Genomic DNA, 107,476 nt, shown 5'->3' with positions numbered 1-107,476 from the left:
ACCTTAGTAAGACATTTTTCCTACATTTTGTACTGCAAACTCTTTGATCACCTCTTCATAGGATAATTATTTTGTAATATTTTCTATAGAGAGGATAAAAAGATAATTCACATTTTCATCAATTGATTGATTTTTTTATTACTGATAATTGGAAAGCATAAAACCTGTGACTTCATGCATAGATGTACCTGCTGTTTGTGCCTGTGTCCTCCCCATTTTGCAGAATTTCCATCAGAAAAAAAAAAAATATATATATATATATATATATATATATATATATATATATGCATAACATTTACAAGTGTATATGCTACATTATTCAGTGTATTCCTGGCCTGAGAAAACTTTTGTATGTCCAGTTGCCAGTGAGAATTGAACCCTCCCTTTACTTTTTTACCCCTCCGATGACTGGAGGAAACTTCTACAGGCTTTTCCCAAGCCTTTTTCTCCTCCACTCCCAACACCTTTCCGGTGCCAGGCATTGTAGGTCATATATCCTGATACCACTCCAGCCCTGCACATTATAAGTGGGTACAGCAAATGACAAGAATATTTCTAGAAGCCATTCCTGCCCCAGGTTGTCCAGCATATAACTTAACCATGTGTGGAAGTGACTGCAAATCACGTAAATATATCACACTAAATACAAACTGAGGGTAGTCCCATGTCACCTTCTTCTTCGATAACCAATGTTCTTAGAACCACTCCAAGGCCACTTTTTATGGCAGACAGCTTTAGTGGAAGGGAAGTTAAGTGGCAGGCAACAGTGTCTCAATCAATTGCTGTTAAAATGTTTTACTTTCATTAATGTTAAAAAAAAAAACTATGACCATGCGAACCCCTCAATAAGGCCCTCTCCAAGAGCTCAGAGGAAGACCTGCAAATGAGAAGCTCTGAAGTTTGAGCTTCATTAACTACATAGCAAATTCAACCCTGGGCATGAGACACCTCAGGGAATAGAAAACACCAGAGGACAGAGGGAGGCCTAGGAGCCTTCCCCCTCGCGTCTCCACCCCAGGGTCTGAGTCTCATCCTGGGGAAGGGAAGGGAGCAGAAACACTGACTCACCCTGGAAAAGAGGAAGATTGAAACTGAAAATGACAGAAAACTTGAATGGGCTACTTAACGGTTTTCCTCATTCGTGACTGGAATCAGAACTCAACTTATAAGTCGAGTTCAGGTACAGAAACATAAAACTACATTTCTGCATCTCTAAGCCATCACTTTAAGTAGCCACCCCAGTACCTATGAAAATAAAATAACTGAAACAGGAAAAGCCAAAGAATATCACCCACTGTTTTAACAGAATTGCGAGTTAATATGAATACTTTAAAAAAGGAACAGATAACAGCTTGGATAGCTTTGCATAACTTTCTGGGATAACTTCTAAATTCCTAAGGTTCTGTGTAACTTTGATAAAGACATGGACCCAGAATGAATTGATCTTATCTTGGATTCACTGTGGTACTGGCTGATGATAGCGAGGTTTGAAAATAACATCTGGTGTCTGCAAGGAAGCCTACCCTTAGGCCAACCCTTCTCTCTGGGTTTGCCAGGAAGAGAGACAGGTGCCACAGGAACAAATTACTCCACCAAAATATAATATATAACCATAAATTTGGTTGATCACTGCTGTGGGCTAGATTGTGTCTCTGAAAAATTCCTGCAGTAAAGTCCTAAGCCCTAGTACCTCAAAATGTGACTATATTTCAAGATGAGGTATTTAAAGAGGTAAATCATTTAAAATAAGGTCATATGGGTGGGCCTTAGCCTAATATGACTGGTGTCTTTATAAGAAGAGATTAAGGACACAGGCACAGAGGAAAGACCGGGTGAAGCCACAAGGAGAAGACAGACCAAGGAGGAAGACCTAGAAAGAAATCAATCCTACTGGCACCTCGATCTCAGATTTCTAGCCTCTGAAATGTAAGGAAACACATTTCTGTTGTTTTGCTACACAGTCTGCGGTACTTGGTTAGGGAAGCCTAGTAAACTAATACAACCCGTAACTGGGGTCTGGGTAAAATGGAAGGTTCATTTTATGTCCATGACTTTATAAAATTTTTAAAAATAGTCTCTTGTTCATATCCAGCATATCTATCATTTTTTCATCCATATCAGCCAATCCTCTCTAGGCATTGATAAGACCTTTTTTTTAAAATGAAAATATCCTAAAAATTAATATGTCACAACAGGACATTCCCCTGTTGTTGAATGTTGTAAGCACACACTAAGGATCCTGGGGACTAGTAACAACTTCTGCACAAAAATTATTCTCTCTCTGTGATGTTTCTTGGTTTCTCTTGCAAGGGTAAATTCATATTTTTGCCCTTGAATTAAATAACTGAGCCTATATTTGGAATTGGGTGGGTGTGGTTGGCTGAATAATGCCCTGCCACCAAAGATACCCACATTATAATCCCCAGAACCTGTGGATATGTTACCTAACATGGTAAAGAGACTTTGCAGATGGACAAAGGATTACGAATGTTGAGATGGGAGATTACCCTGGACTGTCATTATGATATAACCACAAGGGTCCTTGTAAGGAAAGAGAGAGGCAGGAGAGTCTGAGTGGAAGATGTGATGATGGAAGCAGAGCTCAGAGAAAGGAATTTGAAGGTTCAGACAAGGGTATGGAGTGGGCAGGACAGGGAGGAGCCATAGTCGATGAATACAGCTGGAAAAGGCAAGGAAATCAATTTTTCTCTTCGAGGCTCTAGAAGCAGCGCAGCTCTGCCAACTCATTTTAGACTTGTGACCTCCTGAACTGTGAGATAATAACTCTGTGTTGTTTTAAGCCACCAAATTTGTGAATATTTGTTACAGTCCTAGGAAACTAACACTCAGTGTGTACTCCAGGGTCCCCGCAGGCCCGATCTTTTTCTTTGCCCTGAGAATGCCAGGATAAGGACAGGAAGTGTGTCAAGATCTTCAGTTCCACCGTCTACCAGAACATGAATTAACTTGCGCCCTTGTCTTCCCGGTAATTGACTCCCTCGGAGAGTATCCTGAGTGAATCTTGCAGCCCTTGAATCCACAACACTTCCTGCCCACCCTGTCCCCTAATCTGCATGGGCCTAGTTTGCACACAGAGTTCCCATCTTGACACCCATTCCAGCAACGTACTCCCCAGACCATGTCCCAGGCCTTAGCTATCCTACTTTTCAGTAGGTGAAGCCGTTCTGTAAGAATTAGAATTAAGAAGAGAGATATACAGGTTCAAAATAATGTGCCTCTTGGCTGATAAAATAAAACCCACTTTTGATGAAGAGCAGCACCGACAGAATATCTCAGAAGGATGTGAATTTCATGTCAGCAACATTGCTAGTCCAACTTCACTTTGCCTGTGGTTTATGTGAAAACCAAATTAACCTCAATCAGCATTGCTCTATTTAAAACTTTTGGGGTTTTCCTTAGAGCTGAATCAATAAAGAAAGGCCTTTAATGGCTTCAGAGCAAATTGATAAAAATTTTATTTCAAGTCTGACAAAGCAAAGCATTATAAGTAGCTGATTTACCCTCAAGGAAAACTTAGATGTAGAAGTGTGGTGAGTTCAAACTGTTCTTCAGCAATGAGAAAGGCTGAGATTCATTAAAATAATAACCACAGCGATGACAGCTGCCATTCATTGAGCATCAACTATATGCCAGACACAGGAGAGTATTCCTTATCAGCATCATCGCAAGTCCTTGAAACAACTCCGAAAGGTAATTGATAATATCTTTACTTTACATATGAGAAACTTGCAATTAAATACTTTGCTTAAAGTTGCACAGATAGAATATGGAAGGGTGCATGTACGTATGTAATATTTACCTGATGGATAAAGGTCACTTTGTTTTATTCACATGAATAATTTATAATGCGCATTTTTCTAAAGATCAACTTCTCCTACTTCTGCAACCTATATTTTTACCTTCAGTTATTACATCTCTATTGATATTTACCCCAAATTCTGAGAAGCAATGATAGACATCTGTTGTTCTTGCCTGTATAGCATTCACACCCACTTCAGGTATTAACACTTCTATGCACCCTCAATCCAGATGACTAAACGGAGCCTGACCCCATCTCCTGGCTCCAGAGCTGAGAATTTTTGTTACAATTTTGCATCTGGATTTTGACTGGGTCTAGCCAATCATACTACTGTATTACCCTGGCACAAGGTAATTGTTTCCAAGATGATCCTATAACATTGCAAGATAATACAAACTTTTGATGGAACTCTTAAGAAAGACAAACTTTCTTTCCACTGGAGTTACTTGAATGATGAGGCAAAAGCCTACAAAGAAATAACCTGCCTGAATTGGTAATTAGCACAGAGAAATGGAGAACCAAGGGATGAAAAGGGGCAAACTCCTGAAGATCTGTTTGAATCCCTGGATCCATCTGTGCCTGAAGCCACCTAGACTTCTTCATTTAATGACCTGATAAATATCAATTTTTTCTTTATCTCAATTTATTAATCAAAAAGTTCTAACATGGAGCATACTCTTCCTTTGAAGTTGGAGGAAGTGGGCCATGAGTCGAAAAATGTATGTCCTCTAGAAACTAAGAATGACTCTTAGGAGACTGGAAGAAAATGAGAACCTCAGTCCTCCAACCACAAGGAACTGAATTCTGCCAACAACCTGAGAATCATACTCTCCCCTGGAGCCTCCAAAAAGAAACAGACTGCTGGCATCTTGATTTTCGTCTAATGAGACCCACACCAGCATTCTGACCAACAAAATATAAGAAAATAAATTTGTCTTGTTTCAAGTCACTACATATGCAGTCATTTGTTACATCAGAAATAAAAAATTAATATGGATTCAAATCACTATATTTGTCTTGGAGAGTCTGGAGACTCAGACAGTACCACCCAGAGTTCTTTTGGAAAGATGGCCTTTGGGGAAAGGAAACTTTGGGCCTGAACTTCAGGTTGATGATGTTAGCACCAAAAGGGTGCTAACATTAAAAGGGAGGGTAAGAGGAGAGGCTGTGGACATATAATATGGAGAAGGTAGGGATCGGAGCCTGTCGAAACATGTCAAACATGTACCCTTTTTGTGTTACTGAGAAATCGTTGGTGAGGAATAAGTTTGTTGTGTCATTCTTGGGCTTTGGCAATCATGCTCGAAATTCCTAATATGGTATTAGTAAAGAAAAAGCAGGAAATTTGATCCTTGGGGGTCCAGAAATCATTAATTGGCGATGGAAATACTTTCCTCCAACATTGTTGGTAGCAATGGCAGAAGTTCTTACAGCAAGTCAAAGTATAGATCGGGAGAGAGAGCAGCAAGGCTACTGCATGGAGGAAGCGGCAGCAATAAAGTGGCTGGCCTGGGGTCACCTAAGCTGAGTTGCAGCAGCCACTGAGAAACAACATGGGGTACCCAGGACCCTCTCAGTGAGACAGGAAAGAAAAGAGAGTGCTGGGATCCCAGTGAGAATTCTGGGGAAGGGACAGGAAAATCAAGGAAATAACTATTGCAATGATTATAGAAATTCCAAGTGTTCCCAAGGGCCCCACAGTCTGGCAGTGTAAGGGTTACGATGCACACGAGTTTATATCTACTGAGACTTCTCAGAATGTTCTCACTGAGGTCGTGCCAATTTTTTCAAGGATGTTGCTGCCCTCCAGATGATGCCTCAGAGGCCGTATCAAGGTCCCTCATTCAAGGCTCATGAGTCTATTGATAATGATTTTAAACTGCAATAGCCAAACACCAAGGTTCCAAACACAAAACTCGCTTGGCTGATTGGACACAACACAGAGAAGGCCTAGGTACTTCTGGCAAGATATTCCTTCTACTTCTCCATTTACCTGGCTTCTGATATCTTCTGGAGGGAATTAATCAGGGATTCTGAAGGGATTTAAACCTAAATCTCTGAAGAAAGTACTTGAGAAAAAGAAATGAAGCTTATAAAGTGGAAATCTTCAAAAATATATTATTTTCTTCATTCAAGGAAAGTTACATTTATTACTAAAGCACTAAAGCCAGCTTTCTCTCTTAAGTAAATCTCTGTTTATTTTCTTTCTTGTTTTGTAATGAGCTAAGTTTATACTTTTAAAATAAAAGGTTATGTCTTTAGAAAGATTATATGATATTTTTGAAATCCTAAGAATAACCAAATTATTGATTTAGCTTTTTAAAAATACCAGAACCCTATTTAAAGATACTCCTGGCTCCAGTGTGTGATCAGAAGCCTGGGGGTGGGGGGCAAGGGGAAGGAGAGCATTAGAACAAATACCTAATGCATGCAGGGTTTAAAACCCAGATGGCAGGTTGATAGGTACAGCAAACCACCATGACACATGTACACCTATATAACAAACCTGCATGTTCAGCACATGTATCCCAGACTTAAAGTAAAATTTAAAAAAAGAGCTTATAAATGAAATGCTCCTAGTTTTCACTGCGTCATCAGCTTTAGTTCCTATTTTATGTAATTAGTCTGTAAGCTCCATGAGGACAGATTTATTCATTGCTGTTATCTTCTAAAATTGTCAAATGTGTGAATGAATGGATAACCATTAGCATCAAATATAGCAACGTGAAGGGGTTGGCAAATGGCTAAATATATTGAATAAACACATTGAATGGGTGGCCCTCGTGTTAAGAGAAAAATTCCAAGAAATAATTTTGAAAACCATCTTTCACCAAAGCATTTAATAGAGGAATCCCTTTCTATATCAACCTTCCTATCATTAATAATGACTGAAATCTCACTGGGCCCCTGGATGTGTTTTAGGTACTTATAAACAGTAAAGAATTATCAAGAAAAAAAAAGAAACTCCTAGATATTCATACTTTGATATTACATGTGTCAAGACAGAAACCACAGAGAAATTAATAATCATATTAGAAACAAGAATTATTTAGGGCCTAAACATATTGTGTACTGAGGAATTGTAAAGAATTCATAAGGATAAATACTAGGTTTTTAAAAGTCATAATGTATCAGTTTTATTCATACATTCTTTTTCTTATTCATACATACCTACATTGTCTCTACCCATTAATGACTCAGTCGAGCTGATTGCAGATAATCTATAAAACGGAAGCTAGTGGTCTGTATAGATTCACAATTTGGAAGAAAGAATTCTAGTTCATATTTCTTACAGCAGTCTGAGCTTGGGAAATTTTAAAGAAGACAACTGCAAAGAGTTTTTTACTGCAAAGCTATGTTTAATTTTATCTGTTTATCTTCCTTGTTAATTGAAATGTGAAAAGATGATAATCTGATTTCCTATTTACTAATCGATGTCTACTAAACAGAAAACAATGACATGGCCTTCCTAACCCACAGGCTTCTCTGAGCTGGGAAGGGCAGTTAATTGCATTCATATAAATTACTCAATGGTAAATAGCAATACACTGCCTTTCTTTGATCATTAAGATTAATTGCTCTTTGTGATTCTGAGAAGTAGCAATCAATAAGGTTAATAATATACAGTAACCCACTGTGGGTTTTTCTGCTCTTTGCTTTTCTTAACAAATAAGGGCTAGAATTTAAAGGAACATTAAACAAATGTTGCTAATTAAACTCTTGCAGTGGAGATAGATAAGATACAATTCCGCGTGAAATTCTGTTCTGTGAATTGTTTTGATTCCTGGGTTTATAAGAAGTCCTTTTATATGATGTCAGAAGACTGATTTCTAAAATATTTTAGGAGTTGTCATCTTCTTACCAGCCAGTCTTTCTTTCTACTTGTGAAGAGCTGCTAACAAAAACAAAAACAGTAAAACTAAAACAGAACAGCAAAAAACAGGAATTCAGATTTCATGAAATTGTCGAATTTCAGCTTTGGTTGACTAATGGTGGGCAGGGTGTCTAAGATGACTCATAGAATTCAAGAAGTGGAGAGGACGTTGACATCATCTGCTCTGTGCTCTCCCCACCCACCCCACAGGCTGACTCTGGGCAAATAACTTACCTTGTTTGCTCTTCACTGAACTTCATTACAAAAGAGGAAGTCAAGACCCAGAGAGTGTGAGGTGACCATCATCACTCCACTGACTATTAAGAGAACAGGACTCCTAACTTCCTGTCCAGTTTTCATTTCCTGCATCTAGGATCCCTGGAGGATGTGAAGGGTCAGACCAAGAATACAAATACCGATGTTGATGTAATGTTAGGGCTAGAAGGAATGCAGACATCTAATCCAACTCTCATATTTTTTGGATGAAAAATATGAAACTCAGATAGACTGATTTGTCTGAGATCAGATGCCTTGTAAGAGGAAAAGCAGATCCCAGAGGAGCTGTCCCCCGACCACCATCACCATCAGCAGTCAACAGGCTCTTTGCAGTGGGGCCTGAAAAAATGAGGCCAGCTCCAGAGACCTCACTGTCTCTGTCATCTTCTTGTGTCTCAAAGAGCTCTGTGTAGATGACTTTCTCCAAATGGAGTAAGGAAAATTATTTCAATAGTCCAAATTATGAAAATGTGTAAGACATTCCTAAATTCCTTAACTTAATAATGTCATAAAGTTGGCCTTTAGAAAGAAACACAATAATCTGCCTGTCATGTCCCCCTGCCTATGGTCCTTGAAGGAACAAAGCCGTCTTTTGCCCTAACTTGGGGTTGAACCTCACAGTTACATTGTAGATATCCCAATAGAAAATAGAAGTTATGAGGTGTCATTGGAGTACAACTCTAACATGACGCTTTTTAGCTAGAAGAGAAAACAGGTCCCTGGGGAGAAGCAAAATGTTTGGTGGATCAAGAGAGGCAGACTGTTGCTTTTAGTTGTGAATTTTATTTAACCTATAGTCTATATTTTCAGTAGGAAGAAAAGTGAAATACATATTACTAGACTCTCAAACTTGGTAGGGAATTTGGGAGCCTTGGTGAGAAAAATATTAAGTAGATTTATGGGGGTAGCTTTCTAATTGCGTACTAAAGACTTCCCTTGTCAGAGCCAAGCTCTTTAGACTCCCTCCTACACTTACTTCAGGCCCCAAGATAAGTATATGTTTGCCACAATGCCTCTAGAAATTTTAACTCTTTTTCATTTACAAGCTCTGCTCTCTGCAAAGCAAAGAATAATAACAGTAACTGCTATTAAATGAGTTCCATATATATATACAAGGCACTGGGCTGTGTGCTAGTCACAGTCTCACAACAAACCTACAACAATAGGTCTTATGATGCACCCCTTATAGATGATGAGTCTGAGAAGTCCAGAATTCTCCGGAAGTCACGCAGGTAAGGTAGGGACAGAAATTACTTTCACTTGTGTTTCAACGGATTCAGGGGATCTTTACAGATTTCTCCTCTCTTCTAACCCCATTCTGGTATACCATCCCCATACTCCGGCTACATTACACGTAAACTGAAGGTTTGGAAATGATGTCCACCCTCAGAGAAATTGCTCTTGCTCTGGTCTTGGAGATAGCTTGCTTTCTTTTCATTGTTTGGGTTGAAATAACAAAGAGCTGGGGAAGTTGTGCATTTCACTTCAGCTGCAGCCTACATTTTCAATAGGAAATATAGCAAAATCCACATTCCTAGACTCTCCAACTCAGCAGGGCATATGGGGACCCTGATGAGATAAGCATTTGAGTGGGTTGAGGGAGATGTTTGAGCAAAGGCAAACTTAGAGATTGAAGCTTGACACTTCTTAATCAGAATAATATTCAAATCCAAAAAAGTGGAGCAAAAATAAGTACTAACTTTGGGATAGAGTGGGAGAAGGAAACAATAAGATTAAAAAGGTTTTAGAAATACTAAGTAAGATAGAAGGAATGTAGGAGGTGATGAGGGTAATAGTGTGGTTGGCAGGGTGGAGTTTTGGTATAATTTTAAGTGTATACCTAATAAGATTTAAACATGAGCTGTCAGTGGAGTCTTTTCTAGGTTAGAATAAGGTATATACAGAGACTCAGGATCAGAGATTTATTACTGTCTCTTAACTCCTTTTAAAATATTACATAATTATGTTGACTCCCTCAGCAATAGAAATTGACCTACCCTTCAAAATAATATAGAAGTTAATCTTGTCCAGGGCTATTCAACAATCTCATAACATTTATATATTGCCCAACGGAAGTTAGGCCTTATGTTTCTAGTGAGAGTAATAATTGAGTTGGTTCGTACATTAAATCAGTAAAGAAACAGTATTTCTGAATCCAGTGCCTTTTTTCTCTGATTTCAGTGGTGCATCAAACTGTTATCTTTACCCTTATAGGAGTGGGCCTATTGACTCTCAAAGGCAATTATAGATTGGAACGGACTAAAAGGTGAAGAGTACATGCATTATAACCTATGAATGAAAAAGGTATAATATCTGTTTCCTGGGTCTCAACTATTAAGCAACATATTTAAAAATATTGTTACTGTTCATCCTAATCTATAGGCTTCATTACTATTTTAACTATAGTTTTGTTTGTCTGTTTGTTTGTTTGTTTGTTTGTTTGTTTTGAGACAGGGTCTCATTCTGTCACCCAGGCTGGAGTGCAGTTGCACAATCATGGCTCACTATAGCCTTGACCGCCCATGCTCAAGCAATCCTTTGACCTCAGCCTTCTAGGTAGATGGGATGACAGGTGTGCACCATCAAATCTGGCTAATGTTAAAAAAAAAAAAAAAATTATTTCTTGTAGAGACAAGGTTTCGCCATATTGCCCAGGCTGGTCTGGGACCCCTGGGCTCAAGCAATCCATCTGCCTCAAATGCCCAAAGTACTGGAATTTGTGCACCCAGCCTGTAACTGTAGTTTTCAAACTATGTATAGTTGGCAACAATGCTCTGAAATTGATATTTGCTATAGAGTGATAGATAGATGAATATAGATAGATAGATAGATAGATAGATAGATAGATAGATGTTAGATAGATAGAGATGGACAGGCAGGCAAGTACATGCATATGTTTGTGTTTAAGTCCCTGTGATTTGTGCATATGTTATTATTTTGATCAAATTTTGATTAAGATATACCTAGACTTTAGAATTTTTTAATACTCATCTCTAGGCTCACATCTGTCTATTTGAGGTCTTTAGAACTAAAATTTCTTGTGAATTACAAAATTAGCCTATGTTGCAACAATCAGGAAAAAAAATATTCAAAAGAGAAAACAAATAAACACTCTTGCCCAGTATCCCTACATGCCTACCTACCAACCAGCCCTTCCCTGAGAAAACCTTTCATGTTTTTTTACCTCTTTGCATAGTAATCCGCTCAGGTTTGGGATAAGTTCATTTTTCTCAATGCCCCTGATAATTTTAATGCTATTTTGTAGCCATGTTATCTCACATGTCCCAAGGGTTTACCATGTATGCTCATAAAGTTCTGAAATTGAACAGCAAAAAGATCCCTTTATACTCTAGGAAGCCCTATGAAGCTTCAGTTTCTGTCACAGGAACAATAGAATATATGAGGAAATAGGTTCATCAGTTTTTGTTCTTATTTTTATTTTTATTTTTGTTTTGAGACGGAGTCTCCCTCTGACTCTAGACTGGAGTGTGGTGGCGCAATCTCGGCTCACTGCAACCTCCCCTCCCAGTTCAAGGGATTCTATGGCCTCAGCCTCCAGAGTAGCTGGGATTACAAGCACGCACCATCATGCTCAGTTTATTTTTATATTTTTAGCAGAGGCGGGATTTCACCATGTTGTTAGAATGGTCTGGATCTCTTGACCTCGTGCTCTGCCCCCTCGGCCTCCCAAAGTGCTGGGGTTACAGGCGTGAGCCACCGCGCCCCGCCAGTTCATCATTTTTAAGTCTTCCTTCACTGACAATATAGAGGATGAGGAAACCAACCCTCCCCATGGTTAAAATCTGGAGAGAGTCCTAAAAGAGAAACATTTTACACATCCTTCGATCTCGTGCATCTTAACCTCTGTGTGTAAATAATGTCATTCAACAAGTCCAGGATAAAACATGTATTTCTTTTTTTTTTTTTTAAGATGGGATTTCACCATATTGGTCAGGCTGGTCTTGAACTCCTGACCTCAGGTGATTCACCCACCTCAGCCTCCCAAAGCGTTGGGATTACAGGCATGAGCCACCACACCCAGCTAAAACATGTATTTCTTAACACTGCAAAGTAAGGTTACTCTATATTCATTTTTATGTTAGCAGGGTTTCTTTTTTTTTTTCCCATAAAAGTTGAAACATAAAATACCAATTCATGCCCCATAGATTTTTCTTTCCTTCCTGTTACTGATTATTTAGTTGCTAGACAATACACTCTCAATCATTAAAACTGCTACAGAAAATCAGTGTGTATTTTACTCTTATCTCTTTGCATAATTTTCTCATTGTATTTTCCACAATGCCATTTCTTGGCTTTTTGCCCACTGTAAAGACTGCTTTAATAAGCCCTGAAACATCTACTCGTACAGAGGCTTCTAACAGTGCAGGTAAATCTCTTGGAAAGAATTTTATGCTCGCGGACGGGTTCAGTGACTCACGCCTATAATCTGAGCACTTTGGGAGGCTGAGGCAGGGAGATCACTTGAAGCCAGGAGCTTGAGACAAGCCTGGCCAACATGGCGAAATCTTGTCTCTACTAAAAATAAAAATTAAAAAACAATTTAAAAATTAGCCGGGCATGGTGGTGGGCTCCCATAGTCCCAGCTACTCGGGAGGCCGAGGCAGAGATGGCGCCATTGCACCCTAGCCTGCGCAACAAGAGCTAAACTCCATCTCAAATTTTTTAAAAAAATTTAAAAAAAGAGACCTTTATGATCTACCTGAAATACCTACAGGAAAGTCTAGAGATGACCACAGACAGTAAGATACTTGGCCAGATATTTAGAGAAGGTACTTCACACAAGCAACAGCCACTGAGTTCAGTTGAGGATGTGAGGTACATATGACTGGATTCCTGTCCTCAAGGGCTGACATCTATTGTTCTTGGCTTATGGAGGTAGCACTTGATGTAAGTGGGGACTAAGGGTGAGTTGAGAAAGAATCAGGAAGACGATTCACATTTCAGAAAGTAATATGGACAAGAGGTAACATTGCTGGGCATTATCACATAAATTATCAGTTGACAAATATATTCTGTAGAGGGACAAGATAGCAAACATTTTAGCCTTTGCAGTCTCTGTCATAACTACTCAACTCTGGTCTGTTCTAGTTAAACTTCACTGACAGGAACAGGTGGCAGCTGGAGTTGGCCCAAGGGCCATAGTCTATTGACCCCTGACATAAATTATCACAGTTTCAAACTGGGATGTCTTTTTAGAGGGTGATGCCATTAATAAAGAACATAGAAAGATAGGTTTCCTGCGGGAAAAAACCAATGGGTTTGGAGTTAGTAAATATTTGATTTAATATGACAAATATTTCCCAAGCTTTTCTGGGCATGAAATCCAGTGTTAGGGGTAAGGAAGAAGACAAAATATGAGCTCCACTCTAATGGAACTTGCAGTCTATCTTACAATGTGATAAGATTATGTCATAGTGCCACACAGTCTTAAGGACATATCGTGTCCTAGAATAAGCAAGCCATGAACAGGGGCTCCATAAAGTGCCTCCATTCAAATCACTTTAGTCTACAAAGCACTGCAACCTCTATCTCCCCATTCAAGTGATTCTTCTGCCTCATGATTCAGTGAGTTGGGGGGAGTAGGGCAGGTAGAAAAAGATGGCAGCAGGTGCTGGCAAAGTGAGGCTAGGAGGGCTTGATGAGTTTTCAAACATGTCGTTGGAAATGTGATGAGTAATCCAGACAGATCAAGCTAAATTGTTATCAGTGGCGAAAGCCATACTTAACGGCTTCAGTGCAGCAGTAGAAGTTGAAACTTTATATAAGTATATCATCTACTTTAAACAGGATGTGTACTGTGCTCCAGAAATCACCATTGTAAAAAGAGAAAAGGATGTGCCACTACAGTTTCTAGATATTAGTGTTAAGTAGAAAAGTTTTCCTATATGTCAATGTTGTGGTTTTGATGAAGGAAGGGAGAATACCTATCCCATTCCTAGAGAAGTTAAAAGAAAAAGAGAAATGTTATTATAATTATCCAGTGCAATGATTTTTAGTATTTGAAAAATATATAGACTCAGAAAATATAATGGAAAATAGAGATACTATTTCCCCCAAGTTCACATATATGAACAAAAATTGCATGTAAATTCAGAGAATCAAAACTCTGTTAAAACCTGTCTATTAATTCCCTAAGAATTTGTGTGTGAGAGTTTGAGAAACTCCAATCACAGTATGTCAAATGGTTTTCATCGTTATCTCAGTTGCTCTTCAGACAACAGACAACAGTTGACAGAGGTACTATTACCACAGTTGTGGAAAGATGAAGAAACCAAAGGTCATAGAGACTAAAGAATTTGCTGGAGATCATCAGAAAACAAAGTAATAGAGCTGGATTTCTGAACGCCCTGCTCCCATAGCATACTGGAACTCACACATGCCTTCATGTTGTAGTGGTCTACCTGCAATCTATGAGAAAGAGAATGGAATTATTCTTTTATAAAACAATTCGTATGACATTTTAACTGAAGCTTTCCCAAAAAGAAAATAAGTTCTTCAGTCTTAAATATTGAAGAAGTGTGGTAGGCTAAACAGCATGCTCCCCTTCCCCAAATATATCCTTATTCCAATCCCCGGAGCCTGTGAATATGTTATTTTCCACTACAAAAGACACTTTGCAAATGTGATTAGGTTAGTTGTTTTGTGATGAGGTTATCTGGGATTATTCCGGTGAACCTGAATAAAATTCCAAGGCTTCTTCATAAGAAGGACACTGGAAGGTCAGACAGAGGAGAGGGTAACCTGACTATAGAAGCGGAGATTGGAGTGATGTATTCACTAGCCGAGGAATACCAGTGGCCTCTAAAGGCTGGAAGAGACTAAATGCAGGTGCTTTGCTGGGGCCTTCTGAAAGAACCAGCCTTGCTGACCCCTCGATTTTCATGCCATAGGCCTCATTCCAGAACTGTAAGAGAATAAATTTCTGCTATCTTTAGCCACTATATTTGTAGTAATTTCTAACTATGATGATTGGAAACTAATACAAAAAGTGAAACCAAATGAAGTCATATTATTTCTGAGCTCTACAAGAGCAGGGAGTTTTGCATTTCAAGTACCTAGGAGAGTGCCAGAAACACAGTACATGCACAATAAAAAATAAATAAGTAAAATAAAAAAGCACCAAATGCTTGGTAGTACCATAGCACTTCATTTTAAAGGTGCCAAAGATGGCCAGGCACGGTGGCTCACGCCTGTAATCCCAGCACTTTGGTAGGCTGAGGCAGGCAGATCACCTGAGGTCGGGGGTTTGACACCAGCCTGACCAACACAGAGAAACCCTGTCTCTACTGAAAATACAAAATTAGCTGGATGTGATGGCTCATGCCTGTAATCCCAGTTACTTGGGAGGCTGAGGCAGAAGAATCACTTGACCCTGGGAGGCAGAAGTTGCGGATAGCTGAGATGTGCCATTGTACTCCAGTCTGGGCAACAAGAGTCAAATGCCATCTCAAAAAAAAAAAAAAAATTGCCAAAGCCAGGCAAATTTAAAAAGCAGCTAGGGGAGCATTTCCACACGGAGAAAAAAGAAATATTTTTAAATGCTATTGGGAACTACAAAAGTAACTACCTTAGCCACATGTCTGCACCCAAAGATGAAGAGGTAGGCAAAGCATTATGCAAATTTTAAGGTGAATTTATTAATTAATGAATGAACCAAATGCATGCATACACAAGTCTCATATCATCTTTGTTTACTTATAAAGGTGATCCAACTTCAGTTCTGTCAAATAGAGAACTAAAATTTTCTTTTTCTGATCTGTTCTGATCGTTCCTGCTGTTCTTGTTGGAACTGAACAGGGAAGAACCAGGTAGAGGTGGCTGTGGGCGGAGGCTGCAGCTGAGGACCCCTGCAACCTGGAGGTTGATGTCTGCACCTCTTGCCATCACTAAAACAAAGTAGATGACCATCCCTCTTCTCTAAAACCAAAAATTTCAAATTGGTCTTCTGTGACCACTTTGCTTCTCTGGGATTTTCTAATCTGGTGGATATAGGATAAAGAATGAAAAAAAAAAAAAAAAAAGAAACTCAAGTGACAACTTTATTAAACACTTCTTTTTAAACCGTAATTACTCCAAACCTTTATTTGAGGATGAGGGCCCCCACATCTTGGTGGCTAACTGTATTTTGAGCTTATATAAAGTCCAATGTAAATATTCCTAGTTAAGTGAAGTGATCGGAGACCCAGGACTCCCCAAGGCCTTTGGTTCTTCTGTGGGATCCTGTGCATCTAGCTAGCAAACAGAAGAGAGAATCATGCACAACATTTACATGAGTAAGTCTGGAAGTGATGCATTCCATTAGGCAGAAATCTGTCATGTGTCTACACACCTAACTGCAAGGCATGCTGAGAAATACAGTATAGCTACCTAATTAGGAAGTAGAAACAATAGCTTTGATAAATTCAAAGACTTTACATAAGCTGGCCACTTCTGCCAACTCATTTCCTGTCATTTGTCTTCTCATTTAGGTTGCTCCAGACAGTTTGGCCTCTTTGCTGATCCTTAAGCATACCAAGCCATGGTCCTGTCTCAAAGCTCTTGTACAGGCTGTTCCTAGTATCTGCAATGCTGTTCCTCACTAGACAGTCACATGGCTTGCCCCCAACTTCATTCAGGTCTCTGCTCAAAACTGCCTCTTTAGAGAGGATTCCCTTAACCTCTCACCCCACAATTTAAAATAGCACTCTGTCACTTTCCAGCCCCTGACTCTGCTTTTTTTCTCTTATGATATTTATTACTCTCTGACGTTGTGGCGTACATTTATTTGTATATTCAATTTCTGTCTGTTTGCCACACTAGAGTGTAACTTCCAAAAGCTCAGAGGTATTTTACTGTTTCATTAATCATCAAGTATGCAGCACCTAGAGCATTGCCCAGTACCTGATAAAACAACTCAGTAGGCATTTTATTTAATGAATTATGTTTCTTAATAAGCACTTAAACTATGCACACATTACAATGATTCTGTTTTCTGATGCTCCAATCTGGAGCAGAGCCTGAATTACCCTCTCTGTAAATTATCTCCTGTTCATTCCACTTCCTCATCTCACCAACCCCTTTTTATCTTACATTTAATCCTCATCTCAAGGATCTTCTCTTTTCCTAAAATTCCAGCTGCCCTGTGCTCTCTAGAGCCCCATGCATAACTCAGGCTTGTTTGGAAATCTGCTACACGACCAGGACAAGGCTACATATTATGCAACTTTGTGTCTTCATTGCCTAATATTGTGTGTCTGGCAAACTATAGAATCCTAGCAAATGTCTGCTAATTGAAACTTGAAAAAAATTTTAAGACTTCTTCTTGCTGCAGGAAATCAAGAAAAAGAAATGTATGCCAACTTCCCTAAGCAGTTTCAGAGCAAATTTGACAAAACATTATTTCCTCTGTCATCTTCTGAATCATAAAAATTTAAACAAAATTAATGCTTGAATCATATGTAATTTAAACAACGGCTGTTAGAGATGGCATATTTGTTTTAAATAAGTAATGTGAGTATATGTTATAATTGTTAATGGTTATATATATACATTGTAGTACATTGGGATTCCTTGAATAACTGATGTACACAACTTATTTATATCTTTTTGTAGATTTTAGAAAATAACCTTATTTTAAATGACTGCAGAGATTTTAGTATTTATTTCTATGAAAGGGTGTTAGTTTTTAAACTCTGAATTATTTTATTATTATATTCATGATCAGAGAAGACATGCCTAACTACAACACTATTGCTATGGGAAAAAGAACCCACTTCATACTCACATGCATTATGATTTAACTACCACAAACATGGAGATTCCCTATAGTAAATGGATAATTAGACAAATCATTCCTAGAAATAACAAATTGAAATGATTTGAATTAGATGATTAGAAAAATTAAGTAATTTTCTTAACTAGAAATGGCTTTTTTGTATTTATCTTTCACGTGTATAAAAGATTTTCAGAAAATCTGACTACATTTTGACAAATGTAATCTTATCAGAGACACCCCCAATCTATATAAAATAAAAAATATTATTTTTGCATCTAGATTTATGGATCCCTATATACATCTATATTTTTTTCTGTGTAATAAGCAACAGAGAAAATAGGATATGAACAACCATTTGTTTGAGGTTCCAAGTTTTTTTGAGGTACCATTACAGAAGATTTATTGGGTAAATTATGATTTCCATCTTCTGCAATCTAGGAGCCATCACGTGTGCAAAGAGTATAATTCAAGTTGTAATCATTGAGTGGTGCAATTTCATCATAACTAGACAAACTTAACCAATCTGGGGAAAACTGAACACATTCATCAATCCATAAACATTATGCTTATGGCATGAGTTCATTCATTAACTCATTCATTAGCAACTGTTCTAGTAGTGGTGCTGAATGCCAAATCACTGTTTATTCTTGCATTGTCCTCACATCCGTTACGGAAAACAAAATTGAGAACTCTATTTTACTTTTAATTTATTTTGCTTTATTTTTCTCTTGTTGTGTGATACCACGTTTCTGCCAAAAATATTTATAGTTCTACATTGAAAAAATAATATTCCATTCAATATGTGGCAGATTAAACTTGTCAAGAAAGAGCAAGAGGTCAGGTGGCTGGTTCATGAGCTATTTGGGGATATAGTACCTGTGTGAGGTTAACACAGGACAGGTGTTTAGTTGTGTGGTTTGCTAAAGTCAGTTCTATCAGGTCACTCCAAGAGTGATCACTATGGAAATTATTTGGACTGGAAAAAATCTACAAGAGATGGACAGGAAAACCAGAGTATCAGTTTTATTTACATAAGTAGACATATTGGCAGGATAAGTGTCATTGGTCAGGTAATACACCAGGGAAACTGAGACAGATTAAAAGGTTGCTCAGTGAGCTCAGCCTAAGTGTAATGGTAGTTAAGAATTCTGAAAAGTATTCAATCCGGCTAAACTACTTGTTTAAATAGTATTTTCAAGCAGTTTTATTGAGATATAACTCACCATACAAGTCACTCTTCTAATTGCATGATTCGATGTTTTAGTTCATCCACAGGGTTGTGAAACCATCACTGCAATCTAATTTTAGAATGTTTCATCACCTCAGCAAAAATCTCATACCCATTAGAAGTCAGTTCCCATTTCCTCTTTCCCCCAGCCTTACTACCCTAGGCAAACACTAATCTACTTTCTGTCCAATAGGTCAGCCTATTCTGGATATTTTATATATATGGAGTTTTGCAATACGTGGTCTTTTGTGACTGGCTTTTTTTTTTTTAACTTAGTGTAGTGATTTCAAGTTTCATCCATGCTGTAGCATGTATCAGTACTTTGTTTCTTTTTATTTCTGAACAAAATTCCATTTTATTAATATGGCACATTTTATTTATCCATTTCATCAATCAGCTGGTAAATATTTGAGTTGGTTATACTGTTGGATATCACTTGTAATATTCCCATGAACATTTATGTACAAGTCTTTGTATGGACATATGTTTTCATTTCTTGAGGGTATATACTCAGGATAGAATTGCTGGGTCATTTGGTAACTAAAGTAGATTCACCGTTCTTCATGCCAATGAGTAATGTGTGAGTGTTGAGTTTCCCCATATCCTCACCAGCACTTGCTATTTTCTGGTTTCTGACAGTAGACATTTTAATGGATATCAGGTGATACTTTAAACTTTATTATGGCTTGGCTTTGCATTTCCCCAATGGCTAATGATGTTGAGCATCTTTTTATGTGCTTATTGGTCATTTTTATGTCTTATTTACAGAAATTTCTGCTGTCCATTTTCAAACTGGAGCATGTATTAATAGCATTATTTGACTCTTTTGTTGACAAATAATATTTTATTTATTTATATATATATCACATTTTATGTATCCATTCATCAGTTGATGTCCTTAATAGAATAAAAAAGCAGTGGAAAGACAAATGTGCTCTTGCCTTGAGCTGGGACATCCATCTTCTCCTCACCTTGGACATCAACACTCTTGGTTCTTGGACCTTCGGGTTTGGAATGGAACTATGCCACCAGCTTTTCTGGCCCTCCAACTTGCAGATGGCAAATCATGGGAGTGCTCAGTCTCCATAATCACGTGAGCCACAGTCACCATTATACATCTCTTTCATTATCTCTGTGTATCTCCCAGTGGTTCTGTTTCACTGCAGAACCGTGACTAACACAAGTGACTGTGAGGAAAGGGAATTTCAGGAGGGATTAGGATGGGGCAAAAGTAACAAATTTGTGGTGTTGTGGAACAATATGCTAGTGTGTTATAAAAACTACTATTGCAGGAATGGAACATGTAAAATTAGGCAGTAGTACAAGGAGTGATTCAAGTATTTATTATCCAATCAGTTGAACAAGACCTATGTTAAGAGTATTCCAGATGGAGACAATCTAAACACTCAACAATAGGGCATTGATTAAACTTACAATGGAATACTAACTATGACCAAAAATGGATGCTGGAGAAGCCTTATTTAGTAACAAAGAGAAAGGGGTGGAGAGAAGAAGGGGAGGAAGGAAGAAAAAGGAATGAAGGGGGGAAGGGGGGCAGGCAGGAAGGAAGGAGAGAGGGAGGGAGCAAAGGAAGGACAAAGGATGAAATAAACAGGAACCTGATGCATATAGTTGCCATGATCTTCTAGAAATCCAAAGACACTCAGATAACATTAAAAATAGACCTTAATGTGAGCCTTCAGTGTTTCCCCACTGATTCTCTGTGAAAGACACTACTATGGGATGATTCTACAACCTTCCTTTCTTCTCCCTTACCAACACAGCTCAGTTTTAATTGAGGCAGCAAGATGCCTAGAAAAAGCAAAGCAAGACCATGGTTGCATGCTAGGTGCTTACTCCCACAGCCTCCCTGGGTGATCTGGTGAGCAAATTCTGGCCAATGACTAGAAGGAAGGCAATGGGTTCTGCAAAATATATTTTTCCTCCATGAAAATATATATATATATATATACTTATTTATTTATTTATTTTCCTCCATGCAAAAAAAAAAAAATATATATATATATATACACACACACACACATATATTTGCATGGAGGAAAAATATATTTTGCAGTGTATATATATATATATATATATATATATATATATATATATAGTTTTCACTGAGATTCTTTTTCTTCCTGCCTCGAGTGCCGTTTGTAAAGATAGGATTTTTAGAAAGATGGCAGGCTTCTTGTAGTCATTCAGTGACAAGTCTATTTTGAGTCCAGTACTGAGCAGACGGCAGGGATATAAAGAAGTTAGAAGTGATGGTCCCTATGCCCAAAGAGCCTGTAATACCAAGTGTCAATATGTGCACACACAAATTAACTTGAAAAAATTACAAAGCAACTTACAGTATTACTCAGTGCCAAATAACTCAGAACCAATGGCAGCCCTCCAGAATCCACTGCTGGTAACTCTGCCCTGCCAATTCCTCTTGCCAATCCAGTTAAACTGATGAAGTTTTTAGGAAAGATGTGACATTTAGAGAAGATTCTATTCTCGAATTCTTATGTTTTTAAAATTCGTTGCTGCTCCCGTTTAAACACCACTAACACTTTTACTTGGAAAGGAAACACATTATCCAAAAAGCACTGGACTGGACAATGGATTTTAGTCTTGGTAAAGCCACTAAGTAGCTCCAGGGCATTGTAAAGTTTCACTTAAATGTCTGGGATTTTGGTTCCCTAATTTGAAAATTGGGAGTAACGATTCAGTAACAAATATTTACTGAGCACTTAATAAGTGTTGGACACTGTTTTAGGCAATAGAAATACAGCAGTGAACAAAAGAGCCAAAGAGCTCTATTCCACAGAAGGTAGACGAACAATAACCAAATGTATACCAATCAAGCTGTAGTACTAAGCCCCACAGAAAAACGTAAAGCAGCATAAAGAGGATAGAAAGTATGGTAAAGCAGGTAAGTGTTGAGGGGAGCTGCTAATTTATATGGAAAGGTCAAGAAAGTCTCTTTGATAAGAGGCTTGCGTTTCCTTTTCCATGTGGGGTGTGTGTGTGTGTGTGTGTGTGTGTGTGTGTGTGTGTGTGTTTTATGCACTCCCACATGCACTGGCCTGCTTGTCTAGGGGGAGAGGAGACGAGGTCAAATGACTGAAAATATATAAAAAGCACTTAGTAAATTACTCGGCTCTATGTCAACATAATGTACTATTACCATTGTTATTATTGTGAATTAAGTCTAAACTCCTTAGCTTGACAGTTAACATCCTTACAACACAGCCTCCCAACCTACATTTCTAGTTTTGTCTCCATTCCCCTGGATAAACTTAACTTGCAAATGAAATGTTCACTTCATCTAATTCACCTGGCAATTAATAATGTACCAGCTCAAGTATCTTCTATTGTTCTTCTGTTTAAACCCTTTATGATTTCTTTTTTTAATAAATTTTGTGTCCCCAGTGAAATGACAATCTTTCGCATATCAGTCTTTCTATAAATGCTTTGAGTATAAAAGGTGTTCAATAGCATTTATTGATTTTGTTTGACGGACTGGTTTGATGTTTATCATCACTCTGAGAACTATCACCCTGTTTAGAATTTGGTGCTGTACTCAATTCTGCATGAGTTTCGAATCACCTTATTCATCATGGAACTGCGTGCTGTTTGAGCGGCAGAAATTTTAAAACCTTTATATTGCTAGAGGGGTCCTTTAATTGTATTTAGGACGTCCGTCAAGGATCACATCAGTGTCAATCAGACCAAAAGCAGTTCCACATCTTAAATGTCTTTTTCATGATCATAATCCCATGTGTCCTTTTCATGATTTTTTCATGACCTTGGGAAACTTCTTGCCAATACTGATTTGTAATTGTTGTCTCTTGAATATCTTTCCTGTAAATTTTTGAGCTGAAAGAACTTCCCAGCACTCTGAGAAATGAAGCAGAGGAGAAGGATGAATAAGGTCTAGTAGGCATGACAGAATAAGTACTAAACGTGGTTTTGACAGGCAGAATAATGACCCTCCAGTGATATCTGCACCCTGAGACCTATGATTATGTTACCTCACATGGCAAAGGGACTTTGCAGATGTGCTTAAGAATCTTGAAATGGGGAAATTACTCTGGGTTATCCGGGTGGGCCCCATGTCATCACAAGGGTCCTTCCAGGAGGGGTACAGGAGGATCAGAGTTGGAAGAGATAAGGCAAGAGAAGTAGAGGTTAGAGTTCTCCAGCTAAGGAATGCAGGCAGCTTCTAGAATCCAAAAAAGACAAGAAGCAAACAGGTGATCCCCTCAGTCTACAGAAAGAGTGCACAGCCCCTGCAGGCCTTTGCTTTTAACTCTGAAAGATCGATTTTCAGATGTCTGACTTCCAGAACTGTTAACTGCTAAATTTGTGTTTTATTCAGTCAGTGGTACTTTGTTGGTAGCAACATGAAATGAATACAGTAACATAGTAAAAACAGCCCTAGGCAGAGCTGGAGATCGGTCACAATCTAGTCCCTAATTATACAATTAATATATACTACACGTGAAATATATTAATTGTATAATCCCAAGAAAGTCACTCTACCTCAGTTTCTTTTCTTGTAAAGTGAAATTATATCTGTCTTACAGTGTTGTATAAAGACAAATAAAATTATTCACATAGACACTTTGTAAAGTATTTCATCCTATGCAAATGTTAGGCCTAAAACTTTAGCTTAATTTGCTTAATGAGGGGGAGAACTGGAATAAAGACATCTGTGCTTAGCATATTTAGGATATAAATACTATGATGACATAAATATTATGCCACAACTACTCCTATAATAAAGATGTCCTTTTAGAAGTTGCTTAGTGTAGGGAAGACCACCCAGTCCCTTCATCTTCAACCAAAATGAACGTGGCTAGCCCAAGAACCCAGACACAGCCTGAGAATCTTTCTTAACCCACCTTCAGGAAGCAGCTATCAATTAACTAGACCTGGCATAAAATAAGAAACATATTTAAAATCCCTGATCTAGTGGCTTAGAAAGTTTGATCTTTTGGCCGGTAGCATGGGCATTACATGGGAACTTGTTAGAAATGCCTATTCTGGGCCAGGAGTGGCTCACGCCTGTAATTCCAGCACTTTGGGAGGCCAAGGCAGGTGGATCACCTGAAGTCAGGAATTTGAGACCAGTCTGGCCAACTTGGTGAGACCCCATCTCTACTAAAAATACAAAAATTAGCCGGGTATGGTGGCAGGTGCCTGTAATCCCAGCTACTTGGGAGGCTGAGGCAGGAGAATCGCTTGACCCCATGAGGCAGAGGTTGCAGTGAGCCAAGATCGCACCACTGCACTCCAACCTAGGAGACAGAGCAATACTTCATCTCAAAAAAAAAAAAAAAAAAAAAAAAGAAAGAAAGAAAGAAAGAAAGAAAAGCGTTTCCTCAGTCCCTATCCCTACCCCAGACGTACTGGATCACAATCAGCATTTTAATAAGATTTCCTAGGTGAGTGCTGTGTACTAGTTGAGAAGATCTATTTTGGATTGGTTTGAATTCCAGCTGAGCAGGTTACTATTGTGTGACCTCAAGCAAAGTGTTTAGAATTAGATCATCTAAGCCTGTTTCCTCTTCCACAAAGTGAGGAATAATACCCACCTCAATGGGTTGTAGTAAGAACTAAAGATGCTGTATATAAGGCATTTGCACAGAGCCTTCCAACAAATACCCAGTTAATAATGAAGCTCTTATCGTATCATTATGCACCATCTACAGCTGCTAAACATACTACACATCCATTCAGGATTCTGGAGCTGCTCAACAGGGACGATTTCCAAAGCCCTCCAAGCCCATGGGGTAGGGGGGGAAGGGGTGGGGAAAGGAACACTGCCAGCAGTGCCTCTCCAAAAACGCAGGATACTGTACATTTTGCAAAACACATTACTCATCGGATGATCTTGCTTTCAGATCTTCACTGCACGTGGCTTTATTGGAAACCTTCTGCTAGAGTCCAGACTCAGTCATGGAGTCTGGTGACCTGTGGGAGGGAGCAAGGGCCAGGATGCCTACTGAATCGCTCTGTGCCCCCAGCCCCCGTCCTTAATCCCTACCTAACTTTCCATCTGTCTCTGGTCTCCAGGCGTGCAGAACCACAACCCACCTGCCCCTTCCCAGCAGCCCAGGCTGCAACTATTTCCCCCAGGACCGGGAAGGCCGGGGAGGGGGTTTGGAGGGGGCGGAGCTCGGCCTCCCGCTGCAGCCGCTGCTGCCGCCGCCGCTGCCGCCTGTAAAGCTGTCGCCCCTGTCTCGGATGCTCAGGCTGGGCAGCGCTGGACAGATGGGTGCACCCCGGGCCTGACGGATGAGCAGTCGGGCAAGTGAACTCTCACCTCCAAACTGGCTCTGCGCCCGGCGGGGGCGGCGGCGGCGTCTGCAGCCCCGCGGTGGGGGCAGCCCCCTCGGTCTCCTCCCGGCTGCTGCGCGCCGCCTCTGCTCTTTGCATAGTAATTTCAGTTCCCGAACGCTCGGAGCTCGCTCCGGGACTGGACTGAGAAGGACCTCAGCTCGCGGGCCCGCAGGAGCCAACGGCGTGGCGCCGAGAGCCGGCGCTTGGGATATGAGACCGGAGGCCCCCGTGGCAGCGCAGGCAGTGGCCCCGCCGCGCCGCGGAGCCGGGCAGAGCAGGTAGGAGACCCGCGGCCGCGGGAGGAGACGCCCCCTGCGCACCTCAGCCCCGCGGCCGGCGCTGGGGACCGGAGCCTGGCTGTGTGCTCCGGGGATGCGGAAGGGATTCGGTCCCACATTTTGCCCTGGGATCCTTTGCCTGTTGCTCTTGTCTCCGTCCCACCCTGCGCTCTAGGAGGGGCAGTCTTTCTCGCAGGTGATGAATATCTCTGCAAGGTCATTGCTCTCTTAGGCTCCGGCTTTGAAGGTAAATGGGAGAAGACGCCTGCTGATCGTGGGCAGGGGGATTTATAATCAGTCAGGTCTGCACACTGCGAATATCCGAATAGGTGTGCGTGTGAGTGTGCGCGTGTGCATGTGTGTAATAAAATATTTATCTCATTTTCCTATGCTTATCCGCTTTAAGGTCAAAACACCATAGAAATATATACTACATATGCATTTATATGTATACACACACACATACATTCGTATGTATGTAGTTTTTCTTGAAGCAGGCAGAAAGAAGGGAAGGGCGGGCAGAGATTGATAAAGGGAAATCATTGTAGAGACCTGTTCAGTAATAGAGGCGAACTTTGGAACCACATTAAATCAAGGTAGAGACTAGAGGTGATAAAAGGTTCTTTCAAGATGGGCTTCAGAAGGGGTCTGAAGGAGACTGTCAGCCAACACACACACAGATCTTCACGCTCTCCAGGCAGATGGAAACGATGTAGGCAAAATTTCAGACGCAACAATGGACAGTGAAAGACGAAAACAAGGAGAGATACTTAATAGACACTGGGAAGTGAATTGGGTGATGGGAAGGCATCGAATCCAGAACAGGTTTCAAGGGCTTTCTGGAGAGGCGTTGGGAGAAATCACTGCTTGGGGTGCGGGCAGTTCAAGGTTAAGACGATATGGATGTCCAGAAAGCAGCCGAGGAGGTGGGCACAGGCAAGGGCCTGAAGCGGGAGGGGAGAAACGGAGCTCTGAGCAGTCATTCAAGAAGCTCCCACCTTTGAGTAAGGTGTCTTCTTCCTCTAGGTTAAAGCAGTACTTGGATATGCTCCATCTAAATATTTTCACAACACATTTGTTTAAAGATCCATTGGACCATGTTTTCATTTTGTTTTTGCAAGATATCTGGGTCATGGTGGGACTAGAAGAAACTGAAGTGTTTACAACACCAGCAAGATTTGAGAGAGAGGGTTGATTAAGGCTTAGCTTCATGAAATATTTACACATCTGCGTGGGCTTTTGTTTGCTCTTGTTGGTGCTGCTGCATATTTTACTTTGATAATGCTTTGAGTGTACTTCTCCCAAATGTGCTTATTTTCCAGTTATAAACTATTCTTTCTTTTCCCATTGTGCTCACCATTGGCCTGCCCTGAGTAACAATTGTGGAAATAAAGATACATGAGTCACGGCACAAAGCAGAAAATCTTCTCTGCTGCTATCTGCAAAAGACAGGAGTTTGCATGAGAGAATGTCCTTTTGAAATAGAAGCAGGAAGAACATTTTTCGAGTTTTTGTGTGTGTTTAATTTTTCAAGTTTTGTGTGTCTTTAATTGGGGAAATGGGTTATTGATTGAAAACAGAAAAAAAAGCAGCAATTGCAAGTCTAGATGTTATATGATTGAAATTTATTTTGGAAACAGCAGAGGAACTCATGGAGAGCCATTTACAGTGTGTTGTGGTGTGGTGAGGCTTCACCTAATCACTAACTAGACTTCTATGAAAACGATTGGGACAAAATCACAAGTGCATCAGCTTCACATGGGAAGTAGAGGACTGAAGCGTAATATGAGTCAGATCAGTGTCAGTTGGAGGGCAGGCTGGATTCCAGCAAGCTGTTTTGAAATTTGAGTGTTTTAATTGCCTCAAAAGAATTGCCCAATATACTTAATTATTTGTTCCTGCAACATTTTCTTAATTATGCCTCAACATATTTAAAAGACTATATTTAGATCCAGCTATACTTCACTGTTTGAATTTCCAGTCACAAAGTCTGCAGCCTGCAGGAAGCACAGAAATATTGGTCCTAGAATCACAAAATCGTAAGATATTGGCCTGAGAGAATGAGGACACATGATTCTAGTCGCAGTTCATATCTGAGTTCTTTCAGTGGCGGCTGCTCCTGCCCTTTTGCACTCATTCAGTCACTTGTTCATGAATATCCGTTAATACATTCAACATATAGTTAATCCTGGACTAGACATGGTCCTAGATTGTGGACTAAAAGAATAAAAAAGACATAGCTCAGCCTACAAAACTTGGGAGAGAGACTGCCAGCAACTGCTGGTAGAGTGCCCTGAGAGGGTACTGTGGAAGCCAGGATAGGGGTGGGGAGAAGAAGGAGAGTTTCCCATGGATGTGAAGGATGAGAGGACCTATTCTGGTGACGGAGAGGGGGGAAGGACATTCCTGGCATAGGGACCAAAATAAGCAGACACCAAGAAAAACAAGTAGTTTGAAAAATAAGTTGAAAAACAGTGTGAGTACATAAAGGTGGAAAGATAAGAATGGAGAGGGCAGCAGGATCCACCTACAAACTGAAGTCCAGAAGGGCTGTCAACTCATCTGGTCAATAAACCATTTGATATGTGTGAGTTAGGTGGATGTATTCATTTTGAGGATCTATGGTATTCTGATAACTCAAATTCATATTCTTCAAATATCTAAAAACTATATTTACCTTAATTTACAATAGCTGCTTAAAGGAGAAAAAAATCTTAATTCTTTTTGACTCAGGCAATCATCCACAAATGTCTACCCCCTACTTTGCATATTAGAAAAATAAGAGAGAGAATGAGGGAATAGAGGTTTGAGTTTTAGAGAAATGAGTTATAAAAATTCAAGCATTCTTATTTTTATGAGAACAGGGCTCAGGGGAAAAGAATGACAAATACTGTGTATTCCAAGTATTTACATGTCTTAGATGACTCCAAAAAGCAAACATAGTGTAAAAAATGGACTGAACAAACAAGTAACCTAGGAACACAGGCTAAAGAGACCCTAAAGGCCAGATACTCTTTTTAAAATTATATTTTAAATGAGAGAAATAGTTACAGTAATCCCATAGTAATCATTAAGTGTCCTTCAAGAATGGTGCTTTTCAAACCAACCCACTGTGAAGTCAGTTTAATAGGTCTGATCAGTATTTGTATTTTTGAAAAATAAAACAGAAGAGTGAGTATTGCTCATGAAATTCCTTAAATATATATATATATATATATGTGTGTGTGTGTGTGTGTGTGTGTGTGTGTGTGTGTGCGCACACATGCCTGCATAATGGACTGTGATGTAAAATGTATACCTCATTATACCTCATGTTCCAAAAAGTCTGAAAGCTACTGCTTTAAGTGATACAAAGAAGAGATGCTGCAAGTTTGCAAGATGCCAAGACTGAACCAAAGATCTGACAGATCTGATATACAAGCATTTTCTGCAATATTCTGAATAGCATAGTTGCCTGACTGAGGAAGTCAAGACTTATGAGTTACCGAATGCATGGCAGTAAAGTCGGAGATTCATGTCCTTGGGGACTGAATTGGTTTGGAAATACTTCCAAGGAGGAATGGGGACCTTGAGTTAGTTTATAAAAGACGGTTGGATCTGGATGGGCAGTGAGGAAGGGGTGCTGGCTGATTTTGTGTCTATAGAAGGAGGAAGTGAAGAATGAATTGGGTAATGGCAGTGATATTTAAGAATCATTTAGAAAGGAAAAAATAAATATCAAGTTGGGAGAAGAGAATTGCAGTAGAATTTCTGCTTGGACTGAAATACTACATGAGTTACATTTTTTTTTTTTTTTTTTTTTTTGAGACGGAGTTTCGCTCTTGTTACCCAGGCTGGAGTGCAATGGCGCGATCTCGGCTCACCGCAACCTCCGCCTCCTGGGCTCAGGCAATTCTCCTGCCTCAGCCTCCTGAGTAGCTGGGATTACAGGCACGCGCCACCACGCCCAGCTAATTTTTTGTATTTTTAGTAGAGACGGGGTTTCACCATGTTGACCAGGATGGTCTCGATCTCTCGACCTTGTGATCCACCCGCCTCGGCCTCCCAAAGTGCTGGGATTACAGAGTTACATTTTAAAAAAAATTTCATTGTGTATATTTAAGGTATATAACATGATGTTATAAGATACATACACATATATACTATATATACTTAGTAAAATGGTGATGATAACTCTAGTGGAATAAGGTAATGTATACATCATCTTTTATATCTTCTGCATTGTATCCTTTGACCTGGATGTCTCCTTTCCTTCTCCTGACCACCTTCAGCCTGGTAATCACTTTCTTATTTCCTATCTCTGTATATCTGACCTTTGTTGGGTTGTTAATTATTTTATAACTAAGATCTATTTTCCTAATACTGCTACTTTAAATCTAGACTACATCATAAATCTGCCATTTCCTGCCATCTTTTTATTTATTTTGCAGTAATTTACTGGTTAGGCATTGATTCAGTTGAATCTTACTGCTGAACTATTGACATTACAAGATACACCACATTGTGGCATGAATATTTCATTTCTCAGAATGCAACTACAGTCATTGGCACAGAAGGCCGAGGTGGTCATGTGAGGAACTGACAGGCTGTGAAGATGAACCAGATCTCTTGGTAGCCATGAACTCCTGAAGGAAGGGCAGCATCTGCCATATTTTCTTTTTGTCAGTTTCTCTATGACTTGCCCATCTTCTTAGTTAGATATTTAAATATGTTTGTATGCATTTCTAGAAATTTCATTCTTGTGTTTTTCTGGAACCTAATAGTTATTTTGAGGAGACAAAGTCAGAGAAGAAAACCTTTACTTGTGTTTCTGAACATTTTATTGGTGGGCTTTGTTCAGCTCTTGCTGTCTTCTGGAATAGAACAATCTTGTGATATTGATACTCTTTTGAATGAAGCTGTACCTTTAAACAGAAGAACAGTGCCAGTTAAGTCAGAGATTCATCTGCTTGAATTAGTTGATTTGGAGTGCAACCAAATATGGAACTTTGCCTTTTTGTTGTTGTTGTTTAATAAAGATGACTTGGACCATTTTCTTACCTTTCTTTTCCACATCAGAATGTTCAAATTAGTGATAATCTAACTTTTTTGCATAAGACTCAAGTATGGAATAATAAAAACATTTAGAGTCTACATTTGGATTGAAATGACATTTACTGAATTTCAGAGAGAAAATGTATATACTGTTACAATTTAAATACTTACTGTCTTGAAAACCAGTGAGAATAGTTTTCACAGCTTTTTAACTGGGCATATTGGAGTTGGCAACATAGTAACAGTTTTCTAATTTTTTATGTCGGTTATTAGATTATTGGCTTTATTTTGAAGCTAGCAGCATAATCTGGGGCCCCAATTATAATTACCAGGCAGTTATGAATGACACTAATCTGAATCTGAATCTAGAGGTAGGGCTTAGAAATCTGTATTTCTATAAAGGTACCAAAAGGATTCCAATAATCAGATTTGGAAACTATTGTCTTTATTTACAAAGAAATAAAATGACTACAGATGAGTCCCATGGAAGTTAATAACTGTTTCAAGTCACTGATAGAGCTGAAGCAAAAATCCAGAACTCCTCTTTCAAATTCTCTGCTAATTCTTGGTGAAGGAGAGAAGGAACAGGACCTGAAGACAATGTCTAAGAGTCTTCTCCATGGTGAGGGAGGGAAATCAATTACTATACACCCTTCCTCCAAAATTGACAGTCAGTGCAGTAAGACTGTCTAAATGACAATGCCGTGATCTCATCTCTGTCCCAAGGGTCTAGTGCGGCAGAAATATTGTGAAGATCAGCTGGGTGATCTAAGACAAGACAATTTCTTGGCCTTCCACACCATATTCCATTTAAAAATTTTAATTCTTGGATCCTAAGTGTGGATACCAAGCCACCTCTAGAAGATTCGTTTAGTCATGATTTGCAGCTTTGTGACACTTGCAGAAGCAAGAGAACCCTAAAAATATTCTGGAGGCTAGACAGTAAAAACTCACAATGTCAGGCATCTCTGGGAACCTCAGCATTGTTACAAGTTCACTAATGGACACCTGGAGGCTGCAGATCTATCTCCAAAGCTCTTTTGACAATCACATTTGCATCTGTTAATTTTCTGGAGAAAAAAAGAGTTACAGGGATTTTTTTTTAACTTGAATTGCAAATAGTCCATCCAAGTGGGAGATCTAGTTTATGAAGAGTAATCAGATGCATTATTTTGATAGATTCTTGATAGTTTTTCAGAAATCAGTTGTTATTGATTTCTAAATGGTGTAAATTTGAAATAACCATACTGTGTCTATGGGAAAATCTTCTCTTTCTTTATGACGTATAACTTTGATTAAATGAGATGCTTGAGGGAGTAAAGTGTTTGTGTTAACTATATTTTCTGAGTAATCAGAGCATTTTTTTGTCTCAATTCTTGTTGACAATTTTTCTAAAATGTAATAGCCTACAAATATTACCAACATTCGAAATTTTGCATTGCCTTTGTGTCTTTATTCTGAATTATGACTAGAGGACAGAATATAAGATAGAGGTTCTTCTTGTATTTCTTCCTTTTTACTCTGTGATGTGAATGTGCTTTCTCAGTATACATTTTTTTTATTGTTGTTCAGAAATGCAAAAGACATTTGGCTCATTCTGAGTTCTACTTAGTTGGAGTTTGGTCTTTGCCTTTGCCATGACATCACTTTGAAATGCTCATTCATTCACTCTAAATTAGTTTCTCAGTCTACTCAAAACATGGCTTCAAGCTCCATGATTGCAGCAAAACTTTTGTAATCCTTAAGACCTGTTTCTAATTTGTTTTATACATAGCATGATTCTTAAATCTATACTTAGTTGTATTGTTAATTAAGCCTTTCTTTGAATTTTTTATAAGATGTTTCTCCTTGAAAACTGCAGTAAAAATGAAGCAGCTAGAATTTTGTTAGTTAAAATTAAGAATTTTTAATTCCAGTAAAAATTGTAGTCAGAGCTAAAGTTAGTAAATGCATGCTCATTTTTACCTGTACTCTTGGTTGAGTAAAAATTGCTTATGACAAATGGGTACAGATGATTGTTCTTGTTTTCATGTCGAACATGTTCTGAAAACAGTCAGAGAGCAGAAGTCTATCATTGTCAGGGTAATGGGCTGAGCTCTGATTAAGTGAGTAAAAATGCACTTAGGATCTCCTTTCACATGAGAGATTGCCTACCCAAGTGGATTCTCAGTGCAGAAGAAAGCTTTGCTCTGAGCATCTGAGAGACCTGGTGTACTTCACTTTACCTGTCTGGGCTCCAGATTTGGAGATGTATATGCCTAATCAGAATTGAAAACTGGCAGTCTGTGGGCTCAGCAGGAAAACTGTGGCCTCCAGGTATTTATTTTTTAATTAAAGCAGTGTTTAAACCTCAGCTATATTACCAAAAATGAAACCCTGATCCACATTTTCTAGGCTGGAGCTGAACAGAAGTATACGCTACTTTATTACTTCACTGTACTCCCCACTTCTCAATGTCTCGCTGACTTTGAGCATTTACGTAAGTCACTTGTGCCCAACAGCTTCACTTGATTGTGTTACTACCTCAAACCTGTAAGTATTGAGTCTGTAAAGTCTGGACTGCTTAGGTGTTCTTTAAATACCATTGAGCTCCAAAATGCTATGACTACACTTATGAAATTGATGTGTCTACAAAGCAGAAAGGTAATGGTACCAAATATAGTTAACTCCCATGAACCATAGTGAGGGTCTAAAAAATTGCAAACATCAAAGTATGTAGACTCCGTGAAAGTTTAATGAATAAAAATTGAGTTAACCTGGTCTGCTAAAGAACAGCAGAGTTTTTCATCTGTGTACTTGCTTGCTTTTTACTGTACCACCAGTGGCAAATAAAAGACATTAGCAATGTTAAAAATAAGGTAATTTATTTTTTCTTTACCTTAGAGATCAATGACTGAGATCTCACATTGGATTGTTTTATGTATTTTTAAATGCACCATATCTTTATCTTATGTATAACTTTTTCCATATAGACCAAACTTGCATAGCTTCCTGAAAGCCCAGAGTATATCTCAATCTTTCAAGTGATGCTGTATTTTATTTAGCAGTCCCGGTCATTGAGATAAACTTTCAGGAGTAGTATCAACTCATATCCCAGCTTCTGTTTCTGCATAGTCTAGAAATGCTCAGTTAATGATTGCAGTAGGCTGTGTTTGCAACCCCTCTCTGAGGCTAGGCAGATCACTGCACAGTCTGACTACTTGATTGTGTAGAACCGCTCTGTTAATACGGCTAAAAAATGAGGCGACTGCATCAGGGTTGATTTATTCATGTTGCAAATAAAAACAAATGCCCTTTTTAGGCAACACGATGGGAAACTTAGGCAGATCTCTTCGGTAGGGAAAGCTGTCTTCGTAGCACTCCGAAATCCCTCATGTCTTCTCAACTTCTGCTGCCACTTTCCTTCCTCACGCACACTTCGCTACATACCACCCCCACTTCATGCCTCCTACTTTACTTCTAAAAACATCCTCTCATCTAATTATTAATCCTAAAGTGTCGGTGCTTCAGCAGCTTCACTCCGAGAAGACAGTGCCAAGAATAGTACCAATTGAAACTAACAGAGGACACAGTGGCAGATCGACTCCACGCTTTCTTTGGAGAGAGTGGCATTTCCTTATAGAATGGTAGCCATGTTTAAGTATCTGGCGTCCTGTCACCCAAAATGAATCAATAATATATAAAAGACCATAGGTGTAAAAGTCTTGAGAGAGTTATTTTTCTGAAAGTGCCATTTAAGACACAAATTTAGTTCACTGAAATGTTTATGCTCTCTTACAAAGAAACTGTTCTGCTATTCCCCTGGTGGCTATTTTGATCTAGTTTAGAACTGTAATGATGGGTTTTTAAGAGATCCTCCCTCTGGGGTTTGTGGCTTTTGAGTGGTGAAGTGTGAGTCTCCGAGGAGGGAAAAAATTAATAACCTGAGCTGGACTGGATTGAAGGTACATCAGTTCCTTCTACTTTGCAAATTGAATCAAAGCTTTCCTCCAACTGGAAATAGGAATCTATTTAGGAGGTGAGGGATAGGATGTGAAATGGGGTTGGCAGAAGGTCCTGATTTAGAGAAGGTGAATTCTTTGGATCATTTAGTAAATCTGTATCGAGCACTTGACATATATATTAAACCCTGTTCTGTGTTCTAGGGACTCAAAATTGAATAAAACATAGTCTGAACTCTCAACTAATTCCCAGATGACGGAAATAAGCTCAGTAATAAATATAGTTCAACAAAATTAGAATGGACTCTTTTCCTGGTCACGATCTCAGAGAATTCCCCCGGTAGCCTAACAACCTGAGTACCTCCCCTGTCCTAACCAAGCAGCCCTGTACCTCTTTCTTCCTTCCCGTATGCCGAGCAGATCAGCTTCATTTCCGTTCCTCTTCATAGCTTCACCACCTGCTTGCCACACCTGGGTTCCTTTCCTCCCCACCAGGCTAACTTGAAAACTATACATCTTTCCCATACTCCACTTCCTTGATGTAGAAAATAAAATCATGGACACATGCATTTCCAACTTAATTCTGCTAAAAACAACTAAGAAGCAGAGGGTAGCAGAAGTGACAAAAATGGAACAGATATAAGATGTAGAATTCTTCTAAGTTTCTGCTGGTCTGTATACTGCAAGAAATTTTTCTCTCATGAGTATACCAGAACCTCAGTGTAATTTCATTTCTGCATTTTTCTATTCAAAAAAACATCCACACATGTCAGTGAGATAAGTGAGAGTGACATTATGATAGAAATAACTTGATTTTTGAGTTTAGTATAATTCATTAAACTGCTCTAAATTATACTTTAAATAAATAACTTGCCGTCATTAGTACTTTATCTTTGCTCACCAATTGTTTGTGATACGTGAGTGTATTTTAAGACTGTTTAAGGGCCACTGTTTCAGATAATTGCTTAGACTCTCAGGAAGCTCTTCCACCTTTGGGGAATGATCTTGAGTTAGATCATTACCGGGGAATGTACCCATTCCAGTGATACTGTAAATACTCAGCTGTTTACATAGCTGCTCTGTCAAATACCCCATGCCTTCTTGCTATTTTGTCCTAAGGAGGTACTCTACCACTCTCCATTGGTCTGCCTCTCCAGGGCTTCAACCTTGGAAGTTTAAGTGGTAATTTATGCCTCTGGAATGCCTGGCAAGTGATTCCATCTCTGTGTATTTGCCCCGACTGGGAGGAGAACCTTCTTTGCCTTGGAGTCCAGAGGCTGGTGTTGTAGGGGCAATGAAAGAAAAGAGCCTCTATTGTAGATTTGATGATGAGTGGAAAAGAATGAAAGACCAACTAAACGCATGTGGGAAGAGGGTTCAAAATTCATTAAAGAAGGAACAGGAAACCAAACAAAAAACCACTTGAGGCATTTTGCCATCTTGATTCTAGAGCATGAGAGAACTCTAAAACATGTCTCCATATGTATCCATCTACTTTCCAAAGGAAATGGGTGAAGGCTAGACTACAGATATACATAAATACTTCAAAAATTTATTCTTCAGGCTTCTCTGCCAGTGGCATCATGCTAAAACCACTTCTCTTTTAAAGAAATCTCTGAGGTTTGTACTATTAAAAAAAGAGCACATTAATAATTCCCCATTCTGGAGATGAGGAAATAGATAACAGAACTTGCCCAAAGTCCCACAGATGGTAATGGGGCTGTGTGAATTCAGTTGTCCAACTTCAATGGCCATGAGCTTCACCACTGTGCTGCCCTGCAGGATTCCATTGGTGATGCAAATCACAGGGGGTCAAAATGTAGGGACTCAGTGCGATTTTTATGGACTGCTGTCTTCTATCTTGGATTTCATCTTGTGTTGCTTAAAAAACAAATTTAAGTGTTTCTAAATCAGTGATAAGATGTTTAGAAAAAAAACAGGGTGAGTTCAAGGACAGGTATTTTAAGTTAAAACTTTCTCGATCATTGCATAGGTGATAAAATTGGCAAACATAACTTTTTATCAAAATACCAGCTAACACATATATTCAGCAAACAACATTTCTTTGTTTCTCAAAAGAAAAACCAAATGGGTTTCATATGTCACATGTGTGTGCACACCTACAGACATACATACACTCACACACACACAGAAAAAAAACAAGAAAAAACAAACATGTGTCTTTGTTTAACTGCCTATGGACTTTGGACCTAGAAACTATTTATAGAACTAGTGTTTCCGTGATTGATGTTTTAGTCATAGACATTCATTTACTTATGAAAGTTAAGCAATTCCTTATTATAGGTTACAGCTAAGTGTTCTCACTGCAAATGGAATACTAAAAAAAAAAAAGGTAATCCATGCACAGGAGGACCATTTGAGACAAATCTTCTTAAAACTATAGTTCTAATGAATTAATGACATTTGGTAGGAGGATGAATATCCCTATCTGTCCATTTGGAAGGTGAAAATCCACTAACTGAAAAAAAAAAAAAAAAAGCCATGATTTCTGCCTTATAATTTTTTGTTTGTTTGTTTGTTTAGTTCCTTATTATTTGGTTTTTTTCTAGTAAAAAAAATATTGACTGAAGTCACCTAGAGGCATTAGTCTTATTACTGGACGCTTTTAATCATTTTGGATTGTCTTTACCACCTTGTGTCAGTTCAGAATTCAAACTGTTTGTTCCAGGAGGCAGCACAGTGGAGCACACTGCTTTTCAAAGTGCAGATTTCCAACAGTGACCTGTGAGAGGATCTTATGTTGTATACAGATTTGCTTTTTATTTTAATACTTATGAATTTATTTAAATGTAGAAATACATTCAGAACACTTTTCAAAGAATATTTTTAAAAATATATGCTGTGAAAAATAATATACCCAGTACATCAAACCTGTAATTTCACAGATATTATTTTTTAGCACTAGGCTAATGTTTCCAACCAGTGTACCAGTTAAAGTCAATTTAATGAAAAATATTGAGTTAAAATAATGGTTTAGATAAGAAGCACTTGAAGCTAAAATCATGAAACAGATACACAAATGTCACAGTTCCTGAAAGTGGTATATGAAGTCATGTCATTGTCCACGGCACCCCAGGTTCTCTCTAGAAATTAGAGGGCTGGTCCAGAAATCCCTAAAATCAATTCTAGCTCTGATGCCCCAACACTTGTCTTTTTAACTCTTGCTTTTTTTTTTTCTTCATACATGGGCTTATTTTCTGAATTTTAGGCCCCTTCTGCCTTGGTTGGAACCCAAAGGAGCCCTTCTCCTCTCCCCTTCTTCATCATCACCAAGCATGTATGCCTTCATTCATTTACGCATGTAGTCATTTAACAAACACCCTATGGAGAGCTTCTGGGCTAGGTAATGTGGGCATGCAAGAAAGCTACAGTGTTCTAGACCTCTGACTTCTGTGTAAAATGAGTATATGTGTCTGTGTTTCATATCGAAGTTAAGGCCCTTGAATGCAAGTCCTGGACTTCTGCCATAATCTTGTCTTTGTAGTTCTTGGACAACTAAGAGATCTTCAATGGAAGGTTCCTCCATTGATAAAACATATTACCAAGACTCAAGTCGCAAATTTAAAATGTGTGTTGCTGTACATCCGAATGCATAATGTGTGAGAATGGAGAAAAGGGGTTTCTACATTTCATAGCCTGAAATGTGTAATTCTTGGGTCGTTTTGAATACCAAGGAAAAAATTAGTACTTTTGTGACTTTGGAGTAGAGACTAATACATCTTTGATCGGTTAGAAATGTTTGTAAGTCTGAGTCATATGAGGAACTTTAACCCTTGTCAGATTTTGGGCTTTTTGTAAACAGCTACATTCAGAGGGGAATCAAGTTTCGATAGTGCTTACTGCTCTTTCATATAATTAAATTCCAAACACGTGGTTAAAGGTATATGACTATTTTTCCTTGGGAATTTGTCCCTGAGAAATATCGTTAAGATATTTTAAAGCCCTTGAGTGTGGTGAGCATAAATTGTCACAAACGTTTATGTGATGTCAGTGTAGATGTTTTCTGCTTGCCAGCAATTCATAAGATTTTGCTATAGTGGTGGAAAGGATAAAGCTGTGGTTTCCTGCTGGAGTTTCTATATAATAGTGAGAAAAGCATCAGAGGATGTAGTTTGGTTGTGGTTATTTGCTCATACCCTGCTGCTCTTTTCCTTTTTGTAAAAAACAGGAAGCTGAAATTTGCTCTTTACTTAGTTCAGTTGATGTTTAATAAGGATTTATCTGTGTGCCAGTATGGGAGGATGTAAAAATGAGAAGATGCGTCCCTGCCTTTAAAGACCATAAAATCTTCAGAAATTATGTAAAACAGTAGGAATTTAAGTAAAGAGGTTGAAGTGCTTTATGGCAGTATTGATTTATGCCCAGTGTACATATATTATGATAAAAATGGATTAACTGAAATTGGTTTTGATTTTTGTTAGAGGAGGGGGATCTCATTTTGTTGTCCAGGCAGGTCCTGGGCTCAAGTGATCCTCCCAGCTTTGCCTCCCAAAGTGCTGAGATTACAGATGTGAGCTATGCCCAGCCTGTTTTCAAAATTTTAGTGTTTAGATTTCATCATGAGTGATATAACTTTCCAAGTGTCACGTTAAAATATAATTCTAAGAAAAAGCTAGTTCACTCAGGTTATTTTTAACTCATTGTTACTCTGAAGTTCAAGTTAATGGTTAGTTTTTCTGTATTCTCTGCTTAAAGAGCAAACTCTCAATTCCTCAGCTTACCCGTTTTGAGAAGAATTACGTGAAAGAGCATATTCGAAGTCCCTATCCCCAAAACAAGGTAGAATAAAATACATACTTAGGTGCCATAAATTCATACTATTTCGTTTGACAATATCATACATTCTTAAAAAGAAAGGCATGCATAAAAAAAAATGTGTAACCAAGTACGTATTCTGAATAGAAAAGATTTAATGGAATCCCTGTCACTTAAAGAAGCAGAACCACTATGGTAATATGGACTAATGGATTACTTTTAAGTTTTAGACCTTACACAATTGTGGGAGCCTTGCAGTGGCTTTCACATCTGGTATGGAGCTAAAGTCATCATAGGTTAGCAGAGCTGGCAACCGGAAAGAAAAACTGGATTTGAAGTAGAGCTGAGCAAGGGCAAACTGGAACCTACAGGAGAAAATGAAACCCACAAAGATAACTGGAACTTGGATTTGACGCGTACCTCTCCAGCCTTAATGACCCTGACCTGGACAACCCAAAAGGGACTGGCACTCTTCACTGCAAAGCCATTCATGCACCTGGCTCAGAAACCAAAAGAGGAGATCTGGGGAGAGCCAAAAGTCTGGCAGCCTGGCTGCTGGCTGACATGGACAAGGTGAGCTGGGAAGTCAGTGAGCTGCACCTTGTTGACTACACTGACCTTCAGAGCAGAATGCTGCTGTTTCACTTCTACCTTCCAAAGGTCACACAAATTTCCCTTGTAGCCAACTGGAAGAACAATTTAGGAAAGGGAATTCTGGGAATGAGTTTCCATCAGATGTAAGTTGACAGCTGATAGAAAACCTCCACAGAGGAGGCTTTGTATCTATAAAAGGAGAAGTGTTTGCAGTCAGGAAGCTCCTTGCTTTTGAGTTCTCCAGGAAGCCTTCCAACTGGAGGATAAGTAATCCATGCTGCTCATGAACTAAGCTTAAGAAGTTTTCTTGTATGGGTTTCTACAGACTTATACAAATTTTCTTCTATACGCAACTAGAAGTTGTTGGTTTACTTCCATTCAAAACTGAAGTTTCAGAAGAAGTAGATATTAATATAAAGAAGTTCCAAGATTCATGTAATTTAAGACACTGAAGTCATGTCTCCAAACTATGCATCATCCTGCAATATAAAAATTAATGAGATTAACTCACATGTGGCTGGTTGATGTAGTGACAAAATTATTTTCTGCCACAAAAATTCTAAACAATATTTTTAGATTTCTGTAGGTGCTCCAGAAGGTTTACATAGTATAATGTTACAGAAAAATGAAAGTTGAGTTAAGAAGTTGCTTCCCCTATGTTTCTTTTATTTATTGTTTTGTTTTGTTTTATTTTGAGTTCTTGCTTGTAAGGATGTGTGAATTGGTGCTGTATGAAGTGATGAGCCTACCAATGGTAGAAGACAGATGCTATAGCCAGGATTCTTACAGTAAGTGATAGGTTGGCCTCTGTATCTTCTGAGAACCTTTCCATTTTCAAGATTCTTTGAGTCTTTATCAGTGACTCTCAACCTCTTTTTTGCCTTAACTCACTTGACAAATAGTATGTACAGGTCAGGTCCCCTCTGTAATTTCTTCTCTCTCACCTAAAAACACATTGAAATATATGTGATCTAATTTGTGAAGTTAATTAATTAATTAATAATTATTAATCTCTTACTTAAGTACCAGTAAGAACAATCCTGTCTTTTGTATAAGCATAAGAAATTTACTACACAAATATTTAACAATCCCAAATATATGTTTTAGTTTACCCCTTGGTAAAGCAAGAAAACAAATCTGTTTTTTCAGACATATAAATGAAAATGGAAAAATCTATGAAAAGGGAGGAAAGTGCATAGTTTTACTAAAATTCTTTTGGTATTCCACAGTTGACAAAATTAGGCAGTACTGGATTAGACTTTGAATGCATTAATTGTGTCACCATATGTGTTAATCTAATCTGATCACATAGAAACATTGATTTAAGTAGCATGTGTTACTGGAAAATCCCTGAACTTGGGATGGGGTGACAGAGCTTCATGTATACAGAGATGACTAAGAGTTTTTCCTTACCCACAAAGAAACCTTTAGTCTAGTGGGAGAGCTAATACAAAGAACCAAATGAAGAAAGAGGAGGAAAAACTGAATGTGGGCTGAATATTAAAGCAGAAATATTTTGGTTCTAAAAAGATGAAGTTTTAAAATTTCATCCCACACTCCGTAGTAAGAATGGCAGAGAAAAAGTGAAAAAAAAAAAAGAGGGAAAAAATTTAAAAGCTCTGACAATACCAAGTGTTGGTAAGAATGTGAAGCAACTGGAATGCTACTATGTTACTAGCAAGAATACAAAATATGGTAGAGACACCAGGGGAAATATTTGGGCAGTTTCTTATGCAGGTAAAAATATTTTGGCAGTTTCTTATAAAGTTAAATGTTCACTTACCATATGACCTGGCAGTCCCACTCCTATTTATCTAAGTGATGAGAAAACCTATAACATAAAAACCTATTTATAATGCCTTTATTCATACTCTCCAAAAATAGAAAATAACTCAAATGTCCCTCAACTAGTAAATGAAAGGAACAAAACATTGACATGTACAACAACAGGGTTGAATGTCAAGAACATTTTGTTAATTTAAAAAACCAGACTCAAACAGCTAAGTGCTTTTATATTTATGTACCATTCCGGAGAAAACAAAACCCTGCAGGTGGAGAAAGAGGTTTACATTAAAGGTGAGGAGGGTTTGACTACAAAGGTGTCATGAAGAAGAATTTCTTGGTGGGGGACAATGGAAATTATTGTGTCTTGATTGTGGTAGTGGTTACACAGAAGCATTTGTCAAAACTCATAGACCTGTACACCAAAAAACAGTAAATATAATGGTAGTGAATTGCATTAATTCATAAAGAAAAAATCCAATCCCAAATCATGGTCGGCAATACAGCATCCTCCTAGTTCTGAGGTCAGAAAAGCAGGCATATGGAGATGTTAATCCTGCCCTCTGTTTATTGACACAGAAAAATGTACTCTCTGAACAGATTTGCACGCTGATATCCAGAAATCTTGGGTTAGTTTCTGTCTCAAACGTCTCTTTAAATGGATGGAAGCAAGTATCATGGGACCCTGGATGTCAGCTGACAGTTCTGTTGCCTAAAATAATGTTATGTTCACCATCTGGTGAGCGTGTGTGGGAGTAGTGTGTGCTCACTGTGTCCTCTGCTGTTTGTGTATGAATGGGGCATGCGGCAGTCTCTCTCCAACCTCATATTCACAGATGCTGAGAGAAATTATTTATTCCAATATTGTTTATTGAGGTCTTATTGAATGAGAAGTGCTGCATTACATGCTGTGAGGGCTATATAGGGAGCTTCCTCGAGTCCCTATCAAAAATGGAGCTCATAATGTAGCACAAGAGATAAGACATATATCTCTGTAACTGTAATTCAATCAGATTATGGTAAATCCTATGAGGTTTCCTCACTGTACTATGGCTATTGAGAAGAGTAAGTTCTCACTTCCTGCCAGGGGTATTGGGACAGGATTATTTTGTGGAGAGTGTGGCATTTGGCATTTGTCCTGAAACTTAATGCTTCCAGTGGATCCTAAGCCCTTTGAGAAATGGATCCTTCCTGCCTTATTCACCAGCTTTTCTCCATACCTAGCCCAGTCCCTGGCATACACTATTGCTCCATCAATGCTTTGGTGTTAATCAATGAATAAAAAAGAGGACAGTCAGCATTTTCAAAGGCAGAGAAGACATGAGCGGAGGAATGCAGGCAAATGATTCAAGCATATTTGAAAAACTAAGAGTAGGGCCAGGTGCAGTGGCTCATGCCTGTAATCCCAGCACTTTGGGAGGCCCACACAAGAGGATGGGTGGAGCCTCAGGAGTTTGAGACCAGCATGGGCAACATGGCAAAACTCCATCTCTACAAAAAAATACAAAAATTAGCCGGGCATGGTGATGTGCGCCTGTGGTCCAGATCTCAAAAACAAAACAAAACAAAACAAAACTCCTGAGAATAGTTCAGCTTGGCTGGAGTATGGGAGGATCTGGGAAGCAATGTTCCAAAACGGTGTTGGAAACAAACTGGAGGGTGCCAGATTAGGTGATTTGAACATTTTTCAGTCTAAGAAGCTACTGACAGACTTTTGAGCTGAGAGTGATGTGATCAGATCTGTGTTTTAAAAAAGATGTCATTTGACAGTGATTATTAGACAGTGACTATTAGTAATTACATAAGCTGCATTGGAGCAAGTGGAAAGATGGTGTCTGAGGCAGCCACACCTCAGGCATGAAGGTACAGGCAGTTGTTGAAACATTGCACCTGGAAAACAGGAATCAGAAGACCTGGATCGAGTCCTCACTTCACTTCTACACTGTGTAGAAAAACTCATACATTTCTGAAACCTCAGTTTTTGTATCTGTGAGGTTAATGTGGACATTATAAGAAATAGCATCGGTGGGAGCTTGTTTTATTGTAAAGAACAATATAAATTAAATGCAACAGTTACTGACATTTGAGTCTTGAACGTTGGAAAGATAGTTGCAAATATTTCCGGCAGTGATGCCACAAGAGTTGATGACTCTGTGACTCTAGGAGGTAAAGAACAAAAACTGTCAAAGTGACTCCAGGGTCTGACTGGGAGAACGCTGGTGCCATTAACAGAATTAGTGACGTCAAGAGGGAAAGTTGGTTTTGGCAGAATGATATTGAGTCTAGTGTTGGCTGTTGCTTGGGACCCTGGCAGAATATGCAGCTCAGATATCTAGCCTGCACTTACTATATAATAGAGGAGGACCAGGGACATGAGGAAAGGGAGATGCCTGGACTGAGAGCAATTAAGGTCAGTACCATTAGATAGCCTAAGATTAGACGTTATGATCAAGGACAGGAAAGAAGAGGCCTGAAAGAGAATTTTCAGTAAAACCGACATTTCGGGTCAAAGAAGGGATTAGTTTGATCTAAGGCTACAAAAGGATGATCTGAAAGCGGAAAAAAAAGTCAACACAGAAAACGTCAGAGAGGTAACCAGTGGTGAAAATGATGCCATGAGTTCAAGATGGAGGAAGAATAAAATTCCATTTTTTGATCTTAAAACTGAAAAAATAATACCTGCCTGTGGGCTTGTTGTGGAGAGTAAGTAAGAGACAGTGATGAGTGCCATCTCTTATACACAGGGGCCCAAAAAGTAGAAGCTATTATTAGTACTGTTATTGAAATTTATTCTCATTTTTAACCTTACCTAGATCTTGTGAGGGTTATATGTGATGGTGCCTTTTTATTGTAAGATAAATCATAGGCTAAATTTGCTGCATAATAACATCTCCTGACCTTTAAAGGGTAAAATGTAGTTCATCCCCAGTTTTAGAAGAACTGCATTCTGTTCTGACAAGAGCATATTGTTTTTCTGAAACTCTCATGGGAGTGCCCTGCATGGAAAAACAAATTCCCCTCCTCCAAGCCAAAGTTGAATCCTATCAAGGTACACAGAACAAGAACAACTTGCTCATCAGCTGCCTGCTGCCCTCATGTAGAATATATTAAACCTGAATTTCACTCCTGAAGGTGGCAGTGAGATCCATTTATGCAAACTTTATTGGCCCAGAAAATCATTTGTGAAAAGGAAAAATTTGAATATTGGTTTAATATCTATACCCTTTCACAATTTCCTATAAATGAGAGACCAAGACAGCATAGAACAACCATCAAATCTACTTGTGTCATATTAATTATTCCTTCATCTTGATCTAAAAAGCCAAGCAAGAGCCAGTTGGCTTTGCAAAGAAAAAAACCAAAAAGCTTGTCTTGGGGATCACACATCTTTTTTCAAATCCACCACCTTAAAAATGTATGCAGTTAAGAAGTCACAGTGAGAAAACCATCAAGACTCAGGGGCATCTGCCCTGGGAAAAACTATCCAATGCCAGGAGCGAGATTCTGTGATCTGTAAGGGTCGCTGAGGCACTGAAATTAGATAGCATATTATTCCATGTGTTCAAAGGATCAATAAAAAATCATGAGCACTCACAAGAAAATAATTTTTTGCTAATTATCTGATATAAGTTTGCAAATTTTCTTCTATATTTGCAGTGGTCAGTAAAAATCAAAATTATCATGGCATCAGCCTATCAGTCTTTCTTAACTTCACGATTTATTGTGATTTTCCTAATATTCAAAAACGCTTCTAAACACTCCCAACATTCCTCTCTTCTCTTTCATTCCACATTTTATTTAATGGAGTCATTCATGTTTTACCCATTTCAGGGTTAGAACTTTGAAATCGTTTCTGGAATTAAATCCATTTTCTTAACCTGGCATTGAAGTCTATTCCAAATAAGCTTTTGTCTAGATCTGAATTTCCCAATGGGCATTCCAACCTCCACCCCATTTTCTTCCCACCCCGGGTCTTCCTGCATACACTCTTAAGTCCCAGGTAACAATGTACCACATAGACCACAGTAAGTCTGTGCTTCCCTGCCTTTCAATTTTTCCTTAGCCTCTTCCCTTTGCCCAAAGGCTCAGCTTTTAAAACCCAACTCAAATCTTTATCCTGTGCTGGGAAATAGCACACAGTTCAATTTGGTGTTTCACTGTATTAACCACAGGTTGTAACATATAACCCCAAAATTTCAATAGCCTTAAGGTATTGAATAAAATTATATGCATATTTTTAAATCTCTGCCAAATACCTCCAAAATACCTTTTAAGTTCATCTTAGTGTTAATTAGCCATTTGCTTTCTTGCTCTCTCATGGCATTTTTCTCTACATGTCTAGTACAAGAGTTATTTTTCATGGTGTATCAGCTCTAAAATATTTAATTTTGGACGGCAGTTTGTATATCTTGTATATATCTTTGTATAGCCCCCACAGAATTTAGCACAATGCCTTATGCATAAGAAGCCTCAATAAATAGTTGTCGAATTCATTTTCGTTTTCCATTGAGTTCACTACTGAGTTCCTCAAGATTATGAGGCCAGAGTAGTTGTATTGTTTTTTACAGACAGGGCCTCCTTATGTTACTGACTGAAGTGCAGTGGCCATTCACAGGCGTGATCATAGCTCACTATATCCTCAAACTCCTGGGCTCAAGTGATCCTCCTGCCACATCCTCTCAAGTACCAGGGAACATCCCACTGGGTCCAGCTGGAGTAGTAGAATTCAAAAATAATTTTCTTTCTAAGGATTTAGGGGGTATTACCTTCTAAATCCTTGTAAGAGTAATAGTGGTCTTTTTTTTTTTTTTGGTCTTAAGTGTCTTGGTATCTTTATTTTAATGGGAGAAAAATGGTATTTTCCCTGTCAGCACTTGATGGCTTTTCTTTTTTGAGAGTCTTGTTTTCTCAAAGGAAAAAGAGAAAAATAATGTATAAAAAGGATATCTACATAGGAAATTTAAAAAATGAAATTGAAGTCACATTCTAAAACATATGAAGAAAAAAGGCAAACAAACTATAAAATTTTTTAAAGTAAGCTTTCTGAAGATGATGAGGTAGACTCTCTGATGAGAAGAAATCCCCACTGTGATAAAGACACAATGTAGGAAAGCACCAGAGACAGGCAGACTTGGCTAAAAGAGAAATACCAAATCTGTTCTCAAGCAGGTCCCAAACAGAGGACAAGCCATCAAAAAGTTGAGCACAAGATTTTGGTGACCATCGTTACACCAGAGTTGTCATGAACACCCCACCTGATTCCAACTGTACAACTTTAATAAGACCATCAGCAGAAACCCTAGGGTAGTTGAAACATTCTCATATTTTGCAAATCGGTGTTTCTCCTAACTTCTGCCTCCTTTCACTACTGTTGTTAAAACAAAGAATATCACAACTATTCAAGCATTATTTTTCTTAATTTGTATTAACAAATACTTATGTCATCTTTGTTTACATATATATACATTCACATGTAATTGAGCAACCTCTGCAAAAAGAAAAATGTCTAAAAGTTAAAGAATAGGATCTGTTCTGCAAAAGAAAAAGTGAGAGAGCTGACAGTCTGTGCAACTGAGGAAGTCAAGCTAGAAAATGATTAATCCGAATGAAGAACTAGGGTATGGCGTCTCTTTCCCCTCAGAATAAATTAAGCAGTTGGAGTAGCAGAGTTAGCGATTTAGGCAAAAGAATGAGCATTCCAACAAGCTACTTATCCATGGTAATTCCCTCCAAAACACCAGCACCTGAGCCAGTTCTTCTTAGATACACTGATTTATTTTATATGCCTTTTCCATACCTCTGTTGGTTTAAGTTTGTTTACAGATGAATATTTTAGGAGTAGTTCTGGAGAAAGGAGATAGTAAATTTTGGGAAAAGTAAAAAGAAGTGAATTGGGTGACAGGACAGGAAGTTGAGATATTTGTGATGCAGCCTGAGGTGTCCAACACATTTTCAGAATGAAAATGTCATGTTATAAAGCATGATCTTTTGGTTATTCTATGACTGTGGAGTGGATGAAGCTGTAACCACCCAGCAGGTTCTTCCTGCCCACTGCACAAATAAAGACCACGGCATTGCAGTAAAGAAAGAGTTTAATTGATGCGTGGCTGCCCACGCCACACAGTAGACAAAGTTATTACTCACATCAATCCCACAGAAGACTCATAGGTTAGGGATTTTCCAAAGGCAGTTTAGGGGAAGGGGTGGAAGTGGCTAGGAAATGGGTGCTTGCTGCTGATTTTTGGGGGTGGAGATGAAATCACAGGGAGTCAAAGCTGGACTCTTGAGCTGAGTCACTCTTCTGTGGGGCCACAGGAGCGATTTGGCAGGACCAAATCGCTGTCAGTGTCAGACATGCAAAAAGCCTGAAAACATATCTCAAAAGGCCAATCTACACTGGTGATGTTATTTGCAGGAGTAATTGAGGAAGTTGCATATCTTGTGACCAGCCTATTAGCAGAATTCAGGCTCCTTTCCTTCCCCTAGCCTAATGGTCTCATTATTCTCATTTAAACTATAACCTAAATATCTTCCAATGTTAACTAGACCTAAGCCCAGGAATAATTAAGGTAGCTTGAAAACTAAAGGCAAGGAATGGGGAGTTGGGTTGGCTAGATCAGCTCTCCCCCACTGCCACAATATTCACACTGATATAATTTTTGCAAAGGTGGTTTCAGGGTGAGAAAAGGGAGGTAGGGAAGGGGCACTGGACTTGGAAGGTAGACCTGGTAGTAAGTTCCTGTTAGTAAGAAAGTCCAAGTAATTCTACTACCATGATCACTAGTACTATTGCTGTTAATACTAGCTAACCTGTGTGCAAAGCTCTCTTCTAAGAGCTCACAACAATCCTAGAGGTAGATGTTATTTTCATTTCTGGGTGGCAAGTGTTACAAGCCTTAGGCACTGGGGAGTCAACTAGTTTGCCTGAGGCCACATAGCTTATAAGTGGCCAATGGATTGTGAACCTGAATAATCTGATCCTAGACGCATTCTTAACCACTGTGCATCTCACACAGAGAAATGTTTCCAGAAGGTAAGGGACAGTAATTCTGAATGACTGGCAGTCTTCCAGCCTGTGATCTTCAGCCTCCTGCCTCTGCTCATGCCGTTCATCTGCTTCAGTGGCCTCTTCCACCCACCCATTCTCTCACCTGACTGACTCCCCATCCTTCCCGGCTCACCCTGCCCAGCACACCTTTCCAGAACCCTGCTGAGGCTCTCACCTCACCAGCTTCTGGTGGGTTCCCAGTGATTCCATCTGTCGTAGCATTTACCTTATCACCTTTGCCTTTCTGCCTCATCTTAAAACCTTGGATCCTTCCATTCCTTCATCCTTCATATGCAGTCAGAGGGCACAGCTGATTTGACCTCTTCAGGATTTCTAGGTCCATCCTTCCCTCAATTCCTGCTGCCACTGTGCTACTTCTCACAGTTCACTTACAAAGCCCACCAGAGTCTTACTTTGTCACTCCCTTTAGCCCCATATCTTGCATCTAGAGCTGCAGCCATGCCAAGTAAATATTGTTCCAGTCCCACCCCACCCTCAACTACCTCTCCAGCAGAGGGCCTGTATATCTGTTCATGTTTTGTCCATGCGTGCCTGAAATGTCCTTTCTTTCCCACTGGTGAACTCCTGCTCAGTATTCAAGGCAGCATTACTATTGCTTACACTCAGAGGCCTTGGGTGGGTTCTCTCTTAGATGTGCTAGCAGTATGCACACATCACTCCCTATGCCGAACTCTACAGAAGGGCTCACCACTGTATAATGCAGTCCAGTCTCCCTTTATGTTTCTACTTACTCCACTAGACAGAAACTTCCTGAGGTGAGGACTGGCAGATTCCACCCACCTTCTATATTCCATGATCTGTGTGATTGCTTACTCTTTTCCTGATATTTTTTTTCCCTGTTTTTCTCCACTGGTTTCCCAGAAGCCTTCCCTGATTGCAAAAGTTGAAATGAGTCATTCTTCTGTTGTGTTACCATTGAAATCTGTGGCAGTGAAATCGCCTTTCTCCCCATATGAGCCTCTGAAGGTAGGAATTGAGTCTTTGTGACTCTCTAGTACCTACCACAGGCCTGGCATATTGTATATGTTAAACAATTTGAGATAGCCTAAAAAGTAATGTTTCATGCTTGTGCTACATAAGTCTGTTTGTTTAGCTGCATGAGTTGAGTGAATAAGAAAAATAATGACATCTCATAGCCCTCAATGAAGCAAGAGATTTTGCAAACAAAACACTAAAGACCTTGGTTATCTTTGTTAATATTAATAACAAGTGATCTTTTTAGGCCCGAACATATGTGCACAATGTTCTTATCACTTTTGGTAAAACAGTCCTCCATTATCATCTGAGGGTAATATTTGCATATATGGCAAGTCATTATATTAGTGAATTCTTAAAAGTAAACAGGTCCAGCTTATTATATCTTTATTAAGCAGATTGCCACAGATTTGTGAGGTTTTTATGTAGACACTGACTGTGATTCATAGTTCCCATGACAGCAAAGTGGGGATAGCTTACTAAGCCACCTCAGGCCACCAAGAGGTAATTTTTCACGGGTTAAAATCCCATGCTTCTGACAAGTGATTTCTCAGACTAATGTTCTACACCAGGGCTTCCCTGGGCCATAATGGAAGAAGAATTGTCTTGGGCTACACATAAAACACACTAACACTAACAATAGCTGATGAGCTTTTTTAAAAATCACATAATTTTTTAAGAAAGTTTACGAATTTGTGTTGGGTCCCCTTCAAAGCTGTCCTGGGCTGCGTACAGGCAAGCTTGCTCTACACACTTGGGATCCTTCCTTTCCTAATGAGCCTTATAAACCTGTGAGTTTATCCCAATGAAAGATGCACACCACTGAAGCAGGTGAGAGATTGCAATCCCTCGAGGGTCAAGATAACAAGGCATGTTGGAAACATTCCTGACTCTCAGTAGCTTATTCTTTACAAAGGATATTTCTATTATTTAGATACTCATATGGTATTGATTTTTTGAATAGTAGTTGAAAACTACTATTCAAAGCAGCAAAACAAATTCAAAGCAAATAATTCATGATTTGAGATAGCATGGACATAATTCTCACCATTGCTAGTGAATATAATTAACTTCAGTAATAGAGACAGCTGTTCTTGTATGTTACAGTAACTTTGTTGGCAATGCATTATACACACTGGCCTTACATGAGATCTTTCTTTTCCTATTAACATGTCCACTCTACTTAATGCTTTGTAATACTTCATTTTCAGGATAGACTACTAGGTAGACACCCATTCACTCTCTATTCTCTGTTACTAAAGAGACGAAAAAAAAAGATGACAGCAGAGCAATGTATTATAATAAAGATCTCTAGAAATCCAATGAAACAACAGAAGAAAGACCTATAAATAAGGGGAGATGGTGGCCAGGCATGGTGGCTTATGCCTGTAATCCCAGCACTTTGGGAGGCCAAGGTGGGTGGATCACGAGGTTAAGAGATCGAGACCATCCTGGTCAACATGGTGAAACCCTGTCTCTACTAAAACTACAAAAATTAGCCAGACGTGGTGGTGCACGCCTATAGTACCAGCTACCCAGGAGGCTGAGGCAGGAGAATCACTTGAACCCACGAGGTGGAGGTTGTAGTGAGCCAAGATCACAACATTGCACTCCAGTCTGGTGACAGAGCAAGACTCAGTCTCAAAAAAAGGTGGTTGGTGGGGGGAGCAGGGGTGGGAATGGCTTAGGGATGGGAAAGTCAAGGAATGCTTCCCATAGAAGAAAAGTTGAGTTGTGTTGAAGTTATTAGCAATGCAATAAAGAGCAAAGAGGGTATGTTAGTTTCCTAGAACTGCCATAACAAAATACCAAAAGTGAATGGCTTAAAAAAACAGAACTGTGTTCTGTCCTTGTTCTGTAGGCTAATCATCTGAGATCAAGGTGTCAGCAGGATCAATTCCTTCCACTGGCTCTAAGGGATAATCTGTTCCATGTCTGATACAGACTGGATCTGTGTCTCCACCTAAATCTCATATTGAAATGTAATCCCCAAGTTGGAGGTTGGGCCTGGTGGAAGGTTATTGGATTACAGGGGCAGATTTCTGATGCATGGTTTAGTGCCATCCTCTTAGTGCTGTCTTCACGATAGTGAGTGACTTCTCTGTGAGAAGGACATTCTGACTGTTTAAAACTATGTGGCAGCTGGGCCCAGTGGCTCATGCCTGTAATACCAGCAATTTGGGAGGCCCAGGCAGGTAGGTGACCTGAGATCAGGAATTTAAGACCAGCCTGCGAAACATGGTGAAACTCCATCTCTACCAAAAATACGAACATTAACCAGGCATCTGTAATCCCAGCTACTTGGGAGGCTGAGGCAGGAGAATCACTTGAACCCAGGAGGCAGAGGTTGCAGTGACCCGAGATAGTGCCATTGCACTCCTGCCTCAGCAACAAGAGAGATAGTCTGTCTCAAAAAATAAAACAACAAAAAGGAAACTATGTGGCACCTCACTCTCTGTCTTGCTCCTGCTCTGGCCATGTGATGTGCTTAAACCCCCTTCATCTTCCACCATGATTGTAAGTTTCCTGGGCCCTCCCCAGAAACATAGCAGATGCCAGCATCATGCTTCCCATAAAGCCTGAAGAACTGTGAGCCAACTCAGCCTCTTTGATTTATAAATTACCCAGTCTCAGGTATGCCTTTATGGCAATGCAGGAACAGCCTAATACAATGCCCCTCTTCAACTTCTGGGGGTTGCCTGCAATCCTTGGCATTTCTTGGTTAATAGATGCATCACTCCAATCTCTGCTTCCATTTTCATGGGGCTTTCTTCCCTTCTTGCTTATGTATCTGTGTCTATGTTCAAATTTCCCCCTTAAAAGGACACCAGTTCTATTGGATTAGGCCCACCCGCCTTACCATGTATGACCTTGTCCTAACTTAATTATATCTACAAAAACCTTATTTTCAGGCCAGGCACAGTGGTTCACGCCTGCAATCCCAGCACTTTGGGAGGCCAAGGCGGGCAGATCATGAGGTCAAGAGATTGAGACCATCTTGGCCAACATGGTGAAACCTTGACTCTACTAAAAATACAAAAATTAGCTGGACATGGTGGTGCACGCCTGTAGTCCCAGCCACTTGGGAGGATGAGGCAGAAGAATTGCTTGAACCAGGGAGGCAGAGGTTGCAGTGAGCCGAGATCATGCCACTGCACTCCAGCATGGCACCTGGCGACAGAGAGTCTGTCTCAAAAAAAAAAAAAAAAAAAAAAGACAAAAAAACCTTATTTTCAAATAAAATCACATTCACCAGTTCTAGGTGAACCTCAATAGGGGACAGTGTTCAATACAGTAGAGAGTATTCATTTAACAGGAAGCAGCATGGAAGAAGGCATAGAGACCATGACATATATGAGCAACCATTGATCCTTCCTTATGGTTGAATTGAAAAGCTCTGGGGGAATCTAGCAAGAGAAGTGAAGCTTAAGAGGTAACAGAAGCCTCATCTCACTTGTGTGCCAAACTCAAGAATTTGAACTTCATCTTGAAATATGTAGGTACCATAAAAGGATTTTAATTCTGGGACGTACATGGTTATATTTACATTTTAGAAAAGTGTCTCTGGCAGCAATGTAGAGTATTTAAAGAAGGTACAGATTGGAGGGAGAGAGATCACCACTTAAGAAGGTTTACTGTAGCAAGAAATGATAGCGCCTACGTTATATCAGTAGGGAGACCAGGGAGGTGGTGGGTAGGTATAGGAGATATTACAAAGGAAGGATCTATAAGACTTGGTGGTTAGTTAGATCTGAGGAATGCGGAGCGAGAGAATGGCTTTGAAGTTTCTGGCTTGGATGAGAAGATGAAGATGATGTTCACTGAGATAATTAAGAAGGAAGATGCTTAGAGGTGAAACTGATGAGTTTGGGACATATTTAATTTGAGATATCAGTAAGACTTCTAAATGGAGAGGTGCTATTTTGGAGATCAATAGGGAGGTCTGGCTGGAGGTGAATTTTGAGATTTATGAACATATAAGTAATTAGGTCCTCCAGGTTGAGTGTATGGAGTGAGAAGAACAGAAGGTCTGGAAAATGCCAACATTTAGGAAATGAACTGAGAATAAAGAACTGAAGAATGGCAATAAGGAAGAGACTTCTGTAGAGAAAAGAGGAAAAACAAGTAAGAGCCTATCGCAGATAAGAGGTTCCAGAGGACAGAGTGGTCAGAATGTCAAGTGCTGCAGAGAAGGCAACAAAGATAAGGAGAGAAACGTGCTCTTTGGTTTTGGCAAAGCCCAGTCATTGGTGGCTTGAGCAAGGGGAGTTTTCAGTGGAATGCTGAGAATGACAAAGAAACCACCTGATAGTAGATTTGGGAGTGACTGTGCAAGAAGTGGGGAGTGGGGGGACTGTAGACTGTCTTTTTAGAAAGTTGAGTTGTGAGGAAAGCAGAGCTACATAGAAATCAGTCGCTATGTGGGCTAGGAATAGAGTGTTCCCTGATGATAGAGGCTTGAGCGTGCTGTGATCCAACTGAAGTGGGAACCCTGTGCTCTATAGAGCGGCTATGGTAGCGGGGCGCTGGTGGCGAGGCAGGAAAAAGTTGGGACATCTCTTCCAAATAAAGGAGGCTACTGAGGACACAATTTTAAGGCAGTTGAGGAATTTCTCACATAACTGCCATTGTGAGCTATTTGTTAACATGAAATAAAAATCTCCTTTCCTTCATGCTCCATGTAATGGGCATTGTTTGGCTGTCCAACCTCCCAAATTCATTGTCTCCTTTTTACAATGCTCCTGTCTTCTCTAGGGGAATTGGTTCTTCCCTCTGTGCTCAGCCTTGGTGAAACTGTCAGTCAAGGTGCCCTGCCTTCTTCTCGTCAAAGCCCGATTGGGCCTCTCTCCCAGGACTTTGGATCTGGAGACTTTAAATGAAATCAAGGGTTTGGGAGATTAGGGTGATTAGAGTTTCTTCCAGTGACAGTCCTCTACCATGACCTGATTTCTACCCTCTTTGAATCTTCTTCCATAGGTTTCCCCCTAATTCTGTCACTACCCTAGATCCTCGGACAGACTGTAGTGCCTGAGACTCTGGAGCTACCTAGCGTGGGTTCAAATCCCGATTTGGTTATACTCTAACTGCACAACCTGGAGCAAGTTACTTCTCTGTGCCTTGAAACCAAGTAACTCATCTGTAAAGTGGGGCTAATAGCAGTGCCTATTATGTAGGCATTAATCTAGAAATTAATGCTTACAGTGCTTAGAATGGTGCCTAATCAAAGTGGGTGCTACAGGTGCTGGTTATTATTATCCTAATAAATTCCTCTTGACTGTATGCTAGCCAGGATTATTTGCTTCTGTGTGCCTCCAAAGAATCCTAATGGATGCCTGCTTTATCTGAATTAGTAACATTTTATTGTACTGAACTTGAAAATGTAGATATAATTAATAATTTTGTAGAAACTGATTATTTTTGACAATTCAGAAAAAGAAGGAGAATTTAAATATGCCATCATATCTGTGGCAAATGAACGAAAGCTCTCATTTAAGAATCAGATAAAGGAAGTTAACGAGAGATGTTAATGGCATGTTTTTACAGAATTTTAGAGAATAAAAATAAGGGAGAGATTTTTGAAACATTTTTGAAATATGGTAGCTCATTAGCTATTCATAGAAATGAGACAGATAATGATCAATCCTTTCTGTAAGTTCAGAACACAGTAGAAAATACAGAGAACAGAAATCTGATTTGGAACTCATGTCACTTACGTCTTCAAGAAGTTAATTGTTCTCACTGTCTCACTTTCCTCACTCAGAAAAATGCCTACTTCTGACACTGCATTTCAGGTCAGTCTGTTACACAGCAATATTGCAGCAATAGCTAATTGATACATGGGATTATAAAACTGTGGAATTAGGAGAGATCACCCAGGGAAAATAGGGTGTAGTGAAAAACACCAAGAAATAGATCTGAGCTGAGGAGCAAGAACTACCCAAGATGAACCAGGCAGAAAGACGAAAGAAAACAAACAGGCTGTGTGTCATGGAGGCCAAAAGAAGCGCATATTTCAAGGAAGAAACGAGCACATTTTCCTAAGAGGTCAACTAAGATGAGGGCAGAAAATGCCCATGGCATGGACTAGATGGACTCCAGTAACCAAGACTGGGCTTTCTGAGTCAAACAATGGGCAACTGGAGACAAGACAATGGGCCAGGAAGGCTCAGACACACAAAGGCAGAGGATGAAAAAGGAGTTTGGAATTAGTAAGATATCCACATCAGGTGACTCAGAAGTAGATGGACAGGGCAGACATGGCAATCTCCTTGTTGCAGACAAGTAGCCTGAAGGTCAGCAATATCCACTGACAATATAAGGTCCTGTGACAAAAGGGACAATGCCAAGGTGTAGACCTGATGGGTGGAATGAGGGCCAGCAGCCAGGGATAGTGAACAGGAAACATTCAGTCCTGCTTTCCCTGGAGGTCCTGGTCCCTCCCCTGGCATGCCCAGTGTGTGAACTGCAGATGACTCCTGGGGGATGGACATTCTGCTCCTGCAGGTCACTCATGCCTCCCACCTAGACAAATTCTGTCCCTTTCTTGTAAATTTAGCCCACAGATGCAGGGAATACTGGCCACTGTGGTTACCATGGGCCTGGATCTAAACTTTCTAAGCTATTTTGAGAATCCAACCATGACCCCAAAAGCCACATTAAAAAATGTCTTTTTAAATGTAAATTGTTATACATAGGTCCACCTAAACCAGCATATTTGACACATACCTTTATGAGCTTTCATTTCGTAGAACATATCCTCCTCACACCCCCATATAGGAATATTAATTATGAGTTCCAATTAGAGCTGCAGGAGCTCATCTCATCCTGCTAGATTCTCGGCAGGTGAAGCACCACCCAGCCAACATGCCCCCTCCACAAATGAGAGTAGGAGAAACGGTGCCATCATCTTTGAACTCCCATCATGGGGTAATAGGAAAGTGGCTGGGAAACACTGTGCTGTGCTAATGTGCCTGACAAGAATCATAATCTCCAACTTTTGCCTTCATTTCTTAATGGATTGCAATGCATTCATATTATCTTCTTTTACCTTTCAAGGCTTTCAGATGAGGGGAGGCTGTATGTCTCACGTGTAACAGATTACCTGTATTTTCTGTAGAGGGACGCTAGAGAAATATCTAGTTTTTCAAAAGAAATTGCTAATGGTATCTTTTTCAACTAGTCTCTCTGCACATATAAATAATAAGCAAGAGCAAAATTCAAAATCTAGGTGATAATTGAAGTGACTAGTGCAGTATTAACTAATGAAAGGGGTCTGTAATTAAGAAAGATCCCATTAAAAGATGAATTAGAATATCGTCAGCAAGAACTATAATCTTACTAAAATAAATATTTAAAAGACAGCAAAGATCAATGCATAGACAAGTTGTAGCATAAATAAGTAAAGATCGTACAAAATAAAACTGTACATGATATCCGGTGAATAATAGGTGCTCAATAAATATCTGTTAAAGAATAGTTGGTCTATTCAAAATATATCCTGCATTATTTGCTGTGTGGTGAGGGACAAGATGGCTCTGGGCTCAGAGAAAAGTATTACTGTGCATCTCTTTTCTACTAATTAAAGTAAGACTTTCTTAGAATTCAGTTCTCTTGAGGCAGGTAAAACTCACAGAACCTTTCCTTGAAATTAAATCAACCTAGCCTAGGCTAATTGTAGACATTATTAATTATGGAACTGGAAGCTCCACATAAAACTGACCCCCGTTAATGTGAGTTAGGCAGATTAGTTTTTTCTTCAAGAAATGTGTTGGCAAATATTAACCCGTCTGATCGGTATCCCAGATTGCATTATTGTGACAGCATTACAGTTTGTCATTGCTGGTGACGTGGACAAGGAGGCAAACAAAGGTCTACTTCATTAAAGGAAGGAAAAAGTAACAACTGAGTGAGAGGTTACACAACCATTTCTTGGACAGCTCTTTGCAGGGCTGGTAGGAAATGGGTTACCAGGAAGGAGAACTGCATTCTGCTCCTCCAAGAGTGAATGCAATTATTATCTTGTTAGCCAGGGCACTGAACTGCTGGAGCAGATCTTATCCAACTGTCAGGGAATCTGTTCTGAAGAAGGAAGAGGAAAGCTTTTCTTTTGTCTTTTGTGTCTGTTTTGATTCTTCTTTTCTACTGACTCCAAGATATCCACATAACCTAAGGTCAAGGAATGTGCTAACTCAATCTAGCATTGAGTGGCTGCTGGCTCTCAGCAGGGTTCTATTATTTTAACATTAATTAGAATATCTTGACTAGCAAAATATAGACATTATCAGTAAAAATTTCAAATTAAGTACCCATCTTTTGTTCTGTTACCCAAATCACAGGGCCAAACCTGTCTTGCAACTGAGCCTTCTTTGCAAACAAAGTCATTGCTTTACTCTTAGAGTAATTGCTTCCTATCAATCCCCTATGTGGGGGCTCACATACCAGACACTGTGCTCGCACATGCGCACGTGCACACACACACACACACACACACACACACACACACGAGTTACCTGGTCCGTTATTGGAAAATGTGGAAGCTACAAGAACACTGTGCTTGCCAAAGAGGCGGAAGCCTGAAGCTCTTCTGGCCACATCCACAGCTCTTATACCCATCCTGCCTCAGTATTCATATTTGGTGCCAAACACCAACCATCCGCACCTCCTCATTTACTTCATTTACCTGTCAGTAATGGGTCTTTCCCAGAGTAGGACAGCGGCTACCTGTCGTCACTCCTCAACCTCAATGCCAATCTAATTAGCTCTGAAAGGTTATCAGGAAGCCAGGCAACACTGGAAAGACAAGGGGTTGGGAGAGAATTGCTGACAAATGTCATCCTTTCTATCCTTTCCTGCCCACAGCATCATCCCAGAAGGCCCAATCTCTGCCTCGTCCTGCGAGTTCCTGACACTGATTCATCCTGATCTGCCACCCACTCCAGCTCCTTATGCCCCTTTTCCCCTACTCACTGCCAACTCTCCAATTCACATCTGGCAGCAGGCATGGTGGTTAGGGGCTAAGGGAGTGCCCAGGCACAGCTTGGCAGGTGAGAGACTGAGCCCAGGAGATAGGTTCTTGAGAGCACTCTCCGACCCAGGAAGCCAACTCACTAAGTCCCCGAGGGCTGTGCTCACCAGGTAGTTTCAGTTCTTAAAGTTAGATGTTCCACGTGTTTTATTGAGAGTGTATCTGCAGTGGGTGTTTGGTAATATCCACTTAACATTCTTCTCCAAAATTAAACTATTGCAGCCATACATTATAGACTAGAACATTTGGAGCTGAGCCAGAATAGGTTTCTGAAAACTTTGACCCTTCGGCAGGAAGGATGGCCAGTTAGCCAGGCAAAAGGCCCACCCCCAACCTGAAATTCCGTGATAGGATCTAAACCACCCCTCCATCTTGGCTGGCTTTTGTATGGAGCTGATCCTACTTAACTAAAACAAAAATTGATTATGTAGAATTCGGAGAATGCCACACCTGTAATTTTTTTAAAGCCTTGCAGATCATTCTGCTGGACAACTAAGTTTGGGATCCACAATCTAGGCCAACCTTCTCATTTCCCAGATGAAGATACTGAGGCTCCAAAAACTCAAGTGTCTTATAAATAATGGTGTTTTCCCCACTGCCCTGTGCTGCCTTGCTGCAAGTTTTCTTTCGGACATGCCTTCAGGGACACTGTGACAATCAACATGATTACTATCAAATAATTACCCTTTTATACAGTCGGTGCAAATATCAACATAGTCAAAAAGGCAAGTAACTTTTAGTACAATTATGAAAGAAATTTTGACCTCACAAACCCCCTGGAAAGAGACCCTGAAACCCCCAAAAGCCCAGGAACTATACTTTGAGAACTTCCAAGTAGACAATCAGCTTCTTTGCTGTTATCCCACACCTTAATAAGGACAGCAACAACAGGCAAAAATAAATGTTTCATTTCAACAAGCACAATTAAACACAAACATACTTCGCCTTGACAACAACACAGTTAAATAGCACTTTGGGGTTATTTTGTCTTCTGTCACCAATCGTTTACTCGGTGTGTTGCTGAATGTGCTGGATTCTTTGTGATGAGAGAGATGAATCTTTGTCTTGGTCAAGCCCTGTTCCTCCATCTGTCTCATCCTCTCGTCTGCCCTTCCCACTCTGGAATTATCATTTGTTTAGACATCTGCTTTTCTGACTTCATAATATGCTTCTTGAGGGCAGAGTCTATGTTTACTCATGTCGTATCCTCAGTGCCCACTTTAGCATTTAGTACACTATTGCTTAAGTAATTGGGCTAAGTTAACTGACTATAATAATGAGGAAGATCTGCTATTTGGAAAAAGGACACATAACATAACATACGAAGTCATGGGTGTCACACACAGGTCATCGCGGGGCATATCACAGAGATTTGCTTGCTGGAATGGAGAGCCTGTGAAAAAAGTGTTTCTGTAATCATGAGGCATGTTTTTTAACATTAGTATATGTTCTAGCAGTTACAGAGTCAGTAGTGGTAAGGCTCTGTTGCCATAAATCTGTTTTACTCCAGATTATTTTTTGCAGCTTGTTGAAATTCTAAATCAATTAATGTTACATTCCAAATTGCTGTAGGATTCTGCTTTGTCATTAATATGACCTTCAGGAGACGTAAACCCCAGTTTGTAGATTTAAGCTCCAATTTGTAGTGCTGATTGAATTAAAGCTATAACTGGGGCTATTAATTAACTTGAATTTGGGATTGGGAGCAAGGTGAATAAATTTTCAGATGGCATAAACTTAGTGAGATTGCCATGTAACACATTTACTGTTTCTTAAATTAAGAAAAATAGATGATCTACCAAAAAAAAAAAATGTGGTTTCTCCTTCTTTCTTCTTTTCAACACTTGTAAAGCTCTATGTGCTAGATTCTGTGATAGATACCAGAGGGCCCAAGCTGAACACATGGTTATGTACTTGGATGGAGCTCTGAATTAAGCTTGCTGTTTTCAATCTGTGGGTCATTATGGATATCAATTTGGTGAGTTTCTGTGAGCATTTTTAAATGGAATAGAATTGAATAGAAAACATCATAAGGTAACTATTGTTTTATTAACTTTGATTTTGGTAAAATAGGTAAGTGGTTGAATATGAATGTGTGTACCGGGTTGTTATATATTTTTTACACTGGATCGTGTTGAAAAGGCATGAAATCCGCTGATATAGCTGATTAACAGAGAAAGTTTATGAGAGCCTAAATATTACATTAAAGCAAAGTGGGAAGTAAAAAAAGAAAAAACAACAACTTTTACAGCCTTCCCACTAAGATACAGGCCCCGTCTCCAGGTTCTTGTTTCCTTCATCACCCTCCATAACCTGTTAGTCTGTTTTAGTCCTGCCAGGCTTCTGTAACACAATACCACAGACTGTGTAGGCTACAAACAATAGCAATTTATTTCTGGAGGCTCGAAAGTCCAAGATCAAGGTGCGGGCAGTCAGTGTTTCGAGAAGGCTTCCTTTCTGGTTCGTTGACAGCTGTCTTCTTGCCACATCCTCACATAGTGGAAGGAGATTTGGGGAGTATTCTGGAGTCTCTTTTATAAAAGCAATAGTATCATTCATTAGGTCTCTGACCTCGTGACCTAATCACTTCCCAAAGGCCCACCTCCAAATAACCATCACACTGGATTGGAGGTTTCAACACGAGTTGTGGGGAGACACTAATACTCAGTCTGTAGCAGAGAACAAGCTCCATTCATTCTGGCTTCAAAACATGTATTGCACCCTTGTCTTTCTCTCTCTACTGCCCCTCTCATTGCTTGTCCAGACTATTGTTTTAACCATCTGTCCAACGTTTACTCCACTACCCCCATTACATCCAGCCCTTCATATTCATGAATTTCACATCCATGGATTCAACCAACCACAGATCAAAAACTTCATTAAAAAATACATAATAACAATACAATAATAAAAAAATAATACAATTTAAAAAAATACCTTATAACAACTATTTACGTAACATTCGCATTGTATTTGGTATTATAAGTAATCTAGAAAAGATGTAAAATACATGAGGATGTGTGTAGGTTATATGCAAATACTACATTTTATTTAAAGGACTTGAGAATCTGTGGGTTTTGGTGTCCAAAGGGGGTCCTGGATGACGGTACGTATAGCAGGCTCTAAAGTCAATGGTATTGCTTACTGCTATTTGACTTTGGGCAAGTTGATTATATTTTCTGAGCTTCAGTTTCATTGACCATAAAACACTAGTTAAATGAGTTCTACCTCCCAGGATTATTGTGAGGTTTAAGTGAGATAATGCTTATGAAGTCTTTAGATCATAAAAGCACCAAGAGCATAGTAACTGTTCAAGAAAATATGTTCCCACATCACAATATATTGCTAACCTCTAGGATGAGGTGTATACCCTTCAGACCATGAATCCACTTTTCATAATCTGAACATTGTATTTAAAACTTTAGTCAGATCCTTGTGCTTCACAGGCTGACCACTGTACCTATCCCTGAGCATTGTAGCCTTTGAAACATTTGTCTTCTCTTTCAGTCGCTACTTCTGGGATGCATATTTATTCTTCTAGGCTGCACCAACTTCCAAGATCTGGATAGTAAATTCTTGTTTTCTTTCATTCACCTGGCCCTTAGCAACATGTCTAATTAGTTATTGTTTTTCCTTTGTGTACCTTGATGCACGAAATTTATAGCAGACCAGGCTGGGTAACCTGGCGAAACCTCCTCTCTTCAAATACAAACATAATTAGCCAGGTGCTGTGATGTGCCTATTAATCTGTCATTTTTATTCCTGAGACACTGTACTACCACTAGACAAAGGGAAGCCCCTTTATCTTTATTTCTGCTGTTCCTTTTGCCCTTTTTATGGTGAATAAATTCATCACATCTCTCTTGTCATTTCCTTTATACTTTTTAATGTCACTATGTATTCTGTTTTGGTAACTTTAAAATGGTAATGAATGGACAAACCTTGCTAAATACTTTCTCCTTAAATGAGAATTAAAGATACTCAAGAGAATTAATACTCAAGATTTGCACATTATTTATTGAGTTAATTGATCCAACAGTTCAAAACATTATTTTAAGTTAAAAGGACATTTATTCTCTTAGTTCCTCAAATATTTAATTTAAAGCTCAGTGTGATGGAACCCTACTGTTACAGGAAAATATTCCAGTCTTTCCACAAACATTTTTGAGCACCAGTTATGTGCTCAAAGCACACAGCAAGAGATTGGATTCTTTTGTAGCACCTAATCACCTTTCTTGAAGATGAAGTGGAAATTCCTATTATGATTTTTTCAACAGTCGAGTAGGCTTGAAGAAACATATTTTGTCTTGTACAGGAGAATATGGTTCTAAAGAATAGGTACCTTAACCTTAATCCAAGCAAAATGTCATCTAGATATAATCATTTCTTGTATCCTGCCTGCTCTAGTGAACAATTTCTGTAATAAATTTCACAGTTGAAGGATTAAGCCTTAGAAATGATTCATTATGAAAAGAGTGAGTACAAAATACACTAGCCTTTTGGAGGAGGTAGGAGAAAGACTGCGCAGATGGGGCCTGTAGAGGGGGCGGTGTGGACGTTGTAAGACAGCTCTAGTTCTGGAAAGATGCCCTGAAAGGGAAGTTTAGTTAAATATTGCCGTGGTGATTTGCTATCTCCTTAATAATTGCTTCCCACATTCAGCAGGCTAACCTGCTAAAAAATAATTCATTATTGCTCAGTTGAAGTATTCATCTAATTTGTAGAGGAAACCCAGCAGGACCACTCTAACATGAAGAATGAGAAGCAGGAAAAATGGTCATGTTGGAAGAACATTATTTGTACCAGAGTATTAAATATTGTTTAAAAAATCATTAAATATTGTTTAAAAAACCATTTTTCCTCAAGGTACCAATGATTAACCTAGAAATATCTGGATATCCCCTCTTCATGGGAATAAATCTGCCATCCCACCTTTCATGAACCTCCGTAGCCATGCATATCAATCATACCTCAATCTCGTGAGCTTCTTCTTTTTCTCCTTCCAGCTGATACTCTTAAAGTTTATCTTAACAATCATTCAAGGGTTATGTAATACTTCACTATTTTTCTTGCTTTCATAGCCAGTTCTTCAAGAGAGATATAAATATTTAACAACTGGCTTTCTGGGAGAAAAGTGCCTGAATTTGGAGAGTTTGCCAATTTCTGGGGTGTGAATATTCCCACAGTGGCCCAATTTCAAGCTACCTACATGATGTCACTGATCATGGGGCTGGAAAGAGAATAACACAACCAGCTCTGCGAGCCACCACACAGTTGGTTGTGAGCCCACTATTCCCATCTTTCTACATTTGTATACCTTAGCAGTGGCTTCAGAATTTTTACATAAAAGGGAATTTCAGCATCAACTCAGTTGGAAGGGGAGGCTGCATAGGGAGTATACTTCTTTTATTGGACTATGTATTTAATTGAAGTGAGTTGGGGGGATTTGGGAGGGGTAGCAGAGCTGCCCTGACTGTGCCCTTTACCTGCCCTTGGCATAGCCAGCCATGGACATCTTCTACTCTAGCCTTGTTCCTTGTGCTTGAAACATCTTTGCAATCTCTCCAAATTCTTCTCATCACTCTGGTTTGAAATCTTAGAATCATCCCTGATTCTTTTTCTAGCTTTGCTTCCTACATGCCACCAGTCATTAAATGCCTCCAATGCTACCTCTGTGATAGTTACCATATCTCTTTTCTCTTTGTATTCTTACTAAAAACACTGATAGATTCTTTCTTATCTCTTGTGTGGAAATAGCGTCACAGTTGATCTTTCTACCTGTGGACTTTCCCCTGCTAATCAGTGCAACTTTAAATCTGCATTTTTGATAAGTTTCCTAATTGTTTCACTGGTCTGTTGGAAAACCTCTAGTAGCTTCCTGTTGCCCACCAAAAAAGCCCAAACTCGTTGAGGCTATTAAGGCTTTCCAGTTTAACTCAAACATTCAGCTATCTTCCAGTAATGGCCACTTTTGTGTAACTACATCCCAGTATTATGGCTTTACAGATATCACCCAATCTAACAAGTCAGGCATGTCTTGGTATGTACTAGATGATAAACATTTTTGATGATACCTCTGCTTATGAATATACTATGCTGAAGCTTTCAGGACAACCCACCCTTTTCTGAATAAATGTCCTATTCCCCCAACATCTGCATCTTTCTTTGTGGAAGTTCTCTGATGTCCTCCCTCCTGTACAGTTGAAGACTTCCCTATCATTCAAAGTCCAACTCAAATGCCTGTAGCACTTATAGACATTAATAACAAAAGAAGAGATAATAGATCCTAAAATCAGAAGTCAAAGAGAAACAACTGTGGCATCTATATGGCTTACACCAGAAGCCAGCGATGGACTGGGGCCCAGACAAGAAAGAATGTTAAGGATCAATGAGGAGCAGTAATAAGCAACCCCTAGAAAAGGCATTTTAATACTTTTGAACCAAAGGCGTCATGTGCCTCCATGTCAGGCGGACAGTGAAACTTCTAAAGCTGGTTAAGTACTATCAAGCAGCAACATATAATAAGAGTACTTCAAATAGTTAGGTCGAATCCCAGATTTATTCCCAGATATCTAGTAGAGCCTAATTACATTCTTGATACCTGCATGTAGAACTGGTTTAAACAAAGTAAGAACTGGTGTAATATTAGAAAACTCAGAGAGTGCACTGAGATAAAACAAGATCCAAAAGTGAAATTGCAGAGAGGAACATCCTTCTCCATTTTGCATTTGAGAAGGGTGTTCCTCTCAAATGGATATTCTTAGCAGTGTTAACTCAGAAGATTTAACAAGGATTATAAAATGGATAACCTCTTGGGCTATGGGGTTCGAGTTGGTAGGAGTCTTGTTTTCCCAGTCTTATTCTTCTTTACATTTGCTACATTTTACACAATGGAAATAAGACTGTGTTTCCAGAGCTTTTCAAATACAAAACAATAATTTTAAAAATCACCTATAACCCCACCATATAGTAACCAACTGACACTTAGTCTGCTTCCTTCTAATATTTTTCTATATATATATTTCTTTACGTGTTGTGTTAGATATAAATTTCTTGCAGCCTATAGCATCACAATTTATTGATATAATTTATCAAAAATTCATAAAAATGAAGATTATAAAAATGACATATATATTCCTAAGATTTTTTTTCTTTCAAATTAAAACATGAATTTGTGTCATTCACTAACCATTTAGTGAATTTGTATCACTCACTAATCATTTCTAAGGCCAGAGGTCTTCTTTGAGAATGGATCCATTGATTGGAGTTTTGGATCATCTTTCTTACAGAAATTCACTATGGACCCTCAATATTTTTCTGCTTCCATTTTGTTACAATGGAGCAAGGCAATCATAATTAAGAAAAAGAATGTTAGATGTTTACAGTGATTTTCCTATCTTTTACAGCTGTCTCACTCACCCTTAATTCAATAGCAACTTGGTTTTAGCAACCCACCTTTGTCAAGTTTTCCCAAACCATTCGACTTCATCTCAAAGGAACAAGAAAACTTTTTGCACTCATGCTTCATCCTTTTTATGTAATTGTAGTCAAATTATGTGGTGACAAGACCAAGAGTAAGTGGCATGCATAAGTTCATGAAGAGCTACTTATCGTTGGTCTTCATGCAATAATCAGCGACAGGAAGGCCTGCCAATTATCAACTGGGCAGGCCTGCCGGAGAGGGGCCCACCAGCTGCCAATTCCTTGAGTCTTGACCACGTCAGTAAGTCCCACCTTGGAAATGGAAAGCTCATCTGTCTCTTAGGGGCAGGTTATTGAGCAAGTTTCTTCTGTATAACACTACAGTGAACTTCATTGTTCATAAACCCCAACCAGTTGTTTTGTTTACTGTCTTAAATTTGATTCCAAGGGGTAGAATTACTGGCTCAAAGGGTACAGGTATTTGTAATGTTCTTCTTTTTTTTTTTTTGTAATGCTCTTAATCCATCAGTCAACTTGTGTTCCTATAATCATTACTGGGAATACTGCACCCACCCTTACAACAATTGAACATTATTCTTAATCTTTGACATTAAATACACAAAAATACAGCACTTTGTGTTAATTTACCTCAATATGGTATTACATAATGTGTTAGAACTCACCCCTGCATGCATTTTAACTTCTCCTAAGAAGCAGCTTAAATATTGTAGTATATTATCATTTTAGCTACAAACTATATTACATTGTTACAAAGTAAGTAATGAAAAGCAGCATATTGATTCTGTTATAAAATATTGGAAAACAAATTATATTAGGCCTATGCCAACATAAAAAGGAGGCACAAAGAAAGAAAGGAAAAAAGGAAAGAAGGAAGGGTGCAAGGAAGGAAGGAAAGCCCAATAATTCGTGAAGTAGTATAATAAATAAGCATCAGCTGAAATTTTATTGGAAGGGAAGCAATATTTTAATATTTAGCTTTGTACTAAAGCATAGCAGTCTGCAAGGTCAGCATATGTTCCTAGTAACTCACCACAAAGTTTTAAATGTTCCAGAAAACATCCAAGGAGCAAATGTAGTAAGTATTCCCTAGGTTAGAAAAACAAGTTTGAAAGAAAATTGTTTAATTTTGGATATTTTTCTGAAAATGTATTTATTATTACATTTTATCCAAAGTATTTTAAACAAAAAGGGGTATTGTAATCAGTTACTTCCAAGTCCCCAAATAAGATGTACCTTATCTACAAATAGAAATTTCCTGTCTCCACAGTGATGACTTTAGAGGAACAGAATTTATTATTTAAATTAGCCTCTCAAAACACTGATACAGATCCCTTTATATTAGAGCCATATCTTAAGTAAAAATTGAAGGTAGTATAAGAATACTTAATGGTGGCACTATTGCTTGGTATTTGTACTATAATTATCCCCAAAGCATCCAGGTTTATGATTACCTCATCTATATTGTCCTCAGAGAAAAATCTATCCTTGAGTGCAATTAGTAAAAGCTAACTGAAAATCATTAAAACTGTGGCATACTACAAAGGCAGGCTAAAACAAAAAAGGCAGTGTTTATCCATTCAACAAATGTTTGCTGTGAGCTTGTTATGGGCTGTTACTTGATCTAGGCACTTCAGGTATCGATGAGCAAAAAAAGACAAAATCTTGCCCCCTTGAAACCCCTGCATTCCAGCAGGGGAAGACACTACGTATATAAAACTCACAATAAATGGGTAAATGTTTTGGTATTTTAGAAAGTGATTAGTGTTATGGAAAAAAAAATCATAAGTAGGTTCAGTTGGGCTTCAGAAGTGGCAGAGAGCAGAAGTCAGTGGGCTTGAAGTTTCACAATAGTTTGGTCTTCAGGAACCTCTTTGAAAATGGACACATGAGCAAAGATCTAGAGAAGCCCTGCATGACCCTCCACCTTATGTCTCTAACCTTGCCCCTTATTCTCTCCTCACCTGCTTCGCTCCAGCTGCCATTCTGAACTTCTCACTCTTCCCCATGAGCTCCTGCATAGGGCCTTTGCACTAGCTGCGCCCTCTGCCTAGAACTCTCTTCCCCAAGCACGCAGGGAATAGAAGGCGGCCAGCAACAAGTATAAGGCTTAGTCTGTTTGTGTTGCTATAAAGGAATACCTTAGGCTGGATAATTTGTAAAGAAAAGAGGTTTATTTCACTCATGGTTCTGCAGGTTGTGCAAAAAGCTGGCACCTGTATCTGCTTCTGGGGAAGGCTGCAGGCTGCTTCCACTCATGGTAGAAGGCAAAAAAAAAAAAAAAAAAAAAAAGCAAGAGTGTGCAGAAATCAAACGGGGAGAGAGGAAGCAAGAGAGGGGCAGGGAGATGCCAGGCTCTTTTTATCTATCAGCTCTCATGGGAAATAATAGAGAACTCATTCATCTTCAAGGGAGGACATTAATCTATTCCTAAGGGATCACTCCCATGACCTAAACACATCTCAATAGCCTCACTTCCAACATTGGAGATTAAATTTCAACATGAGGTTTGGAAAGACAAACATCCAAACTATATGAAGAGGCAATATGTGCAAAGTGCCCTGAGGTTGGTAAAATGACAAATTGATAAAGAAGAGAAAAGGAACAATCGCTACTGTTTGGTGTTATCAGAAAAGCTCTTGGGGCAAAATTACCTTTCAAAATGCTTTCGAAATGTAGCCTTTTTGTCTATATTTTCTTTATCCACATGCATCATGAGTTCATCTTTATTTCACATTTTGTACTCTTGGAGACAGTAGTGGCACTTAAGAACATGAGTTTGGGAATCAGACTTGGTTTTGAATTTCAACTCTGCCACTTAGTAAGTGCACCCCTTTAATGAGCTGGAATTCTCTGGGCCTCAGCTTCCTCATCTGTAAAATGAGGAAAATAAGACAATAATCCTTCTTTGAAGCTGGTTTTCAAATGGCACAGGCTTCACCCACTGCACATTCCTCCCAGTGCACAGGCTGGTTGGAAATTCTCTGGGGATCCCTATCCCACCTGGCTATCTCAATTAGAGAACATAACAATCAGAAAATGAAATGAATCAGATAGTGAAGGACATCCTTTAAACTGTGCCAAAATGTATACATCTTATTTTGCAGGTGAATGGGGAACCATTAATATTTTTCTTTCTGCACAGAGAAGTGGCATATTTGTTTGTTTTACAAAGGTTACATTAGCAGCAAGTGGAGGGTGTTTCACATTGACTAAATGAGACTAGTTAGTATAATATTGTGCTTTCGTGAGATATGATAAATTCAGTTAAGCCCAGTAGTGACAGAAGAGGTGGATTTGATAACTGGCAATTAAAATATATTTTCTAAGTTTTGTGTCTTAACATTTAGTCAATTCCCAAAATATAGACTAGAGAAACAAAAAAAATGCATTTTTTTCTTAATCGCTTTTATTGATGTTTGACCTAATTTCTCAGTTGTTTGTCTTAGGTCATCTTTGGCTTTATTGGTTGAGGAATGTGTGCTTTGAAAACCAACTGCTAGAGCTACCAGGAACAGGAAAGTAGACGGTGAGGACAGTGGCGGTGGGGTGGGCAGGGTGGAGAAATCAACTAATAAACAGGAGTCAGAAAGTCTGGGAAAAGTGACTTAAGTAAACTTTTATTTTGTGGCCTCACAGACATTACTTTAAAAAGCATTTCTCAGCTGTTGACTTGGAAAAATATTCACATTGCCCAGCTTGGAGCTTTTAGATAACCACGATGGATAAGAAAATTATGGTTTCCTTAGTTGCATGGCCAGGCTGACCTCCCTGCACAGCAAAGAGGAGATGGGAAGAGTGTTGAAGGGTAGACCAGCACAAATCTGTCACACTGACAGAGAAACTTCAGAGTACATGCTTGCTCAGTTTTGCCTAGGTGAGGAGCACCAGGTGTTAAACGTTTTATTATTTTTGAGTAGGTAATAAGTTCACATAGTTTAAAATTCCAAAAATACAAAAGGATATTTAGTGAAAAACATCCTCCACCCATTCTGTCCCCCAGGCACCATTTTCCTTCTCTGATAGTAATTTTTTTATTTATTTTGCAGAAATATTTTATATATCTACAAGCAAAGATACTCATTTTTCTCTTCTTAATACAAATGGTAGCATACAAAACATGCTCTGTATCTTGAAGTTTTATTATTATTATTGGGTTTTTGTTTGGTTTTAGTTGCTGTGTTACTTAAAAATGTATTTGAAGATTATTTCATAACAATTCTTCTTTCTTTTTTTCTTTTTCCTTTTTTTTTGTGGGGGGAGACTGGGTCTCACTCTATCTTCTAGGCTGGAATGCAGTGGCACCATCTCAGCTCACTGTAACCTCTGCCTCCCAGGCTTAAATAGTTCTGCCACCTCAGCCTCCCAACCAAGTAGCTGGGACCACAGCCATGTGCCACCATTCCAAGCTAATTTTTATTTATTTTTTGTTTTTTTGTATTTTTAGTAGAGATGGGATTTCACCATGTTGCCCAGGCTGATCTTGAACTTCTAAGCTCAAGTGATCCATGCCCCCAACCTGCTAAACTTCTAGGATTACGAGTGTGAGCCACTTTCCCCAGTCCCATATCAATTCCTAAAGAGCTTCCTCATTATTGAATACGGTTGCTTAGTATTCATTATATGAAAGTAGCATAATTTTTATAACTAACTCCTTATTAATGGACATTTAAATTGCTTCTAATCTTTTGTTATTTCATGCAGTGGAAAACCTTGTGCATATACCATTAGCACATTTATTTATTTTACTCACATTAGTACCTAAAGTGGAATTGCTGAGTCAGTGTACACACAACCTGGTATTTTTGGTACACATTGCAAAATTGTTCTTTATAGAAATTATGTTAATTGGCATTCTCACAGGTAGAGTATGAGAAGCACTCTCTTTGACTTGAAAGCAGAAAACAGTATCATTAAGTCATATCTAGCTGGAGTAAGTTCTCTTACATCAACTCACAGGCATTCATTCTAAGGATGTTTATTTCTATCAAAGGTGCATATGCTCACCTCCTGAATCAGTGGTTCTCTCAACCAGGGACAATTTTGTCCTCCCAGAAATGTCTGGAGACATTTTTTATTGTCACAGCTGGAGGAGGGCACTACTGGCATCTAGGGAGTGGAAGCCAGGGTTGCACTGCTAAACATCCTATGGTGCATCCCACAACCCTCCCTTCTTCCCTTCCCCACCACAAGTCATCTGGTCCAAAATGCCAATAGTTCCAGGGTGAGACACTGTACCCTAAATTAACATCTAGCTCCTCTTGATCATATTAAATACATCTTACAAAGCTTAGGATTCTCCATTCTAAGATCTATGCTGAATAAAATGACAAATCCTCTGTACTTCTATAGTACATTTGGGGGGTTTGTGTTTTGTTTCTTTTACAACACTTTAATTCTATTTAATGCAGGAAGTGTGAGCTCCTCAGAGGCATAAGAGTATCTTATTTTTTAGATTTGGATATTGAATATCTGGCACAAAAAAAGGCAGTCAGCTTATTAAATGAATGAATGGATGTCAACAGTATTTCTTGATTGTCTTCATGTGACATAAGGGATTATTTATCTTTAACCAAAGACCATTCTTTTTTACTTGTACCTAATTCACCTTTCTCTTAATTTCAAATGTTCACTTTTCTTTAGACTCATATAGGAGCAACTTTTTCTAGCCTACAGAATAGCTGTACCAGGAAACGTCAATTGAATTAGAAATATTGGCCTTTTCCCTGATTTGAACATCTATAAAGTAGTTTATTACCACAGCATTAAGTCACTTAATTATACACACTCTTGCTCACTTACAGCTTCTGATTGAATTTGTCTTGTCACCTCAAGAAGATTGACATCTCCTTAAGGACAACAAGCAAAACCTTTCTGTACTCACGATGCCTATCTTAGTGTTTTACAGACTGTAAACCAAGAGAGTGATGGGTTCTTTCCTTCTCTCCCTTGCTTTTTAAATCACAGCTGACAGACCAAATCTGAAGATCGTGGCCCCAGAAAATAAGCTATTCATTCTCAAGAGCAGAGCACCCCAGATTCTCTCGGGCAGCCTAGTTTGCTTGCAAACAGCAAAAGGGCAGCACAGAGCAGTATAGACCGCACGACTGGCGAATCTACTTCAAAACTTTGCCTTTTTCTGGGTTTCTCTGTGCTCTCTGGGAGCCAAAGAGCCCCAAGACACCATCTCAATGAACAGCTCCCTTTCCACATCAATTCCTCACTGCATATATATATTGCCACCAGACATTTTTCCATTGTCCAATGTGATTAAAGACCCAAGTGGGGCTGGGCACGGTGGCTCATGCCTGTAATCACAGCACTTTGGGAGGCTGAGGTGGGCGGATCACCTGAGGTCAGGAGTTGGAGACCAGCCTGGCCAATGTGGTGAAACCCCATCTCTACTAAAAATATAAAAAGATTAGCTGGGTGTGGTGGCACATGCCTGTAATCCCAACTACTCAGGAGGCTGAGGCAGGAGAATCGCTTGAACCCAGGAGATGGAGGTTACAGTGAGCTGAGATTGCCCCACTGTCCTCCAGCCTGGGCAACAGAGGGAGACTCCATCTAAAAAAAAAAAAAAAAAAAAAAAAAAAAGACCCAGAGAAAAGACATGGTGGTGTCTGATGTGAGCTAAAAGGAGAAATCACCAATAAGCTCTCTGCCCGTTACAGTGCAGCAGGGGTCCCCCACTTAGGTGTCCACCTCTGCATTTGGAAGATGCCTTTGCTTCAAGACAAGCAAGTGGAGTGGAAGCCTTGTTTTAATGAGAACCTGGAACGACTGGGGGTGGAAGAGGAGGGCATTGTGGTAGCCAGGGAAAAAGGCAGCAAGGTCAGCAAGGTCAGGAATGCAGCAAGGACAAGAATACTTGTTTGTAAGGCTGAGTGGCACTTCACTGGTGCTAAATATATCCTGTAGAAAATTGGGATGCACAGCAGCTTTGATCATATCTAGCACAGGATTTTAAAACGCAGATTCAAAAACATGCAAATGGAGGCTGCCTAGTTTACCTGTATTCGCGTGTTGTTTAACCACCACTTAGCCCTGAGTCCTGTTGCACTGAAGTCCTTCAAAGCTGAGTTGCAAAAGAAGAAAATATTCAGATTTGAGTATTTGTCAGGCAAACCAAGTAGATAAGATCCAGCTTGATTAGAGAAGGTAAGAATAACAAACCTAAATGTTTTAATCATCTCTTCTGGAGAAGCGTTCAAGTTTTTTTAAAAAAAATTTTGCTGAAAATGAGCCAAAAAAGTCTATTCCTCCTACCTGATTGAAAAAGAATAAAGCTCATTTTTGTGTTAATTTTCAAGTTAGCTAAATGTTACTTCTTCAAGTGATAGTCTTTAGATTGGGATTTGGGGGAACATATAGTAAACTTATTTAAATGTAAGTAAGTCCTGTAAGATGGACTCTCTCTGTAAAATATATTGCATAATTTCTGCCTCCATAGGTAAATTATGCCAAAATAATAATTTTTAAAAATAATAACTCATGATTATTATATTCTAAGCAGCATAGTAAGTGTTGAGCTCCATAACAAGTCTTGAAAGCAGGTAAATTTTATTTTGTGACATTTTTGCAATATCATAGAGGAAAGAATACTAATGTGCAGCTTTGGAAAGGTGACCCATGACAGGGCTCCGAATACACTACCCCAAAATAGGGTGCCTTGGCATAGTGAGTATTTTAAGCTGAAGGAATTTGAGAAATGGCAAGTACAGGAGAAACTCTGACCCCCTTTCTCACCAAAGTAGGTCATAAAACCCTCATGTGCGGGCGACCTCCCTATACCAGGAGGGAATCCAAGTGGATTCAAAAAAACAGACCTTGCTAAGTTTCCTGCAGTTTACTACTCTTAGCTCCTGCCCTTTGTCTTATCATATTTTTCCATGACTTTCCACTCTTCATCAACCCTGTTATAAAAACGCTCAGGCCTGGTAGGGTGCAGTGGCTCAGGCCTGTGATCCCAGCACTTTGTGAGGTCAAAGCAGGCAAATCACGAGGTCAGGAGATCGAGACTATCCTGGCCAACATGGTAAAACCCCGTCTTTACTAAAAATATAAAAAATAGCTGGGTGTGGTGGTGCATGCCTGTAATCCCAGCAGGAGAATCGCTTGAACCCAGGAGGCAGAGGTTGCAGTAAGCCAAGATCGTGCCACTGCACTCCAGCCTGGTGGCAGAGTGAGACTCCGTCTCCAAAAAAGAAAAAAATGCTCAGGTTTACCCATTTCTACAGGTCCTCATTTCTTTATGAAGGCTTCTACGTTACATAAAACCTGTCTTAAATAGAGTTACATTCTTTTCTCTTGATAATCTGGCTTTTGTCTGGAAAATTATTTTTCCTACTACCTTCCTGGATGTTCAAGGCCCCAGCCAGAGAACCTGGGAAGGTAGGAAGAAAAAGAATTTTCCCTCCCCTACAATACCAAGCATAAACCTAAAATGATGTGCAAATATGTGTGTGCACAGGTACATGCATGTGATTCTAGAGGGTTCATGGTTTTCATCAATTTCTCAGAAGAGTTAATAGCTCTTAAAATGTCCAAATTGGATTAATCATTATGAAGAGCAAGAATTTCTGTATTGCCTTATTCACCTTTATTAGCTTGGATTAGTAATAGGGTTTAAAGAAGTGTTCCTGTACCACTATGTTTTTTGAGTTTTCTGTTACTGTTTTTACTGTCTGATGATGCTTCTTGCCCAAGTCATTGAGTTTGCTTCCACAAAAAATTACAAATAAAAGATTTCTCTCCCCTGTGTAAAACTGGTTAACAATGTGGACTCAAGAGCCAGATGGTCTGGATTTAAACTCGGTCTGCACAACTCACTAGTGGTGTGACCTTGCCTCAGATTCCCGATCTGCAAAGCAGGGCACATAGGAAGACCATCCTCATAGAGTCATTCTAAGGAGTAAATGAGTTCACATACAGAATAGTGTCTGCAATAGAGAAGCAATAAATAAGGGTTTGCTGTCCCATGAATCTAATCTGTTGTGAATTTAGAAGCCATCTGCTCAAATTGTATTTGACAAAAGAGGGGGTACATTTAGGGTTATCATGCTTCTTAAAGCCGCTTTTTTTAACCTCTTGGCTTTTATCCAGTCCTGCTTACCGTGGAATTCAGTAAAACAGGCCATGCACTCGTTTTTCTAGAACAATGTTGAAAAGACAAACTGGATGGGGAGAAGGGATGCAGCTTGTTTCTCAGGAGCCTTTTACTAAAGTAACCATTATAATTGAAAGTCCACATGATACTGTTAGTAGCACGAGGCAAAGCAGCCTTCCTTTCTCTTCAGTCATTCTGACGTGCTTTAGCCACAGTTTGAAGGGACAAAACAATTTTTCAGCTAATATCTTTGAAAAGTGCATTTTAGGCAGCTGTTATGCCAGAGTATAAATTTTAATGAAAGAAGGAACTGCTCTTCCCAGCCTGTGGGTGTTTCCTGGGATAGAATCACCTCTCCTTAAAACTCTGCACTGGCAGAATCTGCTGGGTTCAGAATGTAAATTATCTAGGCAAAAGTCCCCAATTAAAGGGAGCAATTAGATCACAATGAATAGGATGCCAGATGATGTTTTTCCTTTACTCTCTTCTTCAGGACTAGTAATCTCTTACTTTTTGCCTTGGTGTTCTCTAAGGGCCTTTGCATGAGCTCTGATTACTAAAAACGGCTCAGATGGCTGGAAAGAAAGGTGCTCACGGAGGTCCCTGTAACTCTTATTTAATATCACTAAAGAGGCACGATGACATCGTGGAGCTCTTGTTCTAGCAGTGCAGCAGTTCTGAAGTGGGCAAAGGTAATTGATGCCCACAGGATTATCACCATGACCTGCATTGCATCAGCCTCCTGTGGGTCCAGGGCCGCCACACCTCTCCCCATCCTTTCTGCTTAATGCTCTTCCCATCCGCATGGCTTTGGAAGAAGTCACAAAGGGCTGAGATTCTCCGCTGCCTCTCTTATTAAGTGTGGGTGTCTGTTATGAAAATAGGCAGCGTGGCAAAGTAGCGGAACGACTATTTTCAGAATGGGCAGCGGCGCTGTCAGTTTTCCAGGAGCTGGCTGGACTTTTCCTAAGGTGACCAGTTATGAATGTCGCTGTAGTGGGCACTGTAGGCTGCCCCTGGATTGAAAATCATTTGCAAATAGAAGGTCCCCTCTCCTCTAGATATGTATATATAGCTATATAGATATCTATATCAATTATAAATTTTTTTTCTTTCTTTCCATTTTCTTCTCAGAGTTATAATCAATAAGGAAGTAGCATAGGAAGGACCCAGGTGTTAGCATCCATTAAAACTCAGTTCAACAGGAATTGCAGGTATTCCACCTTGAGTGGGTTACTTAGCCTCTGAGCCTCAGTTTCCCTCCCTGTAAAATGTGGATAATGTTTACCTTGCAGTCTTTCTGTATTTCCAGAACAAGGCTTTAAGTCTTGCTCACGATTTTAAGGACAGGTGCCAAAAGAGTCTGTTGTCAAGGATACAGTTCCCATTAAAGATAAATTCACTTAGAGGTACCATTAGCTTCTGTGTGATTTCTGCCCAATTCAGGAAGAATTTATAATGTTACAGAATCTTATAAGAAAATCCTTATTTGCCGAGCCCTCTTCTCAACCAGGTTGTGACCTCAGGCTTCTGTGTTCATCCTCTGCAGAGATCAGTTTTAGCAAGAATGTTGCTAAGCCAGTTTAGAGAGAATTCCCCACCCTTGACATCTGATCACTTTGGTCAACCATGCTTTCAGCAAGAATCTTGTTAAGTGGTTTAGCAGAAATCCCCCTTCACTTGATGTCTCCTCTTAGTAATTTTACGTCCAGTGACACGCCCGCCTCCCCTCCACCCACTTCTTGGCTATCTATCTCTACTTGTTCCGGTTGTATTTGAATTTGAGTCCCATCTCTCCATCCTATTGCAGTACTCTTGACTCCCATCGCAGAAGTCCTGCATAAAGTCTTCTTGCCATTTTAACAAGTGTCAGAATAACTCTTTCTTTCACACAGATAAACGTCTAACTACCAAGTTTTCTAACAAAGGCTAACACTTAATATGGTGCTTAATATGTGCCAAGATGATGTTTGTTCTAAATGCCAAATCTATTCCTCATGACAACCCAATGAAGCAGTACTATTATTATCCTCAGTTTATAGATTAAACTGGGGCCCTGAGAGGTTGAGTTCCTTGCCCAAGCACACAGAGCTAGAGCTAGGTAGTAGAACTGATATTCTAATCCAAGGAGTCTGCCCCAGAATTCATGTTCTTAAACGCAATGTCAGACTGCCCTCAGAGGCGTGAAAATTAGAGTGAAGTCTACTCTGTCAGTACTCTTAGAGCAAGGTCTTCAAACCCAGCTGCACACACAACCCCAGGTAAGTAATGTTAACAAGTGAAGCAGGACTTGTGGGAAACGGGTCACTTGAGAGTCCACACCACCGAGCAGTGGGTGGGGGAGGGGGGAACAGTCCTTCTCAGCTCCACCTAGTTATGGCCATCTGGAAATCCAAACCTTGCAATATTTAAATAGAAGCAAGAAAGATCTGGATTTTTATGAAAGAGCTCTTCAATTCAAAAGAAAAAGAAAGGGAAGGGAAGAGGAAAAGGAAAGGGAAAGGGTTCAATCATTGTGGAAAACAGTGTGGCGATGCCTCAGAGACCTAGAAACAGAACTACCATTCAACCCAGCAATCCCCTTATTGGGTATATACCAAAGGAATAGAAATCATTCTGTCATAAATACACATGCATGTATATGTTCATCACAGCACTATTCACAATAGCAAAGACAGGAATCAACCTAAATGCCCAATAATGATAGACTGGATAAAGAAAATGTGATACACATACACCATGGAATACTATGCAGCCATAAAAACAGAATGAGTTCATGTCCTTTGCAGGAAGATGGATGGAGCTGGAGGCCATTATCCTTAGCAAACTAATGCAGGAACGGAAAATCAAATACTGCATGTCCTCTTTCAAGTGGGGGCTAAATGGTGAGAACACATGGACACACAGAGGAGAATAATCAACACTGGGGCCTATCAGAGGGTGAAGGATGGGAGGCGGAGAGGCTGAGAAAAAACTAATGGGTACTAGGCTTAATACCTGGGTGATGAAATAATCCGTGCAGCGAACCCCTGTGGCAGGAGTTTACCTATATAACAAACCTACACATTTACCCCTGAACCTAAAAAAAAGTTTAAAAAAAGAGAAAGGGGGAGAAGAAAGGGACAGGAAAGGGGAAAGGAAAGAGGAAGAGAGAGAAGAAGGAAAACCATGCAGGACATACACTAGACACACACACACACACACACACACACACACACACACACACACACAGAGTAATGCAATCACACCCTTCTGTAGACGGTAGAAGGGACTCAAATTCAGTCTGGGGACCACCCGTTTGCACTTCATTTTTAGTGCAAGTTATTAAATTTTATCCTAATGGACTCTGGTTGATGATAAAGACACATACTCCCCACTCTAAACCAACAAGTAGTTATACTTTTTAAATATCCGATTTGTCTGACCTACTGGAACCTATAGATTTCTGCCATTTAGGGAGGGAGGGAAGGAGTGTTGGTTCAAAGCCTGGGTGAATCTTCTGGGCTCAGGGAGATGCAGTGACAACTCCATTAGCAGACAGGTTGGAGAGTAGTGTTGATTTGTTATCTATGCATAAATCCAGAGATTTCAAGTGCTAGGTGTTAGCCAAGCAATGTGGTGGTTTTTCTTCTTAATCTTCAATTGATGGACAATTAAACCTCTATCAGCAAAGCAAATGAAACAGAACACCCTTTCAAAGTTAAACTAACAGCTGTGTGTTGGAAATAAAAGTAAATTCAATGGACTTCTGAGAGTTTTATGAAGTCATCTTCATCTAAATCTTTTAACTTTCATTTGCCGAACTTTGAGCTGTTCATATTTTATAGTCCTCTTTGGCAAACTAGCTTCCTTGGCGCCAGCCTGACAACACAGGAGATATTCTGTGTTCCTGTCTTTATGAGACCTTCCAACTTTTCATAGCAGGTGCCCAGCATTCTTGGTTTTAATCATCTAAACCTGGATTACAGATAAGTAAAGTTTAATAAGTAAGATAACAACATTTTCTCACTTTCAAAAGCACTCTTTAACACTGTGTTTTTATTAACCTTTCATGCCACGGATTAAATTTTCCTGTAAGTTTGACATTTGACAGAGCTGCAATAATGCCCATTTTGGAGAGTAACAGGATCAATTAACAAGTTTTTATGCACAAGACCCTACACTGTGTCCTGTGGAGTCAATGGAAAAGAATCAACAGGTTTCTTTCTTTTCCTTCTGGGGCTTGAAGTGTTTTTGGAGAAATGAGGCATTTATGTAAGTAACAATGGTGCAAAAACAGTGCCTGAAAAGAATAATACAAAGGACACAGATGACCAACCAACCTGTAGGAGTTTGTTTTTAAAAAAAAAAAAAAAAAAAGAGAGAGAGAGACGTCATGACTTGAAGGCTTTAAAGGGCTCTAGAAAAGAAAAAAAATGAGATTGAAGTGCGGCCTTGGAGAATGGGTAGTCTTTTTGAGGATGAGGAGGGCAGACAGTGGGAGGAAAAGTATAATAAATACAAATGCAAAAGAGAGCGAAAGACTATCTGGGGCAGAGCAAGTGATTTTGCAACAGAATACTGGCATAAGCAAGAAATAGAATAGAAACCTAGAGAAATGGTTTGAACAGAAAGCAGTTCAGACCAGGGATGGGAAAATATTAAACTCATTGATATAAAGAATGAAGTTAGAAGGAAGAGCTTGTTTAGAGGAGAAAATACATTTTATTTATTGTTAGATTTTATGTAATAGTAAGTTAGCTGGATTACATTGAACTAAAAGATAAAACTGCATTTTCAAAACCTGAGCCCAGCTGGATTTGATTTTGCCTTATTTTGACACTTCATAGCCTGAGTGAAGATTGAACAGTTTGATATATTGTTCATTATGTACAAAGAAGTGGAATCCTTGAATTTTGGAGCTGGAAGGATCCTTAGAAATTATTTAATTGATTTTGCCAATGAGTTAATTTGGGGTTCAGAAAGATTAAGTGATTAGCCTAAGGTAACATGGCTTATTAATGATAAATATTAAAACACAGTCATCCACTAATTTCAGATCCATTGCTTTATCCACATGACCTAGTGTCTAGTTATCCTTTCTAAAAAATGCATATAGGCCAGGTGCATGGGCTTACACCTTTAATCCTAGCACTTTCAGAAACTGAGGCAGGAGGATGATTTGGGTCCAGGAGTTCAAGACTAGCCTGGGCAACATAGAGACACCCTGTCTCTACAAAAAGTAAAAATAAAAATTAGCTGAGCATGGTGGCATGCACCTGTAGTCCCAGCTACTTGGGAGGCTGGGGTGGGAAGATAGCTTGAGCCTGGGAGGTGGAGGCTGCAGTGAGCCATGATTGCATTCCTAAACTCCAGCCTAGGTGACAGAGCAAGACTCTGCCTCAAAAGAAAAAAAAAATATTTATACATAAACACACACATACAATTTTACATAATCATATGCCCCAAATAATATCAGATTTTTTAGATTCAACATTTCTCCACCTTTGGGTACTTTCATCTCCCCTTCTGTCCCCAACTTATCACTCTCCCTGTATTTAACACCTAATATGTCTCATGCCAAATGATTTTAGAATTTGTGTAATCATATACAAACATATCTGTGTGTGTGTGCATGTCTGTGTGGATACATATGTAGTGTTTTACGTCATTGTTTTACAAAAATGAAAATGCATATGCTGTTTTCTGAACCTTTTCTCATTCAGTCATATATTGAGGAAATCTCTTCCATGTGAAAAGTTATAGCCAAATTATTTACTTTACCGGTTGCATAACATTCTGTAGTTGAAATATGTCATGAGTTATCCTATCATTCTCCCTGTTTATAAAGACCAGTCTGTTTTTCTTCTACGAATAGTACTTCAGGAAACATCCCCGTATTCATATATGCTGGTGTTTTTATTTCTGTTGATAGAGTTGGTATCACTGGGTCAAGGAAATGTGTACTTTTCATTTTAAAAATTAAACTGCCTCCATAAGAAAGCTGTAACTATACATATTTATTTGCACCTACAGTTAATGAAAATACTTTTGCTAGGTCTCCGTAGGCCTTACTATTGGAACTCTATTTTGTTTAAGTTTTGCAGACGCAATTGGTGTGAAGTAAAATTGTATTGCTACTTGATTTGCATTATTTGACTACAAATGAATTTGATCGTCTTTCGATAAGCTTGATGGTTATTTGAATTTCATACCTTGTAAACTATGTTTTTATATTCATAATCCATTTTTTTCAATGGGTTATTTAGTCGCCTTGTAAATATTTAAGAGCTTCTGCTATATTGTAGGTATTTTTGCCTGTCCTATAGGGTTATACACTTTTTATTTCCCCCAAATGTCTTGTATTTTTTATGGCGTCTTTGGTCATGCCACAAAATTCCGGTTTCAGATTGTAGTCACCTATGTTTATGTTTTCTCTTACAGTATGTTTGCCTTCTCAGAAAAAGCCTAGCTCACCTGTCCCTAGATTACATTTATGATTCCTAGGTTTTCTTATATGATGTTATTTACTTATTTCCTATTTTAACCTTTAATCCACCTATCTCCACCTAGGATTTATTTTTGGAATTGGTAAATATTAAGATCTACTTTTCTTTTCTTCCAGATGAATAAAGTTTGCCAATTCCTTCTATGAAAAAACTCAGCTTTTCACCACCAAATTGCAATGCCTCTTTTGTCATAGATTAATGACAAAATTACCATTTATATTTGGATCTATCCCTAGATTTCCTATTTCACATATCTGTTTATGCCTGTTTCAATGCGTACGTATTGATTTAATGAGAGTGACTTTACAGGATTTTCTGACATCTGCTACATCAAATTACACCAATAACTTTTGAGGTAGTTAGCAAACTTAGGTAGATACATGAGAAACCTATTTGCTAGACATTAGTAGGATGCAAGTAGAAACTAATATGTCAAAATAATATTTTTATAATTATAATTGTTTTCAAAATCTTTTTTCCCAAGTCCATTTTTATTTATTTTTCGTTCTCTCCACCAAGGTCTATTTTTATATCAGCAGATATGGGAAGAGAAGTTTTTAATATGCTCTTATAAAAATGACAGTTTGGTATTTTTTTCAATCTTTAAGTGACGTACTGTATTAATGATGCTGTTTCCTTGATTCACAGACTGGTTCTTCAGAGGAATAAACCTTGACTGTGTCAATACTCAGCTCTGACTGCATCACTACTCCCCCACCAGTGGGAACACTACCCAAGAGAGAGCTCTGGAGTGCTCCTGAAGAGAAATTCCATGGGGACTGTACCTGACCCTCTGAGATCAGCTAAAACTTCCTTGATTGCAGCTTCTGGAAAAGAAGCTGCCTCACCTCAGCATCCACCAGCTCTCCTGTGTAAGAATGCCAATGGCTTTTCTGGTACCCCTGCAGAAGCAGACCTCAGCCCCGGGGCAGCTTCTGAAGCCCTGATGCAGGCTTGTGAGCATGAGACCACTCAGCCAGATATGTCTTCTCCTGGTGTCTTCAATGAAGTGGAGAAAGCTTCTGCCACATTCAACTCTCCAGGCAATCCCCAGCTGCCAGGGAGCAACCAGCCTGCAGCACCAGCTGCGACTTCTGCAGCAGAAAGGGATCTTATACACACACCAATGACAATGCCAGCCAATCAGCACACCCGCCAGTTCATCCCAGGTGATCAGCCCAATGCCGTCACCTCAGCCACGCCTGAAGATTCCCTGATGAGATCACAGAGAACCTCAAATAGAGAGCAATCTGAGAAACCAAGTTGTCCTGTGGGAGACATCCTCAGTAGCAGCAAAGATCAGGGGTCCTGTGAATTACCTTCTCCAGAAGCAATCCAGGAAGCAGTGCAGACTCCAGTGACAGCAGGCAGGGTGGTCAGTCATTCATCCTCTCCTGCAGGCGGACCTGAACGGGAAAGGCAGGGAGCCATCTTTGACTCTGAAATGAGATCCTGTAAACCTCTAACTAGAGAATCTGGATGTTCAGAGAAAAAGCAGCCCTCTGTCACTGCCTCAGGCCCCCAGGGCACAACTTCAGTGACACCTCAACCATCCCCTGTCACTAGCAAACCTTCGGCATGCCCTCCAGGTCCAGTGAAGGTGCTGCTCCCAGCACAGCATCAGATGTCAAGGTTCAAAGAAGCCAGTACGATGACCAACCAAGCTGAAAGTGAGAAGAAGGGAGTTCCCAGCAGGGCTTGGCAAGATGCGGGGGTGCAGGCAAGTGTGGAGAGCAGATCCGTCTCCACCAGCCCCAGTATCCTCCCTGCATTCCTGAAGGAAAGCCCTGCTCCTGAGCATTTTGAACAACAGCAGCTGCGTGTCATTTGTCACAGCAGTGGGAGCCACACACTGGAGCTCTCTGATAGCATGCTAGCCCCCCAGGAGTCCCGTCAGTGCCCTGCCATCATGCCACAGGTACACATTCAGGCAGCTGCAACTGTCTCTACAGCTTTCCAACAGGAAAATAAACTAGTGAGCCTACCAGATGAGGTCCTTAAAACCTCATCAATCAGTTTGGCCTCCAGTAATGCCCAGGATACGTTTAAAGAAGATGGGAGGTTAACAGGAATGAGTCCACTGAAGGAAGAATCAACTTCTAAAAAGCTTGCGGGTACTAATTCTAGCTCCCTGAAATCTAGCCCCATTGACCAGATTTCTATCAGTGCATCCAGTCAAGCTGAAACAGGTTATGGATTGGGAAAATTTGAAACCAGGCCGTCTGAGTTTGCAGAGAAAACCACAAATGGCCACAAAACAGAGTCCGATTGCAAACTATCTGACTCTTGCGGCTCTACCGGCAAAGCTGACCATTCTGGGAGCTTGGATCCCACGAATAAAGGAGGTGCAAGGGAAAAGAAGCCTGCATCTCCTCAGCCAGTAAAAGAAAAAGAGTCCACTGGCACCGAAACCTCCGACGCCAAAACCCGACTGCTCAATCCTAAATCTCAAGAAAGCGGAGGCACAGAATCAGCTGCTAATCCTACACCCTCTCCAATTAGGAACAGCCAGGAGAGCTCCTTAGACGAAGACAGACAGACCAAGACAGCCACAAGCCTGAGCCTGCCGTCTGATCCCATGAGTGACTCCAGTCCAGGTTCCAGCAAGAAGACGCCATCTCGCTCGGTCAAAGCCAGCCCACGCAGGCCCAGCCGCGTCAGCGAGTTCCTCAAGGAGCAGAAGCTAAATGTGACAGCAGCTGCTGCTCAGGTAGGACTCACTTCGGGAGAGAAGAAGAAGCAGCTTGGCGCAGACTCCAAGCTCCAGCTGAAACAGTCCAAGGGTGTCAGGGACGTGGTGTGGGATGAGCAGGGAATGACCTGGGAAGTGTACGGTGCTTCCTTGGACGCAGAGTCCCTGGGAATCGCAATCCAGAACCATTTACAGAGACAAATCAGGGAACATGAGAAATCAATCAAAACTCAAAATAGCCAGACCCGGAGATCCATCTCCTCAGATACTTCTTCAAATAAGAAGCTCAAAGGAAGGCAGCACAGTGTTTTCCAGTCCATGCTGCAGAACTTCCGACGCCCCAACTGCTGCGTCCGTCCTGCCCCTTCTTCTGTGTTAGATTGAAAGGAAATATTTATGGAAGTTTTTGTATAAATTTATGGTATTCACAGGTGTCCCTCTGTGTCAAAGCTTGCTTAGCTTTTTATTTTTTTATTTTTTTTTATTTTTTTCCTGCAAGTCCAGGAAGGAAATGCAAGTATTCACTCTAAGAAATTGCTATTAAAAATTGACCTAGAGCTCTATAAACAAAAATGTCATTTCAATTTCAAAGAAGGAACAAGAGAATAGAAACAAGCTTCACTGAAGGTTTGCAATCTTAATTGAAAATAATACTCACTGGGTTTTTAAAAATATGATGTTGCTCGTAGAGAGAGCATTATAATTATATTATTATACATGTATCATTTTGTATTACTGCCTCAGTTTATCACACAATAGTATTTCCATTAAAATCCCTGCTTCATATTGGAAGTAGCAAAAACACTATTGCCAAAAAATATTGTTATAATTTCTAGTCTTATTGCAATAACAATGCTGAAACCACACAAATTTTAAATAGGTGATAAGAATCATAATTTAAAAAATGAGAAAAAATTTGATTCATTCCTAGGCCAGATAACATTAAATATACCAACTGTGATTTAATATTTGGAAACATCTGCAGACAACCTTTGTATAAACCTCCTTACAGCTGTTAATAAATATAAGAAAGTTACATTAGGAATATTAGCTAAGCTTTTGAATGTGAAAACTGCCTACATTAAACATGGATTTCTATAGACACATTTTCCTGCACTGAAGGCAAGGTGCATCTTTGTGATTCTGACCAGACATATTCATATTTTCTTGCCCTAGAGGAAGTACATGGGACTGAATTATTGAAAGAGTCATCAAACTAGGGATAATACTAATTGATATTGTACAAGTGTTCTCCAGTGATACCCTACTGAGGATGCTAAGATTCTGGTAAGGAACTATAAATAGCAGATTACCAAACACTGCTTTTTCTGTGATGATAAAAACCTCATAAGTAACAAAAACAATGTTTAATTTAGACTTCTGTAAACAGGATGCAATTTGTGATTATTTTTAATTGGGTGCAGTAACTTCCAATAACAAATGTAGTCAACACCAAATTAGAACGTGAGCTCGTTTTCAATGTTTTTTGTACATAGACTATCATCTAATTGCTTAAGTGTATACTCTTGAGTAAACAGGTAACTTCAGCAAACTTATTGATTTTAAAAGAAATACCCTTCATATTCTTCAAACCCAATGAAAGAAGAGGCCTTTACAAAAACATGGCTTGTGCTTTGGGTGAAATATGCTCCTTAGGAACATAGGCACCTGTCTGACCTCAGACCTCACGTGTCTCCGGAAGAGAAGCATGTTCCAAGACACACAAGTATCCTCCAAGGCACTGGCCTGGATGGGCAGCAGTGGCTTGAGGGCGGTAGTGTGGAAAGAATGAACGAACAATGGCCCTGGGAAGGCTTCCCTTCCTGCAGACGTTGTCGGGAGAGTGCTGGTCTCCATTTGGCATTTAAAAAACCAGACTTAGATGCTGGAGGGGCACCAATTGCCTTCTCTGAACTCATTCCCCATGATGAGCTAGAAAAGAGTACCTAACCATGAGTATTCTCTCCAGAGACTCATGTGTCCCGTGGGTACAGTCAATTCACAGTATCTGTTCTGGCTTTTTTCACTTTAATTCTGTTTTGCACAGTCTGAACATATGCAGGGAAAAAAAAATCATTCCTGAACTTGAACAGCACAAGCTACACCCGGCACAACCTAAATTAATAAAAAGACTTGGATTTATTTCGAAGCAATTTAATTGTAGACAAAGCTTGCATTTGTGAACCAGTATTCTCTGAGCCTGAGAGTCATTATAGTTGTTCTATTTGGAACTTAGGAGGAATTTTTTAATAAGGCACATTTTTCAGCTTCTTACTCATTGGTATCTATTGAGGATACTATGTAATGTCAAAATTGCCATCAAATTACCAAGAAAATTACTATTAATGATTAGAGATTTAGCCTAAATTCTCTGCTTGGCCTTAAATACCCATTTGTCGCCGTGTTTGTGTCACTTCTGTCTCAGATGCCTCTGCCAGAACATGACCTCTCTGCTGGCTTCCGCTCACTGGCGTCTCCCTCCCACATGGGCATACATGCTGTGTATACACAGAGTACAGCCTGTGTACACAGTAGCAGCTGTCAACAGTGCCTACTCCAGATGGGTGGGCCCCAGGTAATCCTCTGCTGTGAAGTGGCTAGAACAGGCTGTCCCTGCATTAAAATAGGCAAGAAAAGGGAATTTCGCATCTGGTAATAATATTTATTTTCACAACTTTAGAGTAAGCGCATGATTTGTAAACAGTTAAATGAGGCAGAGGCCTGAGGGAGTTGTAGATATTTGTCTCACATTAAATATATCAGAATTGCTAGATTTGCTGTTGTGGTTATGCCACTCAAAACTTTAAGAAAATTTGTTTAATGCAGTAAGTTTAACTGGTTTTCTTTGGTGCTAGAACCAAATTCTTTACTTCTACAACACTCAAAAGATTATCACAAAATATTACAAAAATATTGTTTTTGTTGCTCATTAAATCCTATAGAACTAACAGCTTTTAAGGACAATGACAGAAATATATCTTCAGATGGATAAATAAGATAGGGACCTATTCAAGACAGCAGCATTTTTATATTGTGATACCTACCCTAAGTTACTCTCACAATAAAACCTTATTTAAGAATTTTCCTTCACATCAATCTGTGACATAGCATTAGGTGTTTAGTATTCCTTACTTGTGAAACCTAAGCTTCATTCAAAAATTAAGTTGCAAAACAGTTTTTATTGCAGACTCTTTGAACTTTTCAGTTTTTTCCATACTTTACCTACATGACACACATTGGGTTGAAAGTTATTTGGTTTTACCCTTCATTTCTTTTAGGCATAATTTGGTTCTTTTCATGCATTTTATTTTTGAAATATAGAGAGGAAATATTTTATTAAATCAAGAAATAAGAAACATTCCTTAAACCAGTAGTAAAAAGATGAACTCCATGCCTGAAAGACAGTTCAACATTTAAAATATTAAGATGCTATACCATTTAACAAGTGAATACTAAAAATTTTTAATTTAAAGATTGATGGATTGTTATATTTTTATGATCATGAGAAAAATGTCACAGCTTCAGCTGTCATGTTTATCTTGAACGCTTTTCTAATTATGTCTTTCTGGATTATTGACTTTGAATACCACAGACCAACTGCTTTACATAGAGTAAAATACTTATTAACCTTTGTGCTTTGGGTCAGTGGCAAAAGTTGAACACCCCGTTAAGTCAAGGTTAACCAGAAACCTTTTTATTTGCGTCTGAAATGAAATATTTATAAAATGTGTTAGTATGTTTCCTACCTTGATAAGTTCACCTATATTGAATGTAATTTGATCTTTGATAATTTTTTTAATCTTGAGAATTCTCTGATACTGTTTTGAATATCAGTGTTCATCATGTTATAAGGTTAAACATCAAAACTGAAATAAATTGGACTGAATATGCATGTGTAACATATACCTTAGAAGCTGGATTTCAGAACCAAATTAATAGGAGCTTGCTGTCTTAAAGTAGAAAGCAGAAGAGTAAAATAGCATTCGTTTGTATTCCAGCATATTGAGGTTTCGTTGTTCCTAGCTTATACTAATGTTTTTTCCTCTAGTTTTTGGGAATGCCTGTCATTCTGGGAATCCCTGTATATATCATACCAAGAACAGAGTATGATGTGACTTTAAAATGTGTTTACAGAGGATATATGCAAGTGTGCTGTTAATATAAATTGTTTGGCCTTTGCTGCATCGACTTTGTTGCTGTTTTGCTGCCGAAATGTGAGAAATGTGGGTCTTCTCTTCCTCCTACGTATTGTGCCAAATGTTTAAAATTTTGTCTACTTCTAGTAACACATAATTCGCCATATCCCTTGTCCACTTTTATGAATCAGTATAAGGAAAAACAATACATTAGGATAGGTTTGCATATATGTATATGTGTTTTTATTGAAAACTGGGGACTTGTATCCTTGTGTAGACCTCTACCTGCCTGATTTACTAATTATCTGTAATGCTGTCATGGAGATGATGCTGTTTACTCTCTCCTGTTTTGTTCTAAGTGGTGTTTGAGAAATATGGCCTGTGAATTTCCCTTTGTCGTAGAACAGTGAACTCAGCAGTATCTTGGATAAGTGAGCTGACTACCTTGTCCCCACACCGTTTTTGTCTATATGGTGAATTCAGAAGTCAATGGTCCCCTTCTGTGTTTGTTATTTTACATGTGTATCTGAGCATTTTGTTTTCTGTTAGCAATGCTTCTTGATGTTGTGATTGGCCCTTTGTGGTTGATTCTCTCCAAATTTGGGTCAGCTGTTGCCACCTGTCAAATAACAGGCAATATGCTGAATCTACTGTCCATCCTTGTAACGATATCCTTCTTAATGAAATTCTTCAACTGGCTGAGTAATTGCTAATGTCATCTGTGCAGACACATGGGCTTAAGGATGTCTACAATATTTTAGACATTTTTGCAAACAGGGGAAAAATAGTCTTGTAAATACTGAAACAGATTTCCATGAACTTTATCCTACTCTTGGAAAGAAAACAATTCTCCTTGGCTGCAGATATCAAATAAGCTTGGGTTGCAATGACCAAGAACATAAATGAAGATTGATTGAAGTGGAAAAATTCTGTCTCCCAAGTGATCAGTGACATCTGCCAGAGGTCATTACAGCTATTTTTACTGTGAACAGTCACCAGCTAAACTACTCACTTGCCACAACCAAATAACCTCTCTCAAAGTAAATCCAGTACATCTGTATATATGTGTAGATAGCAGCAACAAACAATCCTGAAACATTACTTTTGGCTATTGAGTAAATCAAAGTGATGATAATTATAAAGAACATTCAAATAACCATGGATTTTGGTGAAATGACTTGTGGTGGCCAGAATGGTACAACAAGGTGTAATTTACAAGTTTTTTTTTTAAGACCCAAGTATCTCAGATACTTATAATGAGAATAAAGACTGTTGAATATGAAATTAAAGCCAAGCAATAATGTGCCAAAAAGAGGCAGTTATACCAGCAAACGCATCTACTATGGGCACACCTTTATATAATGATGGTTTGCTTTATGAAGACTGACTGTAACCCACAGGATAAAATAACTGAAGGCATAGTTTCTGCTTTCTTCCTGGAAAAACTTGTTTAGAAGCTTCAAAAAGAGGTACAGCACTAGTGATCATCGTAAGAATACAGCTGGCATCCCTGTTTTTGTGCTAGCCAAGACAAAGGAGGAACCACTCAAAGCCTTGCTGGCCTAAAACTCAAGACAACTCCAACCATAAGTTTTGTTGAAATGGAGACTTTAAACTTATGGTAATTATTCTTTCTGGACACTAGCATGTAGAAAGCAATTCAATTAACTCTGCCCAGAGGATTACCAGCTTTAGCTGTGAAAAAAATGGGCTCCCAGATGTAAAATCACTAAAACATGAGTACTTGTATCCAAAGAGGCTTCAAATGATGCCTTACAGAAAATGATGTTCCAGATGGGCACTTCTAAATGCTAACTCCTTATCAAGTATCTTTCTAATCCAAGCTCAAAATTAATTGGTTGCAAAATAGTAGGAATAAAAATCTCATATTTTACACTTTAGAAAAAGATACTGATGATCAACCAGCGTGGTGATAATTATGATTAGATACCCCAGTGATTTAAACAAGTTAAAAAGAATTAAATGGGAGAGAGATGCTAACAACTTTCTTGATCTCCTAACTAGGACAATGTCATCCATTTATTTCTGAGGCAAAAATTATAGCTTGTTTTTTGACATCGCTGCTAGTGTTGTTGTTTGTTGCTTTAAAAATTGTGTCTCTTTAGAAAAACTCTCTAGTAGTTAAATAATTTTTTCTGACTCATAGCATTGCTTTTAATAACTTGTGAAGGCTGTGTATAGAACAAACTATATAAAATGAGTAGAAAGGGCTTACTCATGTTAATCAGCATCATTAATTATTTTAGATTCTTTAACCTTTATTTTAGATCACTTCTTTAAGTAACTAACTTTTCCTAATGTTTTCCATCATGTCTTAAAATGATGCTGGTATATCAGGAGATTGCAGTATTATAATCATACTCTCCAATCTCTAGAGGAGAGGAGAAAATAATTCTTGTTTTAAGGGCCCCTAGAGATACCTTTTATTGAGGCTGAGAAAGGTCAACACAGCCTGAAAACAAGAGAAATATATACTAGCAATTACTAAATTTCTAAATGTGTTTATCTCTGCTGTACTAATGTGTGAACAATATGTTGTGCATAATACTGTAGCTGGTTGTGGTATGTCAATACATTCTGTGAGTGTGTACAGTCTGAGTGATCAGTTTTCTATTTTTATGTGTAGAAAAAAATAACTTCTTGTATCCCATTTAAAGGCCAATTTCTATCATCAGGTAGACACATGTACATACGTAAAAAAGCCAACAAAAGTGTCCACATGTATTCAATAACAGAATTAGTTCTTTTATTTTTGAAGGTCAGAAAGGGCTGTTTGATTTGTTTTTTTTTTTTTTTTTTTTTATCATCTCCTTGAGTAGGTAACATAATTATCACAAAGGCTGAATATAGTAATCAGTACATTGGCATATTATTAAATATGCCAGGGCTAATTAACCATGCCATTAGTCACAGGTAAGGTCAGTTCTTTGACCACTGGGATGATTTACATTCCTCACACATCCTCTCTGTGTTAAGTGTGTGATTAGGATGTACATACTATGGGTGTGATTGTGTACATACCTTGTATGAATTATCTAAATTCTCAAAGCAGTTGCAGGAAAGAGGGAAGATGAAATGGTTGTTCAAAAGCCTCCAAAGGGCTAGTCAATATATATTTTCATTTCTACACACAAAAATGTAAATAGCTTATCCACATACATATGCACACATAATGCATTTTATTTATACTATTATATTCAAATAAATCACCAATTAAAACAACTAAATGAAAGCTACATCTTTCCATGACTGCTCTGTTTTACAAATATTAATATTGGATTAGATGCCCCTCACTTAATGGTGTTTCTCCCTGGTAGCAGACTTTGTGCTAAGAAAAGTCCGTCTCCCAAGGCATCTGCAGCACAGACTGTTACCTGAGTAGCTACAGAGAATTACTGCTGTTCCTTAAGCACCTAATTTTATATCTAGAAATGGTAAACAGTGGTGAAAACCAATGAGACTCCTTTTGGACATGTATCAACGTGTTGATTTGCACAAACCAATAAAAGCCCTACATTTTTTGGAGATAGATCCCTAGATTTCAAGCATGTATAATCACTCAAAGTGGGTATCATTACAGGCATTCTTCTCTTGAGCTCAGCAAAACTATGCTTACCAACACCAAAGAGAAATCAAGATTTAAATGAAAAAAAAAGTGCAGATGATGCTAGTGAGATAATAGGATATGAGCAATGAACCCTTGGGTGGGGTTCCAGGGCACTTAAATTGCCTCATATCTTGAGTGCCTTAAGATGGACTCAAATAAAAAGTATTATCAGTAACAGGTGATACTGTGTAGACTAGGTAACGTTAGAATCATTAGCTGGCAAGTGTCTCTGGACAAGATTGGTCAGCCTATCAAAGTTCCAACCAGTGAATTGATATTGTTCAAATTCATCTCATTTTTTCTCAAAGGAAATGCTCTATTAGGGATCAAAAGTCTGATCTGGTTCTCACACCTAATACAAATTGACCCTGATTCCTTGACACTAAAAATTATGTTGGTTGGGTATTAGATTGAAAATATGAATGGAGGCCAGGCACAGTGGCTCATGCCTATAATCCCAGCACTTTGGGAGGCCAAGACGGGTGGATCACCTGAGGTCAGGAGTTCAAGAGCAGCCTGGCCAACATGCCAAAATCCTCATGTCTATAAAAATACAAAAATTAGCTGGGCATGGTGATGTGTGCCTGTAATCCCAGCTACTCAGGAGGCTGAGGCTGGAGAATCGCTTGAACCCAGGAGGCGGAGGTTGCAGTGAGCCAAAATTATGCCATTGCACTCCAGCCTGGAAGACAGGGCAAGACTCCGTCTACGAAAGGTACCAGAATCAGCCCTTGACAGAGAATTCCATCTGGCAAAGTACAAACAACCACTTCTCAGTAGAAAGTTAAGAATAACATTTAAATACATATTCATGTTTTAGAGAATCAATGTGCCATCTTTATATATTAAATAAAAATAAAAGATTAACCACCTATAAGAACACTACGATTACAACTAGAGTGGCAGTGTTTTTTAACTGCTAAAAGTATACATGTTTCTAAGTGCAGCATACCTGAAATCTTGATGTTTGTCAATACTTACTATTGCTTAAAGATAAATTCATGTGATTATTTTTGAAAGATGTATATTAATTTAAATAATACCCAGAAAAATGATAACTTTCAATAAGAGAATCATTTATGTGTGTACTCAGCTGAGAAAGATCAAAAGTATAGTATAATATGAAATCCCTGAAGACAAAAATATTCAAAATGGAAACTCCATTTATGAATGTATCAATATTAAAATCTAAAGTTATGTTTTTTATGTTTATATACAAATGTCATAAAATATTTTAAGAAAGTTCTCATCCTCCAGATATTGACCAATAAAACTTCACTTCCTAGACAAAAGAAGAAATGTTATAATTTATACAAAGATGGAGAAAGCTTTTGGAATTACATATACTTACACCTTCATTTTGGATTTAATTTTTGAATAGATCCTTAAAATTCCTAAATTCAACTAATGACTTAGTTTTACCCTCAAAAAATTTAGAATATTATTTTTGCATCTCACTTTTCATAATAAATGGAATATAGAATACAATTTACTTTTTTTTTGGTTAATGTTGTTATTGTTTTTTCCACTGCTATTTAAATCATTATTTTAACCACGGATGTACAGAATCAGCTGATTTTCCATATGACACACTTCTGCCAAGAATCTGCTGTTGAACTGGAAGTATTTGCAATGAAAGACCTTTTTTCTTTAATTAAAATAGAATTCCCATAGAACCAACAATGCCTCCTGGTCATCAAAAGCGAGGTTTTTCCTGTACTTGGCGCAGCAGAATGTGTGTGTTGTGTGTGTGTTGTTTGGTGAGAGTGATGAGAGCTGAGCGTGGTGAAAATACAGGCGGGGGTGAGGTAACAGGGTTGGGTGGTGCTTCGGGGCACTTAGATTGCCTTATTGTCCAGGCTTAGCTGCCTCTTGCCCAGAGCCATCAGGTGTCTGCTGTGTAGTCCAGCCTTTCTGCCTACTCCTGAGAAGATAAATTGGGATCCTGCACTTTGGATTCTTAGAAGGAGATGGAAAGCCCAGCCATATCCTCCAGTTTGACTTGATGAGTAGTAAAACTAACACATTTTGATCCCTTTTTGCCACCTTGAATGTCTTCAATTCATTAAGGATCTTAAAGAAGGAGAGGTACAAAGTACATGAAACCCAAATCTCAAAACAAGGATTTAGTGAACTTTCCATGAACTTTAAACAGTGATTGCTTCAAAATTTCCAAGAGCCATACCCTCCCTCCAACTGCTTTGTGTGTATATAAATGCCCACTATTTTAATCTAAAATGGTGCCCTGTGGCTGCCATTATCTAACCCTTGCACACTTAGACATTTATTCTTGGCCAAATTAAGTCTCATGCATTTCCAAAGATATAAATGCCATTCATGGAGAAGTTAGATCTTGCAAGTTTCAGGAGGGCTGAGATAGTTTGTCTTATGCCTATAGCTGTTTACATCTTACCAACAGGTGTTTGTTTCATTAGGTGCCATTTCCAGCCAATGTTCTCACTCTTCCACATCTTCAATGTTGAATAGCAAACAGAAGAACCTCTTTCTTTGCATAGTCTTGCTTCACTGGACTATGTAAACTCAAAATACCGCTTGTTTCTTGTGAGGGGTTTGCATTTTATAAACCATATAAGATCACTTTCGGTCAACTGCTCTGTCTGAGTTTATTTGGGCTGCAATAATAATAAAGGATCGTAAACTGGGGGACATGTAAATAAAATAAATTTATTTCTTACAGTTTTGGAAGCTGGCAACTCCAAAATCAAGGCAGATTTGGTGTCTGGTGAGGGCCCACTTGCCAGCTCACGTGCAGTGCCTGCTTGCTGTGTCCTCACACAGTGGAAGGGATGAAGGGTCCCTCCCGGGCCACTTTCAAAAGGGCACTAATCTCACTCATGAGGGCTCTGTGACTACTGCCTAATCACCACTCAAAGACCCACTTTCTAATACCATCACTTTGGGAGTTAGAATTTCAACATGAGGTTTGGAGGGATACAGACATTTAGACCATAGCACACACATTCTTAATGAACTTCAGAATGCCAACATGATTATACTTTCTTCAACACCATTCTACACAACCACTGAGCTAATTTGCAGAGTCTTAAAATGTTTAGACCCTTATAACTACCTTAACAATGTTCTGCAGCTGACTTTTCTAAATACATCATCAAGGTCTAACATAGTTGAATTTCAGATTTTCTGGATGGAAGCTGAAATTGCTTGCAAAGATTTCTCGTGGGAGTATTGGCATCTCAAGAATATTTCCCTACACTTCTCTAGTCCCACTTGACACCTCTCAATCAAACTACAAAAGAGCCTTGACCTGCCATTAAAAATAATAATGAGCAGAATGTCATTGCCAAAGACGACATAGGTGTTTAAAAGCAAGATAGGACTTCTTAAAGGGCTCAAAAGCATTTGCTTGTTATCTATGTTCTTTTAGCCCAAAGCCAAAACAAAAAATAATGCCTCTGTGGCAAGTGTTTTGCTGAGCACTTCCACCTCTGTCTGAACCTTAGGAGGTATAATGCATACATGAATAGTTTTTCAGTTTTTTCCCAATGACACAGATACCTGGGACATATAAACTAGATGATCGCAGAGATATCATGGTAAATACCTGGGCTTGGAATGAAAGGACACTGGGTTCAAATCTCAGCTTCAAATCAAACAAGCTAAATTCTTTGGCTGAGAAAACCGCAACACCTCCCATCAAATGCACCTCCAAATTTCAACATGAAATTTGGAGAGGATAAATATCCAAACTATTTCAGTACATTCTTCTGGAAGTTGAGAATAGTAATACTCACTTTGCAAATTCAAGGGAATTAAATGGCATAGGCAAAATAATGTTTTGTTCCTTCTACTCCTGTGACTTTTGTTTTCTTTTTTACTTGAACTTTATCACTCTGTTGTTAAAAGCCTTGAATTTTGCCATTTTATTCTATTTAATAAACTTTTTATAAATCTAGGTAAATACTAAGAATGGTTTTAATGTATGCCTGTGAGATACATAAAATGTGACTTTAAAAGTATTTTTCTTTTAAAAGTATTTTTCTTCATCACATTAAATGTGATTTCTAAAATATAAAGTTAAATACTAATAAAATATTACCAATTCAAAAAAGAGAGAAAAGGGGATGCAAAATTGGTAAATTTAGCTATATGAACATTTAAAACTTTGATAAAAAAGACTTCATAGAAAAATTAAAAGAGAAGTCATGTACTAGAATCTAGCAAATAGAAAGAACACCTACAAATTAGTTTAAAAAGATGAACAATAAAATAGATTAGTCAAACTATATAAGCAAGCATCATAAACATATGAAAATATGCTAAACTTAACTAACAAATCACTAATCCCCAGATTAATAATGCTGGAGGAAACCTTCCAGATTCATGGAAGCTGAATTAAGAACTTTATGTGCAAGAGTTAGAAGAGAGTCCTTTGCCTGTATTAAGACATCTTCCAGCTGGAGACATCTACCCATGTGTAAGTGTGTTTATTAGTTAGTTTTCATACTGCTATAAAAAACTACCTGAGACTGAGTAATTTATAAAGGAAAGAGACTTGATTGATTCACAATTCAGCATGGCTGGGGAGGGCTCAGGAAAGTTACAATCATGGCAAGCCAAAGGGGAAGCAAGACACCTTCTTCACAAGGTAGCAGGAAGGAAAAGTGCCAAGTGAAGGGGAAGAGCCCATTATAAGCCCATCAGCTCTCATGACAACTCACTATCACAAGGACAGCATGGGGAAGCCACCCCCATGATTCAATTACCTCCACCTGCTCTCTTCCTTGACACATAGAGGTTATGAGGATTACAATTCAAGATGAGATTCGGGTGGGGACACAAAGCTTAACGAGTGTGTGAGTGAGGGTGTAGGGGGAAGTTTCTCCAAAGAGAAAATGGAAGCCTATGAGAGGAGTTCAGTGTAAACACCTGACACAGGCAGAGTGCCGTACTCAGAAAGTGTGACCTTTCCAGATCTTCTCTCTTCCTCTCCTTCTCTGATCTTCAACTACACTATTTGGCAGAAATGGAATCTCTAGGTATGGAAAAAGAAAATAAATCAAAATCACATCCCTCTCCCCAATGTAGGTCTATCATGCTTGTAAGGAGAGAACCCTGAATTATAAACAAGTATTACAGTATTATTTACATGATTACTACATGAGATGTCACATTTTAAATTTGAATTGAGACTGTATTTGTAATTTTGAATGACCTCTGGCTGAATCAAGAAATGTTCCCAAAACTGAAATAGATGTTGTCACTAATGATGACATTATCATGATTATGAAATTTGCTTATCCCCTAAAGGCATCTATATGTGAAGTTCCTGCTAGTCTGGAGGCTCCAAAGCTACCATAGGTTTTAGGGGTCAGCAACAATATCAGATCCTCCACAGGGACTGGAAAGAAAGAGCACTGCAATTTTTTTAAGGCCCACTGTGGTAGGCAAAACCTGAAGATGGTCCCCAAGATTCCAGCCTCTGGTGTACACATACCTTTTCCCAGTTTTTCAATTACTGCTGGATGTAATACAGGTTGTAATTAGGAAGATTATCGGGATGGACCTGACATAATCACATGAGCACTTTAAAAGACAAAGTATTCTTTGGTGGTTCCAGAAGAAGAAGTCAGTGAGATGCTCCAACTGGCCCTGGGAGAAAGCAAACATCCTTGTGAACTGCCTACAGAGGCCTCATTTGCAGGGATTGCAGACAACCTCTAGGGGCTGAGAATGATCCCAGCTGATAGCCAGAAGGGGAACAGGAACACAGTTACACACTGCAGGGAAGTCTATTCTGCCAACAACCAGTCATCTTGGATGAGGACTCCCAAGCTCAGATGAAGACTGCAGCCTTGGCGGTTACCTTGATTTCAGCTAGACAAAACCCTAATCAGGGAATCTGGCTAGCCTGTGCGTGGACTACAGAAATTTTGAGATAATGAATTTATTTTATATTAAATTGCTAAGTTTGCAGTAGTTCATTGTGTGGCCACAAAAAACTAATACAACACCATTCAACTCAATTACAGATTCAAAATTGCCAAACATCTGTTTTGTAGTAAAGGACTTGCTTATGTCCATGCTACCCAAACCATGACACACAAACCCTTCCATCCTGAAGCATCAATTACTGAAAAATGTGATGGTAGTTTCAATGGGTAAATGCTGAAGTCATTTTAATATTGTAGCAAATATAAATTTATTATGTTGGATATCTGTCATTTGCTCTTCTCTACCCATTCTTCACCCTTATTCATCTTGTCCTATGCACTTGGAGGCTGACTTGCATAGGCAGATTCAACAGGCTCCCTTGCCATCCTGCTATCCATTGCATTCAGCCATTCAGAAGTGCTGGCTAGAGGTAGTTGTAGGGAGGAGAGTAAGGTTGGAGCATTTGTTTCCTTAATCCGCCCCCCTCATCCCCCCTCACACCCCACCACCCCACCATTAGGATGGTTCCTGTCGGCCATGTCAAACTCAACAAAGTCAGAATCCCTACCAGGCAGACCTCTCCATTACGTTGGGTCCTGGCAACTCCTCCTTCCCCTTGACTCATCAAGCCTAAGAATGATGTGCCTGACCCCAGTTTGCTGCTAGACAGTACTGTGCTATTACTTTGTGACTGCCCTAAAACCTACCTATACCTTTATAAATAGTCTCTTTGTAACACTCTCCTCAATTACCCAGTTTGAAAATGACAGCTGTCTCCTGCCAGAAGCTGACTAATACAGGCATCAAAAGACAAATTCACAATTTTTAAAGGATAAAACATGAGATTTTAGATAGATTTTTCTTTGGCTGGCTTTTTTCATCAATTCCCCTTTAACCTCCAGTTTTATTAGTTTACTATTCTCACCCACCTTTAAGGATAATACTGCATAAAATTTGAAAAGCATTTCTTTGTGTAAAGAGTGTAGCTCATATGTATATATGGTTTTCTTTAATATATGATAAAATATATTTTATTTTTTCATTTTTATTTTTATTTTTTATTTTTATTTTATTTCATTTATTTTTATTTTATCATTTTCAGTAAAAGAGAAGCCTACTAGTGTAAAATAGTTACTAACTTGTCACAGATGTCTTCATGTATAAATATTTCATGAAATTATATGCCTCATTTTCCCCATTCACAAAATAGGACAGTTAGTATTATTTGTCCCTGATCACAATTAAATTTATATATAAATTGTATTAGTCTGTTCTCACACTGCTAATAAAGACATACCTGAGACTGGGTAATTTATAAAGGACAGAGGTTTAATGGACTCAGTTTCACATGGCTGGGGAGACCTCACAATCATGGCGGAAGACAAATGAGGAGCAAAGTCATGTCTTACATGGCAGCAGGCAAGAGAGAGAGCATGTGCAGAGGAACTTTCCTTTATAAAACCATCAGATCTCTTGAGACTAATTCACTATCACAAGAAAAGCACAGGAAAGACCCACCCTCATGATTCAATTACCTCCCACTGGGTCCCTCCCATGACACATGGGAATTATGGGAGCTACGATTTGAGATTTGGGTGGGGACACAGCCAAACCATATCATAAATGATTAAGATTTAGTATTTTCTCCAGACTCTTACAATTATTAATAGTAATGGCTGAGGTATATTAAGTGTTTACTATATACTAGGCATTATACTATGTTTCTTATACATAGAATGCTAAGAGTGGCTGCGGTGGAGGTCACTGACATGCCCTGTGCCTCGGAGACATTGTCCCCATTGCCTTGGTGATTAACATTGGCTCCTCATTACTTATGCAAATTTCTGCAGCCAGCTTGAATTTCTCCCCAGAAAATGGGTTTTTATTTTCTATTGGCTTGTCAGGCTGCAAATTTTCCAAATTTTTATTCTCTGTCACCTCTTGAATGCTTTGCTACTTAAAAATTTCTTCTGCTAAATACCCTAAACCATCTCTCTCAAATTGTTCCACAGATCTCTAGGGCAAGGGCAAAATGCCACCAGTCTCCTTGCTAAAGAATAGCAACAGTGATCTTTACTCTAGTTGCCAGTAAGTTCCTCATCTCCATTTGAGGCCACCTCGGCCTGGACTTCGTTGTCCACATCACTATCAGCATTTTGGTCAAAACCATTCGACAAGTCTCTAAGAAGGTCCAGACTTTCTCACATCTTCCTTTCTTTTGACCCTTCCCAACCCTTCCACTGTCTACTACCCGGCACTGGGTAATTTGTAAAGGAAAGAACTCACAGTTCCACATGTCTGGGGAGGCCTCAGGAAACTTACAATTACGGCTTAGGTGAAGGGGAAGCAAGGACCTTCTTCACATGGCAGCAGGGGAGAGAAGTGCAAGTAGGGGAAATGCCAGATGCTTATAAGACCATCGGATCTCATGAGAACTCACTCACTATCACGAGAACCGCATATGGCAAATTGTCCCCATGATTCAATCACCTCCCTCCCTGAACATGTGGGGATTATAGGTTGCTCCTTTGACACAAGGGGATTACAGTTTAAGATGAGATTTGGATGGAGACACAGAGCCAATCATCAATTATCTTATGATGCTTCACAATAACCTACAATGTAAGCATTATTAGTACTATTGTGCTCATTTTATAGATGGCAAGCCAAAAGGCAGAGAAGAGCATATAGTAAGCAAATGGTGGCACCAAGACCCAAACCGCTCAAGCCTGGTGTCGTCATCCAGGCACCTAACCAGGCACTGCCTTATACACTGATATGCTGATAAAAACAAAAGTGGTTTTCTCCTTGTGACCTACCTAATACATTCTCCTGTGGACGGTTGCACTGTTTTAGTAACTCAATGTTTTATTAACTCAGAGAATTATTTGATGTCACCAATAAAGTAACTTTCTCTAAATCAAGGTCAGAATATAAAAAGGGGAAAAATTACTTTTACAAAGTAAATAAGAATCATTCAAATATATTTCCTCTAAGTAATATGTAAAATGGCAGAAAAGAAAAAAAAAGATTAAATAATCAAAATATCCACTCATACTGTATGCAAACCTCATATTCACATTAACGATTTTATGCTGTGACTGCGTAAAACATAGGAAAACACTGAGAAATGATACAAAGATGTAGAGAGAAAGGATATAAAATTACTTGACCTTTTCTTGGGAAAAGAAAAAAAACTACGGGTACATGAAGGCATTTTATGTTCAGTCTGAAGTACAGTTGTACAGATTAACTAAAGGCTATGTATTGTCTCGTATAGCAAATCAGACTGTGGCAAATGAGATTGCTTTCTACCCTCACTAGTGTTTTAACAATTGAGTTAAATTTTTATGATCTTTCTATATGCAACTCATAAAATATACGAGCAAGCCTTCAGCACATTTGAAAATAATTAAGAAAATTATTGGAACATATAAATAAATTTTTAATTTTACCACCAGCCTCCTTGATGAAAGAACTGAGACCTAATGTAATTTCCTTTTTCCCTCTAAGGTGAACCGCTCATTTAAAGATACTAATCTTAGTAACATTGGCCCAAGGTAGGACTTTAATGTAATAATGACTTTATAGGTGATGCAATCATTTCATTTTGTGACAATTTTTTCTCCGTTTTCAAAGGAAGCACATTGCAACAAAACAGGAGTCAGCCACACATCTGACACAGGTGAAGAAGGAATACTTGATTGTGGTCATCACTTCACAATGCATATGTATATCAGAACATGTGTACACTTAAGATATACAATTTTTATTTGTTAATTATATCTCAACAAAGCTAGGGAGACATTTTTTAAAATAAACTTTTTTATAAAGAAAGGAAAGGAAGTCACAAACACAATGCATTAATAATACTCTTTGGGAAAAGTATCAGAAACACTAAAGAAGTAAGCACTGACACAGATGGCTTGCTAGATAACTGGTCAATTTAGAAAAAGCAGGAACAGATCGTATCTCCCCCTGAAAACTTTCCAAGGCATAATAACCAGCTCTGTCTATATTTGGGAGAATTTTTCTGCACTAGGTCAAATGCCAACCTGAATCTGAAACCTAGAACCCAAAATAGATTCAAACAAAATGAAATCAGAAGAACCACTCTTTCATTCTCAGTAGACATATATTACGCACCTGCACCCAACATGTGTTAAAAATGTGAATGACCCTCAGTTCTTACCCTTCAGAGGCTCCCAGATACGTAAACCACTAAACACAGCAGTATGAGAAGGGCCATCATAGAGCCATATCAGTTACTATAGGAGACCAGAAGATGAGCATTGGCCCTCCCTATAGAGTTCAATCATGAGAACAAAGGATGGAAATAGAAGAACACAGTACACACTATCTGTGTGTATATTTGCACGCCTGTATATTTGTAGTTTCTTGTATTATAATGTTATAAGTTATTTGTCACTAGACACATGTATAAATTTTCACTAATATAATTTTTTTACATCACAAAATTGATTAGATGTGATACTTTTAAGTGAACTGTAACATGAAAAATCATTGTGTGAAGGAACACTGAAACAAAAAAGTTATGTATTATGTAAAATATATATGTAATATGAGGAGATGCTACAGTATGATATATGACGTGAAGAGATGAACTTCATTATTCAGAACGTCTAAATCATGTTTGGAACCAGTAGTGGAGGAAGATACATCTGATTCAAAATAATCTTTAAGGGTGCTATTTTTCCCTACAAAATCTGTAAGACTCATTGTTTCCTTTTACTTTTACCTATTGTGTTTGTGATTTACAGAACATACACATAACAAAGAATGCCAGAAGTCAGTGCAGGAAAAAAAATGGCCTACCAGTGTTCAATGTTTCTTAATATAAAAGCAACAAATCACATGATATTCTTGAGTGGAGAAGTCATGTGAATCAACACAAAATTGATGTAAAACAGGAAACTACTTCTCATCGTGCTCACCTTGGGGTCCTCTAACTTGGTTCGCCTTGAAGTGCTCAGTATTCTCACACCCCCACACTAGGAACTAGAGCGCAGAAGGGGTGTTCTCACACAGCCGTCAGGAATTTGGTATGTCAGGACTTGAGGCAGATGCAATTTAATGATTGCACTCCTGTGACAGCAGATACCAATGCATTAGCAGCCCTGTTCAGATGACAGGGCTCCTCATTGTCCATGTCTTGCCTGGTTATTGAGGAACATCAAACAAGCAACAGGAATGAATAAAAAATTATGCCATTGCTCAAAAACTCTCTAACACATCCTTTCGAGTTCTTGAGAGACAACACTGTTGTTTTCCAACCTTGTCCTACATGGTCAAAGGTTGCACAGTTCTGTTTCATAATGCTTATCTTGTGTTTAATGCATGTCTTAGTCATGGAAACAGGTAAGGTTATGGTGGCCTGGGTTTTCTTTTTTAGTCTCTACTATACTCTTGGGATATTGAAGAGTCTTTAAAACTAAATTTCTTCTGGTTTAATTCAAAACAGCCAGAGAGAAATCCTCTTTTCACAATTTGACTTAGATTTCAGAGGGTTTCTATCCCCATAACATGAATTGGAGTAATATTAAAATCTTCTAAGCCTACATGCTGTCTGTAATATAAGCTGACACCTTAAAAGTGTTAGTGTTTGTAGCTATCAGCAGAACTCCTTTACGTACCCTGCACCTGGCATACCATTCCTAGGCCCCTCTAGTAGAGACAGGCAGAAACTGCACCCCATTTATGAACTAGCACTAGAAATTCTATAGCATCCCTTCTGAGATACTCTATTAGTCAAGGAAGTTTCAAGCCCTGCCCAGATTCCGGGGGCGGGGGGGGAGGCGGGAACAAACCCTACTGAGAGGTGTGTCAATCATCGTGCAAGGAAAGCATCCAAGTTTGATAACCATAATGGTGCCGCCATCTTTAAAACATATAATCTATGCTCTGTCATACCCTTCCTCCAAGGTAAGGCAGGCCCAATTCTTGGAAATATAATGGCCTTTCTCTCTTGGTTTAGTTGGAACCAAAGACTTACTTTACTCAGCTGTAGTATCAGTAACTGGTAACTTTATATCATTCATGAAAATTCAGCTAGAAACAAATAATATTTAAATTAAGAATGCACTATGTAAGACTTTGTAATAAACTGTTTGCTTGGCAGTTTATTGCAAGGGAAGTCTCTTGAACTAACTTCCCTAATGAAACAGAAAAAAAATTTTAAATAATTTGGCAAAAATAAATATTGAATCCTAAATTTAAATAAAAGAAGAGAAGAAAACAGTAATTAATTGAAATTATTCATACCACATCGTTATCTAAAACCTAGCTGTTGGTAAGAATGGCATAACATTTCATTTTTAATTTTTAAATATAAAGTTAATTAACAGAGATTTGTGGACTATAGGCTTTAATAAATTATCAGGAATCACTAGCAAAATAATTATTTGAATAGTAAGTACCTTCTAGGTGTTTGAAGTTCCTTAAGCTGCTGGAGGCAGGAGAGGAGTTTCCTCATATATTTCTTAAATCTCTTAAAGTTTTCCACCTTCAAACGTCTATGTTTTTTCTCTTTTGCAAGAGAAAATTTTAATTAAGCAACCATAGCTTCAAGCCTTTGTCTAAATCATATTAAATTCTGAACAGACACATTCCAGCATGATTATTGATCAAACCTGAGAACAGGGAAGCAAAAAGAAAAGCTATGTGGATATGTCATCATTTCTATACCCTGTATGAAAAAAATGTAGTTATAATATCGCCAAGGACTTCTCTGGAATTTGAGACCTCAATAAAAGCCTTTTCCCTATCCACGGATTAGAGAAGATTCTCCGCAAAAGAGAGGAAACTGCCCTATCCAAAGCGTTGGAATCTGGAGTTAGCCTTGCCCAGACAGTGAAACCCAAGGAATATAGCCACAATTACCTGAGAAAAACCAAGCTGTGAGTGCCCTCTGCTGGAAAGGTCTGGATGACCTGTCTCCGAAACTCCTTGGTAGGCCCCACAGGTGGTTCCCCTCCACTTTTCCTCCTGCCAACTGTGAACAAAAGTTCTCTGAAAAGGAATTTGAAGGAAAGAGACTTTATTCCAGTGAACAGTTTGCAGTCTGGTGAGACATAGACTTAGGTGTAAAATAAAGGTGATTCCAGAGAACAAAGAAAGAGATTATGTTTTATAGCAAACGTTTCAGCCCAGCTTCCCTTCCCTGAGGAGGTCCCTTTATGTACATATCCAAACTTCCTTTTTTTCTGATTGGCTGACACAGCTGAGTTCTGATTGTTCAATACACCTGAACTCTGATTGATTGATAGAGCCAAAACCTGATTGGCTGAGACAGGCAAGCTCTGATTGGTTGGTTCAGGTGAGTTCTGAAAGTCCCAAAGTTAAAAAAAAAGTGTAGCTTTTTGTGTAACTCAGTGTATGTATGTGACCCTTTAGCCAGCTAATAGCCCCTTGGCTCTCTTTTAAATTTAGGCCCAGTTAGTCACTTGGGATCCATTTTGAAGGACTGGCTCTTTGAAGTTCACATTTGTTCTAATAACTAAGCCCATAAATGCTCCCTCAGCTAGTTGCTACAGCCTCCACCCTGTCCGCTCCAACCTGCCACCATGCTAGATCTTTCTTCCCCTTAGGTCTGTACTGTGGCTTCTTAATTAGTGGTAAGGAAGCCATGAGCCTTTGCCTTCCCCATTAATTACCAAACTGACATTCTGCCACAAACCTGAGACATCTGTCTCTTCACCAATTCCACCCAAAAAAACTAACGTATTTTATCTTTAGAGATGAGATAGGCAAAACTGGCTACAAGAATAGCTGACTGCTGTACAATCCACTCACGGCTCTGAGTTACCTTCTTTAACACACAGCTATTCTAGAATGGAATAGAAAGGATCTATGCCTTACCAGAGACTCATGCATTAATGGCAATGTGTATGCTAACTAAAATAACGTATTTCTAAAGAATTTAATTATAATTACATAATTATAATTACTTTTGTCCTAGATTAATACATCTGGAAAAATATTTACATCATTCAAAAAACTTTAGCTCTTACATCTCTATGGATTTGAATGACCATACATCATGACTTAAACCAAAATGTATCTGATTTATCACCCTCATCTTCACAATTATCAGCTACCTCCTTAATCATATTTCCTATAGCCACTTCTGAGAATCCCTGGGAAGTTACGCAAATGCCCACAAAACAGTAAAATTATATTCTTCCCCTCCTGTCTTTTAGATGGTGTCTGCTGTCTGCAAATCCATCATAAATACATTACCACAGCTCTAGGTGCCTTCTGGGGATTGGCTACCAAGCCCATGAAGTTGTCTTCCTGACTTTCCAATGCTGCACTAATGAAGCCTATAGTTTTACTGCACTTATGCTGAACTCAATTCAGCACAGAAGGAAAAATAATGGTGTCTCTACGTAAGGCTCAGAGAAAGACCATAAACCTTGGCCAAACTGAGAACTAAGAGTCCACCTCCTCTTAATCTCTCTATCTCATGGTCTCTGCTGTCCCAGACTCATCCCCTCTTTATTATCTGGAGAGGAAAATGAGAAAAAAAATCTTTCTCCTCTCCAGATTCTGTTCTCCCAGGCACAGTACTTACTAATTCACTGATAGATCAGCTCTCTTGGTAAACTGATTTATTCAATGGAGTCGATGGAGGAAAAAGTAATAAAAGAAAGTCTTGGTGGTGATCAAATTTAAGAACTTGGAGCTATATTATATTTAAGCCTCCCTACAGGGCTTTTTTTCTTGATGGTATAACTTCTGACATTAACTTGCTCACCAGGAATGTGGATGATTTTTCTTGTCCAACTTTGCTGGTGTTCTTTCTTCCTATCACCATTCCTACCGCCACCACTTCCAACCAATCCAATATCTATTCTCAGTTTTGCCTCCCTTGTCCTGTCTAATAAGCATTATATACCTATGAAGTACAGTTTGTCTCTAGGTAGTTCTATAATACAGGGATTTTTTTTTTCAGCTCATGAGACTAATTTTTGTATTTTATTGTCTAAACTCTTTTTATTTTGCCTATTCTTAGATGTCACCAAAGAGCAGTTTAAGAGTTTGAGGTTGATAAGTCTTTTTATATATTAAAAAGATAATAATATTTATAATTTATTGAGCGCTTTAAATATATCATCCTATTTTATGTCATACTGTGATCATTCCTATCCTCATTTAGAAAATGTTTTTAATGGAGTGATTCATTCTTTAAAAAACACAATAAAATGACAGAGCAAGGGCTCAAAACCAAATCTGTTTGTTTTCAAGTCCGTACTCCTACA

The 107,476-nt window shown here is 38.9% G+C and overlaps 1 protein-coding gene across 2 annotated transcripts; it reads left to right on the top strand.

Moving 5' to 3' along the window:
- The first annotated feature begins 25,179 nt into the window (after positions 1 to 25,179).
- GPRIN3 (GPRIN family member 3) lies at positions 25,180 to 93,965 on the top strand. 2 transcript variants are annotated; one of them, XM_003924011.4, is made up of 2 exons: positions 25,180 to 25,593; positions 82,475 to 93,965. In XM_003924011.4, exon 2 carries the CDS (start codon positions 82,599 to 82,601, stop codon positions 84,900 to 84,902), a length of 2,304 nt encoding a protein of 767 aa, XP_003924060.3. In that variant the 5' UTR covers positions 25,180 to 25,593; positions 82,475 to 82,598; the 3' UTR covers positions 84,903 to 93,965. The 2 variants fall into 2 exon arrangements, with proteins under 2 accessions (XP_003924060.3, XP_074252540.1); XM_074396439.1 differs by lacking the exon at positions 25,180 to 25,593 and adding an exon at positions 25,600 to 25,840.
- The last annotated feature ends 13,511 nt before the right edge of the window (positions 93,966 to 107,476 follow it).

This window comes from Saimiri boliviensis, chromosome 3, assembly GCF_048565385.1.
Source record: "Saimiri boliviensis isolate mSaiBol1 chromosome 3, mSaiBol1.pri, whole genome shotgun sequence".
NCBI classification, from domain to species: Eukaryota; Metazoa; Chordata; class Mammalia; order Primates; family Cebidae; genus Saimiri; species Saimiri boliviensis.
This window is presented reverse-complemented; position numbering and strand designations above follow the sequence as displayed.

Bases quoted from the DNA above. Each gene is read 5' to 3' on its own strand.
- GPRIN3 (XM_003924011.4), top strand. From the start codon at position 82,599: ATGGGGACTGTACCTGACCCTCTGAGATCAGCTAAAACTTCCTTGATT.